A 121,896-nucleotide genomic window follows, 5' to 3' on the forward strand; every position below is an offset into this window, starting at 1 on the left:
GAACTCATGAATACCAACACCCAAGCAAACATCTAATCATCAAGAATTGGGTGAAGTGTCCTCCTGAAGGGCCAGCCTCTCTTCTCAGAGTATAGAGGAAGATAGGAAAAGTGCTGTCTATCTGACATTTACATGGATCATGTTAGGTGAGATCAATGGTTCCTGTCAGTCTGTGGCAAGTGGATCACTGTAGAGAAAACATATCTCTGACAGATGTCCTTCCATGGCTGCCTTCATAGATTTAGACTACAGTCAGACTAGAAACTGCTTTTCAACTTGTAATATTTGTTCAGGCAGGATTTTCCTAATGGAAAGTATTTTATATTCTGCTGTCATACTCAGATGAAGATATCTGCCTGATTTTATGAAATTGAAAATTAAGGCTAAGCATCAACTTGGATTATTCTAAGTGACACAGGCAATTGAGAAAATAGTAGGCAATTTGGTGATATCTTTATCTCTGTGGTATCTGAAAGAACCACATTTTGATGTGCTAGTCTCAATTAATTCAGAAATGTGTATTCTTCAGGAGTTCTTCTGACATATTTCATGTTCTCCTGTCACCTGAGAATGTAGAAAACTTACACTATAAACTAAAATATGATTTCCCAATATTTTTCCACATTTCTTTAAGTCAGTTGGAGCACATGTTGAATGTTCCTCTTGACTTAATAGAGGTCTTCATTGAAGTGAAAGATTAATGGCTTTTTATCTGTTAACTTTTCTTATACCTATTCTTTTTAAACAAAATGATCTGAAAATATTAACAGGACTTTTTCAGGCAATGAAAGTTCATTCTTTGTTCCTATTCTTTTGGTCTATGCTCGCTTTCTTTTTCACCATGTTAGCACACTAACAAAAATGAAGGCTTTCAATGGTACAAGTCTGTGTTCCATGTAACAAAGAAACAGCATCTAATCCATTTTGTTTCTGCCAAATTCCAGTGATTTAGGTTGCAGATTTATTGTAAAACACTGAAAAAGTTACACAGCATGTTGTATATTGCTAGGACCTCTCAACTAACTCATCACTTTCAAACAAGCAATATCATTTATTGGCTCTTTTGACATTTATATTACTACTACAGAATGACTGATCTCTGAGGGAATTTAGATCCTCCACAAACTTAAATTTTCACACCTTTTGTTATTTTTCTTATATTTTAGAGTTTCATATCCTGTAAAGAAAGAATGGAATAATAGTATGAATGGAATAATTACGGAATAACGTATTTTGGAATACATATTATGATGTGTTATGACATATTTATTGATAGCTACTGACAGGAAGAAGAGAAATTGATACTACTATCTGATATTTTCATGGTTAAAGCTGCTCTCAACAATACCTAGGAAATATCTGTTAGTTTGTTATGCCTGATATTTTAGAGGAACATCCCCCAAATTCATCATCTAACATTTCTCCCAGACTAGAATTATCAGCAGTGTAACATATACTTTAGTTGTCATGTAGAAAAAGCTTCAGAGCTTATATTTTATACCTTTGTAAGCTGAAAGGGTAGGATTAAGTTATGATGATAATTAAAAATACTGTGGAGAACTATTATACTAGGACAGAAATATTGCATGCTAGTAGCTTTACTCAGAATAAAAAAAAAGATATTAGGAATTTAATTTAGTGAACATTGGCTTTATTTTGTACATAAATTCACTTTTCCTAAAGAGACAGCCTACATACGGTACTGTGTAATAAATGTCCACATAGAAAAGTATAATAACTTTTATTCTTAACTATGCACAAAAATAATTATGTGATCTGATTTAAAAATGTATATACTTAAATAAGGAGATATCAAAGACTTGTTTTAAACAGACTTGAAAGAAAAAAGCTCAAGAAGTAAATTCCTTTGATTTCCTTCTGGGCTCTGTTCTGCACTGCCTTACATGCCTTTAATCTACAATAGTTGTACTACAGACTTCTGCAGCATCAAGATAGCTCCCAGAAACTTCTGTCAGTTGTGAAAGTATAAGATTGAGCTTGAAACTATTGAAAAAAAAAAATAAAAATAAGTGACAGAGTGAAAAAACAGCCACTGCATTTGCAGTATGCTGCTTATTGACTGAGATTCTAAAGCTGTGTCTGGGAAGTGGAAAGCACAAGGAAGTTTATGATGAGTTTCCTTCCTTTCCCCTTTTTGTTTTCCAGCTTTTTAGTCTATATATAGGTGGGGAAGAAAGCACCTGTGTTTTTCTAAGGCACAGGATATGCTTTTGTGGACTGAGCTCTGTTCTTCACTAACACTGAAAAATAAAAATAAAAGATTTCCAAGAGGCATGTTCCAACACAAAGAAGAATGCAGCCAGAGGAACACAAAGACCTCATTATATGAGACTGATGGAAGCAGTGGCCCTAACATCCCACACAATTTACATGTGTGAAACTAAGGCAGATTCACAAAGGGCCATTTCTGCTACATGATGATGCAAAGGCTTATAGAAAGTTTTCATAACTGTCTACAAGAGATCTTTTCAAATTTATAAATCTCAGTGCTGAAAAGACCCATTATAGCCACCTAACTCAATGTTGAACAAAAAATGCAGCTTTTATCACAGAAATTTATGGGGAACTTGTAGGTGATGAAGCATTCCTCCTTATATGTAGTACCTATATACTTAAACATTTTTTCTTTTCAGCACTACGGAAAAAAAATCACATTTTAAAAACCTAATGCAAAGCCTGCTGGAGCCACAGAAAGGAAATGCTCATGTCTGCATCAGAGGTAGTGATTTTGCTCTCTCCACAGCAGCTAATAGACGCTCTGTTGGCAGCTCATCTCATGCAAAAATAAATATCTAAAGACAGTTTTATGAATCATGCTTGGAAATGCCTTTTTCTTTTCATTAGCTGTAAAAGAAGCTTAGGATGAAGAGTAAGGATATATACATCCACACTCTACACATCAAAAGTCAGATGAAATAAGAGAGAGAGAATTTTTTTTCAGACTATAATGGAATTTCATTCATATCTGTCCTTGCATGGTTACTGTATAAGATAGGACTTCAGATCACAACAAATGTAATAATTGTCTATATTTGGAAAATATAAAAGGTCACCTATAACTTTGGGAGTTGAGGGTTTCTACTACAGAAAACTTCTGAAAACAAAAAAAAAAAGCAGCACTCATTTAACACTATCATAAGAGTGTAAATACTGTCTAAAATAAACCTACAAATCTGTTTCAGTGAAGAACAGATAACAAATGTAGAGCTGCAACATGCATTAAAACTGCTGATTTGTAGCAGGTTACAAGATAATTGATTTTTTACAGACTACAAAATATTTGTGGTTAAGATAGTGTCTTTTGAAACAATGTATTTCTTGCAAGAAAAGAAAATGAAACTGTTAAGGTAATCTACTCATGTTGCTTTTCTAAACTGGAATGTTTTTACTTTTTTCAACATATTGTCTATAAATGTTAGGTGAGATTGATGATTCCACAGTCAATGCCCTATGCCAAAGATAAAAAGTATGCTGATACAGCGTTCTGCTCAAGAAATATCCATTTTAATCTCCCTAATATTATCAAAAACTTGACTTGCTTTAAAAGCTGTTAAAATTGACTGCAGCACTTCCTTTGTGTACTCACATCCTCATAATTTACAGTCTACTTGATAAACTGGGAAAATCATTTCACATCAGGTTGAGCTTGTGTAGGTGTTTAAACAATTTCTTCCTGGTTTATTAAATAAAATCATCTTGTGCAAGATCTCCAGTTAAAGTGAAGAAAAGACTGCAGTTTCAGAGTAATGATAGTAATGTCTGTTATTTTTATTTATTGATTGGAGGAAAAATCACTGTTCTATTTTAGAAGTGCAGAGGAATGAATTTTCTTAAAACTCTAGTGCTATATTTTTCATGAGTAATGTATATTGCTAAAGCAAATACTGTCAGATTTATTAGCAATGTGATGCTCTAAACTTAAATCAACAATATTAATCCAGGAATGTTAATTACAAACCTATTTTGGGTGCTACCATGATTATTCAGGTTCAAGAATTAGTTATGCCCCAGTAAGTAATTTAATTCTTCTTTCCTTTTTAAAAAAGTAATTTTGAAAGGATCACCATAACACAAAATGACCATCATAAGTGTTAACCATGTATGTTGGTCCAGGGTAAAACCCCTATTTTTAAGCAGAAACTGGGGACTAAGGCTATTTGACAGGGGGGTTGTTTTTTTCTTGTTTGTTTTTATGGGGGGATTGGTTTTTTTTGATTTTTAATTTTGTCTTTATTTAGAATTAACATAAACTTGTAAGAAGCCTAAAATCATATGAAAACTGGAGAAAAATCAGTAGGAGCAGTTTATTTAACTACACCGTAACTCCAATAAAAAGTTAGAAACCACTGGAAAAAGTAAAAATACTTAGGAACTGAATGCCATTGTAATTTACCTGTGTGAGTCTTTTCCTCCACATGAACCAAAAATATGTTTCTATAATGACATAATGAAAGCTACCTTTTATATCTTTCCTTGAAGGTTTTGAAATCTTATCATTTCAATATGAGATAAATTTATTATGAGAGAGAAAGGTGAGTTTGCCACAGCTGAGGAACTGGATTAGTATTTTAGGGAATTAGCCATCTCCATCTTTTGATTAAGCTGTGCTGGGAAATATCTCTTCTGTACTATAAATCAGCAGAAGACATTTTGTTTAAACTGAGCATAAAATATGAAATATTTTAGGCCAGTTTCTATTACCCCAAATGGTAATAGAAAATTTCCTGAAACATTCCGGACTAGCACTGTGACTTATTAGATGCCTCTGTGTCATACATATTAATTGAGAAGACATTAACTACTAAACAGAAAGCTAATTCATGGTCACAGACCAGGCATTTGAAAGCTAACTCATACTGAGGGAGTATGGAGAGAATTTCTTTAGCTAGTAAGGTACATAACAGCTATTTTAAACACCACTAGCCTGATCTTAGGAAATGACATCTGGCATATGCTGGCAGTGTTAATGTTTAAAAGGAAGAGAGCAGTAATACTGGCACCCTTGGAATCTAAAAGGAGTTTTATGACCAGAGTCTTTAAAGCTGTGCTACAATCCTGCTGGAGGGAATGAAACAAGCAAAAGTGTCTGGTACCTGCCATGAGAGGACTGATTCCTTTCTCTGGGTAATTGACAGCTCCAGCCAAGGGGTTTCAACATTTACAGCCTATTCATCTACTGACACTGCACAAGCTGTGTTTCATGTAAAAGTCTGTGCTCAAATCAAAACGGAGTACAGGTGAGTGACTCATATCTATCAGCTCTAGCACAGAGAAAAAGGAAATTGTATTGAAATGGAATGTTCCAATGAAGAGGCCATTCCTCTGATCATGCCAAAACTTCTTCCACATTAGCATAATTTATCAGGCATGTCTAAAGATTATTGACTATTTCCTACTTCTACAGTGAAACAGCTGGTGACCCAGACCACCCTGTACCAGTACTGTGCTAACAGAATCTGTTTCTAATGGAAGCACAGGAACACTGACCCACGAGGCTCATTTTACAAGGAAAAACACTGAAAACAACAGGTCTAGGGATAAGGGAGGGAATCCATGGAGGAACCAGATTTTTCCAAAATCTTAAGTCTGAAAATGATTAAATCTTTCCTGTCTTAATAAAATTCAATTTTCAACAAAAATTCAACAAAATTCAACAGATGAAACAGCAAGTCTTCCATAATAAGGGCAGAGGAGGGGGGGGAATGAAAGAGCAATTATATTTCAAGACACAGCAAGCAGAAACTTTCTATAAGGTTTCTACAATATATAAATTTGAATATTTTAATTGTGTGATAGGCTTGTCTTCATGGTATTATATCTAAATTTGATACATTGATCTTTAAAGAAAAAAAAAATGGTATCAAAGATATCTCTAATAATATAATGTACAGGTGTGCCAGAGATATACACTTTTCAAATAAACAATCTGCAGCCTGATAAAGTATATGGAAATGAAGGTGAAATTTAAAAGAAACATCAATATTTTATACCAAACGATACTGTTAGGAAATGCAGCATCTTAATATTTTAATAGAATATTATCACCAGTAAATTTTCTGTGGTCTAGAAGGTTATTACAGTTCAAAATACGTTAGCACATATTAGAACAGTGGCTGTATTACTCATTTCAAATACATCATGCCTTCATAACCCACCAGAAAGTCACCATCCCTGCTGTGATCATAGATTACAGAAAATAGAGTATGTAGATTTCTATGCTTCACTGAATACATTTTTATTACATTTTATATTATTTAAATGATTGCAGAACATATTTGAAAAACTGGTGACGCATCCTTGCCCAGAACCCTTCACAAAAGACTGTGAAATATATGCTAAAGGCTATCCAATTATTGGCATAAAGATTGAGAAATTTTTGTCTATGTCTACACTATAAGAATTTATAGTGAATATTCAACTTAATGTTTGAGCACAGCTAAAAAAAAATTAAATAAAATTTATGTTGAATAAATAATTTTTTACCCAAAAACCAAAAAGTTCCACATATTTTATAAAGTGTATCTGTGAGTATTGAATATAAAATGTTAACACAGTCTTTTCCATCGACTGCTTAGATTTATCAGATATCTTCATCTCAAAACATGGAAAGAAACAGCTAAGTTTTTTTTTTAATTAGCATAGATAATCAAAGAATAAGAGCCTTTACAGGTACCTGTTACTATCCAGATGGAAACCTCCTGCAAGGCACAAAAAGGCTGAGGAATTGCATTTGCAAATTTGCTTTGCAAATTTTCAGTAGCCATGAAAAGCAACCTTAAGGTATCAGAAAAGGTGAGAGAAAAGACAAGGAAACTGGTTCTGAGCACAGGGGTGACACACACTAAGCAAAAGCAGTTCCGTTTAGAAGAACAGCATTTGGGGCTGAAAAAACATAAAAAATATATTTTAAACAAAAATATAAGAAATATGTATCTCCAGTTTGAAATTCACCTAGTAGAATCAATCTCTTCCACTGTGAATTGCTTAATTATCCAAACAGATCAACAAACTGATTGAGCATATGTAATCTTTTCACCTCTACCTTTAAGCACAAATGAACCTGATGAAAGTCCACGGTAAGTTTGCAGCATCCTATTAGTATATGAAAACAACTAAAAGAAAATATTTTAGTTGTGAATATATAAAGTTAGTTCTTTGATGTTAATACCTAGGTTTTTAACTGAAATTTTAAACTAAAAATGCTCATTGTTCAAATTTGCATGAAAAAGGAATGACATCTAGTGGTAGATTAAATTAGTTACTACCCTGCCACAGTAGTAAAGGAAATCAATCATCTGGTTGCAGTAGCATGGAGTTAAATGGAATATAAATAGTAATATAAATAGTAATCTTTATCAGTGTGTTTCACTGTGCATCTATTAAGGCAATTACTGAGTAAACCTCTTTCTTGAGAAAAGCTAAGGGTATAAATATAGGACTCAGCCTGAGGGAAAATAAAATACAAAAGGAGCACATTATCAAAATAAAGTATTTTAACTATACTTCTGAATATGACTGAATGCAAAAAAACATAAAATACTTTTTATATCTTAAAAAAAGTATCCTTAAAACAGTCCAAGCAAATTTCTGTCTTTGCAATTTCTGCTTATTTTTGTCAATGTTAGGTTAGCCCCAGGACCCTTTCTAAAGATAGGGTAATTAGGAATGCTTTCTGGTTCATTCACTTTTTCCAGAATAAGGTAATTCTTTCCTGGTCCCATTGTACAATCAAAATAGATTGCTTGAAGAAATTGCTACATTTGTACTATCATTTAGTGTTTTAAAAGTTGTTCTTTAAATTATGCAATAAAGAAGAATAAACAAGAGAAAGAGTAACATCCACAGAGAATGACCACATCAAAAATTTAGAAGAATATTGAAGAGATCTGTTTCTGTTCAGAATTGATGTTTTAGGATAATATGAATTACTCTAATGAAACTGTATTTGAGGTTTGCTCTCAAATGTGCAGTGATTCACTGGGACAGAGTGTGTACTATGATGGGTAATACAAATTATGGCCATTTCAGATATGGGAAGTAAAGGCAAAAGAAAATTTGATGTAGTAAAAAACCACAGGCAAATTTATCAGTTTATATTCTGCTGATTTCTCCTTTGCCTTTCAAAAGCTGTAGTGCTAACAGGAGAAAGTCACAGTCTTTAGCTGATACTGAAGGAAGCACACTGTGAATAGAGATCAGATCCCCTCAAATCTCATTTATTGCCAAAACTTGACTTGTAATACAGCTTTGATAAATTACAGCAATTTCCAAATGCATGATAGGGATTCAGGGAGATATGGCATTTGTTATCATGACTGATATGCGGCTGAAGACTGTTAGAAGATTTAAATTCATAAGTGCATTAATTTGTGTTGAGTTGTTTTTTTTTAGTCTAATATGTAGAATATTGGCAGGAATATTTTGCTTGTGTTTTAATCTGTACTTTTAGAAATATGAAGTTTTATTAATGGTTCTTCTGTACGTGGGAAAAAAAGCTAAGTAAACAAGGCATGATGACAAGCATTCCAATAAGACTAGCAGACAAGCATTCTGTTTGCATTTCATTTTATCTAAACATTATTAAACTTTTACATTGAAATTATGTCAGTGTAATTTCATGTGTAGCAGTCCAACTTCATAAAACAGATTGGATGAAAACTAAGCATTGATTAGACTAAAACTGCTCCAATCCTAATTAATGGGCAACCTGTAGACTAGGACAAAATATTCTCTGCACCCCACATGCAAGTATCCTCTTCAATCAGTACATCTCTTCAAGATTTCCAGGTCATGGGCCCACCAAAGTTGAGGATTTTTATGTAGAGGCTTCATAACTCATTTTAAATCTGGCTGCTGGCTAAACAGGCAAATCCCTATTTTTGCAGGTGGCCATGGTATGAAGAGTGGAACAGGGAGAACTGTTAATATGGAGTGAACATAAATAATACATGGATAGCAGTATTCCTCTAAAAGAAGCCTTCAATAGCAAGTTTGAAATTATTGTATTAAAGCATTATTTCACAAATATCTGGGAAAATTGTATTCAAAGTTGATCCACAATCCTTCCTCACATGCAAGTGCTCTGGATTTCACCTTTGCATTTGACAAAAAAGACTCCAAAATCCCTCTATAGAAGCAGCTAAAACTCCAGCTACTGCCTTAATTGCTGTTAAAGATTTCAGGTCCTAAGTATAAATTTTCCAAACACAAGAACCAGAAAACGGAATTAAAATTCTGAAGATTCTTATATCTTGATAAACTATTTTCATCCTCTTCCCTGACAAGCTTCATTAATTCTTTCATGTCCTTAGTGATCCATTTCTGTCTCCTTATCAACTTCCTCCTATCCTTCCTTCCTTCCTCCATGCTGATACAGTTCTACTCTCTTTGCCTGCCCTCCATTTTTTCTCTCATCATATCACTTTGAATCTAAAAATTCTCAGATAATGCATCACATTTCTAGGTGGTTGTGCAGTCACTTTGTCATCAACATTTTAACCCAGAATGATGAGGGCACAACACTTGTTTAGATAAGTCATTACCAAGCTTCCATTTGTTCCATTATTAATCTAATGAGTTTCATAAAGCAAAACTGCCTAAATCTCAGCTGAAATGAGAAAAAGAAGTGCAGATTTGAGAAGGTGAAATCTATTATATTAACAAATTAATACCTTACCAGTCTCAGATCTGAAACACTACCTATGGGTTTCATCCTTTCTGGCTGAATTTAATGTGAAGTCTTCTGCAAAATGTAATGAGACAAGAATACATTACAGATTTCAAATGTTGAAAAGCATACATGTCAAAATTAATCAGTATCTCTCTAAATGTATTGCATCAATTATCTCTTTTGCCAGAGCAGATGAATCCAAGTGGCATTTTTGGCTGTGAACCTTTGGTTTGTAGTGCTTTTGTGCTTATTTGGTTTAGTACTGCTAAAGCTTTCTTCACATAGCAGTGCTAGACTGCCATTTAGTACATTGGCACATGTGTTTTGGTGAAAGTTAACCCTATACATTTATTTAATCAAGAATTTCTTACAATAGAATTAGACCTTACACAAACTTTATCAGAAATGTGTAAGAAGATCCACAGTTCGTAAAAGTAACTGCCTCCATATTTTTTCTGGATTTCCAAATACACTAACAGAAACACTTGGGTTCAACCAGCTAACAGAAACAAGCTGCCAGCTAGATGTCATAGATAAAATATTATTTAAATAGTGAATAGTATGGACTTTCAGGTGCTGGAAAGACTCTGCCTCCATAGAAGCCACTAGCATATGTTTTTCAACAGACTTTAAAAAAATTATTTCCATGCCAAGTAAGCAGAGAGCTGTTATACAGGTCCTTTCCTTCCCATAGATATAGAGAATACATAGAAAAGGGTTCTTTTGTCATTCACATCCGTTGTGCCAGCTACTGAGAAACAAGCTATTTCCACATCACATATCCCCTTTTTTTCATGTTGCAAAGACATTTGTTTTTGAACTTCTAAAGAGATACTTACCCCTTCCCCCAGAGAAAAAATTTGTCCCAGATACAATTATGCTGAATCTCAATGATGTATCTAAAAGAAGATGTAAGCATCTCCTTTTGCATTTATATCCTAGTTAGCATATTAAAAAAGCACAGATAAGGTTCTTCCCCATAATGTTTCTGGGGTTACTGCACTATTTCACACACAGAATAAATCAGGCACAGAAAATAAAAGAATAGCCTTTATTTGGAGATAATGTGAGATAGGAACAATCTCCAGGAACTAAAAAAAAAAAAACAATAGGATCTATGGATTGAAGCTATAAACCAGATGTGGAAAGACCTGGATTTTATTCTTGGCTCTGCTGCTCTTTACTCAGCTGCACAACTTCAGCCAAGTTATTTAACAACTTGTGACATCCCATTCATCCTGGTTGTTTTGCAGTTATTCTAAAGGGCTGAGATTCTAAAGGGTGTCAGAAAGAAAAAACACCTTTGATATGTATATATGTACCCAGAAGAGTGATCCAACTCTTGGACAAAGGACCTTTAGTCACACTTCAAGACTCCTTATTTGCTTTTTCCTGGCTATGCAGCAGCTCACGACTACATATAATGGCTTCAGAAACAGGGCTTCTCCATTAGGAGGTCTGTGCACCAGTCTCTGTGTTTTATATCAGCTTCATGAGACCAGGTGTCTCACTGTTAAAAGATGCAAAAGATGAGCTGCAGGATCCTTAGAGAAGTGCCCAAAATCTCTCCTTTAGGTGCATCATGGGTAGAATTCTCTACCTTCGGTGATTCTGCTAGCAACTGAGAATGGTTTACAGTCTTGACACAGTATTGATTCAAAATGTAGATCAAAGATGATTTTTTTTTTCATTTCAAAGATGAATTTTTTTCTTGAATGTGAGTTTTTGTGCCAGGCCACTTATTGGCTCTGTCAAAAGAGCCCAGAAGTTGTTGCATGGTTGCTATCAGCTGTTCCCATGCAGGTTGCTACAGGCACACTACAACGCCAAGGCCTGTTGCATAGCCATCAGCACTGGGAATGGAACGTTCATCCTCCTGAAAACACTGTCTGGATATTCAGCTGAAGATCACCATCTTGAAGCACAGTAATTCAATAATAATACAAGGGCTCTATCTGACCTTTATAGTTTACTAGCTACATGCATATTCTATGTAGAGACTTTTAAAAAACACAATTTTTACCTAATAGGCTATAATGACTCCTTCAGTGCCTTTATAGTAGACTACATAATTTCTTCTGACTTCATGGATCATTGACATGATAGATAAATTCTTCTTTCATTCTCCTGCAGGCACATAACTTCCATTATCGTTACTGAGACTTACAAACACATACTGAGAAGAGAACATAACCCCTATTGGTATTTGTTACCCAAAGCAGTGCATTTGAATTAACCTCTGTAATACAAAGCAGGAAGGATAGAATCCAGCAATCAGAATGTTCCATGATATCCGCTGTCTGTTGTGTATTTAGTTTGTTATTTATTAGCACCATTTTACTTGAAAAAATGAATAGTGAAAGAATCATTAAAACACAGGACAATTAATTTGTAATTCCATGTCTAGAAGTAAATTGCTGTGTGACTTTCAACAAGTTAGAAACCTCTTTAATATTTGTATAACAAGGATAATGCTTCTTACCATGTCTCCCTCAAAGGGGCCTTGTGATGCTTAATTGATATATGTTTGCAAACCTCTATTAGATTGTTAAATAATAGGCAGTAGTTATGTGGTAAAAGATCTCAGACTACACCCACAGGCATTTTCACAATACACATTCAAAAAATGATGACTAAATAAAACACTGTTACTCACATTAACACTCCTAATAATGAACAGCAACAAGTGTTGAAGAGGTTTGCCATTTTTATAATAGAAATAAAGGTAGGATAGTGTGTAGTGCTTGACCTTTGATTATAGAAGTGACAAAATGGTTTTGTTAAAGAAGTAATAAAATTTTTAATTCACAAAATCATTTATTAAAATGAAGAACAGAAAACAGAGCTCTTTAAGCACTGAAAGCCCTCAAATATGCATTCAAAATTTGGTTTTACAAACAAAAAATAAAATGTCACTAATCGGGATACTAAATAGCTTATGAGGCACATAACTGCCCATAGCTCACAACCAAACATGAGCTTGTGCTGGAAGAACTTGGATAAACTAGGAAGGTAAGTGGTATTTTCTCTTGGAAATTTTTTTCTCAAATTCAAAATTTATTTTATTTCTATCAGACCAAAGAGTCTGTTATCACCATAAGAACCTGTAGAAATGTTTTATTAGAATGATGACTTGGGTCTGTCAATAAAATATGTTAGTCTTATTTGTTGCGTGATTCTGCTGTGTACTTTTACCTTCAAATGTAAAAGACCGTGTTCCATTTGCTAGTGGGAGTTCCATATTGCTGTTTTGTGATAGTTTACTGCCCTCTCATATGAGGAGAACATAAATCATATAGATTCTATCTTTTTACGTTCCAAAGTAGAAAGTTCTTTAATATTTTTTTCAGAAAATAAGAAAATGGAATAAAACATTCCATGAGTCAAAAATAATATATAATGTTTTTCAATGTTGCCTCATTTTTCTTTGACACATTAAAGCTGAAATACAGTAACTCATCACTGTTTTATAAGCAGTGTACTTCTTTAATTTGACTTATAATACTGCAATAGTCAGCTGTTGTATTAAACAGATTGTCAGAGTAGAGTAAGGCTTTAGAATAGCTATGTTTTGGGATTCCCCAAGACACATATGGTAAGAAAAGTTAGGTTTTTCTAATCCTAATTTCCTAACAAGGAAAGGGATGCAATAAGAAAGAACTTATTGCACAAGAAAGATCAGCCCAGGTTTCTTTTGCTGACTAGTAAGTACATATGGCCAGCCTGGAAAGTCAAAGAACTAGGAGATATGCAGAATGACATCTGACCCATTTGACCTCATGTTAGCCTCAGATTCAAATGCACCTCCTGGAATATTTTTTCAAAGTTATTATGTGAATACAGCAGGTGCAAATATATTTTCAAACAAAGTTTAAAATAAATGCATTTTCACAGGGAGTTGCTGAGGATCACTATCATAATATCATTATAATATAAGGATGTATCACTAACATAATAACATGACAACCTACACCAGGGACATCGATTGACAAAGAATACATGTCAGTCAAAGAGATGGCACTTTTACCTTAATGTGAACTTTGAAAAGAAAAGCAAAAGAAAGTTAGAATAAAGCCCACATTAAATTATCTTCAGTGACCTGGATGATGAAAAGCAGGAGTGCATTCTTGGGCAGAATTCTTCCCAACCATTTATTTATGCATCCTCAGTAAAATTGTTCCAGGGGGTGGCTGCAAGTTAAAAATAAACATTAGCAAATAGGATGAAAAATTAAGAAACAAGATACCATCTCTTGAGTGGTGAAATATGGTTTGCAAATGCTTCGTGTAACTGGCAGTCTGAAGATAGTTCAGGGGATGGAATATTTTGTAGAGATGTGACAGAGTGCCCCTTACGTCCTTTTCAAAGCTTTGGGTAGGAAAAGCAGAGGTATTATGAATTCTTTTCCCTCCTCAGAAGGCAATCCCAACCAGCTCCTGGGAAAGCATGTGCATATGGCATGCTTCATCTCCCACCTTCAGGTCCTTCACAAATGGGGAAGGTCCACAGTCCTATCTGAAGTGAAGAGATAAAAAGTGTATTTTATGAGATGTGGCATTTATTTAAGATCCAAGAAATTAAAATGCCAGTTTCCCCAGCTGGAAAACAGTACAATCCATGTCAAGGCATTCAGTGTACATTCTTGTTTCTGCTGACTCTTAGCTAAGATATCAGTTTAAATAACTTTGGTCCAGAAGTGATATTACTAGGAGTGTGTAAGGTTCAAATTAATTGATATTTAATTGGTTAAGACAGCCTGATGCCCATGCTATTTTACTGAAAGACTTAGAGATAAAATATTGTTGCCACTGCAGGTCCATCTCTCAAGAAGGGAGAATGACTAATATAAAAGCTTTTCAAACCTGCAATAAAGTGTCAGTGACAGACAGAGTAATCCAGAAGCATTGTGTGTCTCTGAAAAGTTTGTTCATTTATAATGAAATGCTCATCAAATAAACATCAATCTTACATGCATGTTCAGAATGAGAAACACATTGGCTGATACCATGGGAATGAGTAGAAACATAGATGGATTTCCTTGATTAATGGGAGTAGTTGCATTGCCTCCCTTTTTCCTCAAGCATGGCTGCTCAGCATAATGCCTAGTTTTCCATGACAGCGTGCTTGTGGCTTTTCTGATCTTGGTTTTGTACAAGAAGATACCAAATGTGGATTAAACATCATTTACATTTTACTTCTGTTCTCTAGTTACACTTAAGCATACAGATGAAATCTTGCATTTTCACTCTCCAGCAGTTTTTCAAGCTTTTTTTCTTCCTAATAATAAGCAAGATTAGTTCTAGATGGCTCTGACATTTTATGTAGGCAGAGAATGGAACATCTTTATTACCTCCTTGGGGATGTTTTCTTCTTCACATATGCTCTTCTACCTCCCATTAACTTTAATGGGATTTCCTCCTGCCAATCCACATGAGAGCAAATACATCTCTAATGTATGTAATCCTTTGTTCAAGGACCGCAACCTTGAAGAAGAATTATTCAGGAGCACTTTCAGAACATAAGAATGTACAGTAGTAGATTCTTCAAACTTAAGCATATGTATTTTGACACCTTTTTTTTACATGTGTCACAAAATCCTGGGGAGAGACAGGCTCCAACTGAAAGTGAAGGAAAAAAAAAAAAAAGATAATCATACAAAAAAAACCCAAAAAAAAGCCTAAAAAAAAATCCCCAAAACTAAAGAAAGTCCATATTATTTAAACAAATATTTTTCATTAAAAATGTCAGTAATAAAAATGGAAGAAAGATGTTAATCTGACACTCTTCAATACTGCAGTATTACTCACTACAGCTTTCTCCATAAGGAATCACAGCAAAATCAATGTGATACATCCGAACACTAAGATGGAAAGTGGAAGAAATTTTCCATAGGTCCTCATAATTATTTTAAATACCTGTGATAATAATGATTCATTATTTTCCAGAATCCTTCATCCAAGCACTCTAAGCATTAATTACATTACTTCTCACAGTCCCTCACTGAAGTTCATATCAACATACTCATTTTATAGAGGAAAGAAGGACATGATCTTGAGCTACCTGAAAAGGGCACCTGAGTATTGAGAATCTCCCACAGGGATTCATTTAAAGGCTCTTCCCCTGATTAATCTACTTGAGGTAGGACTGTATCTGCAGAATTGCTTCTACTTTCAGGAAAATGGGAAGGTTTGTAGAGATTTGCCTGATGGAATAAAATTGAAGGCAGCTTTTCTTTGTGGGATAATGTGCTTACAAAGGGCACTGCATAAGGGAGCTATTGGGGTATTGATTAGTCACAAGAGAACAAAATATGTTTTTATCTCAAACTGAAGGGATTTCTTCTTTATAATACATGATTGCAAACCACTAAGGGAATAACATTTTTTTTTCCTTTTATATAAATTGGCTAAATACAATGATATTTCTTTTTGGTAATTACATTACAGCAGAAAAATTGATCACTGATATGTTAAATGTAGTTTTCCTATATTTGTCTAAAAAGAATAGATAATTGTGTACTAGTTTGAAATCAAACCAGTGAGAGATCGCAAGTCAGAATTATAATTTAATAGGAAAATGATAAAAAGAATAAATGCAATAATATCAAAAACACTGACAGAGTCAGAATACAGCCTGGAACCCTGTTAGGGTGATGGTAGTCGTCCAGATGAGGTGGTCTTGTTGAAGCGTGATCTTCTGGAAGAAAGGGGGTCTGGTCTTCAGCTGAAAGTCCAGCAGTAGCTCCTGTCCTCTGGAAGTCCCGTAGGTAAGGGCTGCTGTGGTGTTCGAATTCTCAGCTTATATCCAGTATGGAATGCTTGGCTCCTCCCAAGGGGAGGAGCATCTCACAATGGGATGGTGAGTCATGAGATAAGGCCTTGATGAGCCATTAACAGAAAACAGTCCAGGAGGAAGTTATCTCTGAGTCATGCAGCAAGGCAGTGGTGGGCCCATTAACAGGGGACAATACAGGGGGAAGTTATCTATGAGTCATGGGGCAGGGCATTGATGGGCTCATTAACAGAAGGTAGCCCGGGGGGGGGGGGGGGAGGCAGGGAGCACTGCCTCACCTGGTTTCAACAGTACATGAGGATGGTGATAGAATATACTGCAACCCAGGACATAATCCACCCCTTATTCTATTACCATCTACATAATTCCAAATCAGTACCTTCCTTAAACTCCACACACACACACACACATATATATATATATATATAATGGAACCTTACACACAGTTCTCACTTAAAATGAGGTCTCCTTGTGGCACACATCGTGTTTCCCCATCTTTCCGCATTACTCACCAAGTGCAACCAGGTCCTTGAGCGAAGACAATCTCACGGATAGGTTTGCTCTTGCTTGAGGTGGGATTAATCCAAACAGTCTTTCCTAACATACCTCTCATGTGTACTACAGGGACTTTATCTCCATCCACCGTGTGCAAGGGTTCAGACTGGGCAGGACCAGCTCGATTGATGGATCTTCTGGTGTTAACCATCTAGGTGGCCTTTGCTAAGTTCACTTCTCAATTTTTGAAGGTTCCTTCACCAAGTGCTTTTAGGGTAGTCTTGAGTAGTCCATTGCACCGTTCAACTTTCTCAGCAGCTGGTGCATGATAAGGGATATGATAGATCCATTCAATTTCATGTTCTCTGGCCCAAGTACTTACGAGGCTGTTCTTGAAATGCGTCCTGTTGTCTGACTCGATTCTCTCAGGGGTGCCATGTCTCCAAAGGACTTGCTTTTCCAGGCCTAAGATGGTGTTCTGGGCAGTAGCATGAGGCACAGGGTATGTCTCCAGCCATCTAGTGGTTGCTTCTACCATGGTCAACACGTAGCGCTTGCCTTGGCGGGTTTGGGGAAGGGTGATGTAGTCAATTTGCCAGGCTTCCCCATACCTGTACTTGGACCATCTTCTACTGTACCACAGAGGCTTTACCCGCTTGGCCTGTTTGATTGCAGCGCAGGTCTCGCAGTTGTGGATAACCTGTGAGATGCTGTCCATAGTAAGGTCCACCCCTCGCTCACGAGCCCATCGGTACGTTGCATCTCGTCCTTGATGACCAGAGGCATCATGGGCCCAACGAGCTAAAAATAATTCTCCCTTGTGCTGCCAGTCTAGATCCACCTGTGATATTTTCATCTTGGCAGCTCGATCCACCTGCTCATTGTTACGGTGCTCTTCATTAGCCCGACTTTTGGGTACATGAGCATCTACGTGTCGAACCTTCACGATCAGCTTCTCTACCCGAGCGGCGATGTCCTGCCAAATCTCAGCGGCCCAGATGGGTTTCCCTCTGCGCTGCCAGTTGGCTTTTCTCCATCGATCCAGCCATCCCCACAGAGCATTAGCTACCATCCAGGAGTCAGTGTAGAGATAGAGCCTCGGCCACTTCTCTCTTTTAGCAATATCTAAAGCCAGCTGGACAGCTTTAAGTTCTGCGACTTGACTCGATCCACCCTCTCTCTCGGTAGCTTGTGCAACTCGTCGTGTGGGGCTCTATACAGCAGCTTTCTATTTCCGGTTAGTGCTTACAATTCGGCAGGAACCATCGGTGAAGAGGGCATATCGTCTTTCACTCTCCGGTAGCTCATTATATGGTGGGGCTTCCTCAGCACGTGTCACTTGCTCCTCTTCTTCAGAAGATAATCCAAAAGTCTCACCTTCAGGCCAGTTTGTTATAATTTCCAGAATCTCAGGGCGGTTCAGGTTTTCAATACGGGCACGCTGTGTAATGAGGGCAATCCATTTGCTCCAAGTAGCATCGGTGGCATGATGCGTGGAAGGAATCTTTCCCTTGAACATCCACCCCAGCACCGGCAGTCGGGGTGCCAGAAGCAGCTGCGCTTCAGTACCAATGACTTCTGAGGCAGCTTGGACTCCTTCATAGGCGGCCAAAATTTCCTTCTCTGTTGGGGTGTAGTTGGCCTCGGATCTTCTGTAGCTTCGGCTCCAGAATCCCAGTGGTCGACCCTGAGTCTCACCAGGCACCTTCTGCCAAAGGCTCCAGGACAGACCATTGTTCCCGGCTGCAGAGTAGAGCACGTTTTTCACTTCTGGCCCCGTTCTGACTGGACCAAGGGCTACCGCATGAGCGATTTCCTGCTTGATCTGGGCGAAAGCTTGTTGCTGTTCAGGGCCCCAATGGAAATTGTTCTTCTTGCGGGTAACCAGGTAGAGAGGGCTCACAATCTGGCTATATTCAGGAATGTGCATTCTCCAAAAGCCTATGGCACCTAGGAAAGCTTGTGTTTCCTTCTTGTTGGTCGGTGGAGACATCGCAGTGATCTTATTGATGACTTCAGTGGGAATCTGACGCCGTCCATCTTGCCACTTTACCTCCAGGAACTGGATCTCCCGGGCAGGTCCCTTGACTTTGCTCTTCTTGATGGTAAAACCAGCCTTCAGGAGAATCTGGATGATCTTCTGTCCCTTCTCAAATACTTCTGCTGCCGTGTTCCCTCACACAATGATGTCATCAATGTATTGCAGGTGTTCTGGAGCCTCACCCTTTTCTAGCACAGTCTGGATCAGTCCATGGCAGATAGTAGGACTGTGCTTCCACCCCTGGGGCAATCGGTTCCAGGTATACTGCACACCCCTCCAGGTGAAGGCAAACTGAGGCCTGCACTCTGCTGCCAGAGGAATGGAGAAAAACGCATTTGCAATATCAATGGTCGCGTACCACTTTGCTGCCTTGGATTCCAGCTCATACTGAAGCTCCAGCATGTCTGGTACGGCTGCACTCAGTGGTGGCGTGACTTCATTCAGTCCACGGTAATCCACCGTCAGTCTCCATTCTCCACTGGACTTACGCACTGGCCATATGGGGCTGTTAAAGGGTGAACGAGCCTTGCTGACCACCCCTTGGCTCTCCAGCTCACGAATCATCGTATGGATGGGGACCACAGAGTCTCTGTCGGTGCGGTATTGCCGACGGTGCACTGTTGCTCTGGCAATTGGTACCTGTTGTTCTTCAACTCTCAGTAGTCCCACAGCAGAAGGGTTGTCTGAGAGACCAGGCAAGGTACTCAGTTGTCTGATGCCTTCTGTCTCTAGAGCAGCTATCCCAAAAGCCCAGCGATAACCTTTTGGGTCTTTGAAGTACCCGTTCCTGAGGTAATCTATGCCGAGGATGCATGGGGCCTCTGGACCAGTCACGATGGGGTGTTTCTGCCACTCATTCCCAGTTAAACTCACTTCAGCTTCCAGTACCGTGAGCTCCTGGGATCCCCCTGTCACCCCAGAAATAGAAATGGGTTCCGCTCTCACATACCTTGATGGCATTAGAGTGCATTGAGCGCCGGTATCAACTAAAGCCGTATATCTTTGTGGGTCAGATGTGCCAGGCCATCGGATCCACACTGTCTAATAGATCCGGTTGTCCCTCTCCTCTACCTGGCTAGAGGCAGGGACCCTCTAATCCTGGTCATGGTGCACGTTGCTCTCCTCCGGTGAATATGCTCTTGATGTCTCTTCAAGAGGATCACTCATATCATCATTTCTATACCTTCTGATGTTCTGGCCACGAGAGACCGGAGCGGCGCTGGCTCTAGATGAGCTCCTCGTGGTAGTTGTCCCTCTTTTTAGTTCACGTACCCGGGCTGCTAAGGAGGAGGTGGGTTTTCCATCCCACTTCCTCATGTCTTCTCCATGCTCTTGGAGAAAAAACCAGAGGTTACCTCGTGGAGTGTATCCTTTCTCCCTGGCTGGGGAATGCCTACTCCTAATAGCAGAGACTCTTGTTGGTTCTGGGGAGACGTGGTAAATTTCTTCCTTAAGTTCCTTTTTTAGTTTCTGATGGCCCTCTTCAATCAAGCTCCGGACTTGCTCAGCCAGCCTTGTTTCCACAGATGAGACATGGGTGCGAAACGGGGCAGTGACAGTGTCCTCGTAGATTCTTAGTTTATTGGCCATGACACCCACCCTGTCCTCACCTTCCCTCCATTGCAGTGTTGCCAGGTAACGGGAGTACATCTCTGGTCCAAGCCGTGCAAATCTCAGCCACATCTGTGACGTGCACTGGACACCATCTGGGCTCTTAGGAAATCTCTCATCTTCTGCAAAAATGATCTCCAGCACAGCCAACTCCCTCAGGCATCGGATACCCTGTTCCATTGTGCTCCATTTTCCCTGGTGCACCTGGAGGTCTTCTTTGCAGAGGTATCTGTCCCTTACACTTGTCAGCAGTCGCCTCCAGAGGCTGAGAGTTTCTTGGGTTCTCCCAATCCCCTGGTCAATGACCACATCCCGGGACAGCGATCCCAGTTGCCTGGCCTCACTTCCATCCAGGATGGTGTCGTTTGCTGCAGCGTCCCAGATGCGGAGCAGCCAGGTTAGGATGGACTCGTTCGTCTGGCGGGTGAATTCCCTCCGCAGGTCACGCAGCTCACCTAGGGATAGAGAGCGAGTGATAATCTCTGGTTCTGTCTCCTCCGCTGCGTGTGAAGGTCCTGCCTCACCCTCATCAGTCACTATGCGGACTGATTTGCTTTTTGATTTCTTTTTCTGAATGGGGGCAACTTCTACCGGTTTAGGCTGCTCTGGTTCGGTGACTGTTTGTGTGGAGGTGCTCATGGCCCTTTTGGTTCCTTTCTCCTCTGTGGTAGTCTGCGTAGACATGGACGCTGTTGTTTTGCTCTTGGTTCCTTTCTCCTCTGTGGCAGTCTGAGTGGACACGGATGCTGTTGCTTTGCTCTTGGTTTCTTTCTCCTCTGTGGCAGTCTGCGTAGACACGGACGCTGTGGCTTTGCTCTTGGTTCCTTTCTCCTCTGTGGCAGTCTGTGTGGTCATGGATGCTGTTGCTCTGCTCTTGGTTCTTTTCTCTTCCTCCTCAAGAAGACGCTGTACCACACCAAACAGTGCTTTGTTTCTAAGCATGGTGTACATGGTGCAGGCCATGCAGAGAAAACAAAACAGCAAGACTAGGCTGTCCTTGGCATCCAGAGAGAACTCAATATTTTTAAAAACTGCTGTGCCTGACCTGAAAGGCTGGAAGAAACCACTCTCCACTCTTCCCACCAAGGGCAGGGTGCGATTGTTGAGAAGGTCCCAGATGTAGCAGCCCAGACTAGGACAAGCAAACAAAATTGAGTATATATTCCGAATGGTATTCATTGCCTCACAGGTTATCATGCCATAAGTATAATAAACTAATAAAGCAATTCTCATACCATTCCCTGGTCTCAACAGGAGCAATACAACAGGCAAGTAGTTCCCCATGTGAGGGAAAATACAGAGAGCAAGATACAGTACTCATATAGACAAGCCAACCACCATGGTGGATAGGTTTCTGTTAATATGAAATTGCAATTCTGACTTTCTCTCAGGTTAATGCCCCACGTTGGGCGCCAAAATATGTACTAGTTTGAAATCAAACCAGTGAGAGATCGCAAGTCAGAATTATAATTTAATAGGAAAATGATAAAAAGAATAAATGCAATAATATCAAAAACACTGACAGAGTCAGAATACAGCCTGGAACCCTGTTAGGGTGATGGTAGTCGTCCAGATGAGGTGGTCTTGTTGAAGCGTGATCCTCTGGAAGAAAGGGGGTCTGGTCTTCAGCTGAAAGTCCAGCAGTAGCTCCTATCCTCTGGAAGTCCCGTAGGTAAGGGCTGCTGTGGTGTTCGAATTCTCAGCTTATATCCAGTATGGAATGCTTGGCTCCTCCCAAGGGGAGGAGCATCTCACAATGGGATGGTGAGTCATGAGATAAGGCCTTGATGAGCCATTAACAGAAAACAGTCCAGGAGGAAGTTATCTCTGAGTCATGCAGCAAGGCAGTGGTGGGCCCATTAACAGGGGACAATACAGGAGGAAGTTATCTATGAGTCATGGGGCAGGGCATTGATGGGCTCATTAACAGAAGGTAGCCCGGGGGGGGGGGGAGGCAGGGAGCACTGCCTCACCTGGTTTCAACAGTACATGAGGATGGTGATAGAATATACTGCAACCCAGGACAAATTGTTATCAAATTTAAAACTACATGACAGAATGACATCTCCTACAGCTAAAACAAAACCTCATAAATTAAAACTATAATGTTTTTCAGACCAAATCTGTCAAGAAAAAAATATTTCACAATTGAAAAACTCTGTAGCACACTAAATACCAGAGCTCTCCAAATTGTACACACTAATTCTTAAAATATTTTAGTCTCTGTATTTTTTCACAATGCACTCAGTATTCTCAGTATTTCAGAAGTAAAATAAACCCTCTAGGCTTCTGAAGTTTTTCAAGGAAAAAAGAAGCATACTACTCTGACTGCTGGCTCAACAGTACATTGATATTCATGAGAACACTTCTGGAATTGTTAGTGTTAAGTTTGTTCTTAAAGGCAGATTATGTTAGTGGTGTTGTGGAATTTCAATGAAATTTTTGCTTGATGATTTTCTGAACTAAGGTCACAATCGTTAATTCTACTGAATAACTGAATTTTTAAAATACACCTTCCTTTGCTATTCTGCAATCATCACTTCAAATCAGTTATTCTCATGAATGTAGCCACTGGTAAACCTAAATTGAAGCATTATTTTGAATCTACATCAAGGCTTTTGAATACTCTCTGCTTGTAAATCTCTGCTTTTAAGACTAGAATGGCATTCATGCAGAAACAAAATAAAAGCTATAGTCAGAAACTAAATTGATTTCTATGAATGTAAAAGCACCAAGGAGCCAAAAAAACCCCATCATCATGGCTTGATGAGCCCATACAGCAGGTGTTTTGAAACTTCAGATGATTTTCAACTCTAATCCAGTGCAATGACAAGGAATCAATGGCATAATGTTAATGAGGCAAATCATATTGATATGGGGAGATAACCTTTGAATCAGTCAAAGCTGTTTTGTACAGGGATAAGTACTTAATCCTCTAAATTCAGACCATAGTTCCACTGCTGAAAACTTCAACATTTAGATAGACACCAAAATTATGGTATTTCTAGTAATACCTCACTGTTACGGTTTGGAGAGTTTTAAGAACAAATTTTTGCACATAAAAATATACATGAAAATTAAGAAGTAATAATTATAAATATTGGTAACAGTAGAAATTTAGCTACTAAAACCCAGTTCTGATGGAAAATTACTCTTTGACTATAAGTGCATTTTCCACTGAATTCAAATGTTCTCATTGATTTCCTATTTCTGCTTGAATCCAATAGTCAGTGTGAGAAATCCTAATGACATAACTTGGTTTGCATCAATTAATTTTTCTTGTGTTGTCTTAAAATGTTTAAGTTTCCTTTGTCTCAATGACCTCTTTTCTGATCTGCTGTGGTACTTCAGGGCAACAGCATTTTGACTTTACCATTATTTTATCCTTCCATAAAGGGGAAGATCTCCACCTGGATGTATACACATAACAGTGTATCGGCATTTTCCTCAATGAATGTTGAAATTGCTACATCTGTCACAGACAGCAGAGGTTGACCTGAGAGAGGGGAGGGGAGGGGAGGGGAGGGGAGGGGAGGGGAGGGGAGGGGAGGGGAGGGGAGGGGAGGGGAGGGGAGGGGAGGGGAGGGGAGGGGAGGGGAGGGGAGGGGAGGGGAGGGGAGGGGAGGGGAGGGGAGGGGAGGGGAGGGGAGGGGAGCGGAGCGGAGCAGAGCGGAGCAGAGGACAGCAGAGGGCAGCAGAGGAGAGGAGAGCAGAGGAGAGCAGAGGAGAGCAGAGGAGAGCAGAGCAGAGGAGAGCAGAGCAGAGCAGAGGACAGCAGAGGGCAGCAGAGGAGAGGAGAGCAGAGGAGAGCAGAGCAGAAGAGAGGAGAGGTGCGCGCTCGGCCGCAGCTCCCCGGGCCGGCCCCGGCCCCGACCGCCCGCGGCCTGCGGAGGCGGCGGGACGGGCCCTGCCGGCCTCACCCCTGCCACGACCCAGGGCTTCCCCAGCCAGGGCACCCCCAAACCCTCACGGCGAGGCGGGGCCGGAGGAGCCGTGCCCGCTAAGGGGCTGGGGCCGGGACGGTGTCGTGTATTCGGGGCGAAGGAGCCAAAGCCGGGTCGGGGGCGAGGGCGTTCGCCGCGCGTTGGGCGAGGCGGGGGCGGCCGTTCCCCTCCAAGCCGCTGTTGGGCGTCGGCCTCTTCCGCCGCTGCCCCCGGCTCGGCTCAGCCCCGCCCCGAGCGGCGGCGGCGGCTCCTTGACCCCGGTGCTGTCCGTCCCGGTGGTGCGGGCATGGTCGTGTCCTGGGCGCTGCCCGCGCCCCTCAGCCCGGCGCAGCTGAAGCGCCTGGAGGAGCACCGCTACAGCGCGGCCGGGCACTCGCTGCTGGAGCCGTGGCTGCAGCCCTACTGGTGCTGGCTGGTGGAGCAGGTCCCGCGGGGGCTGGCGCCCAACGCCATCACCATGGGCGGCCTCCTGCTGAACTGCCTGACGGTGCTGCCGCTCATCGCCTGCTGCCCCAGCGCCACCGAGCAGGTACCGCCCGACACGGCTGGAGCCGCGCTGAGCCGGCCTCGGGGACCGCGGCTCGGCCCCGCCGGTGCCTCCCGCCGGTGCCTCCCGCCGGTGCCCGGAGCCGGGGGGGCCGCGCCCGCCGCCGGAGCGCTGCCCTGTCCCTTCGGGCTCCGCCGCAGCGACACGCTGAGTGACCCATCCCCTGACAGCGCTGCGGGCTTGTCCTGAGAAATCAGGGGGGCGGTGACGCGCGGCTCGCCCTTTGGGGCAGCAGGGGTCAGGCTGCAGACGGGTGTTAAGGCTGGAATGCCAAAATGCTGGAGGGATCACGTGGAAGGACGAGGTTCGCCGGACGAGCTGCGGCCCTTCGCTGCCCAGAGGGGCCCCGCGGGACCGGGGCTTGGTGTGCTGGGCGCTTGGTGTGCTGGGCGCTTGGTGTGCTGGGCGCTTGGTGAGCTGGGCGCTTGGTGAGCTGGGCGCTTGGTGTGCTGGGCGCTTGGTGAGCTGGGCGCTTGGTGTGCTGGGCACTTGGTGTGCTGGGCACTTGGTGAGCTGGGCACTTGGCCTGCGCTGCTCGCCGCGGTGCGAAGGGCACAGCCGGGCTCACCTGGGGCGGGGGATCCCCGCCTTCCCCACGGCCCATCCCGCGCTCCGTGTCCGTACCTCTGGGAAGGGAGTGTCACCCTCCTCCGGAGTGTGGCTGTCACACAGGGGCCGTGAAGGTAGAAACCAGCAGCTGGTCATGATAGAGGGTGCGGGATGTGCCCAGGAGGGCAGGGCTGGGCCACGAGACACGGCTGATGCCACCTCGGTATAACACATCAGAGCTGCGGATGTGTTAGCTGACAGTAGCTCAAATGTTTCCCGTCCTTGTGTGGGAAAGATTTAATTGCTTTAATTTCTGGAGGGAAAGCAGGCTTGTTAACGTGGGCTGGTGCTGCTCTCACTTGAACTGCAGTGCCTGCAGTTTGTCAGTTTTTCAGGAGCTCTATCAGAACTTCCCAGCCTGTTGCAAATTTCCCATTGCAGAGTCTTTATGGTAGTTAGGGTAGGAAATAGCAGGGGGGAATTGCTTTATGTGGGTAAAATACCTTGAAAGGTGGCCTTTGTTTTTCTTGTGTTCTGATGGGCTTAAATTCTAACAGCAGAGGTCGGCAGTTGGTTGGGACCTCTTTAATACCACAGCTTTACCCTGCTGAGTGTTCTTGTCAGAAAAACATATCTTTTTCTCTAGTTGCTTTGCCTTTTGTGTTAGCAGAGTTATTTGTGGCAGACATATCAGGAAACTGACCCAGATCGAAATTATCTTTGGTTTGGTCTCACCCTGATCGGTCCCCTGATATACATCACCAGGTAGAGGACCTCAGGCATTGCAGGCAGTAGAAGGGAAGACAGAGATGACAGTGAATGGTTGGAAACTACAGATGGGCTTCTAGTCACACTTTCAGAATTAAAATGCCTGTGTACTGCTACCTTTAGCTTGGTTTTGTGATGAAAGTATCAGTTGTGCCAGCTATGTGCCTGAATGCTCATTTTAGCTTTTTCTCTTTGCTGTTCAAAACTAAAAGCAGAAAGTAAATTTTACTTGTTATTTTTCCCTTGTGGACTCTGGTACAAAAGAAATGAAGTTGGGTTGCAGATATCCAGAATTATTCCTTCCAGGAAAACTTTATTTTTTCAAATGTCTTTATTTAACTGTCTTTGGTTTTTTTTTTAATTGTGGAAGCTGGATTTTATAAGATCCTACAGTTTGGACCATACTTTCATGTTCAGATATCAGTGTATCCTTTATAAACATGCATCGTGGACCCAGCCTTATCCTCTTGTTTTGTTTGTTGCCTATACTCTGTGAGAATAGCCCTGATTTTATCTTGCTGCATCACTTAGAAGCATCATTCTCTCTCCAGCTTGTTTAATGACTCAGCTTGTCTTCCGCCTAAGTTGAGGTCATGTTTCTGAATGGCTTTTTGAAGAAGCACTAACAGGTGCTGCATGCACTTCTGTAATACCTACTTTGTAGTTTTGCCTGGAATGTGTAGGCTGGAAAAGATAGGTGGAGCTGAAAATGATGTTAAAGCTGGTTGAAACCACGGACTGAACTAATACAGTAGTGCACCTCAACAGCACCTCTTTCCATCACAAACATGTCTTCATCACCTGATGGACAAACGAGAACTTGTTATAGTCTCATAGGCAGGAGCACTGAATAGAAGACTTGCATAAAATAACAAGCAGGTTTGGGTTTTGGTGTGGTGGGGTTTTTTTTGAGTTGGTTTATGTGGTTGTTTTTTATTCCCTAACCAACCTTAAGTAGGCCGTTTTGGTTAAGCCTTTATTGAAAACACAGAAGTCTTGATGTTTGTACAAACCATACAAAACAAGTAAGACTGGTAGCTGAAATCCCTTAGAGAGCAGCTGCTAACAGATGCTTAGAAAGGAGATCTTCCTTCCTATATTTTGGCACTATACCAGAAGACTCTGGTTTAGCAGTTTCTTTGCAAGGCATTCTGTTTGGATTACTTACTTGAAAGGAACTGACACATCTGTTTCCCCTCACACACCTTCTGCTTCATGACTTTGCCTTTTGATTTAGTTGTTTTCAGCCTGTTTCTACTTTCAGCATCCATTTTATCCTGTTGCAGTGATTTCCACAATTTCATGCTGGTTAATCCCAACCCCAGTGCAATTAATGCCTCGAACCACAAAATGCTCTCTTGTTCTCCTAACATGGAGTCATTATCTCCCTACACACTATCCTTTTTATCTTCATCGGATCAGTAGCTACTAAAAGCCAGTTTGTTACTGACTAGCACAGTATGTTTTGGAATTATAAAATATTGTCTGCTTCACTAATGTTTCCTTGCCTACCAGGAACATGGTTTGCACCACTGTCTCCTGTAAATGCATGTTTCAACAAGAACTTTCTTTTTTACAGCTAAGCCATTAGCAGGTTGCTCCCCTCAGGCATTGTTGTAACCATGATTTGTGTGTACATTTTTATCGAGTGTTTGTCCAGTTTCCTAATCTCTAATTTAGGACAGCAATCTATAAAAACAATATACAGGTGTGGTGGTGGAGAGGACACCACCTGCACATTCCATGTTCTGTGGAGCACTGAAATATTGTTTTCACTGTGACTGCAGCCTAGGTTGTGTTCATATTTCTTTTTCTTTTTTTCTTCTTTTTCTTTGGCACTCATTAGGAAATACTTAGGAATGAAAATTCTTGCTGATATTAAGTAAGAAGAGTGTGTATCTGGTGCATTAAAGTGCAAAAGGAGCCCCTTTTAGGTGAGGATTTTCATTGTATCCTCACCATAAGACACTGAATTGTTTTGGTCTACCCCCACCAGACTTCTCTGAAGCAGCTGGTTAATTCTTAAGGCTTTGCAGGGGTATCTTGCATATCCTTCCCCTTTCTGGGGAAAACCAAAAATAAAACTGACTAAACATAATTGTATTTTTTAAAGAGGGAAAGGAAATTTTGATCCTCTCCTTTCATGGTTGCTTGTGGAAGGGTCTAGTTTTGGTAATCCTTCAAGATCAGCCACAGATCTCTCTAAAACAGCAGAATAGCTGGATGGAAGAGACCTTTAAAGGCCATCCTGTCCAGTCTCTCTGCCATCAACAGGGACATCTTCAGCTAGAATTGGTTTCTCAGAGTTCTGACCTTGAATATTTCCAGGGATGGGGCATCCACCACCTCTCTGGGCGACCTGTGCCGGTGTTTCATGACCCTCATCATGAAAAAAATAATAAAAATCTTATATTTAGTCTAAATCTGCCCTCTTTTATAAAGGCATGGAATTGTAGAGTGGTTTGAGAGGCTAGAATTTTAGACAGCAGTGCATGCTAACTGTAATTATTACATTGTATAGAATTATAACTATTTGAAAATTAATCTCGTAGCACTTACAGCATGATCTAAGCAAAGAACTGGGAACTGAGGAAGACAGGAAAAGCATGAATTATGATTTGCTTTTTGGGCAATAGTGATTTACTATAGTGATAGCAAAAGGGGGCAGGGGCCCCAGGGCTCTCCTGCAGAGGGCGAAGGGAAGGAAAGGAGACTTGTGATGGCTAGCTCTGTAGGATTGTTCAAGAAATGGTGTAGTGAGTTTATAAAAGGGTGTCATACCTTGCTGAAATGTGCTGTTTAGAAAGCCATACATCTAGGGAGACCAAAAAGCAGGAAAGGGTCCAGGTTACTTCACCTGGCTCAACTATCAGCTGTTTGGAGGGAGAGGAACATTGGTGAGATGCTGTCTCTGCCTTTCTCTCTCTCTTTTAAAAAGACTTGAAAAAAACATCAGCAAACCCAAACAAACAACCAAACCACCTCTAAAATGAAAGAGGCCTGCTAGAGGGCAAAATGAGGGGAAGATATTGACAGTTACAATATTATATGGACAGCAGGCACACAGCTGAGCTTTGTGGGAGAGAGAAAAGAAGCTGAACTGGAGCAGCTTGTATGAGCAGGGAACGTGTGTGGAGGGGAGAGAGTGTGAAGGAAAAAGCATTACCTGACTTGGAAAAGAAATGTGAAGTACTGAGTGGAGTGGGAAAGTCAGCCAAAACTCATGAGTGGGGAACAGATCAGCTGTGAATGGGAGAAGGAGGTTATTTTACATGAAGTAAGAAGGTACAAGAATGCCAACACAGCTCTTTCAGAGAGGGCTTGTTGGAGAGACAAGGATGCTAAAGGAACACAGAATCCTTGGTATGCATGAAATGCACTTGCACCATGGTATGATTATTTGATTATTATTTTTATTTTTTTTTCATCCATGCTGTCTTCCCTGGTGTTATTGAGGTTTGAACAGCCCCTTCCCTCATCTTGCTGTTAGTACAATTGCACAGTGCTTTGCATTGAACAGAAGCATGGGAAATGATCCATGTTTAGGGGGTAGAGGAGGTGGAAGCCCAGTCAAAATGTCTCCCTCTATTCTGGATGTGATCCAGAGGGACCGTGTAAACGAGGGCAACACTGTTAGGTGTGGATTGAGGAAGTGAGATTATGGCTAAACGTGATGAGTAATTAAGGAACTGAATCTTTAAATACTGCAAAAGCTTGGCCTGTTGAACTCTCAGGACTTGAGAGCTGTGCTTGAAACAAGTTCTAAGAGGTTTCCCTGACACATGTAGTCTTTTGCAGCTGTCCATGCTCTTTTGTGGGGTGAAGTCATGGGAGCAGAAGAATGCCTGCTGTTCAACCCCCATTTTTTCCTGAAGGAGAGGCGTGTCACACATACCTGTCAAACACTACATGTACATGGCTTTGTTTTGACATGCTCTGGGTCAATAAATGACCAATTTTAATGTATCGAATCTGTGTGTTACAGGATTCTGAGGCTGTAGTATCTTCAGACATCCCTTTGAATTGAAGCAGAGAAGCATCCCCCTCTCCCTCCCTGCCTCCTCCCCCTCAGATTTCTGTTCTCTTCTAGTTCCCTGAGAATAGCACCTTGGTCTGGCCAAATAATACATTTGCTTGGGCAGGCTGTAACTTTGGGCAGAGAATATAAACACCTCATCAGTGAAAAGCTGGTAATTATTGAGAGCCTCCTGACCTTAATTATTTCTGCTCAGCCATGTCAGCATTCTCAGATGCTCCCACTTCTCTAATTTGAAAACCACTTGGGTCCAGTGTGGGAAGCCATCAGGGGACATCCCTGAATGGACAGCCAGGGACGTGAGAAGGCAAAGGAGATAGCAGCAGGAGCTGTATGGGAGGGTGGATAGCAGAGAAAATCCATGGTTATTTGGAACCTTTGGTGATTTGGAAAACTGTGTTTTACTGATTAATACATTAGAGCATTCATTAATCTGCTAAATGATAGTTGAACTGAATTTTGGTTCTTACCACTTTGGGTTAGATTTGAACTGATGGCCTAGGGATGAAGTGTTCCAGATAGCATTTCTAAGCTCTCTGACATATTATTTTCTTACTAGGATCTTTTTCCTTTCTCTTTAACTGTGGGGGATACCAATACATCTGCTACAGGTGCTAATGGATGCAGATGATCCCAGCTGGGAAGATGAAAATGCTCACCCTTCAGCCAGATATCGGCAAGGGGCAGATAGAGTGCTTTAGTTCTGGAATCTGGAGGGACTGTTGCTTTGATTTTTCCCAGTCAGAGCTAACAGAAACAGACTTGAATCAGTCTGAATGATCATACCTGTACTATAACTTGCAACTGGAAAAACACTACTGTTTTGTCAAAGAGACCTATTAGGAGAAGCTCGAGATAAAGCTGATGCATTTGTTTATTTTTGTATATATTGCATTATGCTTGCTTTGCAAGAAGCTAAATGTAGATCTCAAGCTATCTTGTCTTAATTAATAGAAGTATGTCGCTGTAAGGACACCTCACAAAACCCTGCAGATGACCTTTGTGGCACTTCACAGAAATATTGGTAATAAAATTGGCAATGTCTTTCAAATACTCTTTTAAAAGACAGCAGTGAAACAGGTCATTTCTCATGGCCTTTCTTCTCATAGGTCTGGAGCTGCCCTGTTTGAGATTCTCTGTCATTCTCCATGTAACAGAGTTATTCTGAAAGCCAATGTATGTACTGTAGTAACTTTAGTACGTGGATTATATCACAACTAAAATTATCTCAGCTTCAACAAAGTCCTAACTGTGCTTTAATGTTCTGAAGTACCCGAGTAATGGCTGACAGCCCTCTGTTTTTGAAGGGCAAGTGGAGGTAGCCACAGTCCCCCTGCACAATGTGAGACCAAGTGAGCTTGTACTGTGAGAGACCCTTGAGTTCTCTGTGCCTCCTTGGGGCTTTTGGTGATCCTCAGTCCTGAGGTAGCCACAGGCACCTCCTGTTCTCCACAGGCTCTATCCTTTCCCCTTCATTGGAGGAGTAGAACTTTTTCAAAAGGTGGCTAAAAATTCCCTCCCTAGTTTAACCACATCCCCCAAGACAAGATTCCTTTGTGTAACTAGACTAAAAGGGAGAAGAAACCTAGGAAACTCGACTAATTCCATCAGTAAGCATCCAAGATGTATTGCTGTCATCACTTGACCTGGATTTCTATAGTGTGATCTTTGCAGGAGTTACCAAATACTAGTATATTAAATGTCCATTGGAATATCTCCTCATCCTCTTTCACCTGCTTAAGGCTTCTTACATGATCTTTGATAACAATATTTTCTTGGTTTCCTTGGATTAAGGGAGGAGACAGCCTTGCCAGTTTTGAAGAATGTTTCAAGCTTTCTAGATTTTCATTTGCATACAAATCCAGAGCTTGCACCTAAAGTGAGTTCCTGATTCTTTGCCTGTCTTTTCCTTCAAAGCTGGGTGAAGCAGCCAACCATTTGACTTTGATAACAGTGTATCAGCCAGCCTGAAATACATGAGGAATTTTAAATAATAGCAAAAATGCTATTCAGAACTGTACTTTCCTTAAGCATGTTGCTGCTTAGTGTGTTTTGTGACCAGCCTAACTGGAGGCATAACTTTTTTTCTACCTCAAGACAGTGAGTATAATGATGATGGGACATCAGACAGTCTGGAGGAGCAGCTGCACCTCATCTGCATTCTCACTGCTGCCTTTGAACTGAAGGATGGCTGCCATTTTCCCTTCTTCCCCAGCAGTGACACTGGGTTTAGTTGAGTGTGAATAAATCTCAGCACACTGAAATCTGATCTCTTGTCTAATCTGCTTAATAGCCTTTACTGGTCTTAGGAAATACATGGACACATGTTGGTCAATTTGTGCTGCAGGAGAGGAGTTGCAGAGGTGTAGTAGTACCACAGCAGCTTTCCCTGAGCAGTGAGTGGAGTGGGAAAGGATTCAGCTTTGTGACTGCTTTGTGGGTGTTTTGCTTGTTTAACCTGCAAGTTGCATTTCCAGCATTTTTACCTGATTTTGTTTTCATGAACAGCACTTCTGAATGCTAAGGGTACCTCTACATGTAGGAAACTACATGAGGCAAAAATGTTGCCTGTGCTTTGTTCCAAAGGTGTTTTTAAATAATTTTTAACAAAACCTAATTCCTACACAAAGCCAGACTGACTGCATATGAAAATACTGCTTTTGAAAGTAATGACTGCAGAACAGTTCCTCTGAACTGAAAAATGGTGCTAATGTAACAACTTGGTTTGAAAATGATGATGTATATTACATAGATAGTTTCTCCTTTATATTTAGTGAATTACTTAAGTTTTTTAAGCCCTGTCCAAAGTGCCTATGTAGTCAATTTTTGTGTGTTGGAAAAAATATCTTTCCCTAAAGGCTGTTGTCTTTATTTAGTAAAAAAACTTAGTGGGTTTTTTTATATCTATATCTTATACATAGGTGCAAATCATCTAGGTCATCTAAGTTTGTCTGTCACACAAACTGCTGAAAGCTTTAGTAAGTGCATTCTTTTTAAAGATTATTTTTATTTTTATAACATTTTTCAGCACAAAGAGAGCAAATAATTACAGAAATACTGTGGGTTTAAGGTAGAAAATAAAGTCAGTTGACACAGAAGAGGGGCTAAAGGTTTGGGTTTGGTTTTGTTTAAATAAATAGAAGAATCTGTGTTCCACTAGTGTATCTGGAATAGTTCACTACAGTAGTTACTATAATCCATGTGGAAATTAGTGTTTGGTTAGCCCATTAATTAAGTAACAAATAGCACAGTATAGTACAGTTTTGTAGTGAACATTATTTTGCCTTTAATGAAACAGACTATCACCTAAGAAATTGGGAACTACATGGTGACCTTTTATGTGAATCTCTTTCAGGCACCTTTTTGGGCATACATCCTGGGTGCTCTAGGACTTTTTATCTACCAGTCTTTGGATGCCATTGATGGGAAGCAAGCCAGAAGAACAAACAGTAGTTCTCCTCTTGGAGAACTCTTTGATCATGGTTGCGACTCTATTTCCACAGGTAGCCTTAACTTACTGTCACCCATCCTAGTTTATAAAAGTTACCTGCTTTCTGGACCAGCTGATTAATCACAGAATTGTTGAAGTTAAAAAGGACCTCTGGAGACAATCCAGTCCTAACCCCTTCTTGGAACAGGGTCTTCTAGGATAACTTCACCATCTCCTGACCTTTGCATCCCTGGCCAGTAATTTGGGGTATTTTAGAAGTTCCTTTGGCAGATGTTGGGTAAGATGTATTCTGCTCTTACTTAACTGTGCGTCTTCACGTAATCCACTTTCAGAGTAAGGTGCCAAAATACCAGTTTGGTAATAGGGCAATCCAGCCTGGCACTGAGGAGAAGGGTAATTTATATTCCTTAGAAGAAGTAGTTTTAAAAAAGTTGTGAGTCCTTAAAAAGTAAGCCTTTCTCAGTTTCACTTTCCGTAACTGAGCTGCTATTGGTGCCAATGCCTGTAGTTCTTCTGTAAGGCTCAATAGCTGAAACAGTTGCTAAGAACAGGTATATTCTTTATGTCTCACTTCCCAGAGAAGAGCAGCTGCCTGTCTCCCTAAGCTTGGCCCTTCAGCAGAAGTTGTCGGTGTTGTAAAGAACATGAGATGACAAGGCCAGGAGGAGAGAGAACAACCACTGTAGGATAGAGGGCAGGGCCCTGCCTTGGCAGAAAAGGAGGGCTGTGTTTTGGTCTCTCCTGCCAGGATTGCTCCTGAGGGTCAGCTACTCAGTAAAGTCAGTCATAGCATTATTTTTTTAGAGTGATGTAAAATGTCCTGTTTTTTTTAATTTATTTTTTAAATTTCTCTTAACTTCAAGCAAAGAGGGTATATGACTAACATGTTCATTTCTGCTTTTCAGTATTTGTTGTCCTTGGATCCTGCATAGCAATCCGACTAGGAACAAATCCTGACTGGTTGTTTTTCTGTTGTTTTGTGGGACTGTTCATGTTCTATTCTGCTCACTGGCAGACATACGTATCAGGCATGCTAAGGTTTGGAAAGTAAGTAGGTATCTTTAGAAGTATATATGACTTAACGTCTGAGACTGCTAGCTTCTTGATTTCAGTTTCTTCTTGGTTTATTCCCTGCTTTCTCTTCCTCTCACCTTCTTTCTCATCTCCCGTCCAATCTAGCAGACTAGTGTTTTACCTGACGAGAACTTGAAATTCTGCATAATACCAAGGACTTGTTCTTTTAGCAGCTGATTTTAGCTCTGTATATTTTGTTTGCATGCATTTGGCTCTTTTGTCTGCATATTTGTTGTCAGAACCCATACTAGCACTGTGCAGGCTCAGGGCAGAGAGCTCTTGTTTACATTGCAGACAAGTGCCCTGTGTAGGAGTAAGGGAAGAGCAAACATCTGGGTACCTCCCTTTGTAATCTCACAGCCACAGAACCATTTCAGCCCCAGAGGACTGACTCTAAATCATACGCATTTTAGAGAAATTCCCCTGCCAATGGGTTTCCCTTTCATAGGCATCTTCAGTCTTCCTTGGAATGAACTCTCCACACCCACTGCATCCTCAAAGAGTTCCACAGGTCTATGGCAATGCTTGAAGAATTACTGCACGTTTATTTGAGGGCCTTTTTTTAATCTGGCTCATATTTGCTTTGATGTTCTTTAGGTTTTGTGTTAGGTCAGTTACAGAGACTGCTGTGAAGCTGTTCATGACTTGATAGAATTTTTATCGGTTTCACTGCAGCATAGGAGCAGAAGTCACGACATTCATGTAGAAGGCAATAATTTCAGTTCAACTGCTGATAGTGTGGGGATTGATGCACCTTCCTATAGCTGTGCTAGTGCCTGGCTGTGGCCTTTCACTGGTTTTAAGCAATGAGCTTCACTTTAGTATAATTACTTCTGAAAAGAGGAAAAGATCTGAGACTTCTCTGGCAGCAGAACTGAAAATAAGTGATACATGAAGGCTGTCCTTCTGCTAATCCCAGTCACTTGCTAAATCACCTCTTCATGGTCCTACTTAGCTCTGCCCTGCAAAAAGTGCTTTAGCAAATCAGCAGGCACACAGGCTGGTGACCAGCTGTCCCTGCACACTGCGTCAAATGGAGCTATCTCTGTGATGTTGATAAGAGCTCATTTTTATTTGCTGGTAATGCATTTTACCACACAAACGGTAATTCCTCTGCTTGCCTGCACATCCTATTGTTTTTAAAGGACATCTTGTGCTGTAAACAAAGATAGGTGCTTTACAGTGATGGCTGAAATAGGATAGTTTCTCTCCATGACAGTGGACTGCTCTGAAGGGAGGTGGACTAGGCCATGAGCTCTGGTCTTTCGCAGACATGACTGCTTTTCTATACCTTTTATTCTTGCAAAAAGCACGAGAATGATTTTCCCACATTGGGAAGGCACTTTACCACATAAAGATTTTGTTAAAAACTTGGTGACTTCTAACATAATGATAGTGCATAGTACAAACAGCTCAGAATGGCCTGGTGTTCCATGGTTATTGTTTAAAGTTAAACAGACACAACTTTTCCACAAGATAACCTATTTCTGTCCAGTGAAAAGAGGTCACAGTTTTTTTCAAGGCTCCCAATTTTGTTTCTCTTAAACATAGAAGTGTGAAGAAGGCATTAGTATAGTTCTCTAAATATGATGGTACATAATAAGATGGATGGAAGTTTTCACTGATGCTATTTCTCAATTAGCAGAACTCGATTTTAGAAATAAATCACAAATGAGACATTCCTAGTGCTGATGGCCAGGAAGGATCAGAGAGCTGAATAATGTGACATTGTCAGGTTGTGGAATACTGTACAGTATCTGAGTAAAGTCTGGACTCTGGACTCTGATTTGGGCTCTGTTGCTACCAACAGTCTGAGCTGCTGTAAAATTAAGTATTAAACTTTGGCGCAACTTCAAGTCTGAGCCTTGTCCCGCCACCAGCAACAACAAAGGCAATGCACATTAGAAATCCTGGTGTTAATAGTACAGCGTGCAGCCTCTGAACACTTGCACATGGGTGCTTTTGCATAAGGTAACCAGCAAGTTCAGGAATGGCTGGGTGGATGCAACACTTCATCCTTGGCAGAGAAGGAAGAGCCCACTCCCAGTCCCACTGTCCTGTGACACTCTGTCATTGGACCTCAAGCCCCACTTCATGGAATGGGCAGAAGGTGAAAAGCCTACACTGGACGGGCAAACTGGACTGGTTCACCTTACAGTCCAATGAGCACTACAGCAAATAAAACTGAGGGAATACAACACCTTAGGAAGAAGAGGACGTCCCATTCTCTCGGCTTTAAGAGGTGATGAGGACCTCAGCTTATCATCTAACTGCAGTTTAAACTCTGGATCTTCTAAGAGTCACAAGATTGTGATGAAATTTAGCATATTTTATCACCATCTTTCTGATGAAACAAAAGAGTTTTGACTGAAATGATCAAGTACAGATAAATGTTTTCCATTAACAAAGAGATGATTGCTATCTCCTTTTAAAAATCCACTGTTTCCTATGCAGGCAGGTCATGTGCTAAGTAAGTAGCAATGCACCTCAGTCATAGTACCTTAAAACAGCAAATTTATTCCAACTCCTAAAAGACATCTTGAACTTTCATTACCACTGTTTGCTGGTAACTTTAGTATGAAGATAAGGTACCTGCCTCAAAACTTTTGATACCACAAAAAGTACCTTTGATATGCACTTTTGGGTCATAATTTTAATTATTTTTGTTAAAGCTTAAAAAGTACTAATTTTTTCTGGAGCCTTGGCTTCATGGGAGGTTTCATCAATTAAATACAACAATCAAGAGTTGTCTATTTTGTCTGAAAACACAAGAAGGTGAAATACAGAGTCTGGACTTCATAGGGCATACAAGGCTGCCTTTCCTAAAACAGCTTTTATGGACGAAAGCATGATAGCAATTATATGTCCTCAAAAATACGACAAATATTTACCTATCCACTGACTCAGTCCTCCCTTGTTTTGCAGGCTTTATCTGTCAAGTTTTTATTATGTGAGACTTAAAGAAATCCCTTCTTTCCCAGCCTGCTTGTTATAGTCTCTGCTTTTATATGCTGTGCTTTTAATGGAAATGTTTGATTGCGTTTACTATGACTTACCTTAAACCTTGATTTGATCACATCAACAAGGCTGTGAATTTGTACAGAATTCTCAAATAGTTAACAATGTATTCATTAAAGAGTCCTCTTTTAAAATTATATGTACCTTGCTCCAGAAAAGGAGTATAGCTTTAATTTTAAATCTTAGCCAGAGATGTGTGCCTCCATATAGAGTAGCTTTCTCCATCAAGGAAAGTAATATTCTGTATATATTTATATAATTTGAACAACAGTTTCTGAGGGTTTTATTCCCACCTCTGCTCCACACACATTTTGTACTTACAGCAAAAAGTCCTAGAACTAAATCTCTTTTTGTCCCCTCCACAGAATTGATGTAACTGAAGTTCAGATTGCCATAACAATGCTGCTCTTGATATCTGCCTATGGAGGAGCAGCAATATGGGACTATAAGGTGAGTGTGTTAAGTGCTGAGTTCCTGTTGAGTATTCTTGATAAGTGTCCACAGTTCCTGTGGTATTTGAAGCTGCTCTGTGCAAGTACCATCAACACCTACTAGTTGTGTAATGTTGTTTTAGATTATTGTGTAAGTGTAGGTTATTTTAATGTCATAGTTAACTTAGATCTTTTGGTGTGACTCCCAGTGCAGATTTATAGCTACACAAAGGAAAAAAGACCCCATCTGCCACATATAAACTTCTGATCTGGAGCTAGTACTCAACACATACTTAAGCTTTAGCAAATAGTTCTTGTCCTGGTTTTACATGTTTTGTATATTTTATTGTAAAGCATACATTTCAGTTAAACAATTTAACTTAAAATTTAAGGATTAAATGAAAGGATCTAATGAAACCATGGGATGAAGCCAGGGGTTTTGGTTAAGTTACCCATATTTGTGTCAATGCAGATGTACTGATTTTTAAGAATTATGTCACAGTCATGTAAATATTTCTATTTAAAGCATTGTTTTCTGTCCCAAAACTTTTCCTTATCTCTGTTTTTCATCCTGACCTTTAAAGATGAACTTTAGTGGACAGTATCAAAAGATCTTCAGCCTTTTTAGGGCCTTTACTCAGAAATTTATAGTTCTGATTGGTTATAGTGCAAAGAGCCGAGACTTACTTTTCCATACTATTGATAACCAAAAGAAATTAACCTAAATATAAACCACCAAGAAATGAAAACTAGTTCAAAAGTTTACTCAGCAATTAAGGAATGTTCAGCTAAACTTCATTTCCTTTCCCCAGCCTTTTTTTTCCTATTTTCAAAAAGCTTGTTTTCATGCTGTAAAACAAAGTAGTTGCATTAAACTTAATTTAAGATTAATTTTTTTCCTCACTATCACCCTACTATCTGTGGTGGTTATGCTGTATCTCAAAAAACTCTATATTCAAAAAAATATAGTAAATAGTTTCTGTTTATTACTTCTTTTTTTAATCCTCTGCTGCCTTTGGAAGTTTCCTTGAAACTGCAATTGATTCCAAAAGGTAACTGTTTAATTAAAATTTATATCTGGAGACTACTCATGATAGTCTCATGATATGCAAAGATACAGCATACAGATAATGTGCCAAAGCACACAGCAGGCAGATGGTGTTTGTGTTTCCTGTGGATCAGTGTTGTTCCATCCACTGGAATAGAAGGAACTGTCCCTCTTCCCGCTCCCATATCATGGTGATTGATGGCAGTAGTCTGTGTCATGTTCTTGCTTATGTGGTGAAAATATTTGAAGAACATACGAAGGAGGAGCAGAGTAGGATCTAGCTGAATTTCAAGAACAGAACTTAAATACTCAGTGGCGGAGTTTAAGCATTACAAAAGATACTTGTTTTCTTAATAAGGAAACAAATTTTAAACACTGTTGTGCTGAGCTTGTTCCCAGGAAAGTGAGGGTTCAAATAAAACATTCGTTTAGTAGGTAAAAGTGGCTGCTTTAATAACTTCTTAAAAAAGGTGTTGTATGTTTAACTTTTATCTTTTCTTGTTTTGTTGTGGTTTGTTTTTTCTTTTTTTGCTTTGGTTTTGTTTCTTTTTTTGTTCTGCTAAGGTCCCTTTGCTGGGCTTAGAACTGAAGTTCTTTGCCGTTGTTGGCATCCTGTGTGGAACAGCACTTTCTTTTTTCAATTACTTCCGTGTTATCTTTGGTGGAGGGGTTGGAAAGAATGGATCTACAATAGCAGTAAGTTGCTCTAAAAATACAATTTTATGCCCATAATTTATTGTGTTTCAGCTGGTCCATAAGGGTTTTATTTGTTTAAGCATTTAAGCAGATGGGCATGTGAGTGTTAGATGGCTATAGCAAAATTCATTATCTACCTTTTGTCACTGTTACTGGATTTCTTCTGTCATGGGTAGTAGTCACTGCAAAGGGTACTAAGAGCAGTGGAGTAATGCTAATGGATTTTGACAAGTTTTGACAACTTTGGTTTTGTTTAATAGGATTTACAATACGTATAAAAATTGGACTTTACCATATGACTGAAGTTTAAGACAAATTTTCCATCTCTTTACATCTTAGGGAACAAGTGTTCTTTCACCAGGCCTGCACATTGGACTGCTAATCGCTCTGGCCATTACAATTTATAAAAAGTCTACAACTCAGCTGTTTGAAAAACATTCTTGCCTGTATGTCTTGACATTTGGGCTTGTGAATGCCAAAATCTCACAGAAGCTGGTGGTAAGTCAGTCCCAAACCTCCTAAAACTAAACTGGTTTTTGGCTTAACACTTACTGGATCAGGGGGCACTGTTTTCCTAGTTTGCTTTTCTATATTACCAGGTTAATTGTGATAAGAATCTGAACCAGACTCAGGGTTCCACAGAGAGATTATATGTGACACTGATTGAAAAATGTATTTGCTGTTGAATGGACTTGTTTTAAGTTATTCCTAGAGATGCACTTTCTGTCATTGACATCCTAACTGTGGTCTCTTAAGCCTTACTAGCAGTGCTGTGACTTCTCATTTAATTATCTGAAATGAGAATTTGCTGTGATCATTAAAATGAAGAGAGAAACTCTTCTGTCTCTATTCTGTCTTCTCGGTCTTTGCTTCTTGTACATAAAACACTCCTCAGTGGATTAAAAAAAAGTTGCCTTACTACATATTTACTATCATCAGTAATCCAGCCAGGTGCCTCTTTATCTCCAAGGATGACATTTTTCAAACACTAGAACACTAGAAAATAGGTAGTCTACAGACTTCCTTACTCAACAGTGAGAACAAGTGTTGCCACCTAAGGAAAGGTCTGCTTCCTAGTTAACTTTTGGCTAGGGAAAGCCAAAATTTTCAAGCTGGACTTGAAAACAATATTTCAAGTGGATAGAATTTGTTTTCAGCAATATACTTACAGTGTTACCATTTGAATACAGTGCTGGAAAACTAGAGATTGGAACCCCTGTTGATAGTTAAAGTGCATGGGTATAGATGCAACTTCCAAGAGGACATTGCTGGGCAAGGATGTGATGCCTGTTTATTGGTAGTTACACCAATCTTGCAGGGATGCAATTTTTAATTTATTTTTTTTTAAACATAGGTGGCTCACATGACAAAAAGTGAAATTTCTCTTCAGGATTCTGCATTTATTGGGCCAGGACTTCTGTTTTTGGACCAGTACTTCAACAGTTTCATTGATGAATATATTGTTCTGTGGATAGCATTGGTAAGTGTTTTATACTTTTTGTATTTGTTTGGACTTTTTTTGTTTGGACACCAATTACTGTGCTTTAAGTAATATTTAAAATTGTCCCTGTCATTCTGCTCTGCCATTTCTGACTTGCTCACATTTCTGCTGTAACTGCAGAGTGCCAGGAAATCATGTAAATATGTTTTTGGGAGCTGACTGGTTTCCTTTCCTTGGAATAGAGATGTGAAAGTAAATTTATCCAGCTTTCCTGATATTATGCTTTAGTCCATGTGGGTTTTTTAAAGTCATTCTATGAACTGCAGATGAATTTTTTTTATCAGATCTTGTGTTTAGTGCTGTTGGGGTTTTGTGATGCTTTTATTTTTAATTCTAAACTAGACTACTCTGTAGCTGTATGTTACAATGATGTATGTTAGGCTTGTCACTTGGATAAATTCTGATTAAAGTATAGCATATTTATAGTAGGGACAATTAAAAAAATATATATTTTTTAACCTGTTCTGTTTTGTTCTTTTGAAGTTCATATCCTTGTTTGATATGCTGAGATATGCCTGTGGTGTATGCCTACAGATTGCCGCTCATCTTCATATACATGTCTTCAGAATTTCATCTCATCAAGCTCCTGAGCAGGTTCAAAACCATAATGACTGATTAAATAGGTCAAGAACAAGAGAAGAAGCAGTTAGGGGAATGACGCAGCCTCTCTGTTTTTTGGGAAGACAGATTAAGCTTTTGAAGAAAACAATTTTATGGGAAAGTTCACTGTATTTCAGAGATTACCAGATGTTAGAATTAGTAGATACAAAGTTCTGCAGATGCTGTTGTACTTTCGAACTAGTACGTATTTCCCTGTGTTTCAGACCACAAACACTACATTTAAAAATGTTGCCATTTCTTGTTAGGTAACTTTAATTCTGTACTTCTCTTCTGATGAATGTAGACGCAAACCAAGGTGCTTCCAGAATTCAAAGAGGAGTTTCATGTTTCCCTAACCCAATTGTCTAACCCTGTAGCATTAGTTTCTAAAGTTTTGTTGGAACTGCTCTGAAGTGGTTGTCAGATATACCAATGAATTCAATCCTGCATTATTAAGACTGGTAAAGTGAGGCAGCCATGAGGTAAAAATCATTCAGTCTCTCTCCTGGTACTTCAAAGGAACAAGCTGTCAGAGCAGTAGGTAAAGGAGGTACAGCTCAGGAAAATTTTCTTCTACTTCAAAGTATGTTATGAGTGCCTTTAGAATTTATGCATTCTCTAGTATCAAAGTACATAACCTACTGCTACCACATAAAACTTTAGCTTGCACTTTCTTTCAAGGCCAGTTTCTGGTTTTGTGGTCATAGTAAGGTTAGTCTCATTGTACTTCATCCTTATCTAGACTACAAGTAGCTGTGTAAGGAGAGGACTCTAACTTCAGCCACCCTAACTTGTATCTATAAGCCTATGCAAGTGAAGGACAAAGTTCATTGATAAACTTCAATGCCTGTGGCTCCAGCACTGCAGCCCAGCCTTCTGTATTTCCCTCTGTGGTGTTTTTGCTGTAGCTGTGTTCACTTACCTAACAATTGATTCTATTGTCTCATAGCTACTGCTGTACTCTATCCAAACAAAAGAGCACAAAACTGAATCATAATGTAAAACTCTCCAAAACAGGAACTCAGGCCCAATATCAGCCTCTCTCTTCCTTTAAGAACACTGTTATCCACTGGGTAACATAATATGTCTGAGGGCTGTTGCTGTTATAGAAAAGCTGAATTAACTTGTTATCTGTATGAAAAAATGATTACTTGCACACAAACCCTATAAGCTTAAGCTCCTTTCAAGAGGTACTATCTGAAGATGTTTTATGTAAAAAGCTGTTGAATATAAGTGTGCATTACTCCTTCCAGCTGCTGCTATGTACCTGAGCTTCCAAGTTAATGAAGTCCTTCCTGAGTTAACCAATAAAGAATTCCATGGTTTGTTTTAAAAATACTACCACTGCATCTTCCTACCTGCTTATTAATTAAAAAATACTTCCTGAGGTGTTCAGGGAACTTTTAAAGTGGTGTATTGTCTGCTAGTTTGGAGGGAATAAAATAGCATCTACCAGCCTTCCTGCCTAAGAAGAATATAATGAACCTTTTGAGGGATAACTGTAAGAGTTACTGCCAAACAACTACACCCCAAAATGACTAATATCAATTCAGAATGAATCATACTACTCCCGTTTGAGGCTGGAAATGACACAGCCTCTGCACATGAATTTAGCCTGAACCCAGGCCATGGTCAAATAGAAAGGAAGATAATGACCATTTTTCTTTGGCTGAATACTGTAAGCAAATTAACCTCCCAATGAAAAGACACAGGCAACATCTTTAGAGTGAAATGAGTGGGTTCTCCACAATGGTCAAAACTGTGTCCTGGCATAGTAGGTACAAATAGTTTTGAGGATATGATTGAGGCATGTGGATAATAGGAAACTAATGCAGAAGTCACTCGGAAAACCAGAACCATGACTGAATAGTAGCAAATAAAACCAAAACTAGGAGGTAATGCTAACAAATAACCACCTGCTGAAGGTCTGAAGCAGAACCTGTCACCTATTTCCTAGACTCCTGTAACTGTCCTTAGAGGGCTGAGACTCAGTAGTTACAAATCAGCATTGTTACTGGTTACCCATGAGAGGCCCATACCACTTCAGTGTAGCAGTATAACATCCATGTTTGCTCCTGTCCTGAATTCTATCAGAGGCAGAACAAGAAGTTCTGTACTCAGTACAACCAAATAGCTGAAGTTACTGCAAGTTAGCCATCACCAATCTGGCTTCCAGACCTGGAGAACTATCATCAAATGACTTGACTCTGACCTAAAAAATGCTAGTAGGCTGAGAAGAAAAATATGGTTTTGAAACACAGTGTTGTGATAACATCACATTTTGTGTGTGTGGGTGTGTGGATGTTTTTTGTTTTATCTACTTTTGTATTAAATCAAAGCATTAAATATGTTGGCAACTACCTAATTTTAAAAGGTAGATATTCGAGTGTAATGGTTTTCTGTAAAAACAAACTGCACGCACACTAAGCCAATGGTTTAGTTTGTACTTATTTACTGTAATGAGAGACATGAAAGATAAATGCTTTACCCTTAAAACTCAGGCCTCTCTAAATTTTTAGTCATTTGGAATGGCAGAAAATAATATTCCATCTCAAAGGCTTGTAATAGCCTGTACTAAATAAATGAGGTAGATTTCTTCTAGCAGTAGTTCTACAAAATGTAGACCCCAAAATGAATAATGGTTAATTATTGTTACTTGAGCAGATACATTAAACTCATCATTTAACTTTTTAGAAAAAAAAAAAAATCTGGATGAATTACAGCAGTTCATAAATCTCTTACTAATACAAAGATAGTTCAATGTCTAGACTAACAAAAAAAACTTAACAAAATTTACTTTAATTTACCAGAATACACATCATTAAACAATTCTGAGCTATGTCATACCCTGTGAATTTTTACAACAGCTAATATATCAGCAGACTAAATGTTGAAACTGTGAAGATTTGCAGCTGGTTAGAAATGCTTCTATTTATACAATGTATCTAAAGGCCTCAAGATATTATGTAAAACCTGGATAATGCATGTTTCATTAATTCTTCCCCTTGTTACAACTTGGTATTACAAAAAGTGAAACAATTTTAAAGAGTCCAATGCTCTTGCAAGTGGATATGAAATTTTTAAAAATCAGCTGAACAGACAGTGAATGGTTTGGGGTCCATACTGCTCCCCAGTAATAAAAGTTTACTAAGCTATGTTCTTACAACAGTAACAGACAAGATTAGAACAATCCAGGAAAGAGCTTAATAGGAACCTTGAAACATTTAAATCTCAACATCCTTCTAATGCCTGTACTTGTATCATGTTACTTAGGTACATGTTGCTTCTCCACTGAGCCATCAGAATAACATGGACTGAAGAGACTTGCGAACAGTTGCCATCTCCTGCTGTTGCTGTCACAAGAAAAGGAGATAATGCTGAACAAATGCTGTATCAATATGACTCCTTTGAATTAAATTAATGTCAAATATTTCATGTTAAATTGAATGTTCTGTTTTTGCATTTAACTGACTTCATAGATCTGATACTTACAGTGTCCATCATAATTTTCTTCTGCAACATTGCCATTTCCTTGCGAAGTTCATTTTGGGCACCAGCCAGAAGATTTTCATTGCTCTTCTCCAGCTCCTCCATGCTCTGAAGTTAAGGATAATATTAATTCAGAACTCCTCAGTGTCAAGGGGTTAATTAAAAACAACCAAACAAACCAATCGTTATTCATGCTACAGTTTAATTTTTACAGTGATCACAGATAATTGATGAGTTTGTCACAAACTTGGCAGAAGAATCATACAGGACTTCATACTCCAGTCTGCATTCCTATTCTAACAGTATGTACTCTGAGAAGTAGAACCCTCCAATCAGCCTCTGTGAGGTCTCAGCTTCTTATTCTGCATTTCAATTAAGTTAATAGTTCTACAAGAGAAGATTGAAGAGACATCTATCAGGAATTCCAGGGGTTCAATATTATGACCACCTTGCAGGACTTTAAGTCCACTACATTTCCTTGCACACATCTCCCCAAATAAGCCAAATAAAACTCCCTGGTTATCTTCCCTTTTTTCATACAATTACATTTACCTCTGTGTATGTGTCTAGTTGCATTTTCCTTAATTTGTATTTATTTAAGCTTATTTGAGGCTTGACTCCTACCTTTTGATCTTCTTTGAGAAGAAAAATCAAAATAATACTTGACCTTCTGTTCAGTTTTTCCTCTTTGATGAAGACATTTTTGACATTTTGGAACAGTTGTTATTTATTAATGATTCTCTATTATACTCAGTAAATTCTAACTATTTTAAACTAGGAGTTGCTTCATTTCAGATTTATTTTTATCAACTACCAGGCTTGAAAAAACCCAAACCAAACACCATGCTTATCATAACTGAAATTTCAAAACCAGCTGGGAAATTACTTGATCTGAAATTAAGGTTTGTCAGAAGCTGATGGACTTGAATCTGCCCCATATACTGGGGGCCATGCAGCTGGTGAAGCCACATCTGGAGTGCTGGGTCCAGTTCAGAGTCCTGAGTAGAAGAGAGACACAGACATACAGGATAGAGCCCAGCAAAGGGCCATGAAGACGATTAAGGCATAGAAGATTTTTGCTTGTGAGGAAAGCCTTTAGCTAAAAAAGTAAAATTTTTGTTTTTGTGGTTGTACTCAAAACAGTTTTGCTTCCTGTCTAGTATGTTACTTTGTTACAGAAATACCAAACAAAACACTGAATTAATACAGCTTTAAGTGATATGATAAAGATCAGCTGCCTTCCAAGAAAAAGATTTACCTTTAAGAATTGCTCGTAGAGTTGCTTAATGGTTTTTAGTCTCTGACTTTGAACTATTCTTGCCTGTTGAAAAACTTTTTGTTGCTGACGAAGTATATTCTGAAGCAGAAGCAAAAGAAAAACACAATTGCATCAGTTGTTAATCAGAGTACTTGGATAGCAGACCAATGTCATTTTTCAGAATCAGAAATTCTGCCATCACTGGAAATCTTGTAATGTGGATCTCTGCCTGAGAAGTTACCCTGGCTCTTACTAATGGAAGACTGACAACTGGATTAAGCCCCAAGTCACCTCCTGAGGTCTCTTATGACCTGAATTATCCTTGTAAAATCCCACGAGGATTGCTATGCCCCACAGCTTCTTAGGGTATCCCAGAGGAATGTGTTACCTTAGGGAAAAGCAAAACTTGCAAATGTGTTGGAAGTACAAACAGCAACAGCACATGATTACATTCCATTGTATAGTTTCTATCCTCTTTCAGTGATCGAATTCTCTTAAATTTATTATATACAGGCATATTTTAAAGTAATGTATACTAAAAGACAACTACTTTTCTTTATTCCCTGAACCCAAAGACTTTGATGGATGGAAACAGCGTGTCTTACTTCTCCTTAAATAGCCTGTGCTTTTCTCAAGCCATATGTTGGCCTAGGACATCAGTTAACAGTGTTTATAAACATGCAGTGAAGCTTATAAATGCACCCCTCTTCCCAAACTTAAACAATCATATATTTATGTTTAAACTACATAAAGCATTTTTACATTTCTTGAGTATCGAAACAATATTCCCTCCTTGTGGAAAATACAGTGAAACTCACATCATTCTGGAAACTCACCGCTAGTTTTTCTTCCTGCTCCTCTGCCTTTTGCACATCTACATCCCATTGCTGAAATAAGGTCATAAACTGCTGGGAGAACTCATGATTGAGCTTCTGCCTACAAACAGACACTATCTGTAAGTATGACAAATGCTACAGGGAATTACAAGGTTCAACATACACGTGGAATAGAATAAAAGCTGGCATAGATAAAGAAATAAGCTATTTTGACATCTGACCCCATTTGAATACTGTATGTTTTGAAAAACTGAACACACATACAGAGTGGATGTGGAATATATCTACAGACTCCCATAAAATACTAGTTAAAAGAAATTGTAACAACTCTTCTTACTAGCAGTGTTAGGTCTTATGAGATTTACCATGTTTTTCTAATCTAATTATAGATGCTTGCTTTAGCACAAGGAGTTTACAATGCAAAACTGATAAGCTTATTTCTTAGAATTTTGTCCATACAAGTTTCAAATACAAATAAATGTAGAACAACACCAAGACACTTGCAGGTATTGCTGACTTTTCATTTTTAGCTGTCTCCTTTTTCACTTCTCTCTACATCTGGTATCAGATGTAGTAATTAAATATGCCTTAAGAGGTGAGAGGAATGTTAAGCAAGGTGAAAATTATTTACTTTCTTAACCAAAACGGTATTAAAGTTTTACTGAACATTTTTCAGTTTTTAAGTAGAAATAGAAAATTCCAAAGTGGGAAAAAAACCCCACATTGTTTTAAAATACATAAATAACATCAAAGGTCACTTTCCATAACGATAAAAGTAAGCCCCACTTTTTAATTTGCCTTGCTCTCAGAGTTCCAAATCTTAAATTTGTCTGTTCAAGAGAGAAGGTGCTTAACTATTACTGTCAGATTAACAAAGTGGACACAATGGGAGGCAGCAGAGACCCTGAGCAGATATTTACTATTAGATACTTGCTATTGCAAGGCGACAGACCAGCTATCCATCCTGTGACCCAGAAGGGAATCTAGTTCCACAGGCTTGAAAACCAAGAGTAAAGGTCACCTTTGCTCCTGCTGTGTTTTCCAAACATGTTCAATCTTCTGGTTACTGGTTTTGAGTGAGGCTTTTGTATACATCTCTAATCGTTTCCTCTTAGCTAGGAGAGCCTTGTTAATGTCAGCTGAAAGTCAAAGAAAATTTAGAAATTAGGCACACTGGATACATTGTGCCATGTGTGAAAAGGCTGAGGAGTTACCCTTTGGAGAAGCAAATGAGATGTGTTCTAGTGACAGGAAGCTCCTGTGATTTGATGTGGTGAGTGTCCCTCAGCCTGCTGGTGGCACTGTGTGAATGCTGCTTCCTTATGCCCCTCACATGCCCTAACCAATACTTGTTTCAGAGTCATATGCAAATTTATTGAATTTCAGACATAAATTAAGGTTAGCATGTGGTTACTATCCCTGTGAACATACTGAATGAATATTTTTATACTTCAGAGAGACAGTACATTTTAAATATTAATACAAGTTACTGTGTTTTGTTTCACCTCAATTTACATTTGGAGATTTATCAATTCACAGCTTAAGATTAATAAACATATAGATAAAGAGATTAAATTAATAATAAAAGTAAATTTCTTTTCCTTCTCACTGTAGGTTTCAGGAAACATCTGTCTAACCTCTCTAATTTGCTGAGGCATCTGCCTCTGCTAAAGCCAAACCCACTCTTTTGTGCAGACAGAATCCTGTCTCTGATGCATTCACTTTCCCTCCTTCCATCCTTCCCTTTTTTGAGTCTAAAATTACAAGCAATCATAACTTCTTAGAATTGAAATCCTCCTCTTATCTGAATGGCCAGATCTCTAAAATCATTCTAATATGTAATACAAAATATGTAATTTTGTGACAGCCAAAAGTCCTAATTTGTGGATTAAAGAGTTACTTAAGGTCTTCTTTCACCTTAAATTTGACATGCAAGCAATGACTCTGTACAGATTTCTTTTAGAATGAAAGTATTATTCAGTTATTGAGTGTGTAATGCTGGCATTAAGATGGTTTCCCTTCCTTCCATGGCTTTTTGATGTTTGCTTACTCTGTGATAGGTATTGTACATTCTTTACAAGTTAAAAGTGTTTTTTTCTCTAATCTGTCACTATCTAGAATTTAGCTGGTAATATAACTAGGTGAAGTCACCTGAGGATCTGATTATGACTGTACTAAATCCTGCTAAGTGACACAGGCAAATCTCTCTTCACTGGATGACTGGCATTACTCACCCTCATTACCTGGCTGTTCTAGAAATTCATATTCCTTCTGACTGCTGAAATTCTCTTATCTGCCCGTTCCCTGTTCTCTAAGATTTCTGGAAGTGCTAAGTACAGACTGCTCTCTCATTCTGTATCACAACAAAACTTTACTTACAAAATTTTTTGTCTAGAATTAGAACTATTTGTTCTGTTTTGCTGTTTATATTAGCATTTACATTCCCCTTATTTCTCACTTATGTCTTGCCACCCCCAGTATCCTCTATGTCAGAGTAACAAAAAGTTAAATGAGACCAAAAGACAACTGCTATTGTCTCTTTTCTCTACAATATATTTACTATGTCTTAAAATTCATCTTAAAATTGGAATTGATTATACAAAGTACTCAGGCATCTTTCCCTTTTCCTTTGTAATTATCTACACTTACAAGCTGTGACTCATTAATATGCAATTATTCCCTCCTTTCCCTTTGCTCTCCTTAGCTATAACTTTTTTTTCTTTTCCTGAAAACTGGCCTTATTCAGAAATGCTGAAAAATCCTACAAAAACTGGTCATTTTATGTGAGTCTTGAAAGTTATTTTATGGTAAGTAACTACTTTCAACTCTGCAACTTTTTTTTTTTTAATTATTTATTAGAATGTAAATGTACTTACCTCCAAATCTCTCCAACATATTCTGTACTTCACCCCTACAAAACAGTGTTTCAAATTTTTATTTGCCCATTCTCTGACTTTAGAGTAAGACCTCTTGAATATGCTTAAAAATAATTTTATTCACATGCCTATTACTTTTAAGCAGTGACATAACTGCCACTGCCATAAGAGAAAATAATTATATTCCTTTTGTCCTCCTGTGAGAGGTTGTTTTTTTTCAGACTAATTTCCTTAAAAAAAAAAAAAAAAAAAAAGCTAAAATCTATTAGCTCACTCTCCAGTAAAGAGGCACTATTAGGCATTTAAAGGGTCTTCAGTGAGGGGTCAGTAAATTAAATTTTCTGTAACAACGAAAACAAAAAAGCTATTTGGAACACCAAAAAAAACAAGTCCATCTCAGTTAACATGACTGGCACAGTAAAAATATCCAAGGCAAATAATATCAGGGTTGTTTTTCCAGCATCTTTAAGATGATAACACCAGTGTACAAGGCAGTGTTACAATACAATAAAAACAGTCTTTTCAACTCAACAGATACAATCTGCTTGAAAACTATATCATTGTATACTTTATTAGATTTACTCTGCTCATGAATATTAAACTTTTTAAAATTTATCCATAGAAATAATTTATTTTTCATGCAGTGTTTGGATCATTTAAAGTATTACTAAATCTTCAGTTAAAATGAGAAGGAAAAAATTAATAGAATTTAATGAAATTATCAACAATTTAGAAGAAAACTTTTAAAAGAAACAAAGATTTGTAAGAACTTGCAAATATATCAAATTTTTCTGAATGTTAAAAAGTATCTACAAAGAAACTGAAGAATTGCTATTTAAAATGCTACTTTTTTTTTTTTTTTAACCTACAACTACTGTATTATCTATCACCCAAACAAAGTAAAAATAAGCATTGTGAATAACTGAAGTTGGTACCTATTTAAGACCTGATTATTTTGAAAAAAGTCCCCAGACATCTAACCTTACCCCACATCATCTGGAACATGAGTAGTCACCAGAGGTCTTTTCTTTCCATGCTTGTCCATTACTGGTGTGTCACCTTAATAAGATGGATTATAGAAATATTTACAAAAATACACTTTGTGTTGGCTGCTTGAGTTACTAAAAGTATAATTACTTTTCTGTAATGCCATTTCCCTGACCACATCTCATGGTCAGTTCCCATCAGTAACACAAGCAGTAACTTTGAGCCTGGAGTAGACAGATGGCAGTGAATTATTCTGCAGGGCCAGACTGGAGCTGGCACTGCTTTAAGTTCTCTACCCTGGTCCCAAACAATTTTACTTTCCTGTCCACTGCTATGCCATTATTCCCAAGTCACAATACAGCAATCATCAGAAAGCTAAAAATAACAAAAATTTATAAAGTCCAGTCTGAATTTTACTGTAAAATAGGTACTGTAATTCTGTACCTTTAAAAAGAAAAACCACAAATAGATATTAGTATTATTTTGAAAATTACCAATCAAAATTACACAGTAGGAGGCTGGTGGCCTCAGGCATTACAAACCATGTTTTGCTCAGTTCCTGGTTGACTCAGAAGTTCTTCCTTTCTATTCATAGTAAATAAAATTCACATTTTAGAAATGTGCTAAAAAATTCATAATAAACACCTTCTCTAATATCTTCCTCTGATCCACTCAGTTTTCTTTCCTCCTCAAAGTCATAACTAGGTATGGTCTGATCTTCCTGTGCTGGTTTACCAGCTTTTCCTCCATGCTTTCTTCCTGATGGTGCCATGGTGAGATCTTTTCCTGATGAAATAGTATACTGTATTTGTGACTTAACTTCATCCACAATAAATTGAAAAGAAATATGTTTTCATGCTTATATGAATACTATTAGGGTATCTCTTTAACAGTGCTGAACTGGTTTAGTTTTGAGGTATTCCACAGCATTACCCATCAGTGATGCTTTTAAGAATATACTAAAAAAATGCCAGGGCTATTACAAACATACTTGATTCTGCTGGAAAAAAAAATAAATATCCATTTTCTTAAGATGTCTGCCAGCTTAGCTTCCATAAGGTTTATTACACATTTTATCATATCCAATACTGTATTCCCCAAAAGCTATGCCAATATTCTACTGTCCAAAATAGAGAAATGATAAACCATAGAGAACAATGTGATTCTACAAGCCATCCCACATGATAATAAAAAATATACATATGCTTATGCCATTTTTTAAAGTCCTGTAAAACTTCCAGGTTTTGATTTATCTTTCTTTACAGCTAATATGCCTCTGCATTCTGTAATGTAAGTGATGCCATTTCAACACTGGCAAACACTTTACACATAGACTCTGTGAAAAAAATTATTAATTTATATACTTTAGTAAACCTCTCATTCTAGACACAATCCAACACAGCTAGAAATATCAGTAGGTTTTCCACTAACCAGGGCAGAGACAGACCTGAAAATTAAATTCACACATGTAAATTGAGAACTCCATTAAAGATCTTTTGACTTTAAAGGACTGTGAGGTCCCCCCAAAATTATCAAATCTCTCACACGCCTGTTTCCTATTTCTGGTGTTTTCTGGGTTTTTTTTTGTTTTTTTAATTTATTTGTCAATAGCTGTGAAAATGTTTTATAATCCAAAATTCCATGGATCTGTACAAACATGGCCACACTATGCTAAGGAAGAAACTGCTTTTCAATACCAAGCTTTTTCTGAGGTTGATGCTTCTCTATGTAGTATGAAGAATTTTAGATTTTACAAGTGTCTTGGAAAACAAATGTCCTTATTAACTAGAAAATCAAAAGCCCTTGCATTAGAATTATCCTCAAATGAGAGGAAATTGTCAAGACTTAATCTGCTTTTTGACTACTGACTGCTGAGGACATGATGTAAAGGAGGAGAGTGTTTGCCCCTGTGCTGCAAAGGCACTTTAACTTTGAATTGCAAGCATCTATTTTATCTGACATATAGACACTTTTCATTGTACTAAAAATCAGTTTACAGCGTAGAACTTCTCAGTCCTTCTCAGCCAGGTGTAAAACAATCGGGCCACCTCACAAGCCCACACAGCCCTTACCCATCCAGTGTAGGTACCTGTGTCTTCAATCCACAGCTGTGTATTTTAACAATGATTTTAGAGAAACTCACCTCTTTTTTTCCACCCGGCCCCAAAAAGATATTAAATAAACCGGTGCTTGTGTGAATTTCCTGCGTGGGACTTTTGACGGTGGGGACCCACCTCAGAGCAGCAAAGGAGACTTGGGCCCTCAGGCGCACCCTGAGGGGACGCACAGGCGGCAGGACAGGGCCCCTCGCAGCCTCCCGTTGCAGCAGAGGGAATGCCGCTGGCCCCAGAGCCGCGGGCCCCGGCAGCCCTGACGCCGCTCCGCCGCTGCTCCGGCCGGGACGGGCACGGTGCTGCCTCAGAGCCTCCCGCCGCTGCCCCGGGCGGGACGGGCACGGTGCCGCCTCAGAGCCTCCCGCCGCTGCCCCGGGCGGGACGGGCACGGTGCCGCCTCAGAGCCTCCCGCCGCTGCCCCGGGCGGGACGGGCACGGTGCCGCCTCAGAGCCTCCCGCCGCTGCCCCGGGCGGGACGGGCACGGTGTCGCCTCAGCGCCTCCCGCCGCTGCCCCAGACGGGACGGGCACGGTGCTGCCTCAGAGCCTCCCGCCGCCGGCAAAGGGCGGGAACGGGCGCGGCAGGGACGGCCCTCAGGAGTGGGCACCGCCTGCGGATCCTTCCTCACGCTTCTCAAAAGCGTCATTCCACTTGGAGAACGGAGCCGTGCTGCAGATTACTATTAAATCATTAAAGCTGGAGGGTTTAACGTGGTAACGGAAAAAAAAAAAAAAAATAAGAGCTTTTGACATAAAGATTCAAAGAGATACCTGGCTAATTTACCAAAACGTGCGAGCTCGGTTGACTTTGAAACAGAAACGGCAGACAAAACTTTCATCACGTTTTAGTTAATTCCAAAGCAAGCCAAGTATTTTACAATACATATGCACATACATTTTGTACACCATCCGATTACAAAAATTAATGCTTTTTGAGTACTGCTAATACAATTAAGTGAAGATACACCACCAAAAATTTCTGCCTGAAAAGACTCAGTACTCTTTCCCACACTACTCTGATAACTCAGCAAAATACATGGCCAAACCCTGTTAAATTTAAAAACACCACAGCTTTGTATGTCGGTAGAAATATTGTTTTATGAAGTGAAACACTGCTCCCCATACTTTTCTACTTTGAAACTGTTACCGACTCATATAGAGGCACTTCTGCTTTTTTTATTTACAATGCTTGTAAAATATTTTATCTTGATCATTTTCCTTTGATTACAACCCTCTCTTTGTAATCAAGCCAGGAAATAACACAATTTCTTTGTATTCTTTGTATGTGTATTCTTTGGACTATAATACACCAGATATAAAATATCTTTCAAATAAACCATTAGATGTTGTTACTATGTAATTTTTTAGTAGCATACCTTTCTTTCAAATCCCAATTATACACTACAAATAGGAAGATGAATTGTCACTGTGCTTTAAAGAATGTCAGTATCTATAAACATATTCTAAATTTAAATGACAGGTTACATAATTCTCAATTTTCCCCGGAGGGCTAAAAGAAGCAGCAATGACAGAAATTTGCAAAATGCTTTGGAATGCAAGATCAAGGACTTCTTAAACTGATCCCAAACAACTTTTCCTTCCAACATTTTATCTAGTTGGCAACATCCACTGCAATAAATGCAGTTACATTTGTTTAGGTAACCCTTTTTATAAAAAAGGATAACATGGCCATGAACTAAGAGCTGTAAAGTAAGATCTGTTGAAAACTGCCTATGTACAGATGTCCTGCAATTATTTGTTGTTGTTATTTTGCATTGTCACAGCTCCAGCAGCTTTTATATCATGAAGAGTACTGCAGAGATTCGAATGTTGGTGGATGGTTTTTTTCTTCATATCAATGTAGTTAAACAGCAAACCAGAAAAGACACTTATGAAAGAGACACTTAAAATGCTTAATCACAGCTTGAGGTAGACTGATCTCCAAAATAAAGCTCTTCTACACTTTGATTCGTTCATGACCAACTTCTTTTTGGATCCTTCTCCTTGGAAAAATCTTTCGTTTAAGTGCAATTAGCTGAGGAGAGAAAAAAATACAATATCTAGTTCTCTGCTGGGCTAAAGGTCCACAGCTGGTCAGGTTTTCATCCTAGAAACTATCAAATCTGTACCACCCATGGTAATACTCAATACTGTAATTTTTTTTTTCTGATTATACCTGAAAGGCATTTTTCACTCCAGTTCATCTATTAGATGTGCACATTTCCACTAGACTTCTCAATAATCAGAATACAAGCAGAAAGTGAGAAATACACCATGCCTTTATTCTGATTATCTTAAAGGTAATTTGTCAATTTAAATTAACACTGGACTACATTCTATTTTTAATAGATCAGCATAAAGCTGGCATCTTAAAATGGTATTTAGATTCCTAACCATACCACTGAGTTGAGTATCCCCTTCTAAAACCAAGTTACTAATGGAGTTTTCTAATATATAAAAAAGGCTGAAAATCAAGGGAAAGAGTCATGCAAAAGTCACAGGTGGGAAAAAAATAATAATCAAAAGCCAACCTTTCAAGAATTACACCCTCTTCATCAGACCACGGAAAGTGTTACTTAAGGCCCCAACCTGCAAAGAATTACCCATATGATTTGTTCCATTGACTCCCTCTGAGTTTAGCAGGATTAATCATGTTCAAGAAAGCCATTTTAAGCTTGCAGAAGTCAAGGATTTTTTCCCCTTGAGTCAGATTCAAAACCTTTTGAATTCAGTAGAAGTCTTTGCAATTACTTAGGGGAGAAATTTTGATAAGGCCTTCAAGTAACTTAAGATCCTTCTGGACTGATTTTCCTTCCTCTTAACTTACTATACACTTCTACCAATATCCATGTTAACAGACCAAGAATTTCAAAAACAATTACTGAATTTGAGCATCCAAATTTAGCACACTGGTGATGGACTTTACTGTCACAAGGCACCTGAGAAGGTGCCACTCTCCTTCTCCCCATGACTCTCTTTTCAAGGAATCTCAACACGGTGACTTAAAAATTAAAGCAACCTAATCATGAGTCATGTAACATCTTTACTTCTTTTATGAAGGGCAAATCCTAGCTACTCTTCAAATCTATTTAAAAAAATCCATTCAATGTTATCCTGAAGATTCCACAATCTGTTAAGTGTTGTACAGATTTGATAAGAAGACATTAACTTTACCTGTTCAGCAAAAAACGAGATGACTGTAAATACAATAAGTGTTACTAGAACACAGTGGGTCCAGAATTTGAGCTTGTCTCTATATGCCCTCCTAGACAAAGAAAGAAGGAAAGAGAAAAACAGCTTCATGTATCATAAATGCACATATTTAAAGAGTTTCCACAAAATATGCAAAGGAAGTTTTTTGCAGTTCTAAAGGGTGACTAAAAAGAGGATGTAGTTGCTCTCTTCATGAAGAGCCACATAGAGAGGACAAGGGGCAACAGCTACAAGTTGGACTGGGAGAGGTTTCATCTTGACATAAGGAAATCTTTTTTACAGTCAAAACAATCATTTCTGGAGCAGTCTCCCCAGAGACAGGGTAGAGTCTGCACCACTAGAAGTTTCCAAGATATGACTGCTCTAGATCATAGAATCTTTTAAGTTAGAAAAGACCTCAAAAATCAAGTCCAACTGTTAAGCTAACTGTGCCAAGTCCACACCTAAACTCTGTCCTCAAGTGCCACATCTACTTGTGACAACTATGGTTTTGCAGTCACACTCGTCCTTTTTGACTGAACTGGATTTCCCTTACCTGCTAAACCTGTATACCTGTAGCCAGGACACTTGAGAGCTGGCAGGAGACAGTTTTCCATGAAATGTTGGACCAGATGATCTTTTGAGGTCCCTGCCAACCTGGACTGTCCCGTGATTCTGAAAATACTTTGATTTCCACCAGCACTTTAGCCTGCCTCAGTGCACTCAGGTAGAATCATCTTTGGCTACAAACAAGTCAAAATTAAGTGTCTTTTTGAAGCTACAAGAAGTCTTGATGGAGGGTCTCTAAAAGGGAGCCAACACTGTGTCTACACCTCCCGCACAAATTTCTAAAGCTAACTGCTGAAATGAGTTTGTGCCCTGCTCCCTCTGCTACTACTACAGCAGGACTTCTAGCACTACAATCACACCTACAATCCTTCTGATTCCTTCTACAGTTTCTCTAATATTTTCTATATTCTTATTAACAGCTATTTCTTATGATTTGCTGATCAGCAACAGGTTTACTTATATTAGTTTTGTGTCCTTTTTTGTCACTGTATCTGTCAACATTTTGTTTGTCTTCTGAAGTCAATTAATCCAATTTCTTCAGTTGTTATTTAGAAAATGGCAGGAGATAAACACACAAAAATTTCACATATCATGCAATATGTGAACATATGCATATGCAGTATGTGAACACACATTTATCTTTTTTATCCAGATGGTTATTGCTATGTGGCAGATTGAAAAAAATCACTTAGAAAGAAGTGTAACAATGGTTTGAGGTTTTATTTTTACATTTAAGGAAAGCCAGGATTCCTGTTTTATTTTTTAAAAACCCAAACAAAGGAATAAACCAACAACTTTTGTTTGCAGTAGGTTAGGACCAATTGATAAAATGTTGATGACTATCTAAGCACCAGAAAAACCCAAATCCTGCAGACCTCATATTTTAGTCCATTCAAATCTTACCATGCTATTTTCACTGTTAACTCTTTCATGACAATACTGGGGGGAAACCAGCTTGTTAGCAGTATCTTAGATAATGATATATTACTGCACTACAGAAATATGAAAAGAACTTGTGGAACATACCATTCTTGGAGTTCATGCATGTGAAGGAAACGATTCCGATATTCTCTCGGCAGTTCAAATTGTGAGGGGATGGGAAACATTGACTCATAAAAATCCCTAAGCACTGCTTTCACTGTTTGTGCATCCTTATGATTGTGATCAATATTGTCATTTAGGCAAACAAATTTTCTAGGAAACAAGATGACATTGTTAGAGTATTTCCTTGATAATATAGCAAAGGTATTGCCAAACCAATAACACAAGCATAACCCTTTAAAACAAAATTGAAACCATATAATTTTAAAACCAAACAGATATATTTTTTATTGTTGCATTATTTTAAATCAATTTTATTTTAATTCAAAGAACACTAGGATTGACAGCAAATCAAAACCTCAGAAGAATCCAGTGACAGGCCACATTTCTAGTTATATAATGCTGCCATCTAATGGGCACTAGAGTGTGCACCATCCCAGAGCCCATCGAACAGAGCATTACAATCCAGGTAAGGATTTTTATACTTTTGAATTATCATGAGTAAAGTCTCGTAAAGAACAAAGTGAGCTCAACTGTAGGAGAGAATCATACTAAATTATTAATATTTTAATGTGCATGCTGAATTCTTTTAAGAAAATCAACATAAAAATTATATTAGATTGGATACGAGAGGGCAAAACTTGGTCCCCAGGCTTTGGTTTACTAAGAACATTATAAAAATTGGTCTGTTGAATCACAGATCCAAAGCTAGACTTGTATAACCAACCAAAATACAAACAACAATTTGGATAGAATTTACATGGAAATCACTGTGACCAAATAAGCATGCTTGCAATAATGGCTCCTGCAGAGAGCTATTTCTCACATAAGAAACATGGAACTAAGTTACTACAACTAATTGAAACTAAGGCAGCAGCTAATGTGCCTATGTACTGCTATATACTCTTGGCCACTTTGACCTGGTGCTTGAAAACAAAAATTCCCCTTTCCACATTTGGGCAAGGCTATGTGCTTTATTTATATTGTGAGATACAAGACCCCTACATTTTCCCCAGAGGCAGAAATCATATCTGGTGACATATGCCTTGTCACTGCTAACCTTTGTAAATAAGCAGCTCTGGTCAGCTGTATTCTCTATAGTATGGTGTGCTCTTTCAAAGAGCAAAGTTCAGACTTCCACAGGAATCTGGAAATAAGCAGAACTCTGGAGCTTGTATAATCAGCCCACACAGGTAATTAGCACTGAATGGCAACGTACTGTATCGAGCATAACCTTGCTCTAGACAATTATGTGCAGGGGATAACCAGGCATTCAAATTGCTACATCTGAGAAGAAAAAATATGCCCCTCCAAAAGTGAGCAGGCTGTATCTCCTGTATCAAGTAATACTATGCAAAGCAGCTGGTTATGGCAATCATGGCTATGCTCTAAGCATTTTGGGAGTTTACTCTGGACTATCCCTGACCTCATCCCTTGGACTGGCAGCTCATTAGCCCTGGGAATGCAGTAGCTGTATTCCTAGAGTGTATATTCCTGTTTAGCTTAATCGAAAAGAGATACAGCTTACAGAGTGAGAGGTTGCTACACACAGCAAAGTATGGGATTGATGAGAATATTAGCCCATTTTTAATGGAAAGACTGTTTAAATTCATCCAAAAGAAATCAAACATTATATTCCTTTGGGTATTCCAGAATTAATGCCTGGACAATTAACACACACTTTGCCTTAAGGGTGAAACCCAAACATTTCTGGGAGATCAGTAAGTGAATGACACTTCCAAGTTCATTCCGAGACTGGCACTAAAAACCTGCTTTTAGAGATTCATTATAGTTATTGGTTTGTATGCAAGGAAAACATGGCAAAGAGGAGGAAATTACATGGCTACATAACTATGGCAGCTCTCCTTTGTTAGCAAGATATGAATACAGTTGTGCACTGTACTTCCCAGGAATAGAGCCCAGGCAATCAACTTCTCACTTTGTGAATACTGAAGGTGAGAAACTTATGTAACTCAGGCCTTTCTGAGCCTAACAAGACTTGAAATCTCCCCTACCTTTAAAAAAAACCAACTCCTATCTAGAAGACAAAGAAATAGAGAAGGGAAAGGAAGCAGCAGGATGAGCTAGAGCACTGCCTACTTTTCTTTTAAGATGGATCATTGTGGAAACTGGAATGAAGGAGTTATGTGGCCAGAAGGCATTCTTTGAAAGGAACCGCAATAGATACAAACCACCTTCAGCTGAAAAATGTCTCAAGACATTTCCCTTTCTGAATAAATAACCCAGAAAAAGTAGTACAGTATTGAGAGGAAAGTAGAAATCTACTCTTTATCTACAAATACAAATTATGCTACAGCTTTACAGGCAGCTGAGATTACCCAACAGCTTTCTGTCACCAAAAGAGGAGGCTTCACTTTCCCTGGCCCAAGGTACCTGGTTCTAATTTCCTCCTTGCTCTGCCTTTTAACACTTGTCAGACCTCTTCTTGCAGCCAAACTCATTAAACTGGCAGAAAACTCTGGTTTTCTGAAGACAGAAGCAAGATTCTTTCCATGTTGTAAAAGAGCTTGAAAGCACAATGAATATGCAAAACTGATTTAGTAACAAAATAATCCACACATAATTCCTAATATAAAATACCTGCATAAAGCAGGTCAAAAAGTTCTTCCTTTAAAATAAAATTGCCTGCAATAAAAATTGTATGCCCTCTAGAATGGCAAAAACGAAAGCTTAAAAAATAGCTGAAGTTTCTAAGTTTTCAAAAATTTTAGATAAATAAAAATGTAACAAATTATTGACATAGCCCCTGGCATAATAGAGGCGTCAGATTCAGTCAAACAGAAAAAAATCTGAAGTACTTTTGGTTCAAATTTGTCTTACCTTGTAACACACAATTTAGAAATACATGACAATAAATTATCTTATAAATACAAAAAAAGTTTAAAGAGTCAAACCAGAAAATTAAAACCAGCTCACAACTTCACACAAATCATGAAACAGGATACCTGGGATTTTTTCGTATGTCATCCAGCTGACCAACTACATGAGAAACATTTGTGCGAATCATTTTGAATGCAATTTCCTCTTCTCCCATGATTTCAAACCTTATTGTTGAAATAAAATTTATAAATTAATAAAACAGCCTAAAGTCTGGTTCAGTAAATATCAATCTTGTATTTAACATTATTGAGCAACATTTCTAATCTGACTGGATAGCCTTCATTAAAATTTGCCATTTGCTTTCTATTGATACATTTAAATTTTTCAGCTACTGCTCTTGCAGAGAACCACTTTTCTGCAGATTTATTAGTAACCACCTATCAATCATAGACCTGGATTCTAAGAGAAAGCATATAAAATATGAGCATTTGACTCCAAGTTAACAGTCTTACTAGTGGTAGATACCACACATAAATTTTTCTCTTCACTTAATATAAGAAAGCACCCTGAAGACTTCTTCAAGTCTCACCTGAGACCCTCCTCCACCTACAAAGCTCACACCACTGTCACCCCTCCATCTCACAGGAAAGGTACACAGTACAAGGTAATTAAGAGTAAAATGCTTTTTCTGTTATTTTCTCTTTTTAAGCTTCAGTAGAAGGAAGGATGAAGTAGATTTACATCTTCTAGTTACAGGAAGGCTGTTTCCTTCTCTATATGCCACTTGAACTGCACTCATTCTAGCCATCCAGACATACTCTGGGGCTTAGCATTGTACAATACAAAGTAGGAAATGGCCCAAGATGACACAAGTAACATGGAAGTATTTAGTCTACTAAGAAAACTTCAAAAAAAACCCACATCACCCTGCACAATGAAACATACATAAGTTAACAACAATATGTTTCTTTAGTTCCACTGTCAAAATAGGCTTCAGCTAAGACTTGTTAGCACACACATGCAATCTTGGGTTGTGTATGTATTTATCCCTCCTCCTATGGCTTTACAACACCAAGCATTTCTTTTCACAGAACTGCCACAACATACCTGTATTTGTTTTTGTCCTTGTAAGCCTTACGAATCCTGTCAGTCACAGGTTTGCAATTAGTCACTAGGTTTTTGGTTACTGGAGGCTGGAAGAAAACGCTGTTTAGATTATAGGTTACTGAAAATTACAGTGTTATAAAGGTGTACTTTGTAAGAAAACTTGTATTACAGCTAGAGAGGCCTGCATATTTAACTCTCCTGGAATCCAAAGCAATAGTTTTGTTATCAACTGGGGAGGGAAAAAACAAAACAATACTGGTGCATAACATCACAACTTCCTATTTTACAAATACTATATGAAAAATACAGATTACTTTTTGGCAAAAACATTCCAACTTCACTCTCAGTAAAATACTCAAGAATTCTAACTCACTTGACAGCCGTCTGATGTTCGTCTGACAAAGGCCACCAGTAAAACTGGCCAGGCAATCTCTGTACAACAGAGATTTTTGGATTTTAGGGTGTTTTTTTGAATACATGTTATAATTCAGATAAAGACTTAGCAGGAAGTTCTAGTCAGAGAGGTATTGGGCTTACTGTCTTTTTGGTTCAGAACAGTAAATTTTCTTAACAGGATGACTTTATAAATCCCAATTATAATAACATCCTAAATCTCAGCTTTTCTCTGCTTTTAAAGAAAATTAAGGGTTAGTAAGTTAGGAAGCAGCCTATAAAATTTTCATTTTGTAACACTTCATGTAGATACAAGTAGTAATTTTTGTAAATACTTTCCTTTTAGAAATCAAACCAGCTTTTGAAGTAAAGTAAATACATACTCAGGAAAGAAAATAAGCATCTTTTAAGATCAATGTTTCTTACCAGATTTGGATCATAATATGCTTCTTGAGTTGGAGGAATGACATGGATCTGAGTGATGTTGGCAGGGAGAGCCTTAGAGCAATTTATTAGCATTTGTTCTAGACCTGTCAAATCCTAACAAAAAGAAAGGAGGGGGGAGGGGAAAAAGCGTTTAAAATCCTACTGATTTTCTCACTGACATAGTTCTAAAAACCCAGGGTACACAAATGTATTTCATGTTATTGACATAACAAATTTCCATGTTACTGTCCACAAGAGAAGACTTAATATTCAGCAGACCCTATTTCAGTAACTGCTGAGTCAGTGGGACTCCCTATAAAGTAAAGCAAATATTCAGTACAAAGTTTAATTGAGACCAGATAAGGTATTAAAAACACATCTTTACTAGCAACATCAGGACTGTACAGTATTCCCAAATCAACACTGGCATATTAAATTCCAAACCAAGCAGACAGAAAAGTTGACTGCAGGGCCAGGAAGGTTTTCTGACTAAGGTACAGGCCAGGAACACACTAAAGCAGGGCTGTGTTCTGACTACATCATCGATTTTGTGCCCTGTGTCACAAACAAATTGTTTCATTGGTTTGTGTCATTTTCTCTCTGTAAAGCAAAACCATTACTTTGTTCTCTACCTGTATGTTGAAGAATGCAAGTCCTACAAAAACCATGTCTCTGCTTATTGTTCCTGGAAGAACAGAAGCATGAGCAACAGAAGTATGAATCTTTGTATATGATCATACTGTTTACTAGTATGACTTCCTTGCTATCCTTTTTCTCTGTTCTTTCTTTAGGCCACAAGTTCCTCAGGGCAAGAACTATCTTTTACTATGTGCAGAAACTGCAGTAAGCACAGCAGGATCCAACTCTTGGCAGTGAACTTTTTTTTGGACAAACACAGTTTTCTTGAACTCAGACAGCAGTGAACAATTTTCTGAAGCTGCTAGAACTCAGTTTAATCGCAGATTCCACAGAAAAAACAATCAAACAATGGTAAATAAAACACAATGCTGTATTTTTGAGGTAGTATTTTAAAACTACCCAAATGTTACTGACACTACAGGCAAGGATAAAAATTTGACTCGTTTTATTTTAACCATTTTGGACTTTGAAACTGCTCTAAAAGCTAATCAGTAAGGAAAGAGTACCTGCAAACTTAGTGGTAGCTCATGGATCCTTGTGGCCAACGTGCGAATCTCTCTGTCAGATAAGATGCCTGACTGGTCTGTATCAACTTCATCAAAGATCTGAGAGATGTTCAGTGGCTGAACTGCACTCATAAGATAGTAGAAATATGAAAAAGCAAACTGCATATCTTCAGAGTGACGCACTTTGTGAAATGATGTCTTGTCAAACTCCTCAGGAAACCTAGATAGGAATGAAAACACATTTAGCCCTCTAATTCCTTGAAGAAAACATTCCTTACCTAAAAATAATTTCTTATCCAGAATTTCTAAAGTGTCTCAAAAATCTCATCGTATCTCAACTATCATGTTGTAATAAATTTCTTATTTCCTTTTCTAAAATATAATTTTAATGAGTACCCAATAACACACTGGAAGTGGCTACAGCAAAGCAACAGAAAGGCAGAATTTCCCACAGTTTTACATTATTCCAAGCAAAACCACACTCACATATCCTGGAGCTCTTGCATAACAGTACGGTCAATCATGTGAGGCATATGAGCAGGGACTTTACGAGATGTAAATCCAAACTTGCTGTTTAACAGCTTATTTACGTATCGAAGGGAATCAGCAAATGTATCTTTCAGCTGCCTTCCAAAATGTTTACCTTCAGTAAAGTATGACATTTGCTTGAGTAATGACTCTTCTTCCTAAAGAGCAGGACAGGCATAAATCTAGGTTACTTTACTGAAAAAGTCAGAAAACACAAGACACACAGGAGAAATGACATTTCATCCAGCTGTCAACTCCTTCCATATCTGAAAATGGGAAGAGAATTTTTTAATATTTTTCTTCATATTCCTTAGATCTTCCTTTAAAAAGAAATAAAATAAGCTTTTCCTTAAAGCTTTCATGCTTTGAGGAAACTACTCTATAAAAAGCTTCCTTGATATTTGTGCTCTGAAACCTCATACACACTAAGGACCCTATTTGCCATCAGATTTATTTGTAATACTGCCTTTATTTTTCAGATCATTCATCCATATTTGATAAATAGAAATCCTATGAATATAAAGATTCATCATGCAAAATTCAATCTCAGATGAACCGAGAGAGATAGTCTTTTTAAAACATAGCCCTTTGCTACGTGAAATAGGGCAAAGCAGCTGCTACCAACTTAAGTATCTTCTCTTCTAGAGCTTTTCAAAACTACCAAAATGCTTTGGATGGAAGCAGAGGAAATTTCCTACACATTTTCTTGACACAATCTAGATAAGCAAAATCTTTCCAGATGTTCAATTTAGCTTTTAGAATTTATCATTATACCTATTTTCTGCATTTTTTAAACATAAACTGAATCCATACCTGCATAAATGCAATCAAAACAAAACTTAAGCTTTCTGTTATAGTGCTACATGTGTCTGAGCAATAGCCCTGTGACAACATACAATGAACAAAAAATGAATTTGACCAAGAAAAGATAGTATAAAGGGAACAGAAATAGCTATTTGACTTTTACCATCTAGGTAAGAGAGACCCAAATCATAAACAAATCACGTTTTATGTGAAAAGTATCTTTCAAAAAAATCCCAGCATTTGCCTCAAAGGCAAAGTACATTTCAAATGTATAAATCATATTAACAGTACTCCAATAAATGCAGAAACATGCAACTATTCCAATAAGGAATGACATTAAGATACTCACATCAAGAAGGTCTTGGAAATACTTCTTTTTCTCCCATGGCAAAAAGCCTTGGTAACTTCCAGCATAAGACTGTAATTTTCTTCCCACTACCCCCTCCTTTATATTTGCATCCACCTGCTCATGCCTTTTTACTCCTTCCATCCCCTGTGCACCTTCTCCTGTATCAAAATTCTCAGTATGTTTTGATTTCTGTGTTTCCCTTAATATGAGTGCATTCAATACTTTTTCTCGAGTTTCATTTTTTTTCCCCATGCTCTGGGAGGGAAGTGTGGCTTTACGCTGAACCTTATAAATATGTTTATTTGTGCTCACTGTCACAACAGTCCCCTTTGTTCCCATAAGCCTCGAAGAAACTTCTTCCTTTGCTTTTACTGTTTTTATTTTGCCATCATTTACATCTTTATAAGGCTTCTCCCTGCTGCTCTGGTTCTTCTGATCTTCTGAATGATTATGCATACCCTTTTTTTCCAGGCCTACAATACTCTTTGCAGTGGTCAAAAACAGGAAAGGTCTTAGGAGAGCAGCCTTGGAAAGGTTATATCCTTTCTGAGTTATATCACCATCTATTAGTTTTAAGTCCAGTTTCTGCAGTGCTAGTTGGATGTCTTCAGGAAGAAGAGACACATTTACTGATGGGATTATCAGCTCTTCAGGTACACTCTCTTTTGTGCCATTTCGACGTCTCTTGACTCTTGGAAAGCGTTTCTCTTCTGGAATATCCTCAAATATCATTTCAGCTTCTGGTACTGATGTTACACTTTTTAAATCAGAGTTAGATTTCTGCATGGAAGTTGTGTTCTGTTTTGGTTCCTCTCTAGTATCAACTTCAACAGCTATTTGCATTTTAAACTCTTCATCATTTTTATTTAGGAATGTAAGGTTAAAATAGATCACAGTTGTGTTCATGCCACTATGCATGATTAGATGGATAGTTTTCCATTTGTTAGCAACTGAAGCATGCCGGATAATTGGATTATCACTGTATGAGCCCTCAGTTGCTTTCTTGGCTATTTCACTGAAGCTGAAGTAGGGCAGACATTCACCTTTGGGAACAACATAGTAGGTCTGATTAAGCTGAAGCATCACCTTGTACATCTCTTCAAAGTGATCTGGGAAAAAAAGAAACCCAGACAAAAAATAAAACAAATTTCTGTCAATTTTCAGCATGACATTTATCTTTGACTCTTTTTTCAATAGTAATATACCCAGCTACAGTCACTATATTAACAGGGAGACAGCTTTGTGAAAGAACACTTACTCTGGTTTCCAGTTTCTTGCTCACATATCTTCAATAATGGATGACAAGAACATACTCTGATATATAAAGCTACTCATGCTAATTCTAAAAGCCAGTATAATTCATCACTCAGTCTCTATCTGAAGAGCTTAAAATGTCTTATTATCATGTCACTTAAAACTATGTATCAGTCATAAGTAGCTTGCCCATATTACATTTTTGCCCCATTTTAGGAGAGCAATGTTACAACAGCTGGAGTTCCTACTACAGTGATGCACTTCGATTTGATATTTTCAAAATCAGATAGGCTGAAAGGAACTTCTGACTCCCACAGCAGAACACAGACTATCTGTCATCTCCCAGATGAACAAAACCTCACTGCTAGCAATAGAATCACCAGAAACCCATTTGCCCCAGCTGAAATGCAGAGGAACCTCTGCTCTTCCAAACAGGACAAATTCTTCTCCTGCATATACCAGACAGCACTTTCAATCACTTTGTTTATTCCTTGCTAATCATTCATATCCAAATGAACTTCAGACAAGTTCACTTGTGACTGAAAGTAGCCTTTGGCAAGAGCCCAGAGCTAGACTTGAAGTGTCAGCATCAGAGAGGCTCTTTAAACTTTTTAACTGCTGCAGGTATCATCAATTCAATTGTCCTTAGTCAGATAAAGATGCTTGTACAGAACACCTTAACCTGATCTGAGAGTAATGATGAACCAAGAAAGGTCAGGAAATTCAAGAGAATCCCTGCAGGAAGTTTATCAGCAATGCATTTTACATACCCTGGCCACAGTCACCAGCATCAAATCCACACGAGAGGACATTGCAGGCCTGGTCACAGAATTTGTCTGCTAGCCAGGAATTAGCACAACCTTGGTTACAGTATGAAACACCACTTATTCCTGCTCCAAACTGCCATGGTGGGCCATTCCCAATACCTCCAACTGCACCTCCACCAGCAACATAGCGATTACCCCCACTGTTACCTAGAGGAAAAAGAAAAAACAAACCCACCAGAAGTAAGAATTTCAAGTAACTGAAGAAAGGCACATTTAGGCCACCATGTTAAAGCTAGACTGAAGACTAAATAATCATCAGTGAAATTAAAAAGGAGCAAATCCTAACTAGACTTCTGTGAGTTTGTGCATACTATAGACTTTACACTCAGTGTAAATGTTTAGGAATCAAAGTGTCAACATATTTTGTCTTAACATCAAAAAGGCAGGCAGAAAACTGATTTACTACTCCTTGTGCTTGCAGTCTGGACTTTACAGCCTCCTAGAAAGGTATCACTTCCTCAAACCAGAATTGAGGCCTCAATTCTGAGGAATAAAATTATTTTATTCCTCTGAGGAATAAAATACCACCTCATTTTATTACACTGCAGACCTGAAAATTTCATCTAGGAACTAACAGTGCAGCTTCACAAGCCATTATTATTTGGATTCTGAATCCAAATAATATATAATACTGTATATGATTAACATATAGTAATTTAAATTTCACAATCCCTTCTTTCACCTAGTCAAATTTGATAGCTAAAGAAAGATTACCTTATGCCCTACTATTTCTCATTTTCCACAGAAATTTGTAGTTTGCAAGAAATAAGGTTTTAATTTGTAAGTCAACTTTTTTGGTATTTTTTAATTACTAAAGGAGGCAAATCCTGTAGTTATGTGAAAAAGACAAGCTACAGAATTATTCTTGTAAGAAAAAACAAACAGTACACTTTTCCTAAATTCAACATTGCTGTCTTACCAATGCAATCACCTCCATCCCAATCACATGCTGAGTTATTACAGGCTTTATCACAGTAACCATCTTTAATCCATGAGCCAGGACATCCCTCGGCACAGTTTGGCACAGGCCAAGTCAAGTACACCTGGAACAACATTACAGTCTGAGACAAGGACTGGCAAATAGAAGTCAGCTGAGCTTGTTTCTTTGAATATGGAGACTTACAATAATGTCTCCCTATGTACAGTGCCTTAAGATTTCACAGAACTTTACAAATAGAATTTAGACCCCATTGTCTGTCAAGTAAATGTTATCCCTTCCAAAGGGAAGCAAGTATTTTAATGTAACTAATTATGCTCAACCCTTCTGTATTTGTGTTCAAGGGTGCACATCTGCCTGCACAAAATTCTTAATTTATTGGTCTGTGGTGCCTTGTGTACCCATTGCTTTAATAGAAATAATAATATATAAATCTTCAATTCCTTCCTCCATGTCACTCTTCAAGATCAAGCTAATAGATGAAAATCCATTTCACTAGTTGGCAGCCAGTGTTTATGTGTAACTATTGCTAATGTTTCCTCAGCCTGCTCTCCTTGCTTAAACCCCAGCTGTTGATAATGGACTTGTTGAAAGACTAAATTATTTTACATTCATCAATGTGGAACAATATATATTATTTTAGCAAACAACTGTATCTAAAGTAGATATATATATATGATTATATAAAAAATTATATATGTATATATATATATATATACATATATAGTCATATACAAATTGGGAAAAGATATTATGGATGTCTGGAAGAGAGGCAATTAACGGTAAACTTCAACATTAGACCAGTTCAAATGTCATTTGACTTCAGTGTTCCCACAGAAAAGCTTATTCTTGTTTGTTTAGAGTATTTCCCACAAAACAAAAAGAATTTACAAGGAAGGAAGACTGGTAACTGCCGAACACCACATCAGTCTTACACCAACAGAAGTAGGAGAACTATTGAATAACACTGAAACTGAAGTGAATCCTGACAGAGGAACCATTATAACCACCCAAATGTAGGAGTGAACATGAAAAAGAGTAATCCTACAAACACAGCACACATAGGAATATAGGGAAGAGCCTTCCACACCCTGAACCTCAGCCAACAGTTCTCTAGGTAAGAACAATGAACCTTTAGAGATAAAAGGGGGAGTGAGTGCTCTCCCTTTCAAAGTAGCATTCCTTTGGCTCTTATCATTAGAGTAGAAAAGTTCTACTTTTGCTAAAATACCTTTTCATAACAGCTTACCTTTTGACCTTTAGAATGACTGTAAAAATCATCAGGCCAAACATCCTTCCCAAACATAACATCATCATTGAGATAAATAAACTTCTGAGAAAGGCCACTGATGCGATGAATGTGACTTTCAATTGCTGGTGAACTGAAGGTAGGCAAGTGACTCACATTCTGAAATATTTCCTAAGACAAGAAAATCCCCAACAACCAGAAACTGTTTTAGTAAGGCACACAAATACTTGATACTTAGCTACTAAAAAAAAGCTTATATAAAAAAAGAATAAGGATAGATACAAAAGAAAAAAGATAATAAAGCAAAAAAAAAACCCAAACAAAAAAAAACCTAAACAACAAAACCACCAACAACAAAAAACCAAAAAATACAAAACCAAAAAAACCCTTTAATATCTCTTTTTCCCCACACAAAACCATTTCCAGTTCTGCTGCTTAACTAAGAAATTGCACCTGATTGCTCACAAGGTCAAACTTTCACATACTCCTCTTTCAATGAGTCCTGGACCAGGCTCAGAGCATAGATTAATAATTCTCATGAATTTCAGGCTGCACAAAATTTTTAACAAACTGAACTTGTTGCAGCATTCAAAAAGTCAGGTGTGTTCCATCTTTTTCAAGTAACTTCACCAGCAGACTGCAGAAGTTGAGTAATTATCTCTTTAGCACTTTGGTTGTGCAGAACTCATACGGCTTGTCCAGATACCAAAATTACTTTGAGAAATACAGAGAATTTGGTTTCACTTATTCAGGAAGTTTGAAGGATTCCTCTTCTCTTTTTAAATAACATTTTTAGAATGCATAGCTACTTTTTTTTGTAGCCATCTTCTTAGTTCCAGTATTTGTAATCCATCCTGTCTCAACACAAGTTTACTAGGTTATTGCTGGTTCTGAGAGACTGTTTATAGATTCAGATTGCATTTTCTTCCCTCCAGCTTTTTATAAGTAGACTCTATAAGGAAATAAGACAGCTAACATTAATATGTTAGCTGAAGCCTTAATATTTGGAAGAGTGTACTAAATATAGGCTTGATATATATTCAGCTATCTGTTTAGCCCAAATACAAGGGCATACATGATAAAACCCTGGGTGAGAGAGAGAAGAGGTTGTCACTTCTTCCAAATAAATGCAGCCTTTTGCTGCAAGAGGATAATTCCATTTCAAGTCAAACTGAATACCTTTGCTGTCCCTTTCATAGCTGTGGCTCTGTTGAATTTTACCTGATGTGTCACTATAGTTATCCGAGGATTATCCAGGTTAAGCCAGGAGGGAATCTGCCCGTTGGTCACAATGAAGATATGCCGCACCCAGGGGGCGTGTCTCTCTATTGATCGCAAGGAGTACCGCAGCTCTTCGTTGTCCTCAAAGCGGCTGGCAGAAACATCTTCATCCTGCTTGGACTGCAAAAAGAAAAAATCCTGTCTTAGATTTTCAAGAGAATACTAAAGTTCTGATCCAGCTAGGTAAGGAAAGTGTGCTTTGGCCTACGGGTGCATAAGTACTTCAGGATTTAGACATTCAAAAGTAAAAAATATATTAATAATAACCATTATTCTTATAAAGAACCATATTCTTTCAAATTATGAAAGTGAACAATAAAACCTTCTGACTTCATTGGCTGACCACCTGGTATTATTAGGATGTCTGCTGACCATGCTGAAAAAAGTTCTTGAAGAATGGAGCAGAAAAAACACTCCCTCCTCCATTTCAAATCAGTAACATCACCTTTCAGAAATCCAGTTTCAAGAGGCTGGGGCCTTTCAAGTATATTGCATCATAAGCTGTATATAAATGTCACCTAATATAGATATACTGGAAGTGTCATGATGTAGCTGCTCTTTAATTATCCCCTGCTCTATTATTTTAAAGAATTCAAGCTGGAGAAAATTAAGAAAACTTAGACTAATATTCACTACCAAATAGCTAAATGTTTCCGTATGTTTTTATTAAATAGAAAATGTTTCAGTTAGAAACTTACTGTTAAAGTAACAAAATTACATTTAGGACACTGAAGCATGTTTCTTTTTCACATTTATGAGAGCTTAATGATCTCTCCTAAAACCAACAAGGCTGCATAAAAGGAACTTTTCTAAAACCCAGATCAAACAGAATACTCAAGAAAATAATTGAATGTTTACCAATTACCATTTACACTGCAGATTCTACACAATGTACATACATTTTCTAATATGTACAGTAACACAGCTTTCAAATTCATAAAATAGGAACTGAAAACATTTTAGCAACACCAGCAGACATTGGCTAGGTGCCTGTTTACAAAATAAACCGTAATTTCAAAATGGGGAAATATAAAGTTTGAGCTCAGGTTTGGTATTAACCAGGAAGAATTCCCAAAAGTCCAGGTCACAGGATACGACGACTGCAAGCTTTTCAGGAGTGGGCACACTAACCACACCACTTGACATTTACTGTTAAATTAAATTCCAGCAGGAGGAAAAACCCCAAGATTACAGAACATCTTATCTTGAAACAGACACCTTGTAATTTAATTTCCTGTTCTTAAACCAACATCCTTCATCATATCAAAAGCATTTAAAGTAAACCTCCTTTCTTTACAGACATCTGTATTTCAGGACTTCAACATTTTTGAAAGAGAAGCAATTAACACTTGCTCAGCATAAATGATTCTGCAAAGCAAAAATGTTTAAGAAATGTATTGGGAACAAGACAATCATGTTTTTTAAAAAAAAACCTCAATTTCCCCACACAAGAAGCCTGCTTATCTGCCAGACAGGATCAGTTAAGCCTTTAAGGACTTCACTGCACACAGCTTTATCAAAGTAAGTGCAGAGGGCAACATTTTTCACTTAGTAGAGAACATGAAAATTTAAATATCACCCTGTTTGATCCTTCTTTCCCATTGATTTGAGAACTGGACAGTATTCTTGTGATGTTTTCTTACAAGCTAATAAATATTTGATTCTTAATACTTCCAAGCTTCTGGAAAAAAAATCCCATGTTCCTTGTCATTGACCAGTTCACCTCTACTTGCAGTTTTGAAATGTTGTAACATTTACCTGAGGTAAGAGAATTTACCCACCTGACTGACAGAGCTGAGGTCCCACAGCAAATAAGCTGGATTAAGCATCAATTCTTTCCCATCTATAGTCATGTTCTTCTTCGCTTGCTTGCTCAGTTCTTGGAAACCCCTGGGGTTATTCAGTTGCAGGAGAGCCACGCTGGCTTCTGAATAGAGCTGCAACTATACAGACAGAGAAAACAACTCCAGCAGCACTCTTCCATCTTTTTGTTGTATTATTTTTACTAGTTACTTATAAGAATGACTGGTAAGCACTGTTTTTCATGAGCTACAATTTTGTAAAAACACAAAAAAAAAGTAGTAAAATGAGAACTAAAAATCATTTAAAGATAGAAAACATTACGCTCAATTTTCACTTTGCAAAGTAAATGTCTCTTTACACAATGATCCAGCAACAGTAAACCTTCACGTTTTAAATATTTTGGGAGTAAATGAATAGTAAGTCACCATCTATTCTCCGTCACTCCAATAACATAATTCATGTTTTATTAACACTATCCTATGACTGAAAGATTTGTCCTTTTCTTTCCCATCTTAAACAAGGAATGATCTTCCCAGAAAATTAGGGCACTGATGTATCGTCAGTCAGAAGCGTGAAATGTTCAGAATGGTTTACAGTTAGTTCAACCTACAGCTCCGAAATCTGAGATACAAAAGGCTCCAGAGCTAATCCATGTGGGTCTCCAAGTCCTTACTGCTGGTTGCCAATATGCTGCTAAGGTCATTTCTTAGTTGTGGACTGTTTGATCTGTTTGCTGTTTTTATCTCTTGCCACCAGTAAGTCTATATATCAGATTTCATAATGCACAGGATCAGGGGCTTGCACTACACACCCTAACTGTGAGTATAGTTTACAGACCATGGGGCATCAAAGCAGCTCCCTAGGAATATGGCATAATCCAATAAATGTCGTGTTTACCATACAAAGTAGGATGAGCAGAGCCAAGCAAGCTAAAAGCAGCACTGTGCTTTGATTTTCCAAGTGCATGTATTCAACAGTCTAATTAACAATAAACACAGTTAATCATTGATATTTATTTGATGCTTTGCTTAATTTTTGCTCCTTCAGGAAACATAGAAAATTTTCAATGTAAATGCAACTCATAAGCTATCAAATTTGAATAATCATGTTCAAAGAAAGCAAAAACATCACAGTTCCCTTCATAATAACTCTTAAGTGGTTTTATTTATTTTTTATTAAATCTGACCCTTTCTGTTCATTTTAAAACAACACTTGCCCCAGAGCTAGTAGTCCTTCCCTTAGCAAGACCAGCTGTTCCACTTGTGACTTTTAAAAGCTGTTGATGCTTTGACTCATATGCTATTTGAGATCTTTCAATCTGACTTATGAGGCCTGTCATTAGAAAAATCTGATAAATCTCAGACCTTCCAGGGAATCATCTGAACTTATGAGTGGAAAGGATGGCTTCAGTAGCTAAATGGCTGAGGTATAGTTACGGACTGCAGGCAGCAACCTCCAAAAATACCAGCATTGAAATGCTACAGATTGCAAAGCTGCCAGCGCTGGGTATGTGCTTTATTTAGCAATACAACAGTGTCACACAGTCCCTTAGAATCTCTCTTGTAAATCATACATACAACAAACCAAAAATATTACCATTCTAGAGCTTTGAAAGCATGTAAGAACATTTAGTTTCTCTTTAACTTGCTCCCAAACTCAGCAAAATAAGTACCTGTACTACAAACTCCTAATTAGATTTATTACAAACACTTACCCCCACTAACACAGCACATATGCTGTAGTTTTTAAAATTTGTAATATTCTAAGCACATACAGGAAGCAGTGGAAAAACGTTCCATTTCTCAGCATCAGAGTTTTGCTAGCCCCTGCACTGAATGGATCATTTTTATTGCATCGAAGTGGGGTTTTTTCCAGTAATACATTTTGAACCAGTCTTTTCCTAAGCAGGCTATCAATAAAGTTAGACTTCAGTGACATTATCTGGTGAAATAACGAACTAGATTCTAATAAATTTCAAGCTTTAATAATTTCCAAGCATTTTGTTGCTGGTACATTCAAAATGGAATTGTCTCCTGGCAGATTTTTTAACATCCCACAGGTATCAACCTCTATCTGCAGGGATGAATGCTATCAGCCATTCCCTTAAAATATTCCAGAGAACATCTTCATCCTGCTGAAACAGGTATTTTATTTTGATAATACCAAAGGTATTATCAAAACAGAACAGAAGACCAAGAAGGTAGATGCAGAGAGTCAGTGTGACCAGGTGAGCCTCTGCTAACGCAAGTGGGCTGAGAACACACCTTGCAGGCACATACCCAGATCACCACTGGGACACATTTTTATCACACACTTGAAAACAAGACAGGAAAACTGCATTATCTCCACCAGGGAACTTGAAATGCAGGTTCTCCAGCATGGAGTCAGCATGTTTCACTTCTAGCTTACTAGGAGCCAGATGAGCTCAGACACCCCATGCAGAAGTAAATACCTTCATTTCCACTTTCTCAAGTTAAGAGGCCTCAAGGACACTTTTTTTTTCTGAGGTGGGACTTAGATTCCTAACCAGTCCTTAAATTATTATACCTTATCTTCTTAATGACCAAAGCTGATTATTAAGAAATAAGAAGCTCCCCTTTTTCCACTCCAATATGGATATTTGGAACACATATGCCTGCATAGCAAGGGAAAGGAAGCATATGCTGAAGAGATACAAAAAGCTTTATAAATATAAAACACTGCTGTCTTTACGAATGTCTCAAGTGACCTTTATAAGACGGCATAGTATGAGGGTCATTTCTGAGTCAAAACTAATGCAATGCCTTGGGGCTTTTTCCTGCAAAGCCATTTTGCTACCTCTGTGTGATCATAAGACCATCCACTGGAGCCACCTGTTCGCTCCAGAAACATCGATGAACAGCAGTCAGGATCCCAGAACCTCCCAAACTCCAGTGAGGACAGCAAACACTCAACATCACTGTGCCTGCAGTTTCCCATGTGGATTTGCTTCCATTAGTAAGACATGGTCATTCAGACATCCCTAAGTTTCTAACATAACTTGTCTATATTATGTATGTATGTGTGCATGTGGATTAAAGGAGATTATATTTTTGAAAGAGGGAAATCCACAAGCTTCTAGCTGTCCTTGAAACAATCAGCATATTCAATCTTGAAGGAAAAATCAATTTTCTCCAAAAATTTTCACTATTGTGTACAATTTCAGTAAAAACCTGTTAGCATGACAGCCTCAAAAAATCCAAAATCAAACAAATCAAGTTTTTAAACAAATGCAGTTTTTAAGTTACAAGCATCTCTTTAGGCTGAATAATAGTCTCCTTTAGAAATTAAGTCAAGGTGGGGGAGGGGGGAGAAATGAAAATGAAATATTCAGTTGTTCTTCACATGTCCAAGGTGAGGTCTTTGGAAACCTTAAAGAAACAGCTCAGCAGCCATCAGCTGCACAACCAGAGTAACACCTCCATCTAGTGGCTTTCTAACACTTGGTTAAGAATCCATGGACGATAAAAAGCTGTCAAATATCACTTTCAACTTCATCTGCCATAACACACGACCTACAACAACAAATGTGACCAGCAGACACACTGCTGCCCAACTTTCATCTTGAAATAAACTTTCCTATCATTATATTACAGTAATGGCCATAAGTACAGAAAATCAGTAGAGTCTAACAGATATAATATATACCTAGAAAATAGATCCATTGTATCATGAATATTCACATTTTATTTACCTCTAGTTAAGCTCAGACATTTAGATTTTTAGAGGAACTATCTGGTCTATATGAAAAATTTTTGGTCTTCCTTGGATTTAGAAGTTATTTCAACCAAACTAAAGCAATCCAACCAAAACAGCATTATCAATATACAATACAAATGCTCCGATAACTACACTCCTCCCTTTCTCACCTTTCTTACAGCAGCATTGTTCAAAGCTCTTATTACTATTTCTTTACTTGTGGTGTTGAAGTAAGAAATAGCCACTTAAAACATACAGAAACCTATTAAACATCAGAAGGTGTCTATGAGATGCAAGTCTAGTTCCAAGCTCAGGTGCAACTTTCTTCCTCTCCACCAAGCATCTCACAGCACTTCAGAGATTCCAGAAATGGTAACAATGGAGGAATTGCTGCAAATGTCAGTGGAGACTGTAAATAATCAACCTTTTTTCTACTTAACTGTAGCATGAACCTAGTATCTCCCTTTGGTAAGAAGAAAACCACACTTGGCCATGTTTTCCATTATTGCCTACCTACCATATCCATTGAAAAAGTAACTGACTCTGAGCTGAGAACTTAACAAAGGCTTCTATAGAAATAACCCCATCCACACTTGATGTAAAAACTTTATGCATGAAAATAAAACAATTCTTATATTCACAATATATATGAAATGCTGTTATCATATAAGAATATATGAATTGCTGTTATCAAGAAGAGAGGACTGGTTGGGAAAGAATTCACTGCTATGACCACACAGGGTATAGTAATCCAAATTTAACTGCTCTAAAGCATCCTCCACCAGGAAAAGAAACACAGACAGCAAAGATGACTGGAAACCACAGAGTGTTGTGGATACCTGAGAAAAAATTGTGTTCATACAGATACAGATCTGCCTAACCAAACTGCAGAAGTGGAGCTCTTAAGAACAATCACAGTGGCAATGTTTACACACAGATAACACACCAAGGAAAAGGGAATCAGCACAAATAGATGACACATGACCGATGACTAAAAAACACAAGCAAGACAGGGTAAGGAAAAATCATACAGAAAGATAACAGGCACGAGATGTCACTTCCATAAAGACACACAAGGAGATAGGAAACATAGCCAAGACACCCCAGAGATGCAGCCTTTATGTTCATCTGGACAGCAATGAGCCATATGAATACCCACTGCTATTAAACTGCTGTTAACACTAGAGATGCAAAGGCAAAAGAAAGTACCTATTTAAGTTTAAATAAGTGCTTAAAAACTGTCTCTATTAATCTGTTTTAGGACATGCAGGAAGAGAGGTACCAATGTGTTTACTTTGCAAGGTTTCTGCTATTAGCAAAGCTCCAAGTCAGCTAATACAAGTTGAGACAAGAAAGAAGAATTTCAGATTGCACTGTGTTAGAGTGTGACCAGTCTATGAAAGGAATTACACAGGATAATTTCTGCAACAGAGTACACAAGAAACCAAAAAAAAAACAGTTTACCAAAAGAAAAAAAAACTAAAGGGGAAAGGGACCTCATGCTCATTTGAGCACCAAGAGCAAGCTGCAAAGTGAATTAGCCCATATTACAGGTGTACATCAGACGAATGAAAACAAATTATCTATGGATTGCCATCCCGTTATCCCTGCTAACTCCTTCTCCTCCACAAACTGCTTGGCCTCAATCCTTTTCAGCCCATGAATCACATCTCCAGTACAAAAGCCCATGCTTTTAACAAACTTCTTAAACTTTCACCTATCTATTAAACCTGACTGTAACTTTAACAGGTGTTCAAATATCAGGGGAGAACAGAAGGCACTAAATGGCAGTCACACAAGTTGTTTTCTGTTGCCTTGCAGCTGGGTCAGCCAAAGTGCAACTTGCTTAAGACCCTATAGAGCATGTGGCAGAGAGAAGCACAACATTTATTGCTGTTACTGTTAAGAAAGCTAAGAGGGAAGAAAAAAGCTAAGAAGCTACATAAACAAAATTCTGTCACATCAAACAAGCCAGCAATCTAGAATTCTACAGCAAGAAAACAGCCTCCAGCAAATGGCTGAGAGAAACTGATAAGACTGACTTTTAATCAGCTGCAGGCTAGCAAATGTAATGCCTAAGTAAGAACTTGCAGTCACAGAATGGACAACTGGTCTTTTGCAGGCAACTCTTTGAGTCACTGTTTTCCACCCTTCACTACTCAGGAAAGAATCACAAAAAAGCCCCCAGATTACTCTCAGAAATATCCTAAGTCTCCTAGGTGGGTGAGATTCCATACCTGAGCCATTCCAAAAGACCAGTACAACTAAGACACTCTTTCCTCCAGAGCCTTACCAGTTTTACTTTAGAGGCCAGGCTCTCCGGCAGTTTTGTTCGTAGCTGGTTTGTTTCTTTGAATGTAGCTGGAAATCCACTAAGAAAGGCCAAGTCTTGCATTAATACCAGACCTGGAACTTCTTTGTCTGTAGTCTAAAAAACAAGAAAGCAGGTTTAAAGGTAGAATAATTCACCTACTAATAAGCGTTGCTCTGAAAGCTTTACTTTTTACTACATGTGAGTTATGGAAAGAGAATAGCAAAGAAACTTTCTAAAAATGTAGAAAATATGTTTAACACATTTAAAAGCTAATCAACAAATTGTAAAAGTACATACCAAGTAACCCCTCCATACTATATGTTTGCTGTTGTCTTTTAACATTCCAGAATGGGCAGCTTCAACTGGAATACATAAAATTGCAAATCAAAAACTTCTTCCAGTATAAAGTCACTTCTTTTCTCTATTGTAGTAACCAAGAAATACATTTACAAATTAAAGATATTTGAGTATTTATAGTGTGAAAATTGTCTTTATAAATAATAGATAATTCTTGGTGGTAAAATAAAGAACAGTGGTTGGACTAGTGGTCATATTAAACAAAATATGAAACTCATACCTGCTCTGAGACCTAAGATGTTAAACACATGAATAATTTTGTTTTACAGTTGCCAATCCTTTGAACAAAGGCAGAACTTACTGCACATTACTCAAACTAGACTTCACTAGACTAGCAATTAAAAGGATTTCTAAAACTAATCTCCCTCAGTCTTAACCTCAGCCTCTTGAGATTATCTGAGCAACACTGATACTCAGATATCAAACCTGTTTTGCAATAGCTTTTTAAAGCACAGAACTCTAATCATCTGTAATCAGTTGTCTGGGAGGTAAGCAAACAGTATCATTAATGTCATCATTTAGAGAAACAGTTTGAGGGCAAGAGAGACACTGAATGACTTGCTAAAGTCAAACAGAAAATCAGCATTGAAGTCAGTACTGGAGGAAAAAAACCCAAAATAACCCTAAAACTAATTCACAGCAGCTTAAAACTTGCTCTAGAAAACTGGATGGAATCTGACAAAGAGCTTCTTACCGTCCTTTGGGCTATCAAAAACAATTACAGTCACATTGGTGGAAGGATTTTTTGGTTTTGCTACAAAGAACATATTGTTAGCAGCTTGTAAAGCAGGATGAATGGACAGCAGGTCTTTCAGTGTGACGTTGGCAGGCAGTGCAGGATCCAGGACAAGCATGGGCACTTTGATGCAGTGTGTCAGCAAACACTCCAGCTGCTTCTCACTACAGCAAAATACCATAGGCATATTTAACACCACTAGAAAATTTAAGATAAAAATCAGCCTTGGATGCAATGAGAAAGGTTTTCATAAAATCTGATTAATTATCTGTAACATTTGCTGTGGCAAGGGGAAATTATTGAGGAGCATGCTTATTTTCCTGCAGAAGGCAAATATCTGACTGGTAGTGTTTAGTTTGTTTCCATAATTGTTTTCTCAAAAGTTTCCAAGATTTGAAAGTCTGCCCACAGAAAAATCTCTGTATAACAAAAGGACCAAGCCAAATCACTGAGACAGACCTGGTCCTGCTGCTTCCACAGCAGAGCCACCAAAGGCATGGACCCTCTACAGCCAATTACTTGCAGTGCCATGTATACAAATGGCAGGTGAATTTTTAAAGCATATGTACCTGGAGCTTTATGACTCAAAATGTGAAATTTTTTTTCATACTCAGAACAGAAACTAACCCTAAACAGTGACAGGCACACACATTCAAAACTCCAGAAATTGCTATGTTTTAAGAATCTTGTTCATATATGTCACAACATTACTTGTATTCAGCACATGTATTATCACGCTATCAGCTCTTCAAGTGACATAAGAAAGCCTGCAAAGGCTATAGAAAACCAAACCAGCCCACCAACCAGCATCTGCTTTCAGCTAACAATGAGTAGAGTATCATTTATCCCAATTTACACCCAAAAATTCCAAAAACTCACCTCTTCTTCGTTGGTTCTGTTGCATTCTTTCCTAGGATTTCCCTATTACAAAGTTAAAACAAGGATATTAAATAACACTGAATTGACTGCAAGGAAGTGAGTCTAACTTCAAATTGTTAATTGAGTCAGGGACATGTTTTCTAATCACCAATAACCCAGATAAAAAGCTGCCAAGGCCTTGCCATTGGCCTTGCCCAGGCACAGACTGACACGTACCCTTCACTGCTCATGTGCCATGTGGAGCTCAAAGATTCATGGCCATGCTGAGAATTGTGGCAGCAGAACCCTTTCTGCTACCAGGAATTTATGGGGTTATTATTAGGTTACTTAAAAAAAAGCAACATTGATGTGAAAAACACTGGTAAGGAACCAGGATGAAGTGACCTGAAACTAGGTTGACTTGATTGTTTAGTCTAACATAAATATTCTGATAAGGTCTATGAAACTGCTCTTTTTATAGCAGTGCTCACTGATTTCAAAGGACATGAAAAATATTATCTACAGTGGGGAGAACCAGGTGTTCCTGTAGATAGCAAACATGGTATAGACACCAGTCTTATTCATAAGCTTAGACTCAATTTTCCAAATCAGTGTTATGGAAAAGAAAAGCTGTGTTTTCCCTTCCTGAAACAGGAATCACTGCATAAGTGATGACAAATCTAAACCCACTAATATTAGCTATATGAACACCTAGGAAAATATTAGCATAAATTTGGAAGCTTTTCAGAGCAGAGACTGCTTATGTTTAAGGTAAATGAATTTAAAGTTCTAATATTTCCAGTGTTTAGGTAACTAAGAAAAGATCAAGGATTTCCCTTGAGATCATACTGTAAGTTGTACCTAAACTGCAAGACACAGCATGCCAAAAATCAGACCAATCCACGTGGACTTCTCATTTTTCTGAACTAAATTATTATAGCCCTTAAAATACAGACTTGTCCTTCCATTTAGCATATTTACTAGCCAAAACAGATCATGTGGGCAGAGCTGCCTATCAAAAACTAAATCAATGGTTACAAGACATAATCCAAGGCAGCAGCCTGTGTTTGAAGACTTAGATCAGTAACTTTGCAGAACTCTATAGCACAATCTACACAAATGCATTAATACATGTCTTTGCTTCCTTAGATAAAGGCCAGCTCATACCTTTATAACATGCATAAATTATTTTCCCACTTCTCATTTTCAGTATTTGCAAGACTATGAATGTAACTAATCTAAAAACAAGAACTTAAACATGCTTAAGATTTTATGAAGCCTATTATAAAAAGAAACACCAGGGGGATGGGAAGAGAAAAAAGTGATGAAGAGAGGTTATATATGTGAGGCATAGTTTTATTATTGTCATTATTTACAAACTGCTATAGAAATCAATACAAAATTGCATATACAATGCACAGATTTCCACATGGTATTTTACAAATTCATAACAGAACAGCCTTAATTATTCTGCTTTATCTTAAACAATTTTCTAATTAGACAGTACTTGACAGCTAAAAGTAGAACTGAAATAAGGTTTTAGGAATAATCAAATGAAGAAGTGAGAAAATGTGCTTTTAATTTTCATGTTGAGTAACATGGGAAAAAATAACAACAAAGAAAACTAGTACAGCATTAGATTGCTGCTGTCAGTTAAAGGGAAAAATAGCTAAGATTATTACCTCATTATTTTCTGTTCTTCCTCCATCTGTTCCCTGACCTGTTGCAATTCTTTGATCAGTTCCACATCTGTGCCGTTCACCCAGGTATACACCACATCAATTGGCATGGGTAAACAAAGCCTACATAATTCAAAGGAAAGCTACATGAGCTGTTAAATATTACATTACAAGTGTTTGTGGCATTCCACAATAGCAATTTCTGTCTAACAACAGAAATGCTTGGTGTCTGGGCTGCAAACAAGACAAAGCAAAAAGACTCTTTAGCTATATATATCATGTCTTAATTATACACAAGCCTTTGACAAAACAGCATAGACATCAACCAAAAGGACAAAAAGTGGTTTTAACTGTTCAGTGACTAAAGGAAATCCTAACTTTATGCTTTAAATTTCACTGACTCAAACTCATGACCCACCTCCTTCAAATCTATTAAATATTTTCAAGTCAGTACCGAGACCTGAGCACATTCTTAATTCACCAACTACTTCAGACAGGACAGCATGAAGCATAACTTAAATTATATTTACTGTTGATTGCAAAGAGCCAATAAGATCTCAGCAGGAACAGATCTCTATCCTAAGAATGTCTCTTAAGTTATATAAACAGGGCATTTAATGAAACAACAGCCTAATTTGGGTATATGAATTCAGGCTCTAGATACGGCAGACAAATTAATTATTGACACAACTGAATATCCTGGAACTGTCTCTGGAAAGTTAAAGATTTCCTAGCATGCATAAGGCAGGAGGAAGGTGTTTGGGTACCTTTTTCTTTTTTTTTTTTAATGATAATCTCCTCTCCAAGGCCCACAGCATTGTGTCTGCAGGTACTCCAGGTTACTGCCATTGGTGAATCTGAGTCCCGTATAGCAGGAGGATACTCCAATTATTATTTTCTAAAGTTCCAATGTCAAGCTATTTAATACCTTCCTAAACTGTAGCTGGCCTAGCAAACATCAGAAAACATCATCCTGTGACTCCATGGATCTCAGCATTAGAGAGGTCCGATATTCTCTCTCCATCAACTGCATCTTTCCAAAAGCATTCAAAGAGAGACTGAGTTTACAGGCAGTCCACCTGCCACCAGTTTTGTCCACCTGCCCTTGCACAGCATGCCATGCAGAGAGCTTGTATTCAGCTTCATTTTCTACTGGCTCAGACTCAACAACTGAAGCACAAAATTTGGTAAAAGGTCAGCCAGTAGCTCATCACAGCACAATGGGCAGGAACATTTCGTACTCAATTTACTGCTGCTCCTAACTGAGCTGTAACACTCAGAGGACAATGGTGGGGCATTCTGAGACAATTTGAACGTCTCAGCAGGAGTGCTGCCTTCCCCAGTAGCACCATCCAGAAAGTCTCTCACATCTGCAGGAGACTACCATTCTATCTAAAGAAAGTCAATTTACTGAATACAATTACCCTTCTATTCAATTATATTATATTCAATTATATATTACATATATTCAATTATTCAATTATAGAGATAACTAACTTCTGGTTCATTGACAAGGCAAGTTTTGAACTAAAACGTCCTCCAGAGGAGTAGAAATTCAACGGCAGGAACTCTTCCAGCTTTTCTACATTTTTTCTTCCATTTTTCTATGTTTGCTGTGCTCAATTAAATTACTTGTTTAACAGTCCCTGGAATGCTACAGCTCAGAAAGGAGTGTTCTAGGTGGAAGCACCTGACTCAAGTCAGTGGATTTCAAAAATGACCAACCTTCAGCTTTCTGGGCAAAGTCCAGAGCTTATGCACCCAAGCTTCATTGAAGAACACAGTATGTCCAAAAGAACTCCGACTCTTTCTATGGTATGAGGCAATTTTGACTTCTGTGAAGCCTTTCTCCATTTCACCAGTTCCTAAAAGTGTGTGCATACATATGTGCAGTAGCACATACACCTGTGTAATTTCCTACACTGTGCCACATACAGCCAAAAGCCAGTAAATACCACAGAGGAAAAGCGTTTTTGGTCAGATGCAGGCAAGTCAATTCAATAACCCTAGCATGGTAAGTTCACTCTTCATTACCAGCAGCAATAGAGACAGACCAGTACAAAAAAGTGAATTTTTTGCAGATGCATGAGACTATTATCCAAATAATAAATTTCCTTAATGCACCTTTACAGCAGACACTGTTTCAGAAAATAATATTTCCCAAACATAAGAATAAAAATCAGATATCCCATTATTTAAGGTATCTATCATACCTTATTGATATCCCAATTTGTTGTTTCCAATTAAGCCAAGTAACTCTGTTAAAACTGTACCTTTCTGGACAGTTTCATAGCTTCCTAAAGTACACTGAGAGTTTGTATTTTCAGAAGTATGTATTGGAATTTTGCTGTAAAATGGTTTAAAATGAAAAGGAACAGATACTACACTTCAGCAGTACTGTTCTCAAATACTGTTTTAACTATTTGGAGTCTTTTGCAGATTGTTAAAGTTCAGAGAAGCTCAAAAACTCTCTCTCAAATTCTGCAGTTGTGTTTCCTTCATATGCATTTATACATTCGGTCGTCATCAGAAACACCAATTTGGGAGACGGGTTAAGCCCAAGATGACCTGAGTTAATTTATTAAATACAGCCACCATTCTAATCACCTATTTCCCCTTTTTGACATGACTAACTTTTGGGTAACTAACAGATGTGACTTGAAAATGTGATTTGATTTCAAGTGGGAATTATCCTGACACATTTTTACAGAAAATCATCACTTTGGAAAATTCCTTGGAGACTCCCAAACAACTAATTGTGGTTTTTATATTTTTCTCTTGACAAAATGTATCCATTTTTACTTGAAAATCGAAAAATGTCCATAGGATCCTGCTTGGAGACAAAACCAGAGCTACCAGTCCCCTAGACAGGACAGGGGAACACTTGCTGGCAGGAACTTCCCACGCCCATGATGTGTTTACATAAGAGAACAATTGTCACAGCTGAGTTCGCAGGTAGGAGACAAACTTTTGTCTCAACATCCACTGTTACTGGAGGAGTACAGCAGACTTTGTATCTCTCCCAAGCTACCACATGGTGATCTCCAACCTTGCTGAGCCTCTTTATGAACAACAGAAGTCCAAGCTGCTCATAGTAAACATTCCAGCCCTCCTGCCTGTTCCAGCTCTGTAATTATGCATGAACAGTAACTCAGCTGTTCCTGTATTTTTTGTGATGAGACTTTTGAGTTTATCATCATAAGGAGGTTGTCCACATAAAAGTTAACAACTTCTATGGAAAGAACAGAGAATTTTACACGTGAAGCTCCTAGAGAAAAACACAACTCAAATTAAATTGAAGGCACACTGATACTTCCCGAAGACCATGCAGCTTTTACTTTCCACAAAGCAGTACACCTGCTTAATTTTCTAACCAACAAGCATCCTGTTCTCCTGAACAGGAATTCTGTTGTTGTTGAATTCTAAATGTTTTTCTCTAGCACTAAAATAGGAACTGATTAAAATCACTGGACAAACTAGATTCAATCTGCAAGTCCTCAGTTTACGTGGAGCTCTTTATGTTGCAATGACATCAGCCTAAAAAACTCCACCAAACCACTACTGATGCAAGACAGGGTCCATTACTGCATTTGTGAAGTTTGATAACAAAAATTAGTTGAACACCTGACAAGGGACATCTAAAAGTTAACATATGCCTTAAAGTATGCCTCCACAAACACTTCTTGTTGGCATAAATTTTTAGAGGAAGTTGGTAGCTGCACACAAATATCACAGCAAACTTTCCTGTTACTCCTGACATAAGACTGTTTAAGGCATATGGGTGAACTGGAATCATTTAAGCACCCATAATGAAAACCTTAAGCTTTTGCTCAGGCAGCCAATAGTTCCTCACCAGGCACTGGATGTTTTGCTCACAGTCCCCAGAAATGAAAGCTAGCAAAGGAGTGCTTTACACAACCCAAATTAAGTAAGGAAACACTGCAGAAATGGGAACTGACTATATCTACACCACAAGAGTAAGATTTGTGATTTTGTTTCAGAAAATGTCAATGGTTTTATAAAACCAGTTAGTTATCACAAAGTCAGGCATTTTAGTAGTGACAGGACCAAACTGCCATGTTTCACTGCAGTACTGCTAAAACATGTAAACATTAAGTTATTCATTCATATGAGCTGCATCACTGCTTTTATCTGCCATCCATTAGAAAATGGGGAAAAGGAATAGGAGAAGAGACTATAAAGTTCCTAGTATTCACCAACACCATGCAATGCATTTTACAGAGTTATCTCACACCAGCTAAAGCGTGACAAATTGATCCAATCATTTCTACTGTTCCATGACGCAACAAACCTCAAGGCAGATTAAACCTTCTGCTTGCAGGGTTAGTTTCTATCAGTCAAGTGCATCAATATTAAGAGTCAGCTCTTAGTAGCTTTCTTCCACCTACCAACTCAGTCCACATATTCCCTGAGCAACAGACCCCATGGCTATTGAATGATGAAACCATAGGAAGTCATGTAGCAGTTAACACAACTGAAATAAATGGCCCATGTGTCTTCGTTTCCAACTTTCTGTGATTCTCCCATGCACTCAGCTTCTAAAAGCTTATTACTAGCTTTGTGACTTCTCTGCTAAATAATAACCCTCATAAGACATCACAGAAAACATAAGGTAACTTAAAAATAACTCCTCAAAACATTGAATATTGAAATGTTAAGCACATTGAAAGAGTACTTATGTTTTCCTATCTTCACCTGGAAAACATGTCATGGCCTCCCTTCATTGTTAACATTGTCACCATTTTGATGCTTCATTAGAGACTAGATGAATTAAACACATTTAAAATGTAAATGTATTATATGACTAGAGCTTTCAATAGCCAATTTTCCAAATTGGGAGATTATGCACTAACTAAGCACTCGCTAAACTTAAAATTTGCTGCAGATTTAGAGCCCATACACTAAGGTTTTACTCAACAGTATGTTACTCCAACTAATATATTTTACTTAAATATTTAATTAGAAAGTAAAATGTGCAACAGTGTCAAGTGTAGGCAAAGCTCACCGATTCTGAAATGATTTGCCAGCGACGTTGTCTCTGTATGAATCAAACATAACATGATACTGGTCTCTACTCCACTCCAAGACAACCTGCAAAGAAAAAAAACCAAAATCACTTGATGTCTCCACCTTCTAAAGTTAGACATTTAATTTTCACCTTTTGAAATTTTTAACCACAACTAATTTTATTCAAATTGATGCATTATGCATTAATGAACAACTGAGCAGACCATAATCCCAACTAAATTACAATACTGAGGCAGCAATCAGACCCTGAACTGAAGGGCCTGCTTAATTTAAACAAACTTTGCTTTTCCCTGCAACAAAGGATTTCATGACTTATGCACACTCTTTTTAAACTTTTTACTTAGGTCACCTCCCTCTTGCTTCTTAGCATTTAAAAATTCAGGAATGTTTTCCCAAAACTGAGACCTAAATCAAATATACTTCAGTACAAGCAGGAAACCCTTAGCAGGCACACACACCCCTGTACAATTTTGCTCATCTTTTTATATTCTCATACAGGATATACTAAAGTATACATACCTCCAAAATCTGAGCTTTGCAAACAAACAGCCAGGAAAAAAACAACACAATTTTTCAACTCTAAAAGTGGTAACTATGCTTTGACATAACAAAGTAGTCCAAATATTTTGAGGCAGAAGTAATATAAAACATAAAGGTTCTCTGAAATAAACTTGATATGATATCTTTTACAGTGAAAGTCCAGCCTTGAAACAACAGTGGCATTTTGTGCTGTTTTAGAGTTGAAGTCATGCTGGCTTTATTTACTGGGATAAGTACATATTTGTATGTATTGGAAAGGGGAAAAAAACCCAAAACAAACGAAAACAAAACAAAATGAAAGAAAACCAGGAAAGCATAGTACTTAAATACATAGTATTTATTTTACAACACTCTTCTTAGATTTAAATGTTATCGCTATTGTGGGAACTATGAAATACACCATTTCTCTAAGGTCACCTTCAAAACCATACACAAACTGCCCTCTGTCTTAGGAGTCTACACATCCCTCTGCCCTCACTTCCACTAAAGCACATGAAAGCCTTCCACAGAGCAGGGAAGCTCCATCATGTGCCTGGGTGACAAGAGCACACACACAGTTCCTGCCAGAGCTGCATGGCACCAGGATCACATCAGCGCACTTCCATTCCCCTCACACAAAAGACACAGATTGCCCAGGTAGGCATAAAAATCTCCCTTAAATATCAAGGTCAGGAATTGTCTCTAAAAAACACGCTGTTAGGCTTTTTTTTAATGCATAAGTCATTAAATCCTTCTGCTGAATGTCATGTTTAATATAGTACAGACTGGAAGTTCATATCCACGTGGAAACATTTGCTCCTACTGATAATTATGAATAGAAACATTGTGACTGATCTGTGTCTAGAAGAGATACAGAAGTATTTGAGTAAGAATATATTATATGAATAATATGTCTCTCCAGAAGAACATTAACCATTCCAACCTTTCTCTTTACCTTTTGCATAATTATAGCCAAAAAGAAGAGAACTTAGGAACACACTAAGGAACAAAGTTAAAGACTCTTCCTACCCAATACATTTTTTCCCTGCAACTGTTTCCTCCTGACATTAAGCATCCTGCAATAATGCCTGGAGGCTGTTTTGCTTCAGCTTCACATACTGGTATTATAAAACCACCAGGGGAATATTAAAATGAAGGGGAGAGACACCACCTATTAGGACATACTGTATCAGACACAGTAACAGCAGCTCTGGCACGTTCTGGTTATCAACTACAGAAGGATGGCCAAGAAGAGTTTATAACCAAACTGCCCTAATACTTAAGGCTCATCTTACAAACAGGGAACAGCATTGACCTAGACCTGGCTTCCCTGCATGTTTTTGCAGAAATATTGCTCACCCATGTTCAATGCCCTATTATTTCATTGAACTCAAGGTTTTCCTTCAAATGAAGCTAAATTGTAGCATCTGGCTGTGAGAACATCATGACCAATCTCAAATTATTTGCCCTAACCATCCATTTTTACTCCACCAGTAATACTGGTATTAGCATGAATCTAAGAAATCAGACCTAATTTTGCCTACTACAACAAAGAAAAGCTGGCTCTGGGGGTGGGGAAAAGCAGAACTGCAAACGCTGTTCAGACAGCAGGGTCTGATAAGCACTGCCTCACGCTGCTTTTTATCGCTCGAGTTTCCCCGCAGATGGCTAAAAGTGGTTAAGCTGTTAATGTCTAGAAAGATTTCTTGGTTTCATTTTCCAAACAGCTTCATATATTTTTATTAGTTGCTGCCTTGCAGACTCTGTACTGAAGAAGAGAAGCATTTTCCATTCCCACGATAGCTGCAAGAGGTCTAAGAGTGCTCATTCTCACAAGCCTTGTCTCTCCTAAGTTACTGAACTACCACTGTTTACCAAAATACAGAGGTAAAAAGCAAGATGCATGCAAACACCTCTCACCAGGCTTATCTACCAGCCTTGAAAGGAGAAAATAAAAATAAAAAAAAAGCGTGCAGGTGTTTCATTGGTGTTTTTAGCTTTTTTTTAAAAAAAAAAAAAACAAACAAACATTACTGGTCACTTTTCTTTTTTCTTCACATATAATTTGAAAAATCTACTCCTACATGAAACTTACAGTTCTTTTGCTCACTCTCTAAATTGAATCTAAATTTTCTAAGTAGCTATTAAAGGGCTGGAAGCAGCAAACTAAGCTTTAGCAGGAAAACCCAAGCAGTGATTTTGAATGATTCTCAGCAAAATCAGCCATAACTTAAACAACTACTGAAATATTTTTTAAAACCTTCAAAGTTCTATGATATCCTAAAGCTGGGTTTTAAGTCCCCATTCCAAAGAAATGCAAAACTGTATCAGTTTCACAGCACCATGAAAACTACCAATCCAAGTTGATAATCATGTACAAAGAGGTGCCCACGTGCACTTTACAATTACTTATTTGCTGATGGCTTTGAAGTGTTTCAGGAACTTGTGGTCTCTGCAAGACAGCAGAGATGTTACGCAAAGATGTGTTAGTACACAAAATACAATTTTGATTGTGGTACGCGCAGGAATTTCAGATAATACTCCTTATGGCTCTTGTCTTGCTTTCCCTTTATCTGAAAGAGCTCATCAAATTAAAACAGAAAAGAGGGAGAGAAAAAAAAAAAGTAACAGCTTAGGAATCACGAAATTGCAGTCTGTTTGTATTGAACACTGCCATCCTTTCAGACTGACAAAAATACTTGATTTTCCTGATTCCTTACTACATGAGCAAACACTGCACTGAAGTAGGATTCCTTTACTCCTCTCCAGATCCCTTCACTGATGACTTACCAAACCGACAGGACAATGTGAAATGAAGATTTAAACATTCAACACATCCGTGTAAAATCATATCTAGAAAAAGTGCAGTTACATTGCATCATTTACGAAATAATGCGAGCGAACTAAGTAACACATAGCGAGCAAAGCAGACTCTGCTGCGCAGCTTGGAGGGAGGATGCATTAACTCCTTAAACTCCGGAGAGGGGAAAGACTCTGTCACTCCCAGTCGACATGCGAAGGTGACATCCAGCACAGGCTTTAAAAGACTCAAAACAAAAACACAGCACTAATAAGTGACCTGATGAGGGAAGTGGAAAAGAGCTGCCCAAGAGCAGCAAACAGCAGCGGCTGTGTCACCTGTCAGAGCCCAGCTCACCCCCCGAGGGGACACCCAGCGCGCCGCCGGCGCTCCCCGCAGCCCAACAGGTGCGGCCAGGGCTGCCCGGGGAGCGGCAGCGGCCGGGGCTGCGCTCCGGGATGCGGCCAGAGCAGGCCCGTCCCCGCGGGCACGGCGGGCCTGCGGCAGCGCGAACGGGGCACACGGCGCCGCCAGGGGCGGGACCCGTCAGCCGCAAGGCGCCCGGAGAGGGACCTGGCTGCTCGCGGGACAGCACAACTACCCGGCTCCCAGAGGAAAAACAGCCCCAGCTCCCCCCGGGGCCGTGCAGCCGCGGGGCTGCGCCTGTCCCGCCGGTACCGCTCGGCTCGGCGGAGGGAGGGAGGCGGGCAGGGCAAGGGGGGCAGCCACGCCGCGCCGGCGCGGCGCCGTACTGACCTCCCCGAACTGCAGGGCGGAGACGATCATGAGGACGAGGCCCCCGAGGCAGAGGCAGGGCCCATACCTGTGCGACAGGCAGGTATAGGTCTGGCGCTGCAGGAGCTTTAGCAGCATGGCCCGCCGGCGGCCGCCGCCCCGCACGGCCCGGCCCGGCCCGGCCCGGCCCCGCTCCCCGCGCCGCCTGCGCTGGGCGGGGCCCCGGCCCAGAGCCCGCCCCGCTTCCGGCAGCGCCCGGCGCCCCCTGGCGGTGGCCGAGGGGCCGCGCTGAGGGAGAGGCGCTCCCGGCCCTCACGGGGGCGGCGAGTTGGCTGTTGCCATCGCCGAGGGTTTGCGGACAGCTCACAGATACAGCCGAGCTGCGTGCTGAGATTTCATTTGAACAGTCCGTGCGTGTTGCGGCACAGAAATGAAGTGCATGGAACGGGAATCAGCAAGCTAGAGAGAGTTACTGATGGAGTCCTTCAAGAGCAACTCTTGAGGAAAAAACGTAACAAGAAACTAGTTCGCGACCAGTAGCTGACAGCACACTCTGGATTGTGCCATGAAGTTCAGCCACCTGCATGGGACGGACGCTGTTGTTATCGCCACTGTCAAACTGGCCAGAGCAGAAGGATGCTGTGCCAGAGGCCTGCGAGAGCCCAAGCATAGTAGCTCCTGTCTCTGTAGTCTATCCCCACATCAAAAGGTCTTCTAAGTATTTCTTAAAACTCCCTGCAGTGAGTTTTCGGAGTCACAAACATTGTCCTCGTGTTCCTGTATTTTGTGGGTGAAGTAACAATGCCTGACCCTTTCCAGAACTTTGTCCCTGTATATTTGTACAGAGGTGATGTGAGAGGACTACAGCTGGCTGTACTTTAAGAAATGTCCAAGAGGGCGCGGCTCTTTGGCACATCTCTCCCAAGCCACTGACCCTTCTCCTATTTATTTTTTAGTGTTACAGCGTTTTATCTTTCTCCAGAGTGAGAGGAATTCTAATGTCTTTACAAACAATATGATGGGTGAAGGTATGGGTGTTAACATCTTTGACATGGGGCTTAATGTCCCTGCTGACTTTGGGCAGCAGGTTTATTGCAGAGCCCAGAGAGCTTGGCTCCTGGAGCAGACAAGGGTTTGCACAAGCCTGAGTTTCTGAGCTTTGGGGTAAAACAGTAGGTTCAAGTGGGGAATATGTGGTAGGTGGTTTGGGAAGGCTGTGCCTTCCCTGTATCTCAGCCAGTGGGGAAAGGAAGAGGGCAACATGCGGCTGGGAGTTCAGGATAAAAGGAGGCTGTGCCCTCCGAAACCTCGAGAGAACAAACCCCGCAGGTGTGTGCTCCAGTGGATTCTTTCCTTTAATTCGAATAATGTTGCAGGACTCCCCTGTCTCCTTTTTGGACATAAACCTTTTTCTGACAATGGGCCATGGGACAGGTTGGCGAATTCACCAGGGCTTGCCTGCAGAGGCTCAGACCTCACCTCCCAATGCTGTGTTCCTCCTCTATGCTGTGTTATCAGCCTGATGATACTTATTTGGTATTTACACCCTTCGTGGTAACCCAGCCTTCCAGTCTTGGTACTCAGAAGACTCCAGCTAAACTTTTCTCTCCTTCCCATGTTCTTACCCGAGGTACTACCCTAAGGGAATATAGTCTTTGCATATTCTCTCACCTGCCCCTCCTGCTCAAGCACTATTATTCCTGAGCTATTATTACTGCCTAGCAGCATCTCTTTACCACCGCCTACAGCACTGTGACAGCAGTACCAGTGATGGCCAGGTATTCTGAGTCAGCAGACTGAGGTTTTCATTGAGAACTGAGGTATAGCACATATACAGATCATAAGAAAAAAAAAAAAAACAACTATTTATGGTCAAAAAAATCTATTTCTAGTCAACAATCCAGTGTAAATGCAGAAATTAAACTGGTTGTGCTGAAAAGATGAAGCTGAGAGATATATCACCAGTGTAAAGCAGAAAACCAGTCAGGGGAAGCTCCAAGACCTGCATTAATAATCAGTACAAAGTGTGAGATGATACATTTATACAGACTAATAAATATTTCTATATGATACCAACGTGATAAAGCCATTAAATTAATATAATCTTTAAATTATTTTATAAAGTATCAGACAAAGCATGCCATTAGACACAGAGATATAAAGAGGTACTGAACAAATCATGATGAGATTATGTCTGTCCTTTCTTGTAGAATACTTATATTCAAGGAATATATATTTAAACTGAAATAGGTGCATGAAAAGGAAAAAATAGATCCTTTCTAAAAAGACACTAAAAGGTTTTGACTTGTTCACATGACAGAAATGGAGATCAAAAACTTACTTAAACTAAATGCAATAGTCACCAGGTTAAAACAAAACACAGGAAAACCCAAAGCAAACAAAACAAAACATAAAAAGAAAACAAAACCATGTTCTGTAATATACTTCAAATAGGAATAGCAGGAATACCTGTCAAACCTTAAGAGACAGCCTAACCAGCTTGTGACAGGAAACAGGACTCTATACTCCATATGTTCCCCTATATTCCATTTTGCCATGGACTCATAGACTCTTCCTGGCTTTGGTCCATCAAAGTTTTAATTATTCCAGATAAATGAGGTTGTTTGGTCTGGAGAAGAGGAGGCTCAGGAGGGACCTCCTTGATCTCTACAGTCATCTGAAAGGATGTTGTAGTGAGGTGGGAATTGACCTCTTCTGCCATGTCTCAAGTGAAAGGATGAGAGGAAATGGCCTCAAGTTGTGCCAGGGGAGGTTTAGATTAGGTATGAGAAAAAAAAAAAAGTCACTGAATGACTGGTCAGGCACTGGAATATGTTGCACAGGAAGGTGTTAGGGTCACCATCCCTGGAAGTGATGATTTCAAGATACATCTGGCACTTGGGGATGCATTTTAGGGTGATTATGGTGGGTTGATGGTTGAACTGGATAATCTTTAAGGTCTCTTCCAACCTTGATGATTCTGTGATTCTGTGAAAGGCATGGAATATGGATGAAAACAAGACCACCCTCAGCTTAATGGCCTTAATTAATGGCAAGCTATTATGGTACACATAGTAGATGCAGGCTCAAATACCTTTTGAGACAATCTATCAAAGTTACTGGGATTATTCTATGTCTGTCACTATAAATTATTTCCAAGCTCAAAACCAGAGATCACATCAGGGGCCTTGTATCTCTTTGCTGCTGTCTTTGTGGGCATGTGTCTGAAAGGAGCAGGGCTTAGGCCAAATTCTTCTGTTTTCACATTTTATCTAATGCACTGCTTACTCAGTTCTCCAGGTGGGAACTTTATATCCAAGAAGGGAGTACTTAACTTTCTTCATTTCTCCCAGTCATTGGAGATACAAATGAACACAGATATTCTGCTAGGATCAATAAATTCCACTAGATGTCAGAATATGTAAAAATTAGGTGCTGCCATTATAATCCAACATATACTTAAGGGCTTTGCCAAGTCGTTATCTATGTAAACAATTGTGCTCTTGGGATAATCAGCTTTACTGTTCCTGTGTTTGTATTAACTCAAAGGTGCACGTAGCAGCACTCAACACAAAGGCATGCCTCCTGTGGATTATGATGTAATCTAAATAAGCAGCCAAATAGTTACAAACACACTTGATCTTGATTTTCTGACAGTTGCCTTCACCAATATTTTTTCTCTCTTAGCTCTTAGAAAACTGAATTTTTGATGTTTTTCTTCCTACAATTAGACCTTTCCAAGAGGGGGTAAGAAGCTATTTTGAAAAGGAAGGTAATATTTTTCTTTCAACAGGAATGGAGATTCTGTAATGGTCAAAATCTTGAAGAGGGCAGAACTTCTTACTGGACATGGTGAACTTGTCCAGTAGTAGCTCTTTCCAGGTCTTTTGCATTCTCACTTGCTGGGAAAGGAGAACAGCAAGAGCTAAACATCTGAGGCAACAGTGTAATTACCTTTGGTTGAGGCAGAAGGCCAGAAATAATCAACCAAGTATCTCAAGCTTTTCTGTTAGCCAAGGATATTATTCACTGGACATTTAATGAATCTTGTTCTAAAGAAAAGAGTATTAACATCAACATAGGTTTCCTGTATTTGTCTCAGTATGGTCTCTTTCATAAACATGAATTCAAGTTGTAGCACTTCCATGAGGCAAAAATTACTGATCCCAAATGTAAAGAAAAATTTCAGCAAGTTTGATGCCTGTTCCACTTGAAGTCTGAATTTTCACAATACAGGAGATAACTCATAGTACTCTGAAGGCCCAGCAGTTCACTCTTAGGGATTTTGGTTTCATTTGTGAATGCTCTCAACTTCTGAGCATTCAGAGGTGTCTCAAGTCAGGCAAGTAAAAGTAAAGAATAGAGGGTAGCAACTTGCCTGTGGAGAGTTTTTCACTACTTTGAAGAGATGAATAAGCACTCTCTATGGAAAGGAAGTGGGAGATAATGGGGCCTTGTAGGACTTCTCTCCCTGCCACTCCACTCTCCCAAAAAACTGTAATATCTTTGCTTCTGAAATTTAAAGCAGTAGCTTTAGGCATACTGGAATTAATAGCTTGGTATGGCACTGTGAATTTGGTAATACCACTATCCATCAAATGCAATAATTAAATCACATTAGTCACTCAGAACATAAAAAAGACAGTGTTCTATCCTTCAACATATAATCTCATTTTGACTCACCATTTATAGAGCTCTTAGGCTTTGGTGAGACTCAATCCCACTGACATTACCTCTGAAACAGAGATTGAATGTAAGTGGTCTGTTTCTGAGAGATGCTGTTAGACCTCATTGCTGTGTCTCGTAATGGATTATCCCTTAATCAGTCTACAGTAATTTTAGACTCATGAGCAAATGAATTCTAATTATATGCAGCTAGTGAGAGTTTTCATTTAGTACTGCAGCAAAATTAGAGATTTTAAAATCATGCTCAGTATTTCAGTGCTTTAGAAAACCCTCAGATGTTCAGCTTCCAGCCCTCTGGACAGGTATGCAAGGAACATCTATGACTTTTTTCTTGAAAATTTTCTTAATAGAATATAGCATCTTTTTTTTTTTCCTTTTTCTTTTTTGCTTCATACCCATTTCTCTACTGGAAAAAAAAACAAACCTCTGAAACATCAGTCAGTTCTTACCCTTTCCACTCCCTTTTTATTTGTGCAGATACTGGAAAGAATATTTAAAATAATCTGAAGACCATGGCTGGTAAAAATGAGGTATAACTAAAAAGAAAACAGTAGTATCTCAGAAACAGATGAAAAAGCAGTCCCTAGAGAGCAAAAGACTGGAACATTGAATGCAATTTGAAAAATCTCTGAAAGTGAGCATCTAGATGAAGTTGAGACAGCATGTGCACCTGCCAGCAAAATCAGATTTTCTGAGCATAATATTCACCAGCATTTTACTCTGAAAGATCTGTTATTTCCTGCACCCTTCATAATAAAATAATAAATGCTTGTAGAATGCCAGAAGAAATCTTTTGAAACTCTGCAGAATCTGGCATTTTCTCTTGGTTTTGGTTGGTTTGGGCATTTGTTGTTTTTTGTTGGGGTGTTGGTTTTTTTGTCCTTGGTTTTCTTTATAGCAACCCCTTGCTTTTTAAAGAGTTATGGTCTTAGCAATGGTAAACGAAAATTTAAATAGATGGTGGCCTTCAAAACAAATCATATCTGTATGTCTGTTTCCAAAGTCCCTAATAAAGTGGATGAAATATCCTGGAATATCTCCCTAAGCTGTGATGTAATATATTTAATGTATATTAGGAAATATGTTTATGTAACCTTATTTTTTTAATATTAAATTTCTTTTTTTTAATATTGTCATGGAGTTACTTTACCTTTAAGGGAGTTGGAGTTGCTGGGAAGTGCTTGGAGTCTTTTCTCCTGACCAATTATCGGTCATTGCTGGGAATTGACAGCAGTTTAGGCCATTGAAAAGTGGGATCAACTTGTGAACCCTACCTTGGAATGTAAAGGCAGAGCTCTCTGGGTTCTCTTTGTTTCCTGGCTGTGGAGGGTGGCGGAGCTCCAGGCCTCCCGTCCCTGCCCAGGCCATGCGGCCGGGCGGGGATGGGGCCGGGCCTGCCCCGTCTCCCGGCCGGGAGAAGGGGGGGCCTGGGGAAGGTTTTCCTCGGGCCCGGGCCGGGCCGAGCCGATCTCTGGCTCGGCTGCAGGTTTTGCTGTAACTACATTCACTAGAAACTGCCCAGTGAAGAAAGAGAGAAGCCCTGGACTTGCAGCAGGTTGGAACAGCGACCACACGCTCCAGAGCAGCCATGAGGAACTTTCCATCACAGACGGCTCCAGCTCCTGTTCGGCAGAGATCTCCGAACCATCTACAAAAGCCTGGGCAAGATTTTAACTCTTTCATTACCCAGATGAGACTTGCGGATTAATCTTTTTATCCAGAGAGAGAGAGAGAGAGAGAGATCAACATGAAAAGAGACTTTATAAACTACCAGTGACAAGAAGGAAAAGAAGCTTCAAGGAAGGTAGAGAATTAAGAAGATGCTTTAATTAAGCTGAAATATCTCCCTGTTAAAACTATGGAGATGGACAATGAAGTCCTGAAAAGAACTCCTTTAATTCATGATATAGGATCTAGAGAGGAACAGTGTTCAAAGTGTAAATTTGAGTAAAGAGTAATTATAGTATAGTGAAGTACTGGGAGATTAAAAGCCTTGAGAGGCCATGAGAAAACTGTTGGGAGATTTGAAGCCCTGAGAGGCCATGAGAAAACTGTTTTCTGGTGAAGCTCACAGAAACAGATGAAGAAGACTTTTTTTTTTGCCTTTGAATAACTTATCCTTAAAAATGCTATCTCTAGACGCATGGCCCATACACACTTCAGAGTGATGTGAAAATGGGAGGAGTGAACTCTAATAATAGCAGCTCTGGACAGCTAACATTAGGGCAATAGAAAACTATAACAAAAATAGTTTTCTTGTGAGAATCTCCATAAATTAACAGGAAGAAACTTCTGTTTCTCTATAAAGACTGGTGAACATACTAGCAAGAATTGGGACTGTTTTAACCATCAGAGTTCCAGAGTTTTTGTCTCTGTTGTCATGTGAACAAGGGAATAGTGGGTAGATAAGGGATGGAAAGGTTTTTCTGGAAGTTTATTCTGGTGTTCTTATTATTGTGGTTTGTCAATAAACTTTCTTTTTTTTCCCCTTTTAAGTTGTATGCCTGTTTTGCTCTTATTCTAATCCATATCTCACAGCAAGAAGTAAGTAATTTTCTTAGTTAGTGGTTTAAAACCACGACAAATATACAGTTAGAATTCATTATCTTTGATATTTAACTATCATTTTAACTAGAGTAAAATAAAACAGGATAGGATAGAATTTCTCACAGTAGGCTGGTTCTATCAAATGTTTGATTATTCTAAAGGGTAAAAAGATATTATTTTTTACTTTAACACTAGAAACACAGAGCCTTTAGTACACTGATGGCATTGTTACATCACAGTGGTGGAATTTATGTTTCTTTTGTTAATCCTGCCAGGTTGCAATGGCACAGAGAACAGACTGTACAGATTAGATAGTTGAAATGGGCAGGGAAGTCTTTTAAATCCACTCAGCAGCACATAGCAGAAAATAAGGGAGGTGCTTTTAGTGATTTACAGTGGTCAGTAGGATTTTGTGGCTGTATCAAATAACATGTGCCTTTTACATCACAGTAGTGAGATCAAAACTCAGAACATTAGAAGAACATCTCATTTTGGTTAGTTAACTCTCCATCATTTGGTATGGATCACAGTATCTGACAGTAGGACTGAAGAGCTAAAGGACCTCTTAAGGATGAACAATTTCCTTTGATGGTTGAAAATATGCTTTTATGTTTAAAAATGTTTAAGAGACTACATAGAGAGTAGAGTGGGAGTAATTGCTACAATACCTTTTTGGAAAGCCATATTATCTGTTCTTCATACCTATTTTATTTCAGAACATAGAGACATAGAATAGTTTAGGCTGGAAAGTACCTCTAAGACCATGGAGTCCAGCCATTAACTGCTACTCATGGGTGTGAAGGACCTGGTACAGACAAGACACAAGTGTAGTTCATGACCTTTCCTCTGGGACTCCCAAGCTGCACCAGCTGTTCCTCAATGCAAAGTTCCTCAAACAAATAAGAATTAGTGATGGTCCACAAGTTATTGCAGTGCTCATTGCCAGCTACAAAGCTGATCATTTGTTTATGCCTCATGATAATTGATTGAAAATCACCAATTTCACTGCATTTTTACTGAACAAGAACAATCCTGCTTTTTTTTGTGTTTTTTGTGGTCATAACAGATTTACTATGCAGCACAAACCTTTGATATAGAACTATGAAGGACATGGGCAAAGGCCAAGAAAGGAGGGAAAGAACAGTTTGTTAAAACTGAAAAGACAAAATTGAACTCAATATTTAGGTTTTGTAAAACTACATTTTACCAGGTATGTCTGTTTGTTACGTATAGATCAGCTGGAATCGAGCATTTTCAACACAAACAGATTTCACAGTATTACCCTGAAGCACACGTAGCAGCTCTCTCTGGCCCTGGTAGACCTTGGTGTCAGCTGTGGCCAAACACAGAAAAAGGAAACTCATGAAAGAAGCAAACAGTAATTCAGCCAGGAATGTGCAAAGTATGATTTACAGGAAGAAATAATTGAGTGCCCTTTATTTAACAATATGATATGGTAAAGGTAGGCAAACCAACAGCCATAAATTGCGCTGGCTAATCTAGATTAACATATGGAAATAGAATCTGCAAGGAGTACTCCCCATTTCCAGAAGGTTTTGTGCTGGATGTAGCCACATCATTAGCCACTTCTGATGTTGAGAGAAAAGATATTTTTGATAGATTTTCCTAGGATTGAACAAATTCTCTCTGTTTTGAGTCTGATACCTTTATTAAGCCCTTGGAATTCTAATTTGACTCGGGTCATGAATTTCATTCCTTTCCTCTTAATCTTCAGCAAGCAATTTATGGCCAGTTACTGTGTACCACTAAGTAAGGTATTTTATATATATAGATATAGATATAGATATATATTAATGCAAAGGTATTTCTTTCAGATGACAGGGCCACATAGAAAGCTCCCTTTTCACTATGAATTATTTACTTTTCACTAAAAATGTACTTCTACAAAAATGTACTGCCAAAATTATCAAAATGCCAGAGCCAAATTCTCCCACTAACTGCTTCAGCATGTTCACTACCTCATTTAGAGTGAAGGACAACAAAGCCATTGGAGAATCGTTCATCTGTAGCTCAACAGCCTCTCTTACCCTTTATTGTCCCTGTCAGTCTACAGCTCATGCATTCTGGAAACAAAAGTTTCTCCCAATAAACATTTTATTTGAAAAAACATCACCCAAGAAGTAACTGAAAATACAGAGTGGAGTAGTAAAAAAATACATTTTGAGAGTTAATCTTCTCTAGAAATTATGGAATAACCCTTTTCACACTTCATCATTATTGTAAGATATTAATCTGTTCTGCATCTAGAGGAAGCTTCTATTAGTTTTTGCTATTTTTGGTTTTTGTTGTTTTGTTTGTTTGTTTTGGTTTTGATTTTGGGGGGAGTTTTGTTTGTTTGATTTTTGTTTTGTTTGGTTTGGTTTTGGTTCTTTTGTTGTTGTTTTGGTTTGGGTTTTGGGGTTTTTTGGCTTGGTTTGGTTTGGGTTTTTTTGAGATGAAATTGCACAATTTCAACCCAGTAGTTTCCTCTCTTCATTTTTAAGGGACCTGTCAGTTTTTGACTTGTCCAGCCTTTTTGACAACTGAGATATCTTTTACCTGCATTTCAGTTAGACATTTAGCTATAATGTAGCTATCTGCAGAGGGGACCCAAAACAAATGGAGCAAAAGAAACCATCTCTTAAAGAGTAACACCTGCTTTATAACTGAATCATATTACCTTTTAGAAATATTAACATCATGCCATGAATGCCTCACAGTGTAAGACTTCACAGATGTCATGGGTTGTTACTATTGCTATTCCAAACTTCTTGTCAGAAGTGAGAATAGTTTACACATGCTTTTGTTACTGAGAGGAGGTTACAGATACTGGCACATGATCAGAGAGGAGGGGAAGAGATAAACCAGCTTGAACTCTTTCTTCATACAATAATCTGAAGAAGTTACAGGTAGTGTATTTGATTCCTTCTGTAAATGTATTTCTGGCACAACCTGTGTTAATAAACCAGTTATTAATCAGTTGTTAATAGAATAATTTAAGTATTATGTTCACAGATTAAGGCTGCTTTTCTTTTATTTTCCCCTAGAGTTTTTGTGAAGCAACATATCTCAAGAAGTAGCTGAACTACATCTCCCTTGCTCTCATTCCAAACTTTTACTGCTTACCATTTTCTTGTCTCACTTGTTCTTCCATCCTTCCCTCTTCCAGAAGGTTCTTTACCAAATCAGGGAAGTAAATGCTACTGTAGTTATTCTGTATACAGGTTCAATGTAAAAGTCATGCAGAGATATTAAAAAACAATATGTTTGGAGAAGGGTATTCTTCTAACTGGGTCTTTCGTGTTGCAGGTAATTTCATGATGAATGAGTTTGTAAAATTCACATATGATAAAGATATACAATAAATATAAAATCCAAGGACACCAGATTTTGAGTAAAACAGGAAAATAGAAGGGATACAAGTACCAGCAGCATAGGCTATTTTAGATCTCTTGCATTATTTCCTTAACTTCATATGTTTGCAAACCATTGACACAGATGTGTTACTATTTGCATATCTTGACATATTTATTTTGCTAATAATTCTAATTTGAAGTAGTCTGAGCGTTTTGTTAAATCACAGAATCACAGATTCATAAAAGGGTTTGGTTCAAAGTGGACCATAAAGATGTCCTAGTTTCAACCCCAGTCCCCTGGGCAGGGACACCTTCCATTAGACAAGATTGCTCAAAGCCCCATCCAGGCTGGCCTTGAACAGGACATCCACAATTTCTCTGGCCAACCTGTCACAGTGTCCCATCACCCTCAGAACAGAGCATTCTTTCGTAATATGTCATCTAAAACTACTCTCTTTCTGTTTAAAGCCATTTCCCCTTATGCTGTCACTACAGACCTTGGTAAAAAGTCTCTAGCTGTCCTTCTTCTAAGTCTCATTTAAATGATGAAAAGATGCAAAGTGTTCTCCCTGGAACCTTCTCTCCTCCAGACTGAATAACCTCAGTTCTCAGCCTTTCTTCAACAAAGAAAGGTGCTCCATCCCTCTGATCATTTCTGTGGCCCTCCACAGACCCACTGTAACAGGTCCATGTCTTTCTTGTGCAAGAGACCTCAGCACTGGATGCAGTGTTCCAGGTGTGGTCTCAGCAGAGCAGAGCAGGGGGCAGGACCACCTCCCTCAGCCTTCTGGTCATGTTTCCCATGCTTTCATACAGCCCAGGATACACCTGGTTTTCCGGACTGCAAGCGCACACTGTCGACTCATATCTAATTTTTCATCTACAAAAATCCCATGGTGCTATATTAAAATCCATAGTTGTTTTATATTTCTATGTTGCTAGGGTTTTAAAACAGTTTACTGAAAGCTAAATAAATTAAAATACATAGACCTTCTTTGAATTATCACACTAATGTTCTCAAGTCCAGTAAATGAAAATGACTCGTCCCAAGTTTGGGAGTAACCTGTATTTGTTACTCCTAGCAGCTTCTAATGTTCTTTAAAGAACACGCTTCTGATAAAAACCAATTAAAGATCACTGCTCAAATTGTATGTTGTTACTGACTTCCTTCTACAATAAAATCATAAAGAAAATTAAACATCACGTGAGCTGCAATAAATGTTTACATAGCAATGAAAGCCTTTTCTAGTGATGCCCAGTCAGTCAGTTGCCACCTGCTTGAGCCAAATGTGTCCTTTTCTTTCACTCCAGATCGTGTTCAGGCACTTTCAAAAAGTCATGTGAATAATTTAAGTACTCAACTCACACTTAAGAGTAATTTATTTACTACTTACAAAACTAAAGGTAGTACAAGGAACTTGCAGAACTGTGGATTGAACATTTTCCAACAATGTGACTTAAATGTTGATGAACTAAAATGAAGTAATCCTCTTTTTGCAAGGGAGCAAGCAAACCAAAATAATAAATTACTGACACACAAAAAATTAAAATCCTACTGCTGTAAATGTACCATAGATATGTTTCTGCCATCTGTTTATTTACCAAAGAGACTAGATTTAGTTCTTGTACAGTATTTATTTAATCTTCTGTTTCAAGAGGAAAAAAAAAAAGATACCTGATATTGAGGCATAATTAAACAGAAAATTTTAAACCAGCATATCATGACAGCTCAAACATTAGCTCCCTTCCATCGTTTTTTCACCTTTAACATAAAGAGAAATAAATGTGTTCTTCCAGTCAGAAATTCCTGTCACTCAAAACTACTAGAAAGGAAATCAGCCGTGGAAATGTGAATTATGAATTTGTGGCACGATGTGAACTATTATGCTCTATTTATGTGTTAAGAACATGATCAACTTGCTACTGCCAAGAAGAAGGTTGTAGACTACCTCCAGACTCAATGGTAGAATAGTTTTTTTTATTACTTTTCTCTACTTGCATTAAGATATAGTATCCCTAGTCCTTTTATTTCATTTCTGTCTCCCTTCCTGATACCTTCAAAGGCACAGCAAGTATTCACCTTGTGTGCATCCACCGCAGGGAATGTGCACCGAAGGCAGGACCCTCCGTACATCCTCAGGGGGAGAGGCAGAGGATGCACACACACACGTGTAGCAGGATGGTGACCTTGAGCTGAGATGTTGGTTTGGAAGGCTGGTAACTACAAACAATCAAAGGAAACAGAAACGCCCTTGACAGATTGCCCGTGACTTCAGGTTAAACCGAAGTGAAAATGCTGATCGTGGCATGATTTTGAATTAAACGGTAGTTTCCCACTAAGCACGCGGGAAAGTGAATCTCAGGGAAGATTTGCAAATCAAGGCTGCGTTATGTGTTTGAAACGAAAGTCCGGGGCGGATGAGGTGTGTACAGGACTCGGTAACGGGACCTGCACAGTTTCTGATCCTGTTTCCATGCCCCCACGGCCGCTCCCCGGCCGGCGAGCTGCGAAGAGCTCACACCGGGCCCCATTTTTAGCCCTTTTAAAGACGAGTGTGAAGGCACAAGCCGCGGGCACGACCCGCAGACCCCGGTGGGCGAGAGCACTCCCCGGCAGCATCTCACCGCCCTCCTCCCTGCCCCGACGGGGCGTGTGCGGCCCGGAGAGCCGGCAGCGACGGGGCCCGGGCTGCGGGGAGACTTCCTGCAGCCGCAAACTCTCCGGAGAGCTTCAGGTGCCTGCGGCGAAGGGCGAAGGGGCCCCCGGCTGTCCCTGGCTCTCCGCCGCCGTCGGGGGCGGGGAGCGCGGCGGAGAAGCGAAAGCGAAGGGAAGGCAGCGCTCGGCCGGGCATCCCGGGGCTGCCGGGGGCACGGAGCCGCGTGGGGAGCGCGGATGCGCCCCGCCACTCCCCGCTGCCGGGCCCTGACTGCGGGGCGCTGCCGCCCAGCTGCCGACACCCCGGGCAGGGCAGCCGCCGGCCATGCCGTGCTGCATGCCCGGCGTGGCTTTCGTGCCCGCTTTGCTCGTCAGCTGGTCCTCGGCCGCCTTCATCATCTCCTATGTGATGGCCGTGCTGGCGGGGCACGTCGAGCCCCTCGTCCCCTACATCAGGTGAGGCGGGGAGCGGCCGAGGTGCGGGGCTTGTGTGTGTGACCATGGGCGGCGGCCTGAGGGGCTTCCCGGAGGGAGCGTGGGGTCCCCAGGGGAGGAGAGGCGGTGGCGGCGGGGCCTCTCGGGGACAGGGGGACACGTCGGGCACTCCCGGCACCCATCACACCTCTAGCGCCTCCGGGAGCCGCAGCACACAGACGCCGGAGGCACGGTGGAAAGGACACGAAAGTTTTCTGCTGCAGCCAGCGCAGGCCTGATCCTAGAAAAAGCTTGACAATTACATGGTGGAAGTGTAATTTTGTTTGTAGAACTCCAGAACTAGGCCAAAGTGCACGGGAGGATGACTGGACTCAAAGCCCTGTGATGGCTTTTGCATGCATTTTTTATATTTCACTATAGGACCAATGGGTTTAAAAGACTTCCCAAGAGATGTCTGGCATCTCTTTTCTATAACCTTTTTCATTTAAGTGCAATTCTGTATAAATCGTTCTTTATGTATGGCTTATGTTAACATTTAAATCAAAACTATGAAAATGTTAGTATTTATCTCTCAGTATATTGAAGGTTAGCCAGAAATCTAAGGGTGTGTCTGACATACAGAAGATCTAAACAAGGTTTTAAAATATATCTTTGAAGATACATCTAGACCTAATTCCTTGAAGGACTTTTTAGACATGCATAATTTCAGAAGACTGCTAACCCGATTGGCACATACAAGAAAATTTGATTGAAAATTAGGGTTTGTCATCATAGCCAAGAGCAAATGACACCACAACCCACAAGATAGCTGAATTTCATTCAGATTAAGCCAGAGAAAGTTGGGCTTCATGCTTATATTAGCAAAACTTTTAAACTCAGCACAGATCTGGAAAGCTCTCGGAAAGCCTTGTTCTTGTACTTGAACAAATACCCTACTGCTCATCCTTGATTACACACAAAGCTTTGCTAACACAAAAGTGCTTGTGATCAGTGCAATCTATCCATTATTAACTAACAAAAATAAATAATTTGATATAACTGTACATGATTTGTGTTTAGAAATATTTTGAGATAATTTGACAAATTATGTTTCTTATATTGAAGCCATGTCATAGAATAAAATATATGAGAGAACAGGATGCGGTTTTTTATGTATAGTTTTGTTTGCAGTTACGTTTTTGACAGCCCAGGTATCTTAATTTTGTCATTCATTCTAAAAGGAATGGACCAAACCTTTAACTCACAACTGTACAACTCTAATGAATGTATCTTGGCTGCCATAGTTATATCAACTTAATGGAGTAGCTCCCAGATAACAATGTTCTTATCCTTTAACTATCAAATCTCAATAAAAGTCCATATGCCCTAAAAAACCTAAACAAAACAAAGACATAAGAGGCTGCACCAGTGATTCCCACTCACATTTCAGACTCTCTGCATTTACTAGAAAAGCTTTTTAAAAGTCTTGTTTATGTTACATCCTTTTGATACTGAATTTGGACTATAAGGATATACATTGACTATTGGTGAAGCACCTGCAACAATTCTAAAGGCACATGGTCTAAGCATAAGAACTTCTTAGAAGATGCACTTGGGAATAATGCAAGGTTTTCTTCTAAGTACTCAGGACAATAGTCATACCATTTTCATATTCTTAATTTTCAGGTCATTGCTTTAGCCTAAGAATCTGAATCATGTGATTGAGAATGTGATTTAGTAAAACTAAGAGTGTTAAAAAAGAGGAAGAATGTTGCAACATTTCAGTTGTGCAATATCTTACAATGAACTATAAAAATTAAATAGAGCTCATATGGGGAAATTCCAGGTTCACAAAGAAGAATATTGACAAACTTTATTTCAACATTTCTGTAATTTTTATATACATTCCCCAAGTTCTCTGTGTATGCCTTGAAGCAACATTAATTTTATTTGCTTACAATGTAGCAGCTGTTACAGCAAGAGACCACACCTAAATTTGTCATGGAGGCTGTGCTAATGTTTCATCAAGTAAACCATATAAATACATTTCTTGGTAGATAAAATTAATATGATTTTGTGTTTTCTAGCAGGTGGCTCCTAAAAGATGACAAGGTTGTGCCCAAATTAGTCCTGTTCCTCATACTGCTCAAAATCCAAACCAATTTGGGTGTTCTGGGATGGCTGTGTGCTTTCTTGAATTCTCAGTGAAACAGTAAAGGATATTTTCCTGAAGGTATTTGATACCAGATGGTACCTCTGGAGAAATCAGAATCCCTGTAGGTAGAATGAAATCTTCCTATTTTAAAAATTTGGGACTTCAGTTTGAAGAGAAATAGTTTATGATGGCTCCAAAGGAAACTCAATGATGAGTCCTTTGGTCCTAAAATATTTATTCTTTGTCTCCTTAACCTTCTTGTCTTTCCACTCTTCAGAAGACTGTTTGTTTTTAAAATTCTACTGCATGAGATGGTGACACAAATGCTGTCATTTCCATATAGGGTTCTTCATCTTTTCCTTGGTGGTTGAGCTCACCTATGCACCAACTCAAATATGTGAGCACGTTTTTATTTCAAATATACCATTTCCTTTTTTTTTTCCCCATGAAAGATAGGGGACAGACATTAATACCCTTTTTTTTTTTTTTTTTTTTTGGCTAACCTTTTTTTCCAAAGGAGCAAACCTGAAGAAAAATGAGTATGAACCCAAATCCTCATTTAGCTCCAGGGATTTTTAATGGAAAATACATCATTAAGAAGATAGTGTCCTTAAAATCTGGCACAGTACTTTGTAAATAGATTGTGATATAATATTCCTGGTATGAATAGTTTAAGATTGTTGAGTTTAAAAATCCACAACAGCAAAAATCACCTATAAAACTTCAGCATGAGAAAATATTTTGTTAAAAAATGGAGTTCAGTGCAATTTCAGGCTATTTGGATTGCTCTTAAGATGTGTTCCAAGAACTTCAAATGGCTTTCCATGTGTGTGCCAATTCCATTCTCTTCTCACCTAAACCCCTTCAAAAGCTTTGAAGTGATTACAGTCCTCTACTTACCACAGAGTGGTTTCTGATTTGAAAAAGTCCTTGAAGATTGTCACAAGTGGCCCACGTTTTAAATGGACTCCTTTGTTGTGTTGATGAAAACACCCCAGAAACAAGAGGAAAAAAATAAATTCAAGGTTAAAAAATGGGCTAAATGAAACATGAATTGTGATGGTTTTCAGGTGTGTCAAACAAACGAAAAAAATACTTAGTTTACTCTTTTCATCAATTTTGCTGTCAAAGAGAAACAAGATTAATACAGAGTACAAGCTGGAACAAGTCTTCAGAAAGCATTACAACAAGAAAATTCATGTGAATAGGGATTCCTAATGCCTGATATATTGTAAAAATATGTGTAAAAGCCTGGTCCAAACTTTTGTTGTATGAGAATTTGGAACCAATCTAGTAAAAAGTCGTATATTAATTTTCTCTATTTTTTTTTTTTAATTTGCTTTTCATAGAAAAAGATCCTACCTTTATCCTAAGCTTCCTCCTGTTGCTTGTAAATCATCTTAGCAACTTTGCTTAAACAAATCCTTCTATAATATAGAAGGGGCTGGAGAGCAAACATGAATTTCTAAAGTAATCAAGTCATTTGAGATGGTCATACTCTTCTGTCCTGAACTTAACAAAATTATCAAAATCCTTGAAAGTGATTGCTTAAGTAGAGAGTGCTTTCTCTTTTGTGTGTGGAGAGCATTCATGCTGAGGTCATTTTGGCTGTACTCAGTGGTAGCTTCCGAATCTTAGCACTGAAACCTAATCCAGCCTCACTGCTGGGATGAAGAATATTCATCTTCTTGAATGACACAAAAAAATATTCCTAGCTAGTTCCTACTTGTCCCATTATATACAGAATCACAGAACCAACATAGGTTGGAAAAAACCTCTGAGGTTATTGAGTCCAGCCTAAGACTGAACTCCACCATGTCAACCAGACCATGGCACCAAGGCCAGGCTTTCCTTTAGCACCTCCAGGGATGGTGACTCCACCACCCCTCTGGGCAGTTCATTCCAGTGTCCCCACCCCTTCTGTGGGGAAGTTTTTCCTTACATCCAATTTAAATCTTCCCTGGCACAACTTGAGGCCATTTCTTCTTGTTCTATTGCTTGCTACCTAAGAGGCCAACCCCCACCTGGCTACACCCTCCTTTCAGGTGGTTGTAGAGTGATAAGGTCACCCAATATCCTTCTCTCCTCCTCTCTGTGCTAAACAGATGCAGCTCCCTCAGCTGCTTCTCATCAGACTTGTGCTCCAGACTCTTCCCAAGCTCTGTTGCCCTTCTCTGAGGGCTCCAGCCCCTCAGGGTCTTCCTTGTAGTGAGGGGCCCAAACTCACAACTGCACTTGAGATGTGGCCTCACCAGATACAAGAACAGAGGGACCATCACTACCCTGCTCCTGGTGGCCACACTGGTGCTGATACAAGCCAGGATACCACTGGCCTTCTTGGTGACCCTGGCTCATTTGCAGCTGCTGTCAAACCAGCACTCCCAAGCTCTTCTCTGCTGGGCAGCTTTCCAGCCACTGCTCCCCAGCCTGCAGCTCTGCCTGGGGTCGCTGTGGCCAAAGTGTAGGACCCAGACCCTGGTATTGCTGAACTTCCTACCACTCATCTTGGCCCATCAATCCATTCTGCCCAGATCCCTCTGCAGAACCTTCCTACCCTCCAGCACCGGCACTCCCACTCCAGGAGAAAGGCTTGTTCTCAGAATCCTTGCTCAGCGTCCACTAAACGTTGGCATTAGCTAAAACCCTTACGTGTTCACACACCTGTTATTAGAGTTTTTGGGTGCCTCTGTTCAAACATCCTATCCTGACTCTTGGTACTGCCCAGTAACTGAAAACTTAGCTTACACCCAAATCATGTAAAGATTGAAGAACTAGATGTTCTCCATTTGCTTGACCAATAGAACCTGATCAAATAAATATCAACTGGTTGTATGTTAAATAGGAAAAAGAAGACATCAGAGAAGAAACAATAGTACAAAGAAGTGGCAAGATCATAGTACTGTTCTTTCAACAGAGCATTTACCTCCCATAGAAGAGTCCTGCTTGAGGGGACTTGGGCCCAAATACTCCCAGGAGTATGTTCATTTTGTGAGGACAGGGTATTTTCTGAGCTGAGTGTTTGCACATATGTAGGGAAAAGAGGGAAAAGGACTATGGTGAAAGTGTTCCATTTTCTACATAACAAATATTTTGTATACATTACATTTTTCATATATATAGACACGCATGTAGATATGTATATAAATTCTGTAGATATTCTCACACTCTGTTTCAGTGAACTTCTAATTATTCTAATTATAATAGGTGAAGTGTTTCATCACAAGAGACAACACCTTGGAGATAGAGTACTCTTAAGCTGTATCTGCATTAGTAAATTAAACAGTTGCTAGGAACATTCCTGGGCACTGGAACACAATTTCTCTCATAGGGTGAAGTCCTTTTAAGGAAATTAAACCCAGTTCTCTCACATCTGAAGACAGTGACTGCCATTAGATATATTTCACTCTATCACAGTGTTAATTTAGCAGATAAAAGAAACAGTAATTCTAAAATGTCATTTATGGAATCATGTCATTCATGAGCAAAGTACAGGTCTGTCACATCTTTGCATATTGCATTCAGAAAAAGAGGAAATACAGTTCCAAGAGTATGCTTTCAAAATATGCTTTCTTCTTGTAAAGAAGGATTCTCTACTACAAATGGAGGCTAAGTGTGCAGCAGAAGATGAATTGCTTTACACACACAGCAGCTGTTCACATAAGTTATATTTCTCTTGAGATTTCAATTGTCTCATTTATGTTTCACAGGTCTCAATTAACTTTTAATTTGTCTCTCTTCCTGCTTTAGTGACACTGGAACTAAACCTCCGGAGAGCGGTGTCTTTGGTTTTATGATTAATATTTCAGCACTTCTAGGTATGTATAAGGTATTTGGGTTGAATAGAATGAAGAAATGAGAATTAGTGAAAGCTGCCTGCTTTAATTACAGAAATGTATTCAGTATTCTGCAGAAAAACTTCTCCATGGTCAAATGGCAGTATCAGGTAGATGTAAGTAATACCTGGAGAGCTGGGTCCTTAGCAGCCAGGGCAGGCTTAGAGGCACTTGTGTCTCCTCAGAGCATCTAATCAGTGCAAAGTACTCAATACCCTGGAAATAGAAGTGAAACAAAGATGGCATAATTACTCTGCAAAAACTCTGATGTAGGGGAACTTTAGGTTCTAAGATGCTGCAGCAAAGGGAAGAACAGTGTTGAAACAACACCTGGTTTTCTCCACAACGTGCCTACTTCTCTACAAAATGACTGATGTGAGTCAGGAAGTTTGGCATTTTCTATTATCTTTTATAGGATGGAGGATCAAGAGCTGGGTACCTCTGTATATATGCAGCTATGATGGCCTTAAGGCCATCACATATTTTACCTTTTACAAGAGCCTCATTCAGTCACACTATCTTGGCGTGCTTATGCACCCTCATTGTGCCTGGGCAAAGTTACCTGGTTTATTTTCCCAATTGTAGAGAGGCTGAAACTGAGTTCTGTGTTATGGAACTGTGGAATTCAGCCTACACCTCACCGTATCCCGAAGAACCATGATTTCCTAATTCAGTACAGGTGTTTGCCAGGAGTGACCTGCATATTAAGGCCAGGCATGCAGTGACTCTGCAAAAAGGAATTAATTCTTCAGACCATCCATTATAAGGAGACGTAGTTCTGGTACAAGACTGCATCTCAGAGCAGAATAAAGCCTCCCACTTCCATCCTATAGTTCTTATCTCCCTGTGACATCTGTTCCTAACATGGAATGGCAATGCCTCTGTGCCCAAAACACCCAGGAGAATGGGATTTAAATTAGTGCTTTTCTTCAAATGATGTGCAGTTAGTTCTAGATAGCAATAATGTGCAATTTTGAGACAAAGATAATGTTGAAGTTCTATCTGAAAGTTCATCTGAATTAACTTATTCATTCCAGTAGAGTTAAAGGTAGTATTATTTATTGTATTATGTTTACAATTTTATTCTGCATGTCATGTGTTACAGAAAAAGGTGTTAAAATGTAATCAATATCTGATTATTGAACAAAACACTTTTTGTTGTTGTTGTTTTTTCAGCTGCAATTACAATGTACATCAGATATTTATTAATAGAGAAGCAGAATGAATCATCACACTTTGTTTGGTCTTCATGCAATATGTTTACGTTGTGTGTGGGATTGATGGGCTGCACTGGAATGGGCATAGTTGCAACTTTTCAGGTATGACCGTAAATTTCATAACAAACATGAAAATAAAATAAGATTGTTTTACCATTAAAAGTTTCAAGTAGATAACAGTGATTAACATTATGCTCATGTGGATCCTTGGAAAATGGAGTAAGAATGCCTTTCTTGCTCTTGTCTTTTTTCAGTAGCTTTACAGCAACAGATTGTTTCCTCCCTATACGTGAGAATTTTTGCTTATGCAGTTATGCCATTGAGGAGTTTTCTGTGTACTTGTCTTGTAACAGTACTTGTCTGTACTATATGGATTTTTATATTTTTCTGGATTTTTTTTCCTCTGAAAATTTGAATGCAAAAAGCTTTGCTATTCCAAGTTTAGTTTGCTCATAATCAGATAGGGCAGAATAAATCAGACTAACAAAAGCATCTGCATTTTTGGCTGAATGATGGCTCACTCACTAGCAGCATTTTCTACAAAATAAACTAATCTTGTATGACAGGTTAGAGCATGGAGCACAATACCAGCCTGTTAAACTTTTGAGTCTGCAGGAGATGGCATAACATGTTTTATCCTTTGATGGAGACATGTAGAACTACTGCTTACTTTGCCAGAAAGGGTTGGACATCTCATTACAAACCAAAGTCCACACCTCAGTGTCTGAAAGAAAATTCAATAGGGAGAAAAAGCACTGAAACAGATTCTTCATTTCACCTCTTCTAGTGAGAAAGTGTATAATTAGGTAGTTTCTGACATAAGTATTAGGACAATTGCACTGAAAGCTTCAGCCTATAATCAAATTTAACTGGCAGGGAGCTTGAGATACTGCCTTAAAACATGTGGAAACAGCTACATTATTTCTTTTAAAGGGTGGTCTACCTTGGAACATTTTGTTAAATACTATTGTACTCACATAGTGACATGATGACATACAGAGAAATTGAAAATAAAGATTGTTGGGGCTTCAACAGCCAGTACAGTTTAACATGTAACAGAAATGGTATTTTTAAACAAAAAACCCCTCTGCCTTAGGATGATAACTTGCTCTTTTTAGCTTTGCATCCAAGCAGTGTGTGTGGATTGCAAACACCAAAGGTACTGCAGTCTATTCTAATCATATTTTACTTTAAAACATCTCTGTTCTTATTGATAAGACTTATATGTGGCACAAAAAAAAAAAAGTTGAATGGTGCCTGACTGAAATAGAAAACAAACTCGACTTCAATAGGGAAAAGACAAATCAGGAATGCAAAATAATTTGAGAGTAAAGGAAGCAGAAACTTTGATCCTAAAGTTTCCAAAGGGATTCCTTGACAGTTATCACACTGGTTCTTATCTAATCTCTGTTGTGTCTCATTGCCAGTGCATAAACTACTTCCTCACCTTATTTCTATTTCCTCTGCTTTGACCCTGCTTTCCATGTTAAGTGCAGTTTGTAGAAAGGGTTCTGAGCATAATAAGAATCTATTAGATGCTCATAATGATCTATTAGATGCTTAGCATCTAGCAGATTTTCAAGGATCCTTAATTGCCCAGGAAACTGGAAATGGTGGCTTGCATGCCTTCAATCTTTTCACCACGTATGTACAACCAGTGAACCGTACATTCCAATCCCCATTTGCCAACAGAATAACTGAGACATGAAAAGGATGTGAGGTTTGCTCAAGGTCAGGTGTTGCTTCAAGTCAGGAGATCAAAGCAAAGCTGGAATTAGAAATTATTTCCTTAGCATTCAGTCTAGTTCTTCGAATCAGTCTGTTGTGTAGAAAATTTACGTTCATGTGCACTACCTGCTAGTTTCTTCAGGTAACAGCAGCTAAGCATTGTGCTGATTCTCTTTCCAGGAGCTGGCTGTTCCCAGTGTCCATGACATAGGAGCTTTGGTGGCATTTGGCTCGGGTGTTGTATACATCACACTTCAGTCTATAATCTCTTACAAGTCCAGCCCACGGTGGAACACTTACTTTGTGTGTCACATAAGGATGGCCATATCTGTCACATCATGCATTGCTTTCATTCCCAGTATCCTTTACGGTGTATCCCATGGTTTTCCCTTTATGTCTTCATGGTTTTCATTTTAAGTTAAATCATTGCTGATAAAGAATAAAAAGGCGGTCACACTCTTTACTTAGGGGTCTCTAGTGTATATAATATAGCATGTTGAGACACCTTTAATAGCATAAAGATGAGTTTTGGGGGCTTCTACAAAGCTTTGTCTCTGATTTCAGTGGTATATTTAAAAATAATGCCCTGGTGTTCTTCACAGAATCATTCACTACATCTAGTGAAGCTAGAGCAACTTTCCAACCTCCTCTTGAAGGAGAGCAGGGAGGAAGGTCTGAAAAAGGGAACCACTGCTTCTACAATGAACCAAACACACAGAAGTTAAAAACACAGGTGGCATACAAGCCTAGGCAGATGATTTTGATCATGTTGCTTGGTGCTTGACCTCAATAGTCACCTCTCTTAAAGGAACATTGCACAACTTCCTGGCTTTTCCCTTGGCATGCTGTAATCAGTCATCTCACTGATTTTATGGGCCTTGGGTGATCTGCCAGAGTTGAAAACTGATTGCAGCAGCTCATCACATGAGTCAGCCAGCTACAGCCTGCTTTTGGTTTTAGCAGCTGCAAAAGGGCTTTGAAAGAGGGCCTCAGACCTGAGAGGAAGTTGTACAAACAGATCGCGGCACTTAACCGTGCATCACTGGAAACCAACATTGTTCCACTTCCAGCAGTGCAGGAATCTGCTCCCGCAGTTCTTGTTCCCACAAATGTCACCTAAGTTTTGGAGTTTCACCCTGACTATACTTAGAAAGAACTACAGAAACCTTTATTTGTGGAGAAATGCGTTTTGATTGCTGCTACCACTTACCTTGTAATAATGTGTTTCATTTACTTGTATTCTTAATACCTTGATTTGATATTCTGGTTGTTTAGGATCTCCTGTGCTACAGAAGGGGAAGATGGTCTGGTTTTTGGTTTGTTTTTTTTTTTTTGTAAGCAGACATTTTCACTTTTACTCACTAATATTGTATAGTTTCCTTTACACTGTTTTTCCCAGTGATTGTGTTTGCTTCAAAAATTTCCATGACAAAAATTGATTGGACTCCAGGTGAAAAGGTAAAATCTTACTAGGTAGCCAACTTATCTTGTATGACATTATTTGGGGAATGCTGTTATATTCATCCTAAAGCATTACAAACATGTCAGAGACTTCAAATAGTACATTGTCATAAATGGATTTGTGCAATACTGGTCTCCAGTCACTTCTTCATTAGAAAGATGTCTGTGGTGTGGGTAAGAAAACTTGTCATGGATGATCAATCTTCAAAGAATTAGACTTTCATTTTCACCAAGAATTTGAAAGTTTCTCATGGTAAAAGACTACCAAAAAAAAAAAAAACACAAACAAAAAAAACCCAACGTAAAAGGTATTCTGGAAATTAGTTACTCTACTTCCTTTTATAGTCAATTTTCTTTGAGTTTGAAAATTAACTTCTCCAAGTTTTTTTTTGAGGTTTTTTACAATATTAGTTTTCTCAGTTTTTTATCATTCCTTATTAAATAGTCTTTGGTACTGCCATCAATATTTGGAGTCTGACCTAAAACATACTAAAGCTGATTTTAGGTATTTGGATTGATTTCAGTATTTTCCGAATGACAGCTACGGAAACTATTTCTTCTTTTTGGATAAATTTTGCTAAAAGGTGGTGTTCAAAAAACAGATTAAATAATACAGAGAGTATATCCTGATTGAACAGCTTAATAGGAGCACACTGAGCAAATACAAATATACTTCAACCAAACAGTGGCAAGGCAGCTGTGAGATAAATCTTCACAAATTAGACAATCTTAGTAATATCTTCAGGGGTTTTGTGGGTTTTTATGAAATGCAAGGATGAAAAAAATGTTTTACTGAAACAGATGGCATATTTGTTGATGGCATGTGAAGAAACACTTTGCATTCTGTTTGTGCCATGTGACATAGGTTTTTCTATGAACACAAAATCTTGTCAGGAACTGTCATAAAGGCTAGCCCTCCATTTCAAAACATGCTGAGAATTTGCTCAGAATTACTGATCTCAGTGGCTCTGAGTCAAAGCTTGGAGCATGGGCACTTTGGTAATCTTAATGTAACAACTGAATGTTTTCAGGTTTGTGTTATATTCGAGTTTTGTTTTGTGTTAATTGTAGTTTTCTTGTACTGCCTTTGATGTTACTTACAAGACTTAATGTAATCCATGCAGCCTTGATAAATTTACTCACCATTCTGTACAACCAAAATGTGAAATGACTTTTATACAACAGGAATGACAAGTCATAAATCTTACTTGTTGAATTTACAGAAGTAAATGTCTATATCATTTCACCCATATTTTGTTTAGTTGTTTTATCTGTAAATTTTTTTATGTCTCATTCCATCAGGATTATACTTACCATTTTATGAGTGCAATCTGTGAATGGACGGTGGCCTTTGGTTTCATCTTCTTCTTTTTAACATTCATTAGAGATTTTCAGGTTGGTATCTACATATTTTAGCAGTGACTAAGTGCTATGAATTTTATAACAACAAAAGCAATAGAAAATTACCATTCTTTACCTAGATAGATGCATCAAACCTATACAGAAACAAATTTTACCAGTCACAGAACTGATTTCTGTTTACATTATGAATATTCTCCCCCTTGATTATAAAACATAAAATTCAGTTTAATAGTTCAATGTGTCTGTTTTTGAAAACTAAGAAGTCAATGAATATGTTCTTATTTACCAATCTTTTTTGTAGAAAGAGGCCCTCTAAAGGTGACATAATAACAAGATAAATAATGCAACTAAAACTTCATTTCTTTGTACCTGAGGGATTTTTTATTATAATTCAAAGCATTTCAACAATTGATGTTTTACACATTTTGCTGGATGTTTCCTCACAGTGCAAAGAATATGAAATATTTTTTGGAAAAGTGTTAATGTAATAAAAGCCTTCTGTTTTGAGTAGTTGGATTCAGAGTTAACATATTTTGCTAAACAATAGCAAACATTTCCATGTCTGTTTAGTTTTGACTTAGTACTGAATAGACCATGGCTGTAGGGCTTTTCCTTAATTTAAAAAAGAAGTAAATTAAAGAAACAAAACAAAACAAAAAAGCTAAGTTCAGCAGAAAAAACCACTTCCCTTGGAAAAAAAAATAGTTGTTCAAAATTACACAACACATGATCTTAAAGGTATATAATTGCCTTCTAAAATGGACAGAATTTTTGAAGAACTATTCCAAAATGTGTGAATAATTTAATACATCATTCTTGGGGGGAGGTATTTCTTGCCAGTCCATCACTCCCTGATGTCTATGCATATGATGACATCTCTTTTATCAAAAGTCAGGCACTTCCCTTGGAGATAGAGACTTGCAGGACAATGCAGTGATTCTGAGAATATTGATCAATAATCCCTAGTGCATAATTCTGCTTCAGACACATAAGAACTTTTACTAAATATAAATATTATGAAAATAAGAGAAAGTGATGAAATTAAACAAAATGGAATTGTGGACATTTTAAATCACAGGTCATAAAATAGCATGAATCTGATGTTGATGTTTGACAATGGCAGAAATTTTTTTTTAGATTCTACCCTACTGTCTTTTTGTCATAACCTGTGCTCAGAGAAAACCAAACTATTAATTCAGTTAAAAAACCCTGCCACACTCTAAGAAAAGTAAGAGTTTTTTCTAATTTTCCCACAGTATTTATTTCACTTTAACACTTTTTTCCTTTATTTTGTTTCATCTCCTTGTACTTTATATGGCAGAACGATAAAATTAAATTATCTTAAGCTGATCTTGCTTTATTTTTCTTTTAGAGATTTTCTTTAAGGATATCGACAGAAATACATGAAGACTCCTGGTAGTGAAAAACCAATATTTTATATCTATGAATACTCTAGGTTTCTTTTTACTTACAGAAAAAGTGGCAGAGGGACAGGGATTGATACAGTTGTATTAAGAACCCATGCCATTAACTCTGCACCAGCAACCACTAAAAGATTTTAAAAATTCAGAGCAGGGTTCCTCCTGCCTTTTTGCAATATTTTAAAATTTTTGTATGGTTCAGTATGTTAAAAATACTATAATAGAAGCAATATCTAGAAGCACTGGAAAATCACTCAAGGACTTGATCTCAGCTCTTCCATTTTGGGCATATATGTACTTTTTAATTTGCTGTAGTGTGATTAGTAGCATTAGTTTTAAACCTGAGAAAGTACATTTTGCAAAGAGGGAAGTGTAAAGGCAATGGAAATCACTAGGACTGAATTCCTACTCAGTTAATGTGCAAGGGCTGGAGAAGATGGTGAGAGCAGGATCTTTGTTTGAAGATATTTGAAGTTTGCAGGTGGCAACACTATGCTACATATTTCTGATACCGGGCACTGTAATGCAAATGCAAATCCTAAGAGAAATTTAAGCTATATTGCTTGAAGAATGTTTTCAAATCATCACTGCAGTATATGTTGTAAAAATCCACCCCTTTTTCCCTTTTATGCACTGATGGCCACAGGAAACAAAAAACGGAAGTGGGAATAGAAAGTAAATTTACATTTAATCATGATGTACTAAAGAGAAATCCTATTACAGTTTGGTTAATATAAAGCAGAATTTTCCAGCCTGTGTTTTAATCTACAATGGAGTGAAGAAAGTCTCAAAAAAAGTCTTTGGGAATGAATGGAAAATAATAAGAGACACCAGTAGTTTTCAGGTGCTTAGAAATAAATGCTTGAGTATTATATACATAAAACTGAATTAAAAAAAAAACCTGAAGAGCATCTGTAATGAGGATATTTGCTGCTATAGAGTTACTTCTGTAATGAAAGACTTAGAAAGGACCTAATTGAAAAGTCAGATGTTACAAGTATCTGCAGGCAAAAGGTTCTTTCATGGACTGATTCACCACCTCCATTCAGTGCATTAACTTGGTTGTCACTTACATTCTCTGAAAATTACGTTTTCCACACTATCACAGTTTATGCAGAAATATTGATGATTTTCAGTTGCTAATATCCACTAACTAATGTGTGTTTTGGAGAGTGATGTCTTAAGATTAGTCATCTGTAGATAATTCTTTTAAATGTGTATTTTAAACTGTATTAAATTCAGCTGTTTCACAACTTAAAGACTTGATGTTTTCTTTATAAGTTCTTCCAGATAAAAACAGTAGAAGTGGTTTTCACTGTCAGATTTGCTTTCCATAGTAATCAGGTTATCTTGCAGAGGTTTATAGCTACAATCGAGTTAAAAATCAAATCTAGTACTGACTAAAGGAAGAACCTTATGTCTTGCTGATTGGGTACCCTGTGAGTGAAACACATTCTTTCAAGTGAAGATCATAAAGAAAATGTTTGTCAACCACAAAAAGTGGCATAATGTTATTTTCAAGGCTCTGCTAAGAAAAGGCTTCCTAGTACATTGTGTATTACTCTTTTATTGATTTTTATTCTTAGCTTTCATAAACAAAAGCATAAGAAGCTTGAAGTTGTTATTTCAAATGATAGCCAACTTTTACAATGCTTACATTATCCTAAAGGGAAGGAAAAAGATTTTCAGAGAAAGTGGCTGAATCAAGATCACCTTGTTCCCTGAAGCCAACAGGTAAATTCAAGTACTGAAGGAAATCCTTCACATTTTTCTGAGCTTTATGGTGATACATTTTAATGAGTTATATTCATGGCCAAAAGAATGCACCAATAGTGCACCTTTTATTAAATCTGTTAGGTCTAAGACCTCAGCTTGCATTGACATACAGATAGAGGCAATGGATTATTACTTTTTTATTTGTTATTATTACGGTTTTTTTATTTGTGAACAACTATTGAAAACACTTTGATTACTCTATGGCTCCAAGCAGATTTTCAGTCAACAGCTTAACTATTTTTTTCAGTTGAAATGTGAGTTGACAAGTTGCAAGCAATTACCAAATATTCTAGCAAGGTATAACTTAGCTGTGGCTGACTCTTGTTAAGTGCTGCACTTTAATTTTTTACAGGCAAGTGATCTCTAGAGGTTAGCACAGATAGTGTCACAGCACATTTCTGTTGCTTTGCTACAGGTCCTTTTTTTCTATATTTTCATATTTCTTAGCAACAAAAAATGGCTAATTTTTCTGCTGGAAGCTATGCTAGAAATATTTTTATCATCTACTCTGCATGATGTTCTCTATTTTGTCAGCCCATTAAGAGTGATCGAGTAATTCCTTTTGCATAAACTACAGTAAATCACATGATTATTGCTGTTATTTTTAGTGGTTATGCTTAACCATTCTACTGCTTCCAAAAGTTAAAAAAAAAATCCAAAAATGAGCAAAAGCTTATTTTTTTAGGTTGTGCAGCGTGATCTGCTGATGAAATACTGCTGTTGTGGTCCCTGTCACAGCTCCAGATCATGTAAGGATGAAACTATCTACTCAAAATACCTAAAATCCCCTTGGTTTTAGGACACTGTTACTTACTCAGCTTTGTCTTCCCATGTGCACTAAGCCAGTGATGACCTTACCATTGGCTTTTCTCTTAAGCTTAAGAAATTAAACTTTAGTTTCTGGTCTGCTCAGTTTGCACA

At 38.6% G+C, this 121,896-nt stretch overlaps 4 protein-coding genes and 3 long non-coding RNA genes across 16 annotated transcripts in view; 5 read left to right on the forward strand and 2 right to left on the reverse strand.

Annotated features, from left to right (window-relative positions):
- Positions 1-2,832, forward strand: part of LOC147653506 (uncharacterized) — a 5,085-nt gene extending 2,253 nt beyond the window's left edge. The window contains exon 2 of the long non-coding RNA XR_015286282.1: positions 2,655-2,832. This is a non-coding gene — a long non-coding RNA (uncharacterized LOC147653506). The remainder of the gene's footprint in view (positions 1-2,654) is intronic.
- Positions 2,833-24,465: 21,633 nt separating this feature from the next.
- On the forward strand, positions 24,466-45,735 carry CHPT1 (choline phosphotransferase 1). 3 transcript variants are annotated; one of them, XM_086887118.1, is made up of 9 exons: positions 24,466-25,103; positions 33,830-33,977; positions 34,831-34,972; positions 38,383-38,467; positions 40,061-40,192; positions 40,532-40,690; positions 41,547-41,672; positions 42,177-42,287; positions 45,567-45,735. In XM_086887118.1, exons 1-9 carry the CDS (start codon positions 24,861-24,863, stop codon positions 45,609-45,611), a joined length of 1,191 nt encoding a protein of 396 aa, XP_086743244.1. In that variant the 5' UTR covers positions 24,466-24,860; the 3' UTR covers positions 45,612-45,735. The 3 variants fall into 3 exon arrangements, with proteins under 3 accessions (XP_086743244.1, XP_086743245.1, XP_086743246.1); XM_086887120.1 differs by lacking the exon at positions 24,466-25,103 and adding an exon at positions 25,382-25,501; XM_086887119.1 differs by lacking the exon at positions 42,177-42,287 and having other exon boundaries at positions 24,502-25,103.
- Positions 44,726-54,413, reverse strand: SYCP3 (synaptonemal complex protein 3). 2 transcript variants are annotated; one of them, XM_086887121.1, is made up of 9 exons: positions 53,974-54,413; positions 52,385-52,525; positions 51,739-51,811; positions 50,753-50,787; positions 48,898-49,015; positions 47,877-47,976; positions 47,041-47,139; positions 45,786-45,890; positions 44,726-45,646 (listed from the first exon to the last, which is right to left on the reverse strand). In XM_086887121.1, exons 2-9 carry the CDS (start codon positions 52,509-52,511, stop codon positions 45,593-45,595), a joined length of 711 nt encoding a protein of 236 aa, XP_086743247.1. In that variant the 5' UTR covers positions 52,512-52,525; positions 53,974-54,413; the 3' UTR covers positions 44,726-45,592. The 2 variants fall into 2 exon arrangements, with proteins under 2 accessions (XP_086743247.1, XP_086743248.1); XM_086887122.1 differs by having other exon boundaries at positions 53,883-54,236.
- LOC147653507 (uncharacterized) lies at positions 54,351-70,383 on the forward strand. The gene is made up of 3 exons (XR_015286297.1): positions 54,351-54,566; positions 58,986-59,124; positions 70,128-70,383. It is a non-coding gene; the product is annotated as an uncharacterized LOC147653507 (long non-coding RNA).
- Positions 54,682-92,556, reverse strand: GNPTAB (N-acetylglucosamine-1-phosphate transferase subunits alpha and beta). Of its 7 annotated transcripts, XR_015286293.1 has the most exons (23): positions 92,385-92,556; positions 88,287-88,372; positions 83,264-83,383; positions 81,603-81,644; positions 80,682-80,887; positions 79,928-79,992; positions 79,610-79,744; positions 73,578-73,739; positions 71,737-71,916; positions 70,516-70,686; positions 69,249-69,372; positions 68,273-68,476; positions 66,249-67,357; positions 65,054-65,253; positions 64,568-64,787; positions 63,423-63,536; positions 62,604-62,689; positions 61,622-61,720; positions 61,050-61,182; positions 58,641-58,808; positions 57,027-57,117; positions 56,384-56,441; positions 54,682-55,887 (listed from the first exon to the last, which is right to left on the reverse strand). XR_015286293.1 is itself a non-coding variant. In XM_086887116.1 (22 exons), exons 1-21 carry the CDS (start codon positions 92,499-92,501, stop codon positions 56,394-56,396), a joined length of 3,747 nt encoding a protein of 1,248 aa, XP_086743242.1. In that variant the 5' UTR covers positions 92,502-92,556; the 3' UTR covers positions 54,682-55,887; positions 56,384-56,393. The 7 variants fall into 7 exon arrangements, 2 of the variants coding, with proteins under 2 accessions (XP_086743242.1, XP_086743241.1); XR_015286292.1 differs by lacking the exon at positions 56,384-56,441; XR_015286295.1 differs by lacking the exon at positions 61,050-61,182 and having other exon boundaries at positions 62,604-62,702.
- On the forward strand, positions 71,754-80,104 carry LOC147653508 (uncharacterized). The gene is made up of 2 exons (XR_015286298.1): positions 71,754-71,979; positions 78,578-80,104. It is a non-coding gene; the product is annotated as an uncharacterized LOC147653508 (long non-coding RNA).
- A 13,022-nt stretch (positions 92,557-105,578) lies between the features above and the next one.
- DRAM1 (DNA damage regulated autophagy modulator 1) lies at positions 105,579-120,458 on the forward strand. Its single transcript, XM_023937016.2, has 7 exons — positions 105,579-106,064; positions 111,925-111,992; positions 113,187-113,329; positions 115,136-115,313; positions 116,355-116,413; positions 117,719-117,811; positions 119,151-120,458. The coding sequence occupies exons 1-7, from the start codon at positions 105,934-105,936 to the stop codon at positions 119,196-119,198; spliced, it is 720 nt and encodes a 239-aa protein (XP_023792784.1). The 5' UTR covers positions 105,579-105,933; the 3' UTR covers positions 119,199-120,458.
- The last annotated feature ends 1,438 nt before the right edge of the window (positions 120,459-121,896 follow it).

This window comes from Cyanistes caeruleus, chromosome 4 (assembly GCF_971803275.1).
Source record: "Cyanistes caeruleus chromosome 4, bCyaCae1.hap1.1, whole genome shotgun sequence".
Lineage (NCBI taxonomy): Eukaryota > Metazoa > Chordata > Aves > Passeriformes > Paridae > Cyanistes > Cyanistes caeruleus.

Excerpts from the sequence above, each read along its gene's own strand:
- CHPT1 (XM_086887118.1), top strand. The coding sequence starts at position 24,861 with ATGGTCGTGTCCTGGGCGCTGCCCGCGCCCCTCAGCCCGGCGCAGCTG. Across the intron at positions 40,193-40,531 it reads AGAATGGATCTACAATAGCA|GGAACAAGTGTTCTTTCACC; the intron begins GTAAGTTGCTCT and ends TTTACATCTTAG. Across the intron at positions 41,673-42,176 it reads TTGTTCTGTGGATAGCATTG|TTCATATCCTTGTTTGATAT; the intron begins GTAAGTGTTTTA and ends GTTCTTTTGAAG.
- SYCP3 (XM_086887121.1), bottom strand. The coding sequence starts at position 52,511 with ATGGCACCATCAGGAAGAAAGCATGGAGGAAAAGCTGGTAAACCAGCA. Across the intron at positions 47,977-48,897 it reads AAAACACAGCAGGAGCAAAG|GCAGAAGCTCAATCATGAGT; the intron begins GTGACCTTTACT and ends GTCTGTTTGTAG. Across the intron at positions 45,891-47,040 it reads TCTACGAGCAATTCTTAAAG|AGCATGGAGGAGCTGGAGAA; the intron begins GTAAATCTTTTT and ends CCTTAACTTCAG.
- GNPTAB (XM_086887115.1), bottom strand. The coding sequence starts at position 92,501 with ATGCTGCTAAAGCTCCTGCAGCGCCAGACCTATACCTGCCTGTCGCAC. Across the intron at positions 79,745-79,927 it reads TAGTATGGAGGGGTTACTTG|ACTACAGACAAAGAAGTTCC; the intron begins GTATGTACTTTT and ends CTTGTTTTTTAG. Across the intron at positions 62,690-63,422 it reads CATATTATGATCCAAATCTG|CCTCCAGTAACCAAAAACCT; the intron begins GTAAGAAACATT and ends GTTTTCTTCCAG.
- DRAM1 (XM_023937016.2), top strand. The coding sequence starts at position 105,934 with ATGCCGTGCTGCATGCCCGGCGTGGCTTTCGTGCCCGCTTTGCTCGTC. Across the intron at positions 106,065-111,924 it reads CCCCTCGTCCCCTACATCAG|TGACACTGGAACTAAACCTC; the intron begins GTGAGGCGGGGA and ends TTCCTGCTTTAG. Across the intron at positions 115,314-116,354 it reads ATGCATTGCTTTCATTCCCA|TGATTGTGTTTGCTTCAAAA; the intron begins GTATCCTTTACG and ends TGTTTTTCCCAG.